The sequence below is a fragment of the Pyrus communis genome, chromosome 5, assembly GCF_041283825.1.
Source record: "Pyrus communis isolate YQ-2024b chromosome 5, ASM4128382v1, whole genome shotgun sequence".
Classification (NCBI taxonomy): domain Eukaryota; kingdom Viridiplantae; phylum Streptophyta; class Magnoliopsida; order Rosales; family Rosaceae; genus Pyrus; species Pyrus communis.
In genome coordinates this window covers 2102310-2212527 of record NC_142569.1, presented here as the reverse complement: position 1 = coordinate 2212527, position 110218 = coordinate 2102310, and the positions used below count along the sequence as shown (strand labels likewise).

Sequence of the window (110218 nt, the reverse complement as noted above, 5' to 3'; positions counted from 1 at the left end):
ATTATACTTTAAGGTAATCAAAACTTTGAATTTATATTTTTCTTTTCAATAACTTTTTATTCAATGGATTATTTTAATATTCAATTCGTTAGTGTGATGTTGATTTTAGAAGAAAAAAAAAACACAAGAGAAACAATTGGTGTTGAATTTATTATACTCGTCAATCAAGTTTTATTGTTATTTACTCTCTTGATTATCAAGTTTTATTGTTCTTCACTCTCAATCTTAGACTCTTGACTGCAAACATTTAGTACATTTGTGTCCAAAAGCGTGAATCATGTAATGTTTAAATAATGTTTGTATATTTATCTTCTTTTGATATTAATTTTTAATGATATTTGATTTGAAAATAGAACTTTTTATGTATTTAGCAAATTATTTTTTATACAAATCAATATACAAAAACCGGAGGTCAAAGAATTTTAAGGCCCCACTTCGAAAGCTCGCCTAGGGCCTCCAAATTCTCAGGGCCGGCCCTGATCAGCATTACTATGAAAAACCAGTGGTATTAGGCTTAGCTAGCATTACGTGGAAAACCAGTTATTAAAACAGGATGGGACTAGCACTAGAGTCCCATGGTAAGTACTAACTAAGCCTAGGGAATCATTATCCTTAACTAAAGGTACTTCGTTGTGACGCCGAAGCGACTGTTACAGAGTCTAATACCGATAATCGCCACATGTTCATGTTCATGATTGAATAAGGATAAACCAGGTCGACAGCGCTGGTGGTGATCTCTTGGTGCATATATGATATATATCTGATAGATCATGGATCATGTTCTTGCCAGTCAATGATTATATCACAAAGTGGAAAAGCCATTGTGGTATATATTCCAAATTGGTGGTGTTCTCTGAAATAAAATAGAAAAGGGCAAACAACTGCTCTCAAGAATATCATCATCACAAAGTAGAAAGACGGAGCTTTGTGGCGAACCTTGTGCGTAATGACTCGTGAATCTGGGGAAGGCAAAGTGGCGAAAAGGAATGAAAGAAACAACCAATTAAGCAAGTGGGGTTGAACAATGACTTGATTCCAACTTTATTAGTTGAAAATTGAGATGGAAATCATCTCTTAAATATTCAATTTGCAATCTAATTTTATCTTTAATTTGTTAAATCCTTGTGTAAAACATCGATACCTTAGAACAAACCTTAGCGGCTAATTTTCATGTTCACTCAGTACGACTCGAGATGTTTCAGGAAGTTTATCTTTACTACAAATCCGATATTATGAAAGAAGATTAGTAGTGAAAAGTGTAAACACAAATCTATTTAAAAGCAATATTATTCTCAGTCCCAGCGGTGCGTCATCTCTTTCGGCACCAGAAAATACATCTCTGGCAAAGGATTTGCTACATGCATCTAATCCCAGCTTAATGTGTACTGGCCAATAGATCTCCACCTATTTCTTTAGGAAACTATTTTCCTCATCTCACTTTTTGTGTTTTTCATTGCCACTGAGCTGGAGTTTAATCAATGCAAATAGAGGAAAGTGCAAATCTGTGTTATGCATGCTCATTAGGATTAAACTAATCACCAGTCAACTTGATACTCAAGTAATCAGAACACGTAATATTTATGCCCGCGTTCGCTGTATATATGCATTCAGTGCTCAGACTTCATCATCAGTTTTGCTACCAACCATATGCACAATGAAGAAACACCTTTTCCCAAAATCAGAAACTCCACATACTTCACGTGTAGATTTCATTTGACCATTCGTGATCAGCACCGAGTCACCAAATGCTGAAAGGTTCAAGCTTGCTGTGTATTTTTTTTGTCTTTCCATAACCCTGTTAGGTACGTAGCAAGTGATATGCATCAGTAATCTGATCAAAGTTGAGATAAAGCGCACTGATTAGCGATAACCAGCTACAGGTTTGAAATCAACTTTACAAATTAAAAAATTCCGGTCCAATTTAACCCACTATGATCTGCAAGTGATATAGAGGATGTTTTGCACTAGAAAAACCTGCACGACATATACTTTTATATTATATAGAATTGAGAAGACAACACAATTCCCATTACTGTCGTTGTTGTCAACGTAAGATAAACATTTAGTCTCAAGTTTTCTAGATCCCTCCATGGTGAACCAGCCAGACACTTTCATTATAAACTAGTAACTAGATAATGTGAACAGGATCACTAGATTTGTTTCTACTCGGAAGACTTGGATAATGCAAACCGGCCTAGGCTATTAGTGCCGTGGAAACCACTTATCGCCGCCCTTACACTCTCTGAATCTGCAGGGACTATTGGTTTTAAGATATAGCAACATGTACTCTTGCTTATAATTTCTCCCTTCTCTTTTTGACGTAAATTTCCTGACAATTAAACAAGACTTTTCATATGCGCATATGTCTGATGCATCAAACACTAAATAATAAACAAAATAACTAGTGCTTGGGCCAATAATCTGCCACTAGCTGGAGGACATTTATAATCTTCTATTTATTGCCTCATGTTAATTACCTGCTTTTGGAGAGGAACCATCTAATTAATCTCATTGGTTGGAAGAAGAAAAAGCAACGCCATTTGGTTTACGTGCTAACACATTGCGAATCTTTCTTACCAAAAAAACGATGTCACCAAGCAATTAAAATCTTTTAAGGGGACTACCCGCATCATTTTCATCCAGAAGCAGCTAACATACATTTTGAAGGGAGGAAAGGGGGGTACATTAGAAGTCGTAATCATGTAATACTGAAAATTTTATATCTTAATCATATAGTATAACATATATATGGTTGAACCAGAAGAAAATCGCGCGCTTAATCCACTCATCCAATTAGTGTTGCTCCTATACTTCGTTCCACACTACAAAAAGCTAGCTTACATTGGGAGACTTTTAGTGTTCTTTTTAGAGGGTAATATAACTGTGCATAAAGTTCTTCATTGGACCAGATTATGAATTATGATAGGCTTTCCATCCGAGCGCATGTCGTCCTTGCTTACATAACGCTTTTTCTAGAACACGTACTCGAACCTATAGAGTTACATAAAAAGAACAAGATCTTCCATTACTTTTTCCAGTTGGTTGGTGTGAGAGTTATCTACTGCAAGATTTTGTAAGAGATCGATGATGATCATGTTGCCCTGCAATCAAGTTGCATCCAATTTACTGAAACGTTAACTGATAATTAGACGAACAAAAAATGCAGCTGTCCTGTGCATTGATGGATTATATACACAGCACTATGTTACTTTCATCTTACTTGTATTCATGCAGTTATACTTCACATCTGCATCAGTGTAAGAAGAAAATCTTCCCTAGACAGAAAGGTAACGCTGATTTTGGCACACTCCTCTTGTGAATCCTTTAGATTGTAGCTTTTCCACGAGAGGGAAGTGATTTTCGCATTTCTTTTTCTCCTATGCAGCTCTTTTTTTCTAGCCTTAAAATTGAATAAACTAAAGGAAAATCAATGCATAAAAACAAGAAACTAAGAGCGCGAAAATCACTACCGTTTTAATAATTTTACTAGACTACAGGAGAAGTGTCAAAGTTCTCTTGCAAGACCATGGTTCCACTTTTTAGAGGCAAAACAAATCTGATTAAGCCGCCTAACATTCCGACCATTAGTCAAATCACTTGGATAACCCAGAAATATTAGGTAAAAATCAATAACCGAAAATGTGGAATCTGCAGGAGACTTGTTCCACGTTATATCATCGGTAATATCTTAACTTTTTCGCATTTTAAAAGCTTCCTCAGTGCCCTTAGTGGAACCACTATTATCATATACTGCCTCCAATAACTATGAACTGTGCTGCCTTTTGTCTTTCTTCTTCCCTTTTGCCTGTTCCAGTTTGACTCCACTACTTGTCTTTTCTAATTTTTGTTTTCACGATAATGATTACTTTACATTGTTCAATATAATCTTTCGAGCTCCCTGTCACTCTTACACGAATTCAACCAACATGAATTATTCATTAAGATAAATATCATTCGGTTACAGTATCATATATATGCCGGAGAAGCCGACCCATGAAAAACCAAGTTATTAGTTCCTAGCTGTAACGATTGGTATTAATTTGGTATTAATGCAAGGAGTATGTCTCGGGTGTAGGTGTGGAGAGATTTTTCAGTATGATCTCTACACGGAGGATGATACACCACGTGTCAATATACAAATGGTGGGATATGTATGTTAAAAAGTTAATAACTTAAAAAATAAAATTTTTCACTATTTCTATTAAAACACGTAATGTACCACTTGTGTATCCATCACAATTAAAAATTTATCGGTGTGAGATGACACAAAAACCTTGGTCTTCCAAAAGGGTGTGTCTTGGGTGTCGGGGACAAACGTTTTGTAGTTTGTAGTTACTGATTTCTAGATTTACACAACTTGGAATTCTCCACGAAAACTAAAAGAAGACTACAAATTAAACTAAAAATTTAGCGTCTATGAAAATTGAATGTGTAAATATATGATAGTGACACATTATCAAAATTAAACTAAAAGTTGAAGATAATATGATTACCCTATTATCAAATTATAAAAAAATATACAAAAAAGAGTCGAGATTACTCGTGCAATTTTCGAAAAAAGGAAAGTAGAATTAAAAATGAAAAAAAATAAACATCCTTGAGTCGCAAACCTGCTGAACCCAGTCGAACACAACTCGAGCAAATCAACATCAAGCCAACCTAAAAAAAAAATGAAAAAGTCATATCCTTCTCTCTCATCACCCAGTCGTCGGCTTCTCTTGAAGCAAAGCAGAGGAGCAAAAGCACTTCCAACAATGGAGGTGCAAGGAATCCTCACCACCACCACACCAGAGCAAGACTACTACAATCTCCAGGGCATCAAATCCTCCAAATCCTTCTACACCTCCCCCAGAGGCCTCAAGCTCCTCACCCGCCAATGGATCCCCCTCCGTCGTCCACGTGGCATCATCTTCATGGTCCACGGCTACGGCTACGGCAATGACATCAGCTCGACCTTCCAAGCCACCCCGATCTTCCTCGCCCAAAACGGCTTCGCCTGCTTCGCTCTCGAGTCTCGACCTCGAGGGTCACGGCGGCCCCGACGGCCTCCGCGCCTTCGTCCCCGACGTTGGCCTCGTGGTCAACGACTGCCTATCGTTCTTCAATTTGGTCAAACAGCAGGACCCCCAATTTCATGGACTCCGCCGTTTTTTACACGGCGAGTCCATGGGCGGCGGGGCGGTTTGCCCCCCATGTGCAAAATCTCTGATAAAGTAAAACCCAGGTGGCCATTCCGCAGATACTGACGTTCGTGGCGGGATACCTGCCGAAATTGGCGATAGTCCCCACCGCCGACCTGATGCGGAAGTCAGTGAAGGTGGCGGAGAAGAAGATCGTGGCGAATGTGAATCCGACGAGGTACCGGGGAAAGCCGAGGCTGGTGGCGGTGGTGGAACTGCTGAGAGTGACGCAGTACGTGAGCGAGAGTGTGGGACGTCAGCCTTCCGTTTATTGTGTTGCACGGCAGCGCGGATGTTGGGAGTGGGGACGGACCCGGAGGTGAGCAGGGCGTTGTATGCGGCGGCGAAGAGCGAGGATAAGACGTTGAAGATTTATGAGGGGATAATGCATGCCTTACACTTTGGGGAGACTGATGAGAATGCGGACGTTGTGAGGGGAGATATTTTGGGTTGGTTGAATCACCGGTGCGGCTGCGGCGGCGGCGAAGGAGATGAATGACGTGAAATTCTTGCATTAATGCCTAATTGTTAGGCGTTCAGAGTTCGATTCACTCGATTCCCCGCCCTTTCGAACTTACGTATCTCTAGAACCTACATTTCACACCGAAGCCATTCACTTGTAAACGAGGTCTCCAGGTCGCAGATTCGGCTCACTCAAACGGCGAGTTCTTGTCACATTGTATCAAAAAACAAAAAAAAAACCGAAACCTGGTCACGGTCATCTCATCTCGAATTGCCACGAATCAACAGGGCAGCAAAGCAGCAACAAATCATAAAAAATAAAAAAAAAGATCAACAACACGGGTCTCCAAAGTTGTAAGTATCACCACCAAATCAGTACTATACAGAGTGATCACGAAACCTAACTTTTGTATAAATCATAACGAAGCAGAGAAACTAACAGAAGATGAACCAAGGGAAATACCCTCTACGCTTTACAAATCGGCGAGAAACGAATCTTCCCAGCTTTAATTGCTTTAGACTACCTACTATTCCACATCCTATACAATATGATGGGCAACGACGAGGACGGGTAAAGAATAGAAATCGTTAGATAAAATTTGTGGGGAAAAGAATTGATCATGTGATTCTATACAGACTATTAACATAATCTTCTAGTTGATAGCCCCATACGCTCCTACTTTTAAGATCTATTGTCAGATAGTCTTCGAGTATCAATCCTGCTGCTGCCAATGCCAAAAAACAAAACAAACCTATCGACATACCTTTTTGTGTTAGCAAAACCAAAATCTCCTCGACCTATGAAGTTCTCTCTAATCACATCATAAACAGGTACTTAAGATCCTCTACCGTCAGGCGAGTCTGTCCACCACCCGTTTTATCCTCTCCAAACGCAGACGCAACCATCTCTCTCTTCTTTTGCTGTGGAAATCAACCACGTGTATCATAGCATCAGAATAGCAGTACAGGAGAGTACACAAATTAAATTATCAGTCTAATAACGAAATATGTCAAAAAATGGCCCTACAGTATTTTGAAGTGCAAACTTGAACTGAAGCAATGAATTTTTTTAATTATATTCAATCCTATTTTGTTGTGATCAAGAAAATTAAACTACAAACAAGAAGAAAAATTACAGAAGAAATCAAGGACAGTACCTGAAGGGCTAAAATACGATCTTCGACAGTATCTCTAACGGTCAAACGCAAAACTGTAACAGGACGAGTCTGCCCAATCCGATGAGCTCTATCAATTGCTTGATCTTCTGTGGTAGGATTCCACCAGAGGTCCAAAAGAAGAACATGACAAGCTGCAACCATGTTTAGACCAAGACTAGCTGCTTTCAAAGACATTATCATGACTGTCACCTACAAGAAACAGGGTCAAACTTCAGAACCATCGCTGCCAAATGAAAATACCAACTAAAAGATTATTTTGAAGATTATATCAAAGATGCAAGATTTCCTATTATTTCCGCAAACCTCTGGAAGGGTGTTAAAATCCTTGACAGCTTTATCCCTAGCTGTTACTGACATTGTTCCATCGAGTCTTCTGTACTCAATGGAAGATGTTTTAAGACAATCTTCAAGCAAGTCCAGCATCCTCGTCCACTGTGAAAAGACTATTGCTTTTTCTCTAACTACCTTCTTCGAATTTTGAGGATTAGTCACCAAATCCAAGTTCTGTCTCTTAGGAACGTCCTCAGGTGGTTCAACCACACAAATATCAGAAGAGTTGGCATTTCTATCAACTGTGTCTTCTATGCAACTACTATTTCCAGAAATACAACCCTGTGGTTTACACATTGCACAGAGAACCTCAAGGGCAGCCTTAATCTTGGAAGAGTTGTACGAGCGATCCTCATAGAAAGTCTCTACAGCATCAAAAACTTCAGAACCAATACTTTCTGGATTAGTCTGGTCAGAAAGAGAACTGTTCAAAGTGGCTTTTGAAAACACTGAAGAAGCATGGAGTCGAACTTTGCAATTTGTGTTTGGGCACTGGTTGTCATCGCCAGTAAGATGTTCATTAATGCATTGGCTACAGAAGACATGACCACATTCGGAAACAACAGCATCTTCAGGCGGATCCTAAGAAAATAAAAACTGGGGTGTCAGCCGGACAGTTCCCCTAAGGAATGGTCTAATGTTTTGTATAATTTATTCAAATATTGACTTTTTTTACCATTCCTAGCTTATTCTATTAAAAAGATTCCTAACTGTACTCACCACAAAAAATACAATAAAGATTTTGTAAAAGAAACATCAGGTATAATTATACAAAATTTTCACCTCAATGGCATTTATAAAGATACGAGAGTAGTATCAGATTTAAAATGCTCCGCATGGAAGATCCTTTAAAAAAGAAAAAGTATGCTCCACAAGAAAGTATATCACAATAACACAGTGAGGCTATACCAACTACGCATATTAATTTGGAAAATCAGAAAACGCCATCCAACCATTTTAAAATACGAATATGAAAAAAAAATTAAAAAAATAAAAAAAACAAATGTTCAAAGTATACACTTACATTGCAGATGCTGCATATTGCCAAAGAAGCTTCTAAACAATTCAGAAGGGATTGTTGTTTATCACGAGGAAGTTTCTTTGCCTTCTCAACTGAAGATCTCCATAAAGAATTTGAATCATACCGTCTAACAAGAAGAGGGTGATCACAAGCTTGTCGAAGACGCAAAAGCATCAACAAAATGTTAACATAATTTTGTTTAACAGTTCCAGCTGCTGCATATTCCTGACGTGAAGAATACATATTTTAGAAAATGACCAAAAGGAATTAAACATGGATACCTCATGCTCTGAACAAGAATAGAAAAGAAAAAGAAGCCAAAAGCCTCCTTTCAAGAGGAAAAAAGGGCATGTCAGAAAAATAAGAAAGCAAAACTGATATCAACACCAAAATTAGCTTTGCACTAAACCATACTTCAAACTGAGCACGTGAATCAGCTTCTAGCCTCGAGTAGAAATCCCGTTCTTCCTTGGAAAACTCCACCCTTTTCAATTCTATAGATTTAGGTGGTAAAGTAATAATAGGTTCTCCGTCAAGAAGTGTGCCTACAGCAAGAAATTACCATTACATGGAGACAATCAGTACTGATTAAAATGGAAGTCGACTATAAGAATTTCAGTGGAAAGAAAATAATGAAACTTGGTTTCAATTTAAAAGCAAGTTCTGAAAGGAAATGCCTTGTGAATTCACTTCCGACCACATAACTTAAGATTAATAAATCGTAATATATACCAGAAAATAAGAATGACTTGTAAGAGATAGTTCACTCATGGCTAAAATCAACACATACCCAATGAATTTTCCAAAGGCACCAAAAAAACTAGCAAAGTAATATTATCAACCTAAGATTATTTTTATTCAAGGAGAAACAACCAATGAACGGATATAATATATTTGGTCCCACCTTTAGTGCGGCGTAACATAATTGTCTTCAGAACAGCTTGAAGTTTTCTGTACCCTTTTGTTGGATTCCTATTGATTGGGACCTTAATTGTAGAGCAAAATGACTTGTATACAGCATAAGGGTCATATTTTAGAAATCTGAAGTAGCTATAAAGGTCATCAATTGCATTCTGGATAGGAGTCCCTGATAAGCACCACCTACGTTTCGCGCGAAGACCCCAACAGGCCCTAGCTACTTGAGTTCTGTGATTCTTAATACTCTGAGCCTCATCCAGGACAACCCTAAACCATGCAACCTTAGCAAGAGGGCGAGCAACAGAATCGAGCACAGCACTCTCTAATCCTTTTTTACCTTTTGAGCCTTTATTTGCAGAATTTTGGGGGTATTTTCTTTTCTTACTGTAATGTGGACCATCGTACTCATCTCGCTTTCCTTTCTCCTCATCATCATCATCAACAAGAGGCTGCTTAGGAACCTCCATGCTGACAATTGAATATGTTGTGAGAACAACATCATGCTTAGCCAGCTCCAAAGGATCCCTTGTCCGGTTACATCCATGGTAAACTAGCACCGAGAGATTAGCTTTTTCAGTTACTTTGTTCTGAAGCTCCTCAGCCCATTGCCGGAGGACACTCGTGGGACAAACAACAAGTGTTCCAGCAGCTGGCCTTCCCTTTGCTTGTATCAAAGGTTTTATGCTCTCGTTTGGAGTTCCATTTGAACTAACTTCATGGGCATCAGCATGTTGCTTCTTTCCACCAATCTCAAAAGGCATATCATCATCATTGTCCAAATCCAGAGTTTCCAGCTTGTGCACTTTTACATCTTGACAAGCTCCAGATGAAGGCCTTTCCTTAAGTATAAGTGCAATTGTCGATATTGTCTTTCCCAATCCCTGAAAAATGAAAATCAAATATACACAAGAATATTAGACACAAGTACTTGAAAGATGGAAGTGGTGATAGCTAATCAATACTGAATCATATAGACCTGATCATCGGCAAGAATTCCTCCAGAACAGTGCAAACTTGCTGTCTCTTTCTGAACCATCCATGACAATGCAATTCTCTGCCCAAGACATGAATTAAACTTAGATGGACCCTTTTCAGTGCATTCACCACAGACACACATATAGAACCAGACTAGGCACAGTGCAGTAGACTCCTTAGAAAGAAAGGAAAAAAACCAAACTAATAACTATTTCAAATAACAAGATGCGTATGACTTTTAAAAAAATCCTAAACATTAAAATGGCATGCCAAAACACTTAACTGGCAGCTGAAATAATCCAACTTCTAATTTAAGCTAGAAGATTTTGATTCTGTAACAAGAACCATATCATAAACCTCAAACTATTTAAAAGAACATGTGAAACTGGAAACTTTCTTTCTTGTCTATTTAAATACAATAGAATAACCCTTTTCTTTACCTAGAAACAAGGCAATAAACATGTATCCACATTTATTTTAGTTGATATCACTATACAAGAAAATAGATACTTATCAAATTCCCAGCAGTCCCCACATTTGCCTTTTTACAGGTTGTTCAGACTATACTTATCTAGAATTAAAGTCAAGAGAGGGTAGAATTCAAAACCTGGTGCCGTAACAGAGGAACTGCTAAAAGTCCATCCGGTGGAATAGCTTCTGACTTGGGCTGTGAAAGGTCCTGCACACAAAATTTATCTCAGCAAGGTTTCAGATCTCAACTTTCAGTGATGAACACGAGTACTTTCAATTTTTCTCACTAAAACAGAGAACCAAAACTATATACAGGACACAATGTGGGACAATGATAGAATTTTGAAAAGTATTACAAAAACTTGCCATCAAAATATAAATTCTGATGACCCATTTTATAATATAAAAGCTACTTGATCAGTCAACAATTTGACACAGAAAAAGTGATCCATCTATACAAAAGCAACTTAATAAATCAACAATTTGACACAAAAAAGGTGATCCATCTAATAATATAGCCACTTGCTAAATCAAATATTGGATGCAAAAAAGAGTGATTCAGCTTAGGCTACATTTACCAGAAAAATAAAACAAAGCAAATGTCTGATTCAATTAAAAGGGCCACAAGACCGACGAACTGATAGGCATTGTGGGAAGCATGAGATTTAGGGAATGACAATATCATGCTCGTTCAGGGGGTAAATGGCAGCTAAACAACAAAAACAAAAATAATGCAAAAGGAATTTTTCAGGATTTCTGGATAATCACTGTGAGGAAATAAAATTCCAAACTAAGAGCTAACCTGCAATGCTGCTCTCAAAATCAATTGTTCATCTCGTGTCTTGAATCTCATGCCTCCCACTCCTGAGTAATGACCACTCGGCGTCAATTGTTGAGAATTAACAACAGTATTTCCAAGTGCTGGAGACTGATACACGGGCGCAGCGTAACTAGTATTGCTAACCACTGAAGAGCGATTTGAGGGTGCAGGATGACTGTTATCTTCAATAATACATACATCAACGTCATCCTCTGCAGGGGATTTGTCAGAGAAGTTACTATGAATTGATTCAGGGCTGACTTTCGAAAAAAGCATGCTCTTAGAATGAGTTACTTTGTCCTTCATGTAACCCTGATTCTCAAATGAAGTGAATGGCTGAGCACCTGGAAAATAGGCATTTGAATTCACAGATTGACCATCAACAGGGGATGTGGAACTTCCATTCCTAAAATCTTGAGAGTGACAAGCTCTCTTACATGCAGCAATCATGACTTCATCATCATCCACTGAGTTACCAAGATTCTGAGTTGATAAACCAAAACCAGACTGCTTTGAGTCTTTGTCAAAAAAGTGATCATCAGCACTATAAGACTGTCTACTGACAGCTTCATCCATGCCTCGAAAAGATTGACGCATAACGCTACTTGGTGCAACAAACTCATCAATCTTTTCACTTTTCAAACCATTCGTTTCCTTTTTGCTTGACATGTATGTATAGGTCGAACACAAAGGCTCAACTGATGCTTTGTTGTCAGCAGGAAAAGAGTCAGCATCGAAAGAAGAATTTCCACTGATTGCTGACATACAATTACCATATCCAAAATTCCACTGGTTCCCATTTAAAACATCAATCATTGAAGGCTCAAAAGAAGATTTACCGGTTATCCCCTCCTGGCCATTTAAATTCATCTTGGTAGTTGAGCATGAACTATCAGTTGGAAACTCCCCTGATTCATCCTTCACATTAGCCATCATTTCTTCATTACTCGGAAAATAATACCTAGTCGGACTATGATCCATTAAGGCATCAGTGAAATATGGATTATCTAAGCTCCTGCCACACATAGCTGTATAAGGGTCGCTGAAAACATTAGAATTTTGACAGAGGGTAGAGGAAATTTCCATAGAAGTGCAGGAATTATTTTCAGATAGCCCTATGGTTTCCGTGGTATTTTGCCCCAAATTGAAATAGGTTCTGGAATTTAAGTCCATGTTCTCAATACCAAGGCATTGTGAAGCATCTGCAATCAACCATCACAAGACATAAATTAGTCCTTCCACCTCAAAATTTAAAAACAATACAAAACATATATGCAATGATCTACATCAAAACTTCAAAAGCCCAGAAAAAACGCAATTCATTAGTCCAGTTTATAAACAAGTTGAAATATTAACTTACATTCAGATTCAGCTTTCCCTGGCACATCAACTTCCCCCTGCAGGACATTCAGATCTCTGTGGTCCAAAATGTGATTAACATGGCCTTCAGAAAAACTAGATGCCGTGCTACATGGCTGTGAAACTGCAACCCTCTCTGTAAAGCAAGTCTCGTTGGCTGGATTCAAGGAAATCCAGTCTTTAAGACTTGCAGAGTACGTATGCCCGGGAGAACCAGTGTGTGATGATGGTTGCATTTCTTTGTAATCAAAATTCATGTCATGGTTCCCTTCATAATCAAAAGAGCCATCTTGACCCCCTGCCCCAGAATGAGAAGCTTCCAATCTGTATGGGGGATTCCATGAGCCTGGACCCATTAAATTGGTTTCTATAGGCGGTTCTTCTTTTACTGCTTGAGATCCTAAACCACCACCAGAGAAACAAGTATTCAGATGTAGTCAAATGTAGTTGTTTGTAATATAGATGTTCCAGAATACCACAAATTCTAGAAGATAACGATATCCTACTACAAAACTGAGCTGAGAAAACTATGCCATATATGGGAGAAACAATAAAACGTTAAAATAAAAAATAAAAAAGAAGCTATAAAGTCAAAACAAAATACTTACCGCTTAGGAGCTGAGCATCGGAAACAGCTTCAGCATCCAATCGATTTTCCAATGACAAATTCTCTGGACAACTCTGCTGTCAATATTCGAAAGTTCAGCATTAGGCTAGAGACAATAATTAATTGAGCAAAACGTTGAACATGAAAAAGGAAGACATCTGTAATTCTTATCGAAACTCGGCGTTAACAAAAAGTGCTCAACGAAAAGCTCCAAGGTCTAGTTAATTAAATGTATCAACAAACAAGAACAAGAAGGGAATGTGAGAATTTATCTACAACAACAAAACGACACGTCAATATGCTCATAAACCCCTCTGGTGCTTCCCCTTAGTAAACCCATTTCTACTAGTAATTTACAATGACAAAATCTTCAAAATTTGATCGTTCTTATCCACTACACCATGATTTTTTCAGTAATAACCAGCTGAGATTAAGTGTTTCCACTAGAATTGCATGCAAAATCCTTCACCATGCACAAACACATGCACGTACAGACTACAAGCTCAATCTTAAGTCGCACCCAACGGAACCAAATGCCCATTTCCACAGGAATTCCAAAACCCACACCAGACCGCCATATCTTTCACAGCGCAGCCAAATCGCAAAAAAAAAAAAAATTCAAAGCTCCCAACAAATTGCAAACAAGTTCAATCCTTTTCCGATACAGTACTAATACCGAAAAATTACCGTGGGTTCTTCATCGAGAAGGCGATAGAGCGTGTCGACATCTATGCACATCTCGTCGCCGTCGTCGTCGAATTCTTCTCCTGCAAATCCATCGGCGGCCGGTAACTCGTTCCAATTCGAGCAGTCCTCCGCCTTCAACATACTGTGCAACCCTAACCCTAACCCTAGCCTGTCCGCACTTCAACGCAAAATCCCTAACCAGAAGCAGTCAAATTATACTCGGAATTCCGAACGAAAACCTGGATCCGAGCAATTGCAATCGCATTCCCAACGAAACCGCCGGGAAATTCCCAAGAAATCGACCGCGGAGAGAGAGGGGGAGAGAGAGAGAGAAGGCAGCGTTTGGATCGTTGTCGATGTGAAGGCGTCTGAGAAAGTTCGCGACGCGACTTTTGATTTATTTAACTATTTATTTTGCTTTATGTCGACAAAGTCTCGCGCGGATCGTGAAGAATGCGGTCGCGCAGGTTTAGATTGGGTTTTGGGGACTTTAGGGGTGCGCAGTTTAAGGACTCGTTCCCCTTCTTTTTTTTTTTTCTTTTTTTTTTGGGATTTCGTCGGAAACTTCTTGGTTCGTATAATTATTCGCCGGGTTTTCGCTTTCCTACTTGAACCAGGAATTTGGGGGGATTTTGATTTATTTTACGAAAATGGATTTTGATTGGATTATTCGCTTCGCTTTCTCGATGGTTTGATTCTATTGCCACGCCATCAGTCACGAGTCCAAATTGTTGTGCGTACTATATGCAAGATTCTTATGCCTAATTTCTTTGGAAAGGGATTTTTTCGGATCCCTTCCACCAAATTCATTCAATGACTTAATTCGGATTTTTGAAATTTAATCCGACGGTTACAATTATTATAACTTTTAAAGGAGCATGTTTGTAGTCGTTAGATCAAATTTGAAGGATTCGGATTGATTGATTGAGTGGATTTGGTGGAAGGGATCCGAAAACAATCCATTTCCTATTTCTTTTTCTCTTTTATTTACATAAATACTGTTATGGAATTTAGACTAAATCATATAATAAGTCAATCGTAAATTAAATTGGCGGGTACGTGAGGTTGAATTTGAAAATTTTCACTTACAATTAAAAGAAACACCACCAGATCAGTGTGCAAGTTGTGATTGAATGTCAATTTATTTATCTGGTAACAAAAAGTTTAGGGGAGGAGAGGTTATCCCATCTCAGGATCAGGGCATACCACAAGCCTCTTTGAGAACTTATAGAGAGGGTTTTTAGTCCTTTTTTTGAATTTACAAATCACTCACCAAGAGGGATTGTCAGTAGTGTAGATAGCAGGACTTGAACCTAGCCTTTGGTCTAGCGAAGAGAACAATCATTACCAACTCAACCAACCCTCGTTATCTAATTTTGACATTTTAAATTTATAAAACACACAAAAAATTTACGCAATGAAGATATAAGACGATATTTTTAAAGCCACAAAAACGGTGCCCTTAAATTGTGCTTTTGCCAACAAAATAAAACAAGAAAATGATTGCAATACAATACTATATCTAAGTAATTAAAATTGTAATACACGTTAATTATGTGTACATATAAGCACTGTATCAAAACAAAAACAAAAGGCGTTATCTAAGGGCAAAAGTGTCTAATAAAGTTGCTAGGAAATTTCCAAGTTGCTTTCCCTTACAAAGAGGGAGTTAAAAAACAAGTGGGGCCCGTAATTCGTGTATATTGGCAACCGGCCAAATCCGTCCATTGCGTATAAGTCGAATTGTTAATTAATGGGGGAAGTACCGGTTGTACCTAACCGGTCCATTTCGCGCCACTATGTTGTATCTGTTTTCCGTCTACTTTTGGATTTTTCTCATTTTTTTATTATTTTGAATGGGGTCGTATTTGGCTGGCGATTGTCGGTATGTTTAGTAATTCCACGAACATGTGAAAACTTTAGTTGTGGAAAAAGGGATCATGAGCCAACGAAAAGACAAGCAAAAAAAAAAGTGGTCGTCGAGATCTGGTTTCGTCAAATTGGTTAAAGTCATATGCTTTTTTCTCTAAACTTAGTTTTTAGTTTTTGCCAAATTTCTCTGGACTTAGTTCGATTCATCGAAAATGAGAAGAGAGAAATAACTTAATGTTGCAATTTCATTTTCTTCTTTTACCTCTTGCAGTTCTAAATTTATTCCACGAAACAAGGATTCCTATCAAATAATAGTAAGGGTTTAAAGACCACTTCGTTGATGAAATTTTATTTCAAAATTAACTATTGAGAAATCTGTTTGAAAGTAGTTTAAAATGGTTAAGAGTTGTAACTTAGAATTACGATCTAGTGATACTCGTCTCCACCTGTGAGTGAGATATTTTAAGTTCGATTCTTGTCAAAGACAAATTTAAACCACATTATTACTAGCTCATTATGAGGCTTAGTCCACTCTCTCACCTCTTGATGTAAATAATATTGTTTTTCCAAAAAAAAAATAAAAGGAGTGGCTACGAGTTTCTATGAAGATACCAAACATAAAATATGCGCAAAAGATTTGAACTCGACTCGAAACAAACGAGACATCCTCTCGGTGAACAAGGTTTCTTGACTCTCAAGCCCTCATACATGGGCCCGGTCTGCAGATCAAGATGTAACCCAAAATCAAAGCCCGAACTCGACTCAGGTTGAAACCCAACGGTTCCGTGAACCCAAATTAAGGGAACCCGAGACCAAACCCGGAGAGAGAGTTCGGAGAGCAGCGAGAAGAAAGGGATCGCCGGAATCCCAATCACTCACTCACACGCACACCCAAAATCCGAACCGATATACATATACAGACGCAATCATCGCAAACCCAGCTACCCACCACGCTTCAGAGGTACCTTTTTACTTCAGTATAATTTTCTCGGCATACAAACACTTGTCTTGGATTAAAATTTTCTCGGGAAAATTATCAATCAGTTTCAGTAACAGGGTTTTTGGCGAGCCCAGGGTTCTTATTGCGATTTGTGTCGTTGTGCGTAATTTTGCAGGGTGATTTGGAAGAAAGTGGTTGCTGGGGTTGAACAATGGGCTTTGAGGCCGTGCACTGATGTCCGTGCTCTGGATTATTGTTCATCAGCTTGCAGAGATCGAAGCAATGGTAAATTTGAAATCTTGTTATCGGTTCTAATTTCGTTGTTTTTGCTGCTTAATTTCAATGTTTTAGAACGCGATTACGAGGTTGATTTGAGGTTGAATGTGTAGTAATTAGGTCAATAAGTATTCCCGTTGGCATGTTAAATGTGTATATAATTTGTATTTTATGCATAGGCCGGGTCGAAGAAAGTCATAACGAGGGAAGAGTGGGAGAAGAAGCTCAAGGACGTAAAAATTAGGAAAGAGGACATGAATAAATTGGTGATGAACTTTCTTGTCACTGAGGGTTATGTGGATGCTGCTGAGAAATTCCGGAAGGAATCTGGAACCGAACGTATCCTTTTTTTCATAGTTTAATGGCCTATTTTTTATAATTTATGCCTTGGTGGTGTGATTCGTTTTGTGCTATATGCTGTTGTGTTTCTCCTTATGGGTAGATAGCAGATATTGATCTTACAACCATCATGGACCGTATGGCTGTCAAGAAGGCAGTACAATGTGGTAATGTGGAGGATGCGATCGAGAAAGTGAATGACTTAAACCCTGAGGTGGGATGCCATTTCTCAAACTTTCGTGTTGCGTTCATGGAGTCTATACTTTTGGTACCGTTGATGAAAATCGTTTGCCTTTTCTTTCATTTGATAGAATCTTTGTGCTTTCTTTTATTTGGTCTTGCTAATGTCAAAGTCTGGCCTTACATATTAAGTTTGGTAGTGCAATGTGAATAATTGTAACTTGTGTGTGTGGTACAAACTATACATAAGGTTAACAGCCATATGAATTCCCTTTGGAATTGAGGTTCATATGTTATTTTAAATTGCTAATCATAGAAATCTTCTGTACTACATCACTGGGGCATCTCTTAACCAAATTTGCTAGTTGTGCTTGCCTCCAAAAACCTAGACCAGTGACTGCTTTAGAATTTGAGTAGTGTATGCGAAGACTATAAATATGGTGACTCACCTGCATTGTGGTCGCTCTGTCCATCGTGATTTCCATAACATTAAGAGGAATCATTTCAGTTAACATGGTTAAGGCTGCAAGTCACTTGCAGAGAGTCATTCTGCCTCTGATGCAAGCGACGTAGTTACCAGGACTCGAGGTTCTCTGATGTACTTTAGAGAAGGGAGTTCTGAAATGTACTTTAGAGAAGGCAATTCTAAATTGCAGAAGTGTTTAATATTAATAAAGGGTCAAAATAATTATTTATAGTTTTATCCTTTGATTTTTATTTTTATTTTTCAAGAGCAGCCTGTTATTATTTTGTGAAGAATCTTTATCAAAATTATTTGAAAGATCTGTGAAAATTCTGTCTGCAGATTCTGGATACAAATCCCCAATTATTTTTCCATCTCCAACAACAAAGGTTGATAGAACTAATTCGGAATGGAAAAGTAGAAGAGGCTCTTGAGTTTGCTCAGGAAGAGCTAGCACCAAGGGGAGAAGAAAATGTAAGATTCGGCATGTTGTGGCTTTTCCTTGATTGACTATCATGTATATAATTTGATTATTTATTATCTTCTGGCTTCCTCCTTACCTCCATCCAACTGAATTGTGTTCACTGTGTTGTTTATAGTATCTAGTCCTACGAAATTCCGATTTATTAGTACTTATCAATACTGTTATGTGCAGCAAAGCTTTTTAGAAGAGTTGGAGAGGACTGTTGCACTGCTAGCTTTTGAAGACGTGAACAACTGTCCCTTTGGAGAGCTTCTGGACATATCACAGCGCCTAAAGACAGCAAGTGAGGTGAATGCAGCCATCCTTACCAGCCAGAGTCATGAAAAAGGTTAGCGTGCCTGCTAAAATTTATTTGTTCTAGATCTGCCATTGCTTATGTATCAGTTTTCAGTTACGAAAGAAACATGACTCAAAGTTGGATGGGGGGAAGATGTTTGGACTTTACACCACCTCATCATTGTGCATGTTTCATTATTTACCATATGAAAATAATTTTTCACTAGGTTGGTTCATAGAATATTTTTTATCGCCGTACCCATTTTCTTCGAGTAGAAAGGTTAAGTAGATAAACCACAAAAGAAAAAGCAAGTCTAAGCTGTATCAACAAAAAAATTAATTGTGGAGTACATTGATCCTGGTATTTGTATGGTTGGAAAATTGTGGATCATTCGCTATTTCAAAAATAATTTGGGAAAGCCACTTCAAAAACATTGCTATCAGATTTGTTCATCGGTTTATATTCATCTGAATGTATATCTAGAGGAATTGTCCCATGAGCATCTTTGAGAAGAGACGTTGATTCGATCTCTTCAAATATATTTGATTGATTCTATGCTAATCCAATACAAATCTCCGTAGGGGCTAATAACTATTGTATATTTCGTCGTCCTGTCACAGATCCAAAGCTTCCAAGCTTATTGAAGATGCTGTTATGGGCTCAGAACCAGCTTGATGAAAAAGCCGCTTATCCTCGGATAAACAATCTTTCCATTGCCATGCTAGAAGACCCTACTGTCTAGATGACCTCCGATCTCCCTGCGTGGAGAGATGGAGGATTAGGTTCCGTCTAGGCTTTCTCATGGGATGACAAATGATGTATGTACCTTTATTGCGAAAAATGACCCTATCTACATTCCTCTTGGATGCTGTTTCGTTGCGTTCTGTGATCATTTCTTCTTGATTTTCGATTATGTGGCATTCTCAACATTTGTACAAATGCTTGTCTATAACATCTCTTTATTTATAGGAAGTTTTAACCAAAAGCCCACGGTACTGTTCACTTTAACGAAAAACTACATTTTTACACTAAAAAAGTCAATTCTAGTACTATTCACTTTACTCTTTATTTTGTCTTTATCATCAAAATTAAAAGTTTTCAAGTTTTTTTTCATTAGTTTTCCTTTATATATATTGTTGAGAGATTGTGGATCAATTCTTTGGCTGTTTAAGGTGTAGCATAAACAAGGAAGAAATAGATGTAAAGGGAGAAATATAAATAATTAGTGGGCATTTTCCGTCAGAACACATTGCCCCGACCAATTGGCCTAAATCTGGATTCATTCATCATTTGACAACAACCGTGCTTTTTAACAACATGGAGCTTTTGAACACAACATAAACACAACGAAAAAAGTTATAAAAAAGAACAATTTACTTTCTTCTGCCCTATCCTTCCAAAACCATCACTCAGAAATCACCCAAAGAACATAAACCCACCCAGAACTGCCGATATCCAAATCTGAAACCGAACAACGCTGAGGTCTTGCATGTTTGAAAGCAGCATTTGCTCCCTCCCCTGATTTCCAGCTTCCATCGTCGAAATTCAGGGCGTAGCTCGAAGGATCATACTGGAACGTCCTCAGCTGCTGCTTCCCAGAATTCTTGATAGCCTTCCTCAAGGCAGCTCTCACTCTCCAGAACAAGCGCCTGCACTGCTTCCTGCTGTACGCGTTCACCCACACCAATCTTCCCACCAAACCCATATTCATAGAACAATAAGAACAGCGGATCAAACTGCTTTTTTCACTTTCTTTGAAGAATTTGAGAGATGAGGTGCAATTTTCTTGAAGAAAAATGTGTTTGTGGAAACTGGAAAGGCATAAAAAGGAGGGGAGAAGCAAGCTTTTGGAGAAAGGGTTAGATGGTGAATGCAATCTTTTTGGTCTTTCAAAGTAAGCTGTGCCGCTTGAGCTGCAAGCTGCTGTCCTCCTACAGACTGATATACTTTTTTCTTGAAATTTACGTTAGGTTGGGATGCTCAAATTCCACCATCTAAGCTAGAGAGAAACGAGAGAGAGAGAGAGAGAGAGAGAGAGAGAGAGAGAGAGAGGGGGGGGGAGGGAGGAAGGGAGGAGGTACAGTGGGCAGTGAGCCGAATGTCGTATCACTATCAGAATATGGCTGTAGCACATAACGAATCAATTATTTCACGGTTTTTGCACGGTCTCTACTTTTTTCCACTATTTGAAGCCGTATGACTATCTCCTTTATTAGGAATTTTTACGTGACCTTAAACCCTCTAGCCCCCAGCAATTTGTGGAAGCCCTAACCACGAGAAGGACTTACACTCTATGCTACCGTTTCAAACGAATAACGTGATATCATGTATTTTCACGTTCTAACCAACAACATATTATTGAACAAGGATACCACGATGGCATATCAAGAGTGTCGTTGTTCGATTGAAAGCTGGCTTGTTCGATTGAAAACAACAATTATATTATTAGCACTTCAAAAAAATCATTATGCAAGCGTAAAAATACAATTCCTTCCTCATGTTTTTAAAAAGAATGTCTTGAAAACCCTACTAAAAATCAACTACAGGTTTCTGAAAACTCATTCAAACATTTGTTACATTTCTATGGATAACAAAGGGACTTAAAATTCTAATCTTCCCTTATGAAAAACCTCATAGTTCAAATCCTAAGATGCATGGACACAATAATATCCTCTCAGTGTTGTATTTCCGTATACTCCGTTGTGATCATACATTAATTCTTCTTGTTATTTTGATGTATCTCCGTATTATATCGTGTCGTATTCTTATCTTTATCATGTCTGCGTCCATGCATCATAGTTCAAATCACATGTCCATTGCAAAGAGAATCTGGATTTAGGGCTCTTACCCATGTACTTTCTTTTTAAATATCGATTCACAAAATCATAAAATAACGGACAATGAAAAATTGGGGAAGTCCAAATTCCAAAGTGAAAAAAAGGGCAATGAAGCTCTACATTGAAGAGTCAAATCAGAGTTTTCCTTTTCCTCAAAACTGGTATGTCTCCAATACAAGGCAAATGCGGGAAGTCCTTTTTTGTCTTCGTCTTCAAAGCCATGTTGCTTTCTTCCATATGCTCATTAAATTCCATTTTGTCTCTCTCCACAGTTGATCGAGGCACTTTCCTCAGTCTGTGACTGTGCCTATTAATTACCGCGCACCGCCCAACTAGGTCCTATTTCGGATGATCTGTCATTCCATCACACAGAGCAAACCTTGTCTTAGGCCTTGGCAGCTGTTGGCACTTCTCTGTATTCTTCTTACGTAGCTTTCTCTGTTTAGGGTTTTGGTTTTTCTTAGATTTGGGAGAATAACTTTCCTACAACCCAGTGTCATTGTTGCGGTGTTATAAGTCAATCATACGCGGTTGTGTAAGAAGGGTGTCATTGTTTCCGTATTATAAGTCAATTACACACTGTTGTGTGACAATATACATTAAGTATTTGATGGTAGTTTTGTGTATTAGAGAATAAGAGAGGAAGTCTCGTTTTACAAAACATAAAGGATGGGAATGAAGGACGGACGCCCACCCATGCATCTCGAGTGGAGGAACTAACATGAAGTGAGATGTATTTGAATAAAAGAAGAATCTCAACTTAAAGTTATAACGTGTGTAGGTAACGGAGATATTGTCACAGTAGCATTTCGAATGTAGTTAAGTTTCTCTCGCTAAGTGAAATATTTTGAGTCAAGTTTTGCCAAATGGCATTTTCTTCTAGCGGGTTCCCCTTTGATGCCATCGTTCAATGGTCCTTGGTTAGGGTTAAGTTTTCGTGGTGGACCTCGAGACAGTGGAGACTTTGTCTTGATCAAGGTTGCATCTTGCAATTTAGGGTTAGGTATATGGGGGTTGAAAACGATGTTTGCCAGCCCGAATTATCCCTGCCAAAGCTCACATCCAAATCTGTCAGTTAAAAAATTGTTTAACCTGTACTTATTTCTAGTGTGAGGTTTTGCTTTGTGCATTTCTTGGTGATCTGATCATGTGCTTTTCTAGCTTCCCTCCTCAATACTGGCCTTCTATTTCCTTTGCTCTATATACCATATTGACAATTCATCCTTTAATAAAAACCGAACGTTTTAATAAAGGACAAACATCTTGTATAAAAAACTGATAATTCTCTTAGACAAAATTGCACCCTCCAGCATAAATGATTTAGTTGGTCACATGCCTTGGTTGCTGTTTGTTTCCCCAAAATGTCAAGACTACTTTCTACTATCTCAAAATCTGCATGATAAAAAGCAGAGATAAAGTCATGAGATCCCAGGAGCAAAAACAAATATGGTATTAAGCACTTTTACATATTAAATTGGAAAATTAGTTTCTTGATAAGCAAACCCAAATCCAAGAGATGATTCTGTGTTGGCTTGTTGAGAAAGCAAAGGGTGAGATATAATCCAGATAATGTTCAATGTATCAAAAATATCATATTGTAGGATCTCATGTGGATTTGCCCTACTGAGGCCTTTTTAAGTGCTTTTTCAAATGCTGCTTAATGCCCTATAAGCTCTTCTCCCAATCTTTCTGTCCAAACAGTGCTTGTGTTTCCTTTTTCTAATAGGTTGGATTTTCTTATGTATTATATGATACTGTTAGTGATTAAAGGTCAGCCCATGTGTTTTAGATCACGGGAGACAAAAATGACTTGGAGCAACCTTTAGCATGCCAAACATTTCAGCATAGCATAACTGGTGATTGGCCAACCACTCAGTGCCACGCCTGCACTTCTAAACTTAGTTTGCAAATCTGAGCTTTGTTCAATTATGGTAGTTTAGTTCAGTTGTAAACTAGGTTAATTAGTCAGAACAGTATTCAAATTTGAATTAAAATTTAATTTTTATTTGTACATTATACGTTTTATATGTACGACAGTCAGTTCAAGCGGATTGTTCAACTCACTTACAAGTTACAAATAAATACCCATCTCTATTTAAGTACCACTTGGCCTCCCGTAGATAAATCATCACTACAAGGGTCACATTCTTTTGTTGCATTGAACTGTCTACCTAGTTCCATTATCAGAAACAAGAAATTTCTCAAAAATTAGAGCAATATTTGGACTGATATTGAAAAAACTTAACGTGGATTATGGTTAAGTCCAGCATCAACTAAGTTAGTGAGTGGGGAATTTAGTTAAATTCATATCACTTTCCATCTCCAAAACCCCAACAAATATATAATTTAAAAATAAAAAAACCGCGACGGAACGAGAGAAATTTTATTGAAAAAAATCGACAAATAAATAATTAAATTCCTCTTCTGTTTGAAGAATTAAGCTCTGTTAAGATATTATCCATGGAATGCAAACATGTCTTTGGTACAAGTCAATTTAATCTTTTCCCCTTTGTTGTTTTGTACGAGCTAATTTGTCAATTTTTTTCCTGTAGATATTTTGAGCTCCCTCAATGAGTATATAGTTGAACATGAAGTAGTAAGGTTTCCCAAATAGTAGAAACTGTAGAAAAAGAAGAAGAAAAACTAACCAAGTAAAAAAATTACTAATCACCACTTCACCATTTACTCTTCTCCTCAAAATTTCCAGCATAGGTGTGAGTTTTCTATACCATACAAATGTATAGAAGTTACGTAATAATAAAGAAATTGTCCGCATCGTCATTGTTTTGACCCTCTAAATAACTTCGAACGTCTCTAAATTGTCCCTGTCCCCTGTCATAACCAAAGAAAGTACATGATAATTGGTTAATTAGATATGCTAAATATTGTCCCTGTCCCCTGTCATATAACTCAATTGATCGCATTCAAAACGAGACCCAAAACCATCAGATACAAGAGTGACTCAAATCCCACACATTTTTCTTTAATCTTTGATATCCGATTTCCTCTTACTTTCTCTCTGAAATCTCCGGAAAACTTGATTATTTTACAAAGTCGACAATGCAAGAGACAATAACCCGCCAAAACAATATGATCTTAACACCTATTCGACTCAATACAAGAAACCCTAGTTATTCACACCAAACCTAGTTTCTAGACGATGTCCTCAAGCCACACATTTGTGGTATTCTCCGCAATCTCAATCTATATTTTCCATTCATCTCTTATATTACATTTCCCATTTGCCAAAACTCAAAACTAACACAAACTTACAAACCCTAATATTCTTCTCCCAAACAACTCCAATGGGTTCTCTCCCATCTTCCCCAAGACCTTCAACTCCACCACCCTCTTCACCAAACCCTAATTCTCTATCCAATTTTAGGGTTTGTGCCACGTTTTGCTACAGAGAGCCCGCTCCAAACCTAAACATTTCTAATTGGATAGAATGGTATGATCCGTCGACCAACACGTGGACGCACGCCAGCTCCATCCCAGGCCTCACTGAGAATCACGTTCTCAAGGGCTTTGCCATGGTGTCTTTGCGCGACTCGGTATACATAATTGGCGGTAGGGTTTGTAACAAGGAGAGAGCTCACACGTGGGACGAGTCCAGCGAGCTTGTCGACGTGGACATTGAAGTCTCCGCATCGGTCTTGCGCTACAATGTCGGGTCAAACCAGTGGTCCACGTGCGCACCACTTGGCATCCCCCGGTGCGACTTCGCCTGCACGGTCTCCGATAACAAGATCTACGTGGCGGGTGGAAAGACCACGCTAGCGTCCGCGAGGGGCATCCCGTTCGCCGAGGTGTACGATCCGGACCTCGACGGGTGGACTCCGCTGCCGGACATGAGCACGTTGCGGTACAAGTGCGTTGGGGTGACGTGGGTGGGCAAGATCTACGTGGTTGGGGGTTTCGCGGAGAGGGTTGACTCGGACGTGCCGGCCATCATGGTGCGCAGCTCCGCCGAGGTGTACGACCCGCGAGTAGGGAAGTGGGACCTCGTCGTGGGGATGTGGCAGCTGGACGTACCACCTAATCAAATCGTGGCCGTCGATGGACGGCTTTTCAGCTCGGGCGATTGCTACAAGCAATGGAAAGGCCACATAGAATCCTACGACGGCATGCTCAACATATGGAATGAGGTTGAAGGGTCCCACCGGCAATGCCCCACTGCATTGGGCCCTCACGATCAAAACTGGGCACTGAGCCAAAGGCGTTACCTAACAATGGTACCCATTGGAGTGGATTTATACTTCTTGGCAGGGTATGGGATGGAGAGGGAATTATCAAGAACAATGTCGATCGTTCATAAATTCGATACTTCTGCAACCAACGACGCATGGACGAGCATGGAGCCGATGGAGGAAGACGGAGAGAAAGAGCTCTGTGGGCATTGCTGTGTTGTTCAACTCTCATGAAGCTTGCCCTTTACTTGCAGAGAAAGAAAGAAGAAAAAGAACATATTTGGTACCTGCTTAATTACTTAGTTAATTTATTAGTAAGTAATGCTATTATTATGATCAAATTATATTATTAATATTATTGTATAAGGTTTTGCTGACTGATCTATAAGTTTTCTCCACTCCATAGCTGTGGACTTTATAGAGCACTCCTGATGATTTTGCATACCTTGTGACAAAATAAGAAGAAGAAAAATCTTTGTAAAATCTGTTTCCTATACTAGTTATTACTGGTTTACGAATTATACAAATGTTTCCTATAATTCTAGTCATATAATTTGGTTAAATCTTGCAATATGTTACCAATAAAAAATAAATACATTAATTAACATTTAAATAATAATTTAATTATTAATAATCACGCTATATTGTTTACAAAATATGGCATCCCATGGGAATTTGGTTTGTTATCCACAAGCTTCGAAATGCTCGCTCGAAATGTCTTCTACTAGGAACTAGGAAGGACCATTGTGTTTGCCGCCAAAAAGGAGAAATATTATAAGGCTGTTGTGACAAAACAAATGAACAAAACCAACCTACCTATAAGTTATAGGGTATGGGGAATTCTTGTTTCTAATCGGATGGTGCATGTCTAAGATAAATGTTAAGAAGATTTTCTTAAAGCGAGATTCTTTATAGACTCTCCGCTACATTATTTTTTGGGCATAACATTTTATAATATTGACAAAAAAATTATACCTAAAAGATAATGAAGAGTTCTTAATTTTGAGAAAGTCTCTTCAACATTTCTCGCTTGTCCAAAATGAAAAAAGAAATGAACGTGACCTGAATCATTACATATATAGGTTGATCACTTTTACGTAGATGTAAATCATTAGTCTCCATAGCTATTCTCTTCATCTACAAAGAGATAACTTTATTTCTTCCACTTTCTTCATAAAATATAATTATCATCCTCAAACCTCAATATCCAAATACCAGTTTCGAAGACAATCCAGCATTCTAAACTATAGTCTATAAAGAATGATATTTTACTGTGATATAATATGATAAATACATTTGACATATAAACTGATCCAACTCACATATGATTCGAGTACCGCGTTATCATTATAGTCTACATCAAGGTTTTAAAAGACGCTAAACATTAGTCGGGTGACAGACAAGGGTCGAGGGCCTAGACGACTAGGTGGGGGCCTATGCGGACTAGGCAGATTTAAGTAAATTTGTTATATATCGTATACATAAGTACTTATTTATACTTTAAAAAATACATAATTGTATTGAGATACATATATTACAAAATAAAATGATATATAAATTATAAAGTATTAAAACATATTGTGAACACGGGGACAAGCATATAATAAGTGTTTATTCAAGTATTCAACAAGTTTCTTACATTTTATTGAAAAAATAAAATGCAGAATGAAAATTATCTATATTTTTGTATAGGTGAGAGTCGTAACGTAGGCAGGTGCTTAGGCGGGTCTGTGTGCTAAACGGATGCCTAGACGAGTTAGGCAGATGCCTAAGCATATCTATACGCCATTTTCTTAATTTTCAAATACATAGAGATCAGTCAGGACGATGGCTAACCGCTTAGTACATAAACGGGAATTCTTAGAAGAGTGGTCTTCATCAAATGAAATTATGTTGCTCCCCTAATTGGGCCCTATCAAATGTCCCACATGCCCCAAACCCATTGATAAAAAATAATTTTCCTAGGCAATGATTGGCATGAAGCCCATATGAACGAACCCAATTTAGTTGTATCAATCTGGTGGGCCATACACAGTTCTCAAAAGGGACCCACCTAACCATCCATTTTAATTTTTGTGTGTGTGCGCGCTTTTCCCCTACAGGTGAAAAATGGACTGGGTCAGACACACTCATTATTTTTCACGGGTTAGGGCTGTAGGCCTTTTCAGCCCAAAATTCTGAGCTTTCAAGTGGTCAAGGGAGTGCCCTGCTTTAGGCACCCTCAAAAGAAGAGAAAGGTAGAAAACAAAAACACAGCCGGTGAAAGCGAAAGCAAAAGATTAATCATTCACGTGAAGCCATGAAACCCAAATCTTTGCACGAGCCACCCACATACAGAGACACCCTGAGCCGCACTCACTCTCCTTTGGTCCTTTGCTGCCTCCAAATGGTCCCCAACCTTGATGGCCAGACTCCTACAGCAGTTAAATATACTTGCACAGGATATGTTAACGTGAAAATATTTTAAATTAATAATCCGTTATGATGCTAAAAAAAGTACAGACACACCAAAATATATCACGATGTAATTGATTTAAAATGCCGTTACAATTAGCATGCCTCGTGTAAGTAGATCATTCTCATAACCAACTTGATATGCATCACAAGTCGCTATTAACTTGAGAAACTGTCCCATTGCAGCAGCTCATATGCATCCAAATTCGGCCTGTAAACCCTAATGCACGAGGACACCTGGCCTTGTGGTCCCTGCCCTTCAAAACGATGGACCCCACATACGACCCTCCTATGCACTCCGAGTATCTTTCCTAGTCCCCGTCAAAGATTCAGAAGAGCTTTTACATATTTCTACACTTTGACACGCCACCGCACGGGCAAGCTGGTACGCACACTAACCCCTTTGGCTTGCACGCGTGAGAGAATGTACCGCGCTTTCTTACCTCAGTGACTCCCTCAGTCCCTCTACTGGATAGGCTTTAATCTGTAGCAACATCTGAATGGCTGAAGCTGATGAGTTTTTGACCCGTGCGACTTTGACCATCTCAGATACATCAACGGCCCAGATTTTATACCGCCGGAAGTTGAATCTGAGTCGTTGACGTGGGGGAACAATCCTCGAGGACTTTTAGATGTTCCACATGTTCGTTGGGGACCCGAAAACCCCGACATGGGAAGCTGATATGTCGGTCGCTTGTCAATGTTGTCATGGGGAAACGAGAGATAAAACTGAAGAGAGAGAGGAAGAGAGGAGAGAGAGTAGTCCAGCTCATGCCACGTGTCGAGGAGTGAGATGGATGCTTAATATGCCACGAAAGAGTTGCTGTGGGGACCATTTGGGGTTGTAGGGTTTTGTGGGGAGGCATGCATATTGCATAGTAGGAACGTAGTTCGACGAAGTGCATGTGAAGGAGGTTAATGAAGGTTTGAGATGGGGTTTGAAGCTCAATCAAGCTGAGATCTCTTGCCTCACTGTTTAGGGATCCCTCCCTTCCCCAAGTGTGGATCAAGTAGCCAATAAGAGCAACAACCATTTCCATAGCTTTTTCGATTTTAGTTTCTGATCATTGATGAAATGTGAGTTTGAAGTATATAATCAACGAATAACTATAAGAAAGCTCTAAGATCATCGATAACCAACCATAATCTATCTGATAGGCGAATATTAAATAAACTGTAAACTTAGGCAAGGACCAATCCATCATGTTGCCCTCTTCATCGGTTCCATGCAACTTCAAATAGCACTCTGGATTATACCACATCAAATGCCATATATGCCCCCTGTTTGAGCCACTTATTTCAGAAAGTTAACTTTGAGCATCACCACACTCTCTGCACCTTTATTAGGAAGAGTGGCATTGTTGATAAATTCCACAAAACCCGTGGTATTTAGAGGGAAAACAATAAAACGAGAGAGAAAATGTGTGTTGGAACTGGCATGGGCCAGGCCATTGATCAGTGTTTTTCTTGAATATAAACAAACACGGAAAAGATATTCCTTTGGGTCTAAAACTGTCTCTGCATCTTGTGGCTAAAGAACTCAGATTTTTCCATTAATGCATGTTGTATGTCTTCAATCTTTCCAGGAGAAAAGAGGTCTCTAAAATATACAACAAAAGGAGATAAATTGTGGCCATGATTGTGAAACTGGACCTATAAATTTTGGTTTGATAGACGAAAAATGAAAGGCAGCAAATTTCCGAGCCATCTCATATTCCGATTATGAAACAGATGCTATGGTTTGATCATGTGTTGATATTATTGCCACTAACAAAACATATTGAAACTAAGAAGAAACTAACAAGAAGCAAACACGTTTCAAACCATGTCTTCGTCCGACTATAAAATAGAAGTTGAGATTGTTTTTATGCTATCAATAATGTGTTATCACATTTGAAAATATAAGAACATACATATTATTAGTACATTGCAATAATATTAATACAATATCCACTATACGTCGAGACGCACAAAAAACTTCTATATAATGCAAATTGCATCATAAAATGATGAGGAAAGAGGTTGAGCAGGAAAAACTCCCTCAACCTTTTTGGTAAAAGAGAGTAATTTGTGAAATGTACAAAACTTTAAAACCATGGTACAAAAGTTAATCTAAAAGCCCCATCTATTTATCCCCATTATTGGTTAGAGAAAACTGAAAAGTCTCATTCAGTGGCTACCTATTGACAATTTGTCCTTTTTATTTTTCAATTTTATTTCTAATCTTTAATTTATTTATTTATAAATCGACTGCAAGGAAGGAAGCAACCACCCAAAATTTCATAGCATTCTAATTATTTCTCTTTTGTTTTTTCACTTCTCTGTAAAGGTATCCCTTCATCTCTCTCTCTTTCTGTTTACCAGTTTAATTACTTCCCCAAAGCTTTGATAATGGTGTAAAACCCTTTACTGCTGCCACAAACTCCCCTCTCTCTCTCTCTCTCTCTCTCTCTCTCTCTCCCCCCTCTGTTTCTCTCTCTAACTTAAAATGCTGTGAAATCTGAGAGCTAAATTATATACAGAGGGAGAGAGGTGAAAGATGAGAATGCTTGTCGTGAAAGAAGATAGCTTTCAATGGCCGCCAATAGGAGCTCCACTAAACATGCAGAGAGAAGACCATCCGTGCAGTCCTCCTCCTCCTCCTCCTTCCCCTGCCTTCAACAGCTCTGTCAATGCGGTGTCTTTTGGCTTCGTAGCCACTGCCATTCTCATCTCCATGTTCTTAGTCATGGCCATCTTCGAGAGGTTCCTCAGACCCACCTCGCCTGACTTGTCGCCGTCTGGCCGCCGTGGTCCCGGAGATCTTGAGGCCCAGATGGGTATCAATGGAAAACTCAGCCACCCTTCACCAAAAGTAAGCAACCCACCAACCAAATTCTTTTTCTGTTTAATTTATCGCATTGCAAAAAGATTTCTGGGTTTTGTTTTGAATTGCATTTTGGTGTGATTTCTGGGAAAAAGTTGTGATTTTTACTTGTTTTTTAACAGAAGAAGCAAACTTGGAAATGGTGTTGGATTTTTAGGGAAAGTGCTTTTGTTTGCTTTCTCTAATTGTTTTTTGTGACAGTTTTGGGTGGTTATTTTGGTTGTTGTGTTTACGTGATGATTATCTCTCTGACATAATTAAGATATTTCATAATTCTGCATTTGTCACTGATGGGATTAGTTACTAATAGAATTTGTGACAGTTTTGAGAGGTTTTAGCTCTATAGAAATCCATAATTTCTCTGTTTTTTTTTTCCTGCAAAATTTCCTTGAGCTTCTCAAAACGTACTATAATTTACGGAGATTGGTTTTATAACTCAGGTGAGGACGGTACACTGTCCTGATCGACTGTCTTAATTTGCGAACTTTTATCTTCCCCTTTACTCATCAAATTACTTTTATCCTGTTACCAAATTAACCACGGTTTTCACACATAGATTGGATAATAACTTACCTGCAATGGAAATACCGTTACAGTAGCATTTCCGGTTGTGTAGATAAGTTTCTCTCCCATCAATAGGTGTTTCTGATAGTGTATTTGATTTGATATTTTTCTTCCATATTGTCGATGATATTTTTAAACATGTCAAGAGCAGCTGCAATTAATACAGTGGTCTGTGGTTAAGGGTCCATCGCAGTAGATGTGTGTTGAGTGGTTGGTTGGCGTTTGGTTCCAAGCAAAGCGACTTGGGCCTGTCCTATACGTACTAGTTCTTTTAGTCCCACCACCGTTCGTGGCGTTCGCCTTCAGGACCGTAACTGCCAATCTTTCATGATGTAGCACGGATTGAGCCCTGAGGCGGAGTCAAGCTAGTAATTTTCGTAGTCTCATTTTTTCCGTGTGACACTGTTTTTCCAACCTTTCGATTGAAAAAAATAAAAGAAAGAATTAAGGGCCTGTTTGGTATCCTATTTGAAATTTTTTATCGTTTTTCAAAACATTTCTTGAAAACAATTTTCTTTAAGAGTCAAAAACTTAATTGGTTTGTGATTTAAAAATTTTGAATCTTACGACTTAAACTAGACAAAGAGATCTAAAAATAAAGGGTCACATGAGTGGGAGAAAGAGGAGAGAGTAGGAAAGAAAGTAAGAGATGATTGAAGGAAGGAGAAAGAAGAGAGGAAGATGAGTGAGAGAAATAATCGAAAGAATGAAGAGAGCGGATTGGAGGATAGACAAAAAAGGTAATAAAAAAATAGGAGAGAGAGAGAGAGAGAGATTTGGAGTGAGAGAGGAGGAGGGAAAGAAAAGAAATAAGTGAGTTTAAGTTTAAAAATTCGAAGAAATCACTTTTAATGTTTTTAGATAATAAACTATATTTTTAAGTTAGTCTTGAGTTCAGGTTTTGAAAATAGTCCTACCAAACAAGTTTTTAAGGCATAAAACTTGAAAATTGTTTTTGAGTTTAAAAAGTTTGATTCAAGTAAAGTATCAAACAGATCCTAAGAGACTGGAGGTGGAGCGCAGAACGAGAAAAACGGGAGTGTATGCATTGTGTGTAGCTTTAATTGTGTATCCAACTAGCATCACTAAACGAAGAAACCAGCAAGTGTCCTTTGAAGTAGCATAAGGCACAGTTGTCTGATCCAGTTTCAGTGTTCAAACATAGGATTCCCTAAAAATAAGGTTCTCTTAATTTTGCCAGCTGAATTGCAAGGATATATATATATTTCAACGAAACCGAAATAGGTAGGATTTCAAGAACAACATAGGTCGATTGTGTTCTGAACTTGTCTTCAGTTTGTTGGCATTGTTGTTTAGTCAGTTTGCTGACCGGGGGGAAGGGTAACGTTTTAGTCAGTCTGATTCACAGAAACTTATAGTCCTCCGATTCATAATTTTTAAAGCAAAGGTCAAATGGATATGCTAGTTGTTAGGGTGACAATGCAGCATTATCTTATAAGTTGGAAAAACGCATCATCGAACGCGGTCATGTGATTAGGTTTCAAAAATGTTGTTTGAGGTTTGGGTGTTTTTTTGTTTGTTTATTTATGTAAAGTATTTGCTGCCAGAGTAATATAGCACTATCCCAGGTTATCCGTATCTTGGTTCACAGTATTCCCGTGATGTTATACATAATTAAGTTACATAATTAGATTGGTCCCCTTAAGCATGTGCAGAACATAACATCATTAATTAGCAGTACAAAACTAACCCTAATTTGTTAATCTTTAGTTGTTGCGTTGGATCAGTACGCGTAAAACGTTCTTGCTCACTAGGTATTATATGATGGAGTGATGACACTTTTCCACTTGAGACTCTTAGACAAGCTCAGGAGTTTGGTCTCTGATGTAGGAACTGATTTGTTTTGCCATAAAAGGCTTGATAAGCATAATCGAGTATGCGATCTTCCTGAAAACTTTGGATCCGGGGATATAAAATGAGTCGTTCTATCCAAAAAAATTAGGCCAAAGTTATTGACTAACTCGTCTAATGACCAGTTTTGTGTTTGATACATTGTCGAATTATGACTCTCTACAAGCCATCTTTGTTCTTCATACTCTCGAAGTTCTATCTCATCAGTTTGTAATTGTGTCGATTTTATGCAGATGACTGTGTATGCCAGTGGAGTTTCAGTGTTGATGCCTGGAGACGATATCCCCACCTTCATTGCACACCCAGCCCCCGTGCCGCGCCTCCCAGAACACGTTTTTTTACCTCAACATCAACACATTTCATTGCCGAACCCCCCACCTCAACCTCCGCCTCGAGCATAAGCGCAAAGTCAAGTTGACGAGTACAAAACCAAACCCGAAATGCCCGGCTTTTTTTGTATCAAATTCTATTGACGCAGAAGAATTTGAAGACCACTAGTCCAAATTGCCCAATTTTTCTTCAGGCAAGAGCACCTGGTTCTGTATATGCCATTTTCCAAATGTGACTTTGGATCCTTGGAGATGGATTTTAATGCCCATCAGATTGATTTAAAGTCATAAGTTTCTCTGTAAAGTGTAAGCATTTTATGATTGGTATTGACTATTGAGTAAAAGCAGATATATTCATCCAGTTGTTATATACCGACGGTAACTAATTTTTCTTTACAGTTCACCTGAGTCGTAATCCGGCACTTAGAGCCGTTAGATCCAGCCACCCTTGTCAGATTCACTTAAAAAGTACAACTATCGTCAATGAGATTTGAACTCTAGAATTGGAGAGTTGTCAGGAACGTTTCAGAAGCTTATAAGTTGCGATGAATTTCCATCATTGCTAATTGATTTTGTTATGGAATCTTAATTTTACTCATGATATTAAAGTAGGTTAGCTCACCTGCAAAGGCTGAATGCAGCATATGCTTTATGTCACCTGATAACTTATAATTTGTAGATTGAGCTTCGCCACACATGAATGGCGTATTAGGATGTGCAGAGTTGTCTCACATTGAAAAGTTAATGATCATTGCATATGGTTATAAGAAGTTAGGTTTTCCCCGTAGTCAATTGGTTTGGGATAAAGTTTCAACGTTTTTTTTTACAGGCTTCTTGTAGTAAAAGTAGAAACTGAGTGCGGCTAGAGTTTGAATGATTGGAAAATAAAGAAATTTTTTTCTGAATGGGATACAAGTTGGGCCGAAAAAGATGTTATAGTCCATTTGTGATACTTTTGAACACATTTCATGCCCAATTTTGACCCAAAAACTTTCAAATTCTGGATTTTTCTTCCCTTGAAGGCCCATCTAAGATCACCATGAATCTAGCCACCAAGTACCATAATTCAACCCGAGTAATTCAAACGTCTGACTATCCAATTTCACAGATATGATTGGCTAAAAATTTGAGTTGCATGACAAAAAAAAAGTTATGAGAAAGTCCAAAAATAGTGTTTGGCTGCCTGAAAGAAGAGTAATAACTAGTAAGTCTTGCTAAAATGAACAAGTATTGGATCACAAATGGACACGTGGCCAAACAATTAAAGAGTTGAAAACTTGAACCAACGTCACTCCAACACACATGTTCATTTTCAATTTGTTTTTCAAGAGAACTTGCTACTCTTCTTTCAACAGCCAAGCATTATTCAATTAGGAATATGACTACTTTCTATGATCAAATTGTCTCCTACTCCAACCCAAAGGCTACAAAAAGTAGATGAGTTTTCCTTCCCTCATAGTCCAAGTAAGTTCCAGTTTCTAAATTGCTCACTTCTGATCAATAGTCTTTAAAAATTTTCATTTTATAATTTGAGAACTGTTACGGGCATTGCAAATCAAAACACAATGCATTTCTCGTTATTGCAAAAAAAAAAAAAAAGCTTGGATGCTTAAAAACAAGCAGGAGTTTATGCTCTCATCCAATAATAACTCAACAAGTGTCTATAAAAAATGAAAAATTGAACTAACAACTTGGACACTTGTCGAGTTGTTATTGAGTGAGAGCAGGAGCTCCAGCTTGTTTTTAAGCAACCAAGCTTTGTTCCCCAAAAAAAAAACCAAAAGACAATTTTGAAAGGGGGTGTGATATCCACACCCCCCCTTTTTACTTCTCCCACACTTTTTTTGGTTTTCGGCCGTCAGATCGGATAAATTGAAGAAGATCAACGGACAGAAATTAACAAAGGGTGTTTGAGAAGTAAAAAGGGTTGTGTGGATAGCACACCCCTTTTGAAAGTTGTGAATGATGATAAACTGCAAATTATTGTTTTAAATAATTACTGGGTTTGATGTCCCCAAAAGAAGTGAGCAAAGAATGAGAATGAGATGCAAATTTTCATGCTTTGTCTGGTTGTTTGTGTACAAACAAGCCTAACAAGGTCAAGTAGCAAGGAAACCACAAATTACAAGGCTCCTTGAAATTATTGAAACCACATTCTCTAATTGACCATTTCTTTCCATTATTCTAAAACTCTTTAACACAATTACACTGCAATTTGACGAGAGATTTTTCAGTGTGCTGAAAATACGATCTCATACATTATGTGTCATAATACAATTTGTTAGATGCTTTAAGGAAAAAATTTAACCAATTATATTATGTTACTTGATATACGGGGTCGTGTTCCAAATATAATAAAAATTTCTCCAACTTGATAACACTTATAAGAGAGGTTCATCATGTTTTATGTTGATTAATTTTCACATGTTTTTTTACCATTGTTTTGACTTGAAAATGACAGTTTGACTCATATTCGAGATTAGCTCATTTAAATATATGTTGTTTTGTTTATTTAATAGAACAAGTCATTTTTGCTTATTAAAAATTATAGTCTGACATATATACAAAAGTAACTCGTTAAAATAATAAAAAGAATAGTTGATACACACGTATAAACTAGTGATTTGTTATAAAAATAAAATAAAAATAAGAATAACTTAGTACGTCTAAGGAATCTAAGTACTTGTCTTTTTAAAATTGTGAAGATATAAGTTTTTGCAAACATACAAAATTTGATTGTTTGCAAGCATACTCTCTAGACACAGAGCCAAGTACTTACTTTTTTGTACGCATACAAACTGTTATTTTAACCTTTTCAGGTGACATTATACATTATATTATTGGCTTGAAATACAACGGTGACATCCCAATATCTTGTGATCGAAAGGAAGTAGGATTCTATTTTTTTCAAATCTCCTCCCTTTCCCTCTACTCCTCACACACATTCTTTTTGGTCAATGTGAATATAAAATATTGACGTGATATAATTATCTATTCTATTAAGAGAAGAGGGCTTGTCAACTTTTTGCCCCCTTTTCTTCCAATTTTACCCTCACTTTTGAATACATAATGTTAACATGAGGAGGGCAAAATAGTAATTTGTATCTTTTGAACGTTTTCCCTTTTTTTCCTATTTTGCCCTCACTTTTGATACACAATATTTACATAAGAAGTGCAGAACAATAATTTTATATCAAAATATTTACATAAGCTAAAAAATATGCACTTATTAAGAAAAATTGTTATACCGTCATTTTTTCATACACGTAAGTGAAATCATGATGTTTTTTGGATAGTTTGAAAGAACTGAAACGATTGTCATTGAGAAGAACATGAAAGAATGTGGACGGTTGTTCACATATACAGAATGTGTACTCATCTGCTAATAACTATTGAAATAAGAATAAAGACAAAAAAAAAAGAATTTAGAGCGGAGAAAATCTTACTTGGTGAATCGTAGAAAATTGGCAGTATTTTTGGTGAAAGAAATCAATCAATAGTCCCAACGACCATACGTATTGAATTATTGGTGCAGAATTGCGACTTTACATACACTAGTACAAGGAAAAATATAATGCACTGACCACTATGCAGATGTAGCAGCTGAAACCCTAAAAATAGCCATCGATTACGCGTCCAAGTATCCATACAAATCTGTGACACCGTCTGTTAGGTAATCAAATCTCCTTTTGCCCTCAGCTAGGAACTTCCATTGTTGCAGTACAGCAAAATCGTACCCTCAAATTCCCATATTACCCTCAAACATTACAATTATTTACATATACCGAAGATCCACGAAAGTAGAAAAGTACACTAGGGTTTCTAGCTTCTATGTTCTAAACCAACATAGGAGATGGAGGTCCAGATTTAGGTGAGTAACTTGACGGAAAGGGTTCATGCCGAATCCTTTTCATCAAATCCATCTCATTAATCAATCTAAATCCTTAAAATTTAATCCAACAATTAAAAACGAGAGCTTTATTAAAAATTATAATAACTATAAGCGTTAAATCAATTTTTAAAAGACTGAACTGATTGATTGATGGGGTGAATTGGATGAATTTGGTAGATAGGATCTGGAGATGACCCTTTCCTAACTTGACAACATCAATGCCGCTATTGTAGGTTCCCGTCCTTGTAATTGACTTGAAACATCGTCATTCTAACGCTTCATTTGTAGCACTTCATAGGAAAATAAAGCACTCCAAGGAAACATGTGGGTTGTCGAGAGACTCGTTTGCGGGCCAGTTACCCCCGCTGTTGGGCTCCTCCGCCACTCTCCGGATCGGACCAAAACTCGAACTCTCAATTGGGCCAATTGTGGTTCGACCAGGATACTTTCCGGATTTCCTGGCGGACGGGCTCCGACCCACATTGGCCCTATTAACCCCACCGCCATCTGTAACCCTCGTGGCCGGTGACCTTGACCTACGACCCGAACTCTCACCTGGTTCGCGACGGTTTGACTCGGGTCTCGACCCACGCCTGGACATTGGCTGCTGACTCGGGCTTGGTTCTCTGCTCCGAACCAACCTCACTGACTCAGCCCCATTTGGCCCATATCTCCGACCCGGAGAGGATTCGGTTATCCGAGACGGAGACTTACACACGACTCGGTCTCTCCTTTGACCCATTGAACTTGAAGAGTCCCGGTTTTGCCGTAATTTCACCGGCGACCTGTTGACGAACCTCTGATGAACCTCTTCGTCGTCGTCTCTGGTAACGGTGGTGCCCGATATGCTCTCGCTCAGGCTGCAAATCTCCGACAACTCCGAGACCTCTCCGCCGCCGTCATTGTTGTTGCAAATGGGTACTTTCTGCTCAATCTTTTCCGGGTCGAATTTAGTTTTCAAAGAAACGAAAACTGGTAGCTCTTCTTCCTCGGAAGCTGCTATTTTTCCTTGATCTCGATCTAGTACTGGCTCGTGTTTGAATAGCGGCGGCGGCGAAGACTGCGGTGAAGGTTTGGGTTTCGGTGTCTCCGAAAGTACTTCTTTCACTGTCTCTTCGTCTATTGGCGGCGGCGCTCTGCTCTCCGGGGCTGCGTCAGATCTTGACCCTTCAGTTCCCGCCAACGAATGGCGGTGCTTCTGAGGATCGAAAGCGGAGGACTTTCCGGCGTCTGTGGTACTCAAACAGCAACCCATCTCAAAAAATACAGACTTTCAATCGAGATAGTGATCAGATGCTAAATTGGAGAAGGCATTGCGGGGTTTCTGTTGCTGGAATTGGGGTCACATGGCATGCAACAATGGTGGGTGGAGGTCTAAATTTGGTAGCTATATAAAGCAGGAGAGACACAAAGAGAGAGAGAGAGAGAGAGAGAGAGAGAGAGAGAGAGAGAGAGAGAGAGTGGAGAGACAGCTCAAGGCTGGGGGGTTTCTTGAGGAAAATAATGAAAGGATGGGAACTTTGGAGGGTCAAAGAAATGTATTTATTATGCAATGCAGGACATTTTTGTAGGGTCTTTCTCTCTCTGTTTCTGTAAAATTGTAACAGCAGTAGACACAGATGAGGAGAGGAGGACAAAACTGTAAAAAAAAAAAAAAAAAAAAATTTACATGGCAAAAGAAAACAAGTGGAAAGAAGGGAAATCTAGCGTAGTAGCTACTGCCACTGCTCTGCAGTCTGCACTTGTTTATAAAAATATTTTTTTTTGACCGAAAAAAAAAAAATATATATATATATATATATATATTTCTTGTGATCCATGAGGTTTTTTAGTCTAATTCATTTTCGTATACTACTGTCATAATTTAATATGATACTCGTGATTTTGATAGAAATTTAGCTTTTATAAAAAGAGTAGTTTGCATACTTTTTTATTCACTTTTTATAATAGAATGACGTAAATTAGTAAGAAATGTGTCGAAAGCACTGATGAGGGACCTCGCTTTTCTGCCATTCTAATTCCCATACACTTTCATTCCCTCCTATTTATGCAGTCACGATTAAACCACTTCAACATTTTATATCACTATTATTTTTTGTCTTATTATTTCTATAAAAAAAAAATCAATATAAAATGTTGACGTGACTTAACAGTGACCGCACAAAATAGCAGGGGATGAGAGTGTATGGGAACTGAGAGGGCAGAAAAGCTGAGTTCCTGATGAGGATCCTTGCCGGACCCTTTTTGTCAGGATCCTAAGGATCCTCAAATCTTATTCGTTTCTCGTACAGCCAGAAAACACTTGGTACTTTATGTGTTTAATTTTGAATAAAAATTCAAAATAATTTCTAACTACATGTTGTTTGATGAACGGATAAAAGGATCATCACAAATAGAATCCGAATGGAATCCAATTCCCTATAGCACAATCCTTATAAGAATCATAAGTCATTCAATCAAACACAACTAGAAGCATTTCTAATAATTAGAAAGCGTTTAAAAGCGTTTTGGTTATTAGAAATGTTTTCATAAGAAATTTCAAATGAGCTCTTAACGATGATCAAGATGACATTATAACGATGATAATGTTAGAAATATTAAATTTATACACTAAATGATATGTCATTAATAAAAAATAAAATATATTAATAAAATATGAATTTATCATGCAAGATAAATTACATCTTGAGATATAACATTTTCACGTGTATCGCGTTAGTTGCTTGCTTAGTACGACGAGATTTTTGGCACTAAATCGTAGCTATTGAATCCTTGTCATATGATTTAACAACTACATGTTTCATTGACCCAAAAAAAAAAAAAAAACAATAAAAAATCAATGTGCAAGTGTAGGCAGGTTCTTAACGTAATCATTTTAATATGGAAAGTGTTTTTAAGAAGGGATGATGGCGCCGCATGTTATGATTGCTGTCATGAAAATTGTTGTTATATATAAATTCACAAGCGTCCAGTGCATGTGAATGTGAAAAGACGGACAAATGTGTAACGTCCAATCAGACGGGGACTGTAGACCCATTGGCCAGACAGACTGCCACATGCAATTATAGTTTTAAAGATTTTTCAATGTTCTTGAAAGTATACTATATATATCATTATATAATTAGATTGAGACTTAAAAAAGAAACTTTTCTCTATTTTTGTAATAGCATATCGTGTAAACTGTCTTATGTTTTGAGCACATTGAAAAATTTCTGTTAAGTTGAACCGGATTAACAAGATGGTGGGTACTGGGTAGGCGCAGTTGTAAATGATTATACGGCTTTGAAGATTCAATTAGGACCCACAGAGATCATGACACAGAAGTGTAGACGGATTAACGTGTATATAGATCATGGTCCACATTAGTACTTCATTACCATGTTTATTATACAATGCTTGAAGTGGTCTCTGAACTTATATATTCTTGCTCTTTAAACAGGCAATTAGCCATCAGGTTATATAGTTAAGGTGTTCTGCTATGAGATTTCTTGGATTAATTATTATTGAGATAGTTTTTTAACTGTTTGTGGGTTGTTGAATTCAACACGTAGACATCATGTTCATATTGTTAATGTTTCACGCAAAACAAATTAGCAATAAGAAGGAAAAATTGATAACTATATTGAGCAATGTTTATAGTTATTTGATGAGGGATGTACACTCACTTACACTTCGTATCATCTTTTTGCTATATCAATTACTAAGATATCAGGAATGAATAAGTATAAATTCACGAATTTTATCTGTAATTAATGTCATCAACATAATCAAGATGACAATATGGAATACATGATGACTCATAAACCAGATGACATGTGACATACTAATATATGGGCACTGTGATTGCCATTGCCAATGAGATTAAGCTGTGGAGGAAGACATGAAAGAGAGAATAGAAAGATCTGATATCGTCCTCTCGTCCATTTGGCAAAAGAGTTATGTGAGATCTGCAGTAAACAGTGGGGATGGATAAAAATTTGGCGCATTAAAAAGTTAAAAAACAAAACTGTAACAAATGGATTGACAGACAGAAGTCACAGACAGAAACGTGTGATAAAAGAAGAAGCAAAGGATTCTGAGGAAACGTGGCTTCATGTCCATCAACGACTCTCCCTGCAGAAATAATGAAGGGACTAAGATTCTCTCTTCTGAGTTTTTTTTTTTTTTTTCAATAATTTTCATTATCTTTTCTTACATTTTTTTTTTTTCATTTTTTATAAAAAAAAATTAATTTAAGATACTAATGTAATTTAATCGTGATCGTTCAAATAAAAGGAAAAAAAAGAGAAAGAAAAAAAAAGGGAAGATAATTCTACTCCGTACTGAAGACCTAAACCCTAAACACAGAACAAGAAGTTGCAGCTTGCATGCATACCAGAAAAAGCCCGGTCCCTCCCACGCCCAAACAAAACAATTGCACATTATATATTGACAAAAATTATATGCAAACAATTGTGTTTTTGTTTATTGGTTTCTGGCTTATTTTGCCATGCACTCGAAGGAAATATTTCGAGTGAGAGAGAGCAACAAGTGCTGCAACCCTTTGCAAGCTTTTATGTTTGGTATGTTTGGGCTTGTCATGGCAAATAGTAATCAACTGTTGGGGTGATAACATTGGGCTGGTTCGGCCTAGGGGTGAGTTTGGATCAACAAGTACTAGTGAAGAACATCACCAACCCACATCTAGTCGGAATGATTAATGAGTTTTACAATTTTAGGGTTTGTCGGCCGGATCACATAGTTGTGCAACAATACACAAACATAAACAAGGCCCCGATATTGCCTTTTCTTTGGTCCCTAGCTACCGTGGTTTCATTATTTGAAGTTTGTTTAGGATAAATTCTAGAGTTCGTCTATCGAATCAAGTGATTTTGTAGTCACACATGCATATAAAATGTCCGTATTATCTTTCTCTTGTCCTGACTGTGATCCGTGGCATCCATTTCTCTCTCCCGGGTGGTTGGCTTGGGGAGAGAAAAGGGGGGTGTTCAAATTTTTGGAAGTGATTTTGGCCTGCCTATAAACATTCTTAAATAATCTTAAAGAGCCCTAAGTTTGTCTTGTTCGCTACCATATCGTATTTTTCCTTGTATTGTTAGCCATCATCTTTTGTGTGAACCTTCTTTAAAGAAATATAAAATATAATAAAACAATGCTCTAGGTTAAGACTTACAACTCCATCTTTGTTTGTCTATCTCTTTTCTTTTCTTGTTGACAAAGTTTAGGGGGAGAGAAAGCTCCCCAATCCCGGGGCCAAGGCATCCTACAAGCATTTTAGGAACTTCTAGAGAGCGTCTTAATTCCTTTTTTGGTTTTTACAGATCGTCCCACCAAGAGAGATTTCCGGCAACATGACTCAAACGTAAATATTGGTCTAGTGAAGAGAATGATTCTTACTAACTTAACCAATCCTCGTTTGCTTTTGCTTATATATTTCAATCAACTAAAATACAAGTTGCTTCAAGACAACTAAGTGCCTATTTATTTGCTCATCTCAGTGATAATAATTGAACTCTTGAGGGAAAGAAATCCGACTTATCAAAGTGCTAGCTACTTAGTTATTAAACTCTTGAGGGAAAGAAATCTGACTTATCAAAGTGCTAGCTACTTGATTAAGTGCCATACAAGCTAATTACAATTGGTATTAGGTGTGTGCATAGATACATTTGAAGTTATGGAAGAATTCAATGATTGGCTCATTTGTGTGCAAAAGCGTGATCTTGAAGAATTAAATTATGTGGACCAAAGTTTGCAAAGTTGCAGTAAGAAGTGTGCCATGCATATTTATTTTATTTTTATATAAAGCCACCAACTATTCAAAGATTACAGTGATTGATTGTTGCCTGCTGTTTCTTAAATCATGGATTGAAATTTGATAAAGCATTAGTCAATACATATAGAAACATAAAGGGGTTTCCCTACCCACATTTCTTTCTTTTTCTTAAAATTACATTAAGCAAACATTGGTTATGCCAGCAACATGTCTACTTCTTTGACTCTAATTCAAATTATTATTTTTTTGTACATTAATTAATATATCGAGAATAAAATATTGCCTCGTCAAGAAAAGAATTACATTAATTTTATAGATTTGAAAGATGAGAATTTTGGACTTTATTGATAATAGCTGATTTTGTATTATTGTAGGCTTGTATCTAAGCAAGATACTAAAGCAATGCATGAGGAATTGAATAAGAGGGTGAAACAATTGCCTCGTTTGATATCACATTCAACACATTCTTAAGCCCTCGAATTAATTGGGCATACATTATCAGGACGAGATTATCTCTGGATCTCACACTTTGGAACCGACATACTCATAAATTCGAACTATTCAATTTAAGTACTAAAATTATCATTAACTTTATCTCACTAGCCTACTTCACACACAAAATCACGTCCTCCTCTTTCTCTCTTAAAATGTTCGAATTGCTGGATTCGTCAGCTTTAGAGTATGAAAACCAGACATTACCTCAATCCACATGGACAACATTCATCATCCATTGATAAGTATCCATTGATAAGTAGCAAATCACATATCCTCACATGTCAAGTTTCATTGACAAGAAATAAAACGAAGTATTGAGAATAAGTCTGATCACTAATGATGGCACTTTTCACGCATTGGCATGTAGAGAGAGGAAATTATGGGTCTCGTACGTCGTGATCGATATCTCATGTGAAAGTTGACGCGAGGATCACATGAGTCCTTGCATCCAAATGGTTGAGATTTGGTGCAATATTATAACAAATCAATTATAAAACAATACGTTCTCTGTCACCAAGTAAACATCACAGATTAAGATTACATTAAAAATTTCATAGTTATGCATGGTTGAGACAAAGTTTACCAAAATTCGTATTGCAACTACAAATGTGTTTAAATTATAAACTAAAAATAACCACCACACAAAGTGTTGTGTTTTTATTACCAAAATTGTTGAGACGAAGTTACTAGTTAAATAACTATTATCGGTTGACTCAATAGTTGAGAACGAATTTTAAGTCCATATTACACATGACACATCATAAGTTCAATTCATAGCATTGGTAAAATACACGATAGTGGTTAATGGAGGCTAGAATGTCTTTATAAGTATTTTCGGTCTTTAAAAAGATAGATTGCAATACAAAACCATCAACTAATCTATTTTTAAGAAAAGATAAAAGTTATTAGTCAAAATTGGGAATTACTAGGGTCCAAGTATTGTCAAAAGCCCTATCTAAATAGGATAAGCATGTCGGCTTTTTTTTCCTTCCATCTTTCTTATCTTATTTCGTTATTCAACCCAAAGCGTACATGTAATAGGTCATATGCGATATAAATGTATATACTTTCAGTGGCACGAAAATAGTATGAGATTGTAAATTATGGAGGTCGACGAGAGTGAGAGAGATTAAATACTAGAGTTTACGAAAGAGGCTAGAGGGGTAAAACTCACAATTAGAATTGTATCTTTTTACTAATAAAATTTCTCAAACATCGTCGGACCTCGTTATTTCTTGGTATTTCTTGTATCCGGTTATTTTAAGGTACTTTCGTTTGAATTTTGGTTGTTTAAGTTCGTCATAGTCTATAAAAAATAATATATCTTGATCAGGGGCAAATTTAGGTTTTCAAAAAGAATTAGGCTCGATTTACCTTTTGTAGTTTCCTTGTTTCTATAAAATTATAAACCTACAAACTTGTGTAAGATGATAGAAAATGGTTCATTTTGCTCACAACCTTCAAATTGTGGTAATATTCACCACCTTACTTATTACTATTAAATGTGTTTAAATTTTGAAATTTGTGTCTATCCATTGCATAAATCTCAAAATTTAAACTCATGTAATTGTGATAGTAGTGAGAATCATCATCACTTAACGGTAGTGAAAAAAAAAATATTTCCGGTAGAAAAATCGAAGATACAAGTGAATGACATTGGTTTTGCACAAGTTTAACTAGAGATCAAGTTTTGAGCAAAAAAAGAACAGGCGCGGGTCTGTAACCGCAAAATACCGAAATACCCAAAAACCAAAAAGGAACGGTACGATTTCGTTTTTAAATTTTTAAAGAATTCGAAACGGATCTCTCTCTTTCAAAAAGATACATGAATGTGAAGTATGCAGAGCACTCCCGATCCTATCGCATTTCTCGAAAAGGCAGAGCTTAACTTTTCAGCTCACAAGTTCTTTTTTGTTCTTCCTCAGCTGCTCCTGCTACTTTCTTTTTTCTCTCAAACCCCCATCAAAGCTTCGTTTTTTATTTTCTCAGTACAGTTTTTAGCCACATTTGGACTGAACCCAGTTCAGTTCTTCAAATTTTCAGCCGATGGAGTTTCTGAACATTTGAACTTTTCGGCTGGGTTTTGAAATTTGTATGCTTTTTTATGAGTTGGGTTTTTGTATTCAAGGTGTTTTCTGTTTGTTTCCTGAGAAAATAAAGGAAATAAAAACATTAAAAAGTTGGGTTTTTCTTGGAGTAGCCTAACATGGTCCGAGTGCGGTGGGAGGTCCGCATGCAGTTGTTGATTGCGTTGATGCTGATTGTCACTGTGCCAGCTTCGGTTGCACTGACTGACCCACAAGATGGTAAGTACGAGATTCTCAATTTCTGAGCTGATTTTACATGCTTTGATAGTCATCTGTTTGTTTCTCGGGAAAGTTCGAGTTTGAGCTACGTAAACTGAAAGCAAAATGCTTGAGAATATGCTTTGATAGTAGTCCTCTGTTTGTTTCTTGGGAAAACTTGAGCTCAACTGAAAGCAAAGTGCTTGGGAGTAGATTCTGTAAACAAATTTCAAGTCCCTTTTTTCCTCATAATTTGCTGTTTCTGTGTTTCTAATTCTTCAAGTCTTGGGATTTTAATGTAACATTTTCTTTAATGCGCACGCAAATTGTATATTGCAAAAACTTAACATTCGCATCCTTAAAAAATGTGAACTTTACCCGTGATTTTGAAACGATTTTGCGAACCTCATGCCCTGAATGATTATTTTGTGCGTTTTTGTGTTTCAGTTGTCGCCATGAATAATTTATTTGTAGCATTAGGCTACCCTCCTCTTCCGGGGTGGCTTCTTGTTGGAGGAGACCCGTGTGGGGATAACTGGCAAGGTGTTGCCTGCGTCTTCTCAAACATAACATCTCTGTAGGTTGATTTCCCACTTTCGTAAATAGCGCAAACCAATCTTATAAGCCATATTTTCTGAACTATTTGTTTGGATTAACAGAAAGCTCAATGAAGCCAACTTGGGAGGACAGCTGGGTGATAGCTTGGCACTCTTCGGATCCATCATAGAAATGTGAGTCGCATTTTCAATTTTCAGCAACCTAAAGGGTGGACGAACTGTCTGGCGTTACCTGCTTGCATTTGCTTGTTTAAATTTAAGTACATCTCTGTGTAATCTCCTGAAACTTTGTTCTATTTTATGGACCAGAGATTTTGGCAATAACCATATCGGAGGGAGTATTCCATCTTTTCCCCCGACTGTCAGGAACGTGTATGTCTGCACCCCAACTCGTTTTTGTTTCCATTGTTTAGCTGTTTATATATCCTTTTGTGCACGTTTCCCTTACCAAAATTCTATCTTTTACTTCCCCCGCTTTAGTTCACTATCCAATAATCAGTTCATTGGAAGCATCCCGGGGGGTTTGTCATCGTCAGCTCAGTTGTTGGAATTGTAAGATTCATTCAACCATATTGCTTCTCTTGGTGTTGTATTGTTCTTTAGTATGTTGTGTCGTTCTCATTGCAATATGATTATATTTCTGTGTTCCTGTCAGGTCGTTAGATAATAACCATCTCAGTGGAGAAATACCAGATGCCTTTCAACCGCTTACCATTTTGAATAGATTGTACGAGTTTTTCATTGATTCAATCAGCTTTTCCTTTGTTTTATGATTGTTGGTTTCAGTTATAACGATATATCATGGTGCAGGGATCTGTCTGGCAATAATTTAAGTGGTCAACTGTGCCCCTCACTGATGAATTTGTCATCTCTTTCCACATTGTGAGTTATAGTAGTGCTTGATACACATTTTTGGTCCATTCAAGTCAACTTAAGCTTTTTCGATAGTGGTGTCCGACAACTTAAGCTTTTTAGATTTCTGGTTATATATTGACTATCCGTGCATAATCTCTGTTAACTGTAAGTATGTCTTGAATGCAGGCATTTACAGAACAATAGTCTGGTTGGAACCCTTGATGTGTTACAGGATCTTCCTCTGCAGGATCTGTAAGTTGTTAAATACCTCATGACGTAAATTACTTCGACTTGTGGCTTTTTATTTGCATGTTTAGCTTAAGCGGATTCGTTTTAGCCACAAATTGGCAGCTCTCTTCAGCAACTCAAAATTGTTGTTATTTTCTGATGTAGGAACATTGAAAACAATTTATTCTCTGGACCAATACCTCCAAAGTTGCTTGGCATTCCCAATTTCAGGTAAACCCAAGGATGCTTCTCTTTTAACTTTGTTGATGCAGACACTCACACGGATATTCATGCTGGACTTATTGCAAGGCATACACCTTTTTGCAGCATGAATTACGCTAAAGTTTGCACTAGTATGCTTCCTTCGTTTGTCCTGATTAAAATTTTTACTGAGATTATGTCATTTTATATTGTTAACCAACCCATGAGATTATTTTAGTGAGGTTCATCTTTTTTATGCATTGAATTACGTTGTAAATTGTAATATCCGCGTAGTCCTTTAGGCCTCTAAAATAAGTTACTCTTTTAATCATGGTAAAATGGTATTACTTAATTACTGTCATAATTTGGCATGATTATATCGTCATCACTTTCTGTCTCAGTATGTTCGTGTTGAATGTTCATGTTGTTTGTTTTTTTCTTCATTCCTATGGCAAACTTCCCCATAAATTTACTGAATGCAGTATAGTTTACATCTCTTTCTCCTTTTACTAATGGTGACATCTGCTGTGCAGAAAAGATGGAAATCCTTTCAATACTACTATTATCCCATCAGCTCTACCGCCAGCACCTTCATTCGTAGCCAGGGCACCTACTTCTTATGAACATCCTTGGCAACAGGCTAATGGACCTTCTTCGCCAGCAATGCTAAGTACTGCAAGAACTCGGAATTTTTTGACCACTAAGACAGTGACTTGGATTGCTGTTGGGGGGATTCTAGTAGTTATTGTACTAGTTTTGTGTCTTGTAGTGAGATGTTTCAAAGGGAGGAGACAGAGCAAGGAAGAAAAGAAGCATGAGATTAGTACATATAAGATCCCTAGAGTGAATAAGAAATACAGTGAATCGTCACTTCAGGAAGGTGTTCAAATGGAGAAAGGTAACTTAATCGATCGATTATACTAAAACATAGGTTCCTTTTTACATTCTAACAGAAAGGTAACATGTTGAACTTCTTTTACAGTCCCAAAAGAAGCAGTTATGAAGCCACTGGATAACTATGGAGTGGACAGCAACAGAGTGCTTGTAATTCCAAAGCCACAAAAAGAAACAAAGATAGAGGCGAAAAGTTTTGCAGAAAGTTCGATGTATAAGAAGGATCATTCAATTGACATGAGAGACGATGATGAATTTTTGCCGCGACCACCCCCTCCCCCATTTTTCGTTGCCAACAAGTGTACCGCAAGTTCAGTTGGGCCTGCTAGAGTAACTACAAGCAGGCATCCCAAGAAGTCTCCAGACTTAAGCTCTGTACAATTGTTTACCGTTGGATCACTTCAGCAGTATACCAATAGCTTCTCTGAAGAAAATTTTATTGGAGCAGGCATGCTTGGCAGTGTTTATAGGGCTACGCTTCCTGACCAAAAGGTATGATTCCCTTGATTATTCGTTGACTTATCTTCTGGGACTACCATCTGGCCATTTGGTCGTTTGGCTTATTTTTCCCTTACATTAGACTGTTGGCTTGTTCTTTGGTGTTTGCAGTGATGATGATGGTTTCTTGCTAGCTTTGTTCGGCTTCCTCATTTCATATGTCTCTGCCCTGGCATCTAATCTTCCACTTTTGGGTTCTTTTGTAGATTTTGGCGGTCAAGAAACTGGACAGTACAGCATGTACGCAGCAGAGCGATGAGGAATTTCTTGATTTAGTATCTAATATCTCTAAAGCAAAACATGCTAATATTGTGAAACTAGTGGGTTACTCTGCTGAGCATGGTCAACGACTACTTGTGTATGAGTATTGTACAAATTGGACTCTCCATGATGCACTGCATACTGATGATGAAATTCATCACAAGCTCACATGGCGGGTGCGCATCCGCGTTGCACTTGGAGCTGCAAGAGCTCTCGAGTCAGTAAAGCAATGATTCACAACCAAAAACCTCCGTACCTTATTATTTTTGACATGTGCAATTGTGCAAAGAGCTGGCCTTCCACCTAGATCATTAATTTTCTCTTTTACTTTTTGTAAAGGTGTTTGCATGAGGCCTGTCAACCACCTGTTGTGCACCATAATTTCAAGTCTGCCAATCTTCTCCTTGATGAAGAGCTTGAAGTACATGTCTCGGACTGCGGTTTAGCTCCCCTGATATTGTCTCCCTCAGTAAGTCTCATAACCTTTAGATTTGAAACGTTGAAGTTATACTAGCAAGTAATAAACTGACTTGTTGGGTGGAGCCAACTCACTCTCGGAGATAAGAGTCTTCAATTTAAGATATATATAGAGTTGGCTTAATCTGTTGCTGATTTGTGTTCATCGACTCTCAGATGTCCGGGCACCTCCTCACTGCGTATGGTTCTGCTGCCCCGGAATTTGACTCAGGAAGTTATACTCACCAAAGTGATGTCTACAGCTTTGGGGTTGTAATGTTAGAGCTCCTTACAGGGAGGAAGGCCTATGACAGGTTGGCAATTACATCAAGAACTAATATGCTTGTTTCTCGCATCTTTCGCTGTTAAATATGTTTGCCGCATCTGAACTTAGCTATCATTCACAATGTTTTCTCCTCTTGTTATTAAATTTCTAGGTCACGGCCTCGTGGGGAGCAATATTTGGTTAGATGGGCAGTTCCAAAGCTTCATGACATTGATGCATTATCTAGGATGGTTGATCCCTCTCTAAATGGAGCATATACAATGAAGTCTGTATCCCGTTTTGCCGATATCATTTCCTCTTGCGTACAGGTGAGTTTTCTTCGTTCCCTTTGACCTCCGACAAACTTTTTGTGTTCTTGCTAGATAACGCTTCAGGAACACAAGAAGTTTTGTGCGTGTTAGAGTTATGTATCCAGTTCACATCGGAAGCAACGTATAATTTTCCATAAGCAACACTTCAATGCTGAATATTTTCAAGGACTGGTTAGTGTTTCGCTAAGCGATAATGTCACCTTCTATCCAATCTTTCTTGCAGAGGGAGCCAGAATTCGGGCCACGAATATCTGAAATTGTCCAGGAACTCCTACAAGTTGTTTAACCAGAGCCTCCAACCTCCAGCAATCAATCATATGAAGATAAAGTCTTAACCGGAAAACATTCCAACTCGGGTTGTGAGCTTGCCCGAGTTGCAAGTTAGGTTTGAAAGGGACTTTGGAGGAGTTGTGTAACGGTGAAGCAGTAGCAGCATACTTTAGACCTCTTTTGACATAATTTGATGTATTCCAATTGTGTTCTTTTATCAATGGGAAGGTGCTGCTAATGTAATTTATTAATTTTTTTAAACAATTTTGTGTGTGAATATTGTTCAATTAGTAATTAATGTAATTATTTTCTGTGGTTAATTTTACTTACCAGGAGGTGCTTGTGTTCTAATTTATTAGTTCTTCCCTTAAACGGGAGAACATAAAGAAAGGGTGTTCGTCAACGTTCATCTGTTGTTAGAGAATATGTAATGTGTCGATATCATTGAAGCATACAAAAAGAGTACAAAAGGTGAAAAAGGGGCAACATGAGGAAAAAAACTCAGCAACTCAAAAACGTTTCAAGGCAGTCAGTGAGCTTGCAGAAATTGCAAGTTGGGTCTGCGAGGGACTTATCCAAAAGGAGTATTTTCATGGGAGATTCCTTGGTTTGGCCGAATAAGTAATGTCACTTGATCATTATCAAACTGGCTGCAATTTTTTTTGTCTTTGAGGATCACACTGGAGTGACTTCTACTTTTAAAAGGCTTATGAACTAAACCAGAATCATTCTTTCATAAAAAGTGATCTCTTTTCTTTTCATCAGGTTGGGGTATAGACCAAAGGTCTTGAACCATTGATCCGATAGAACAATTCAAAAAATGAAATTGTTAAGTAGCATACAAACCTATTTTTAACCTTATGTAATGAATTTAATCATGTTTATCATCTGACTAGCGTTAAATGCCTAACCGTCCAACTAGCGCCTTTTATAACCTTGCGATTACCTACGGAACACAAGTGAAACGTTGGGATTAATTTTGTGGTTAATTTTTACTCACTAGGAGTAGGAGGTGCATGTGGTCTTTATCCTTAGTTATACATATTTGTGGTTGTTAGTGGTGTGGCTGATAGTGTTGTTATTTCTGTGGTCAATGATCAATATACAATTCTATATGTTATCAGGAATATACAGATAACAAATATAATAACCAAGTGGAAAAGAGCCAAGTGGGAAAGAAAGTCGAACATTCTTGGAGATCTAGTGGCAAAGTTGGATGCCATGACGCTTTGTATGGCATGTCGGATGACTCACTGCCCAATCATTCTTTGACCAAAAGCTTATCTCAGTTTAAACACATGGGGACTGTGCTTCACACGTTGAACCACTCCTTGAATTCAACATATGCTGCTCTCCACTCTTTGTTTTAGTTTGGAAAATACTTGGTTCTTTACATTTACGACACAAATCGAAACATGAGGTGATTATTTAGTTGTATAATTCAGTCTAAAAGAATTCACTTCAAATCTTTCTTTGATAAGAAACTGGTGCAAATAAGGTAGACCTGGCAAATGGGGTTGTGTTTGTATTGTTTTGGTGTCATACTCATTATTTTAACAAATTATTTCATATCAAATCCATTATGTTAATGAGTTCTTAACAGATAACGCGATAACGACTCGATTCGTTAGCGAGTTGACCTAAAATTTGTTATTTTCGTGTCAGGTTGACTAATCATGCAATAAATTGTCATGCCTAATATCTAGACCTAGCAAATGGGCCGCGTTCGTGTCGTTTATGTGTCATATTCGTTATCTTAACAAGTTCTTAACTGGTGATCCTTACGACCCAACTCATTAATAGGTTTCTAACGGGTGACCCAATAACAACCTGATTCATCAATGGGTTAACCTGAAAGCTGTTATTTTCATGTCAGGTTAGCATGTTGCGTAAGAAATTACTAGACCCAAAATAAGAATAGTATTTCTTGAAATTTTACCAAAAAAAAAGAAAGAAAGATAAAGAACTGACCTTTCTCACTTCTTGACTCAAGAGAACAACTTCATGAAGGACCAAATTTGGTTCTATGACCAAACTAATCTAAGGAGTTAATAATTAACATCCCAATCAAAAGCTTCTGAAACCGCAGTTGGTATATACAATAAATAATATTCCTTTTGCTGCAAAAAATGTGAGTAATAATTTAAGGAATTGGTTAGTTTTTGTGGGTGGTTGGTTCCTTCTAAATGACTTCAAAATTTTTTGTGACAATCATGCTAAAACCAAAGCTTTTCTCATCACATTGGGGTCCAATCCATGGTAGTTGAACTGAAATGAGTGAAAATTAAAACATCAGTTTCATATCTTTAATATCAAATTATTAAACTCGCATGCACTGCCTTGTGAATAGTTAGAATTTTTAAATCTCATGCCATTAACAACCTTGATTCCAAATTTACTTAGCAAATAATTTATCAAACATTACGCAACAAGAGATCCAAATACACGACGTATTTCAACATTTGAAATAGAATGTGAAACTGAAATACTAGCTACTTCTTGTATACCTAACTTTTTGAGTTTTTTCAGAGACAATGCAAAATAAATAATTCTGAAAATCTCATCAATATAAACCGCTGACCAAAATCTCAAAAAGCGAACCAGATACCTTTTTTGAGTTTTTAGTGAACTAAATCTATAAAATACAACTATTATAGAATTGGATTAACGAAGATTGACACAAAAAAAATATAAATAACATGTCTCGATTGAATAATTTCTTTTCAATACAATGACCCTCTAAAAAAACTAAAGAAATTGGTTTTTTAGGAATCTAACTAGTTGTCAAGTAGGAAACTCCGATCTCTTTTTTACACAAATTAAAAGTCCAAAATTTTTGATTCCTAAACTCCAAACACTAAAATCCGATACGTATTCACACTAAAAAGGAATAACCATTCAAAATATAAAATTTTCATACCAACCATCCCCCAACCCAACGTGGTGGGCACAATAAAAATTTAATTCTCTATTTTTATTTTTTTTGGGTTTTGAAAGCAACAAAAAAAATTATAAAATCCCAACCACTAAATTTGAACACGTAGAAATACGGACCCGGAGACAAAGCTACGTCACAAAATAACCGACCAGGGGGCTTCCAGGTAATTTCCTTGTCCCCGCGGTTAAAAGCGAGGGGCTTTCGGTCATTACGTAAAGAAGCGGAAGAGAAGTAGAAGAAAGAAAAGCTGCTTCTGCTCAGAGCACAGAGTTGCTGCTGGATCGGAATCCGATTCTCCGATTCCTATCTTTCTCGTGGGATTTCCATTCTAGCTGAAAAATCGAAGGGTTAGAAAAGCTGCTTCTGCTCAAAGCACTTCTGCTTCTTCTGGTCAAGCTGAAGTTGTTATTACCGATCCCAAGTTCGTCTTCTTCGTTTCGGGTTTCCGACGTTGATTTGGCTCCGACTGGTGCAGAAATGGCCAAGCGTGCTTACAAGCTGCGTATCCTTTTGTGTGAAGTTTCGATTTTTCTTGAGATTATTAGCTGGAATTTAGCTAGAATTGAGCTCTGCTTTTTCGAAATCTTGATGTGATTTTACTGTTCAATGAGCTTAAATTGAAAGTAGAGAGATTTGCCATTTTTTGGAATCTCTGTTTTGGAAATCGAGGAAATCATGCTCTGTTTGGTAGCTGAGAAAATTAGGAAAGTAACAAAATTTGTTAAGATTTTTAAGTTCTGTCAAATGGGGTAAAATTTCAGTCAAAATACTCTACTTGGGTTAATGTTTAACTTAAGATTTTCATTTAACCTAGTCTAGCTGTTTAGTTTACGTACTTTCAAGTGAGAGATTGAAGGGAGCTTAAGAACAAATGTAGCAGATTTATTTGGTAAATCGTTGCGCGTGTGTTTGGTATTTGTGTGATTATGTTTGTCAAGGGAAATGTTTTCTTGACTTAATGGAATATAGAGGAATTTGTGGCGCATTCAGACAGTATTAATTGTCTAAGTATTGGGAAAAGGGCGCGTCGGCTTTTTGTTACTGGTGGTGATGATCACATTGTCAATCTCTGGACAATTGGCAAAGCCACTGCTTTGATGGTACTGCCCTTTATTTTTGGAAATTTGATATTCGATGTTGCAGTTTCAATCACGATATGGAAAGTTTCTAATTGTTTCCGAATTGTGGAATTGTCTCTTATTTTGAAAATCAAGTACATTACATGTTATAATTCAGTGATTACACAAAGGGTTATTTATTAAACTGATATCTAGAATTAGCTTGTAGGCCCTTTAAGTTGTTTGAATTCTTCCTTGTTATGAAGTAGCATAATTAGGGAAAAGTCGTAAACTTGAATTTGACGCTGATCTTGTATTTGGTTATTCATTTGATTCGTATTGTTTTAAAATGTAAATTTTCTATACCATAAGTGCATATTATATAACCGCAAATTCCTTGTTTGGTTGTATGCATTTTCAATTTCTTCTTAAAGAATTGTCATCTCATTTGCTTTGGTTGTTGGAAACCATGGCTTGGGGTGCTATTCTTCTTTTGACATATATACAGCTGCCTGAATTTTTTCTTTTTGGGGTAAATATGCAGAGGTTTGCAGGTCATACAAGTCCAGTTGAATCCGTGGCTTTTAATTCGGGAGAAGTTTTGGTGCTTGCTGGAGCTTCGTCTGGTGTGACAAAAATATGGGATCTTGAGGAAACAAAGAGTAAGTTGGCTACTTGATCATTATTTTTTTAAAATTTGGCTACTGTATTATTTATCGTTGCTAGCCAAACTTACCCTTATTTAAAGACCTGGTTACATGTTCTGATTCCGTGAGGCAATAAAATGATGCATGGAGAAATGTGATATTATTTGAGGGATCATGTCACCTCATCGATAGACTTGATCTGATTTGAGGACTTACGAGTCTTGTGTCCAAGGCTTTATCTGTTGTTCATTGGCGGCTGTAGACTAGTACAGTTTATTTTAAGTAACTTTTTCAGTAAACTCCTAATGTGTTTGTTATTGTTATTGAAGTGTAGTGGTTCGCACACTAACTGGACACAGATCCAGCTGTACTGCTGTTGAATTTCATCCATTTGGTGAGTTCTTTGCTTCTGGTTCCATGGACACGAATCTAAAGATATGGGATATTAGAAAGAAGGGATGCATCCACACGTACAAGGGTCATACTCAGGGCATTAGTACTATTAAATTCACTCCCGATGGTCGCTGGGTAGTTTCTGGTGGGTTTGACAATGCTGTAAAGGTAACAAACTAATAAATAATCACACTACCAGTGCGCTTTCAGCAAGCTTTCTTTTCCTTGACCATAACTGGTATATTATGTAGATATGGGATCTAACTGCTGGGAAGCTCTTGCATGATTTTAAATTCCATGAAGGACATATTCGATCCTTAGATTTTCATCCCCTCGAGTTTCTTTTGGCCACAGGTAAGGTCTTAGATATAATTTGGCTTTGCATGTATTTGATGAATTTCTGGATTTATAAATAATGTAGCATTTGTCCAACTTGTTCAAGCAACTCATACTAGCCTTTCATGCATCTTGCTAAGAAATTTAATGAAATCTTACAACTTGTTCAAGCAACCTATAGCCATTCTTGTTAACTGGTTCTTTCTTTAGTTAAGTCAGTTAGAACTTGTCACTTGTAAGCTTCAAGTATGCTTAACACATTCTATAACCTATGCAAGCTTTATTAATGATTTGTAAGCTTCTAAGCATTCAGTTTGACCCTCAATATTTTATCCTCCACTCTTAATTTCAGCATTCCCAACATCATGTTTATGTAGTAGCTAGTAAATCGTTTTAATCTTTCAAATATATTTCAGGTTCATCAGACAGAACTGTAAAATTTTGGGATTTGGAAACTTTTGAATTGATTGGATCATCGAGACCTGAGGTATTGAGTTTGTGTGCTGGAACTGATACTTTATGGTGATTATTGAATGTTTTTATTATTTTTCTCAGTTTTGTTCTCCTTTTAAGTTTAGGTCTGAAAGGTATGCAATTCTAAATAAAACCTGGAATGTGGCTGCTAGAAAAGCAAAACATTTAAGGAGAACTAAATATGTTGAAACAATATATCTGTTTATCTTGCAGGTGAAGCCTGCTATGTTGCCCCTTTCTCCTTTGCTAACTTTTCCCTTTCTCTCTCATATAGGGAAATGACTCAATTTATGCTTCTCTAAACCTTTCTTCTCATAATGCGATTTTCATCCTGCTCCTCTGACATATCTTTTCCTATTTCCAGCCTACAGGAGTACGTGCAATTGCTTTTCATCCTGATGGGAGGACCCTATTCTCAGGATTGGATGACAGTTTGAAGGTTTGGAATTGTTTCGTCTCAGTGCTCTGCGGGATTGTATCTGAAATGAATCATAAACTTAAGATCTCTATTTGCAGGTTTATTCATGGGAACCTGTAATATGTCATGATTCTGTTGATATGGGATGGAACAGACTTAGTGACTTATGCATTCATGATGGGAAACTGTTGGGCTGCTCATACTATCGAAATTCTGTTGGAGTTTGGGTTGCGGATATATCGGTATTCACTTGACTTAAATCTTTTTCCTGGTTACTCCTTTTTATGTTCTTTTGAAACTCCAATTGTTGTTTTTGAGACTGAGACCTGTGAGTCGTTATAATGCTACTCTGCTCTTTCTGTCTCAGCTTACTAAGCCATATGCAGCTGATTCAACACCTGGGCATGATGACTCTGCAGATGAGAAACCTTCCGTTAAACTCCCGGAAATTGTGGGGAAGGTAGAGAGTGGTATAAGAAATCCGGGCTTGCGGTGTATGTCGCCTGATTATGACACAAAGGAAATAAAAAACATATATGTGGATTGTAAGCTTTCTTCTTTTCCTGTTTTGTTATCGTTTTATTTAAGTTTGGGGTTCTCCTTCCATCATTACTTTAGAATTCTTTTTGTTCCCAATGCTTGTCATATGGCTTCTACTTTTGATAAAGTTGTGTAAATGAATTTATTCACATTGTTGTTACCTTGATAAAATAAAATAAAATAAAATTGATTTTTTTTTTTAATTACTATTAATACCATTGAACATTGGCCTGGTATTGCTTAAGCCACATCGAGACTGGAGATGAGTAGTTTGTGATATTTAGTTGAGCATTAACTTTGCCAAAACCATTTTGGCCCTGCACTCATGATATTGCACTGTTGTGGGGCATGAACCAATGAGGGAATCTAGGTTCTCCCACCAGACTCTAGAAACATATATATTTGCTAGATATGTAACTTTTGTTCAGCGTTTATGTTCCTTATGACTTCTGTTTGTCCTATAGTTACTCTTATTTTATGTTTTATAATCTTTGTAAAGGTAGTGGAGGAAAGCCAGTTGCCTCGCGGAGAATGGATTCTCCAAAGGGTGTACCCTCTTCGGATTCAAAGGCAAACAGTGCTGCGAAGCAGAATCCTTCAGTACGATTGCCTCCAAAATCTAACGAACAAGTAGTCAATAAATCACTGGCTGTGCCAAGTATTGTACCGCGGAGCAGTCCTGATGAAAAAGATACAGCTAACCCTGGAGGGGATGGTGTTGCACTTTCGAGGACCAGGCGTGGTATGTTGCTCAAACCTGCTCATGCAAGAAGGCCATCAAATAGCAAAATTGACTTCGAGAAGCTGCCGTTAGATAATGCAGTGGACCTTAACTCTCAAACCAAAGGTGTATCAGAAGGTAGGGGTAGAGAGTCCAGTGAGGAAAAGCATTCTGAGATCAAGAGTGTAGAAGAGAAATTTGAAAAAGTATTTTCACCAAATAATCCCTCCAATCTTGAAGCCAGTAAGTTTTTGTTCTAATGTAGCGCTCTGAAGTCAAAATTGTATTTTATTTAATCGGTTCTTGCTTATTACTTTTCCTTTTATCATTGACCTATATTATCCTTGATTTGTCTTGAATGTGAACCTTTCCATTATCCCTTCCAGCTGGAGCTTACTGATTTTCTTTAATGTCAGGAAATGGATCCCACAATTGCAGCAAGGACACGAACTCTGTTAAATTTGTGAATGGAGGTTTGTCATTGCTTACCTTATTTGTGGTTCTAACATTGTATTGAATGGAACTTGGTTTCTTAAGATTCCGCATTTGGCAGTTGCCGTTGTTTCAGGAAGGATTCGCACCCTGGTTGAGCAGTTTGAAAGGAGAGAGAGATTTGATGGTAATGAAGATCAAGCAACTAGCATATTGAGTCCTGTGATACCCGAAGATCAAACAACTTGCATATCTACTCCTGTGATACCTAAAGATCAAACAACTTGCATATCTACTCCTGTGATACCTAAAGATCAAACAACTTGCGTAGCTAGTCCTGTGATACCCGAAGTTGAAGCAAGCATCTGTAGTCCTGTGATACCTGAAGTTGAAGCTAACATCTCTAGACCTGTGATACCTGAAAGGGACAGAGCATCCACCATGCTGGTAAATATTTCTGCCCCAAGAGGATGTTTTTCTTGACTTAAAACAGCCAAAGGTAGTGGATTGAAATTTCAGTTTTCAGTTAAGGTAGAAGAAGCTACGTAATTCAAGCTTCAGACTGAAAACCAAGACCTTTTTACTTTTTAGAACATAAGGAATTCATGAAGTTAGTAGTTTAATCATGTGATATTAAAGTATATATAGAAAGTGACCATCTGTATTAGCTTAGGCCCTTAGAGCAAGGGGTTTATTTGACATGCGAAATAAGTGAGAACCTAAAAAAATTGTCCACAGCCTCAGTACATATTGCTTATTCTTTCAAACTGGAAGTTAATCTTTACTAGTTTCATAAGCAGAGAGAAGGACCTCAAATTTCTGGGAGGCATATGATCTGTACGAACAATGAGGGTCCACCCGAGGATTTGATGCAAACTCACGACGTATTTCTCAGTACCCTTCATTCCCGCCTGACAAAACTGCAGGTACACTATCTTTCTGTGAATGTTTTTCGCATGAACCAATGACACATGATCTGTTGTGTGGTTCTTCTGAACATTAGTTTCTTTAGTGACTGCAACCTAATGTAGATAACTTTGTGGCATAAACAGTGTTTGAGGTCTGATATTTTGTTCTCAAATTTGCTCCAACCTAGGATTCTATGTTAATACACAATTTATAACACTAGAGTTGCTGCACTCAATGTGATGATTAAAAATCAGTCTACTGATAGTAGGCTGAAAAATAAATTACAGTGCTACAATACTGTATTATAATTTCTTCCTTTTATGTACAAGCCATATGTGAATTGCCTCTTGAACATTTCTTTCAAGCATTGCTTCCTTTATGGAAGTCATGACATGCAATTTTGTGCAACTGTAGGTGGTGCGGCATTTTTGGGAACGGAATGATATTAAAGGTGCTATCGGTGCTATCAGGAAGCTGCCAGATCATTCTGTGGGTATTTTTTAGATGAGTTCATGTTTTGTATATATTGTTTCCAAAGTCTAGTGGTTCTAACAAGTAACCACTGCTGTTCTCTCTGTAAATTTGGGTTTTCTAAATTTAATCTGATTATGACGCAGGTACAAGCGGATGTTGTTACTGTTCTTCTGGAGAAAATGGATTGTCTCACATTAGATCTGTTTTCTTGTTTGCTTCCTGTGCTTCTGGGCTTACTCGATAGCAAGACAGAAAGGTAATTGTGTAATGAATAAGGTTGTGAACAAACTCATTGTCTTAGCAGTGGATGGTCAAATACTTGGAATTTTCGTGGAACTGTTTCTGAGACGTGAATTACTACTATAATTATGCACCTTAATTTAAATGTGCATATATTATGGGGGTAAAGGCCCTTAATCCCAAATCCCCGTGCCATGTGTGGGAGTTGATTATGTTTTTACAAAAAATTTATTATGGTTCAAATGTACAGGCATGCAAATATTTCGTTGGAGATGCTATTGAAGCTAGTGGCAGTCTTTGGCCCAGTCATACACTCAACTGTTTCAGGACCTCGACCTGTCGGTGTCAACCTTCAGGCAGAGCAAAGGTATTGTCTGTTTAAGAAGTTTGCTAGACTCTTTTCTCGTACATGGTGAATGGATTTCAATTTGAAATTTGCGTTTTCAGGCTGGAATGCTGCAAGCAATGCTCCATCCATCTGCAAAAGATCCAGAAAATTCTTCCGGTCTTTGTCAGGTTAGATACAAAATCCATTGACATAACCTGTGAATACAAAAATCTTTTGGAAAATAAAAGATGTCCTTTGCACATGCAATGAGAATGCGACAAAATTTCTCTCTTCGAAGATAAGCTGTGTTCACTCGGGGGGATTCATCCCTTTGTTTTGGATGCAGGAGGGGTGGTGTGCTGGCAAGATGTGCTCAGGAATTGAATCTAATTATTCAACAGTCATAACAGATTCCGTCTCGCCCAAAAGTGCCAAAGGATGGCTTGGCTTGCATCCCGTAACAGGGGGCCGCACATACAACACCGCTCTACATTAACATTCATGCCAAGTCGCAGTTTCTCCTGTTACAATTTTGTTTGAGGAGTCCCCTTCGGCTTTTGTCAATAACGGAATGCAAAAGTTCAAGAGTTTTGTGAGGAAAAGCTTGAAGTAAATATCTTTCTCTTAGAGCTTGTACGCTCACCGGTTGGCATCCCTCCAGTTCGATAGTCTTTGGCATTGCTTGAAAATCTTCTGGTTTCAATGCTCCGATGTGGGGGAGATTGCTGTTTGTACCTTAACGATGATACATGTGCTCTGAAATTTCTATTCGTCAATGATATAAATACATTCGTTTGTTCATACTTTCGCACACCTTTTCGATTCATGATTCCACATTTCGTGGGAGGAAAAGAAACCCAATTTCAATTTTACGTTCACATGTCAAGTAAACTATATTCCTCCACACTAATCAAAATGCCATGTACCTGTTCTTGGTTCTTGGACGAAAATATTTTCCCATATCCCTTTTGTTTCGCCTTCGACAAAATTGCCATAATTTTTCAGAGAAATCAGGCTTCCTGTGAAACTGAAGATTCTCGGGTTGAAGAAACCCGGCGGTAAAGTTGGAAGATACACAACTTGTTGAGAGTTGTCCCACATTGGTAAGGGACAAAGTTTGCTATGTGCTTATATGATCTTGGGTTACTCCCCATATAACCAATTAGTTTTATGGTGAAACCCCAATTTCATCATGGTATCAGAGCAAGGTTATCCACGTGTGAAGCTCAACGGCCACACGCGCTCTATGTCATCCCGTTGTTGTCCACATGTAGGCTTGAAAATCCGCCAACAATCACTTCCTTGTTGAAAATCCGCCAGTTGTTGTCCAACGATCACTTCCTTGTTGCTCCCATGCACAAAAACTCTCGATTGTTCTTCTACAAACTTGTGGGCATCCATTTTGTAATCGAGCACCCAGTCTCTCTTATTTTTCAACACCCATAGATCACTGCAATCGTTTGAAGAAAGATCCACGACGGCCAAACATCCTCTCAGATTAAGCAAATGAACGAGGCTATGGTGGTGCAAAAACTGGATGTTGGGATGAGGAGTCCAGAAGAATTCTTCTTTGTTGAGATCAAAAGAGATGAGGTGGTTATCATGTTCCCCATTTCCGTCCTTGTATACAAACCAATGCATGTCGCAGATGTTTTATTTCCGCTTAAGTCGTAAGGAGGAACCGAATCTATTTCTCGCCATAAGGTAGCTCCTAATGCATAAACTTGTGCCACCATCGTGTGCTGGATTTGTGTTCCTTTTTTTTAGAACACGAACAATCTTGGCAGTGTTGGTTAGATTGTCAAATCCAACACCGTACCATTCCGCAATTATTTTCTCTCCGATATGGTTTGCAACTTTTCCGTCACTAATCGGGAGCTTTATTACTTCTCCCCTCTGAGGATTGAGCAAGAAAAATGGTCCTCCGCTTTGCCATTCGCGCTTAAAGAGAAACAAGTTGCAGAAAACAAAACACAACAAGCAAAGCCTCTTCTTTGTACTCGATCATCGGAATATGAATGGTAAAACGAAAGAAAACGTAGAGCCAACAATTTATTGGTCTCAGACTTGAGTGTTTTGGCAAGGTAAGAAAGAAATAATTTCATGAAGATTGGAAAGAAAATGATATTTAATTTCAACTGAATTCTGCGAAAGTGGGTTGGCAGTCGGTTACCTGTTGAACAGTTAATCTTTGGATAAAACAATAACAAAGTTTCATGTAGAAGTACACTGAGGATAAAGTGGAAGATTCATAGCTTCCATGGAATCATGTCTTCGATCCAAAAAGTAGCATACGCCAACATTTTCTTTTTTCTGACCAATATTTTCTATTATTTTACCAATAATGTTTAATTTGAAGAGTATGACATGTTCCCATACACCACAAGTCTCTATCAAATGGTACCAGAGCAGAGTTCGATTTTCAACCGCGAGGGTATCTATTTTGTAATGTGACATCCACTCTCTCTTATTTTTGAACATCCATAATCAACACAAGTGTATGAAATATCCACAATGGCCAAGGATACCCTCAAGTTAAGCACACTGTAAGCAACTCCGACGGCGAGAATTGAGGGAGTCAAAGAAATTCTTTATTTTCAAAAACAAGTCGATGCATATCTCCATACGCAGATGCCTTATTGTTGTTTAACTCGCAAGGAGGAACTGAGTCAATTTCTCGCCGCGAGCTTGTGCCCAATACATAAACTGGGGCCAATACTGTCATACGTAATGCTGTTGGCGTGCGAAACATGAACAATCTTGTTGGTGTTAGAAATATTATCCAATCCTATACCGTACCGTTCCAAATTTCCAAGAGTGGTCTGTTGGAGCGTTCATCGTCGGTGGTACTGCTAGGAATCCTTAGAACTTCTCCCCTCAGAGGATTAAGCATCAAGCATGGATCGCCGTATACATGACTCTCTTTAAAGCAAAACAAGATGCAGAAAACAAAACAAACATCATTTGTAACCATTGAACGATCTTGTGAGGGAAAGAGCATGCTTAGTTTCTTTCAAATCATACTTGCCAGTATCGTCCTCCTATAACTGTGAGACCCTTATTTTGTAATCCCTGCAAGATTGAGCAAGTTGAGGTACTTGATCAAGTTCATCAGCAGCACCACAGTTGGCAGCAGAATCAAGTAAACGTGGCATCCGCAGCGCAGAAAGCCGGGGGGAAGGGGAGGTGGGGGGGGTGGGGTTTGTGAGGTTTTGGAGACACATGCAAAGCGAAAAAGTGCTTCTGGGGTAACCTCAGAAGAATTTCAAACGTGACCTCGTTCGGTAGGTCGATCAAAGTTGTCTTTGCCATTCCCCTTTTAAACGCAATGAGATCGCTACTTAATCCTGATGAGCTTCTCCAAAAGGACCTCGATTCAGATCCGTTAAAAGAAGGAAGAGAGAGAGAGAGAGAGAGAGAGAGAGAGAGAGAGAGGAGTAGATAATTTCATTCATACCAAGCTCATGACCTAAGGGCTGATATATGGTTCTCATCACAGCATGAGCCACGAATTCGTTGGCCACAAATTACCAAACGGGCCTTTTTATTCAGTAGCCACGTAATGTGGCTTTGGTGGATATTAGCCACGGGTTGAACCGTCTTATGAATTCTAAAATTTCTAGTCGCGCACATTTAAGTAAGAGTTCAGTACCAACTTGAATATTGTTAAGAAGTGAAAAGCATCAAGCTACACTTTTATATAGGTATCAAATTTGACTTCTCATTTTGATCTACCAAGCATTATTCAAAGAAAAAGATTTTTTGTTGTTTTTTTGGATTGAATTACACGTCCTCAGAGAAAATGTTTGGCTGTAAACCATCAACATCTATGATCTACCTCAACTAGAGAGAAATCTAATGGGGTCTCCCATTTGATAGTGTTTTAGTGTTTAACTACAAAACAAATAGTTGCTTGAAGATATCAAATTCAAGGTAAATATGTAGAAGGAATTGATTTAAAAAAAAAAAAGAAAATAAAATATAAAAAAGCTTTATTTAAAGTTAGTTAATCTAACAATATCTATCATTTGACAAAAAAGAAAAGAAAAGAAAAAGATGAATATTATTACTAAAGCATATTGCTGGTGGTACAAAAACAAAATTAACAATAATGACGAATAATATTATACCTTAGATAATTTACATTTAGCTAGGATGGTTGGAGTTTCTCCAATTAAGGTTTGAACTTTCCCTCCGTATTTTAAATAAATTTAGTGTAATTATATTAAAATAAAATAATATTCTAATTCCATTGTTCATTTTATTTGTTCCCATTTTTGGTAGTGATCTTTCGTAGAGTCCATTTATGGGGGATTGGATCCCATTCGGATTCACTTTGTGGGGATCTTAGGGATATTCATATCTTAGTCATTCATGGTGTTTTGTGAGGTAAAAAATTATTTTATTTTTTTATTCAAAATTAAATACAAATAATATCTAACGAAAACTGACCAAACTATATACGATAAACGACTAAGATATGGGGATCCGGAGAGGATCCTTTTCCCATTTATGGTACCTTGTGTTTAGTTTTTTTAGGGCTTTTTCTCGTCAACCCTCAATAGAAAATAGAATCTGTCAACGCCTTTTCTCAACCCTACTATAATTGAAAAACCTAAAACAAAAAGTAAAAAAACCACCTTCAATACCAGCTAAACCTTCCAAAACCACCTCTCTCTCTCTCTCTCTCTCTCTCTCTCTCTCTCTCTCTCTCTCTCTCTCATCCATCCGAAATTTCAAGCCAACCAAACATCTCCAAGTACCGGTTTTCCAAATACCCAAAAGGTGGCCATTTAATTCTTGTACGGACCATTCAATAGGGTTTCTTTCTTCTTTTTTGGAAATTCATAATCGGAGGAGCGGCGGTGAGGATAATGTGAACCGGTGGTGGCGTACCTATAATAAGAAAAGGGAAGGCGGCGGCGGCGGCGGTGGGGGTATTATCAGGGGCGTACACGTGGAGGGTGAAGATGGCGGCGGAGGTAATAGGAGGAAGCAGGTGGGGGACATGGGTTGAGCTCCTGTTGGCTGGGGCCATTCTAAGATACGGGACTCGTAACTGGAACCAGGTCGCGGAGGAGCTCCAAGCCAGAACCGTTTGTCCCTACACTTTCACGCCTGAGGTTTTCCCGTCTTTTTTCTTCTTGAATTTGATTGTTTACTGTTATTTTTAACTACATTTTTACGCAGTAACATTTTTTAACATGTTCTATTGTATTGTATTTTGATTTCCTGTTGCTATGTTGGATTGAATTATTGGTCTTCATCTTCGATTCCATTGTCCGATTCTTTATGCATCTTGTTATGTTTTTGCTTTTGCGTTCAATTTTCATTTTTTCTCCTGTGGATAGTTTTCACTTTTCTGGTTTTACTTTATGCTGCCTTTTCATTTGTTGTGTGGGTAATATTTTAAACTAATTAATGAGAGCGGATTTGAACTTGAGTGCAAATGGTATATACGTTGTTTTTGTCAACTGAGCTAACTCATATCAATTTTTTAGAGTTTTGTATATACTATATACTCATCAGATTTGTAACTATCATTGTATTTAAATAAAATGTGCACCATAAAACCTAAATCTAATATTGAAATATATTCTGAGTTCTAATATTTCTATCTCTATAGTGCTCAACAAAATGTACTTTTTGAAAAAAGAAAAATGTATTCGATAAATGCTGCATTGTGTATAATGTAGACATTATCGATTTCTAATGCTAAACATGATAAGCTGTACTTATATTCTGCTTGAGGGTGAAAAATGGATGCAGGTACTTTCATTAGAGTGCAAAATGGAGAGATTTATGTGCTCGTCCAATTAATATCATCTGTATTTCTTATCACCAGGTTTGTAAAGCCAAATATCATGACTTGCGAAAGCGATTCTCGGGTTCTAAGTAAGTTCTGAACCAAAAAAGCACTTATGATTTTGACCCGTGAATTTCTATTTTATTTGATTTTGACCCGTGAATTTCTAAGTATAAACTTATTAGATATAAGTATATATGTGGATTAATATGATTATACATGATCATATTATTATGCTTAATATCTTCTCCTTAGGGCTTGGTTTGAAGATTTGCGGAAGAAACGAATGGAAGAGTTGAGACAAGCGCTGAAACAATCCGAAGACTCGATAGGGTTAGCCCTTTCTTTTTTGACATGTTTATGTTCCAAAAATGATCTCAATTTAATGTTTTCATATTCTAATCATCAAGACCATGAATAGAAAATTTGCTCTACATTTCTCCGGTCTGTCTCCTTGCATTTGCGTTAAGATTTTATCACTCCGCATTACAGGTCATTGGAATCGAAGCTTAAATCTCTCAAGGCGGAGAAAGAAGAAGATGGTTACAACAATTACGACTCCAGCCAGACAGAATCACCTGCCGCTTATCGAAAATCAAAGGGACTTTACCCATCTGTTAAAGAGGCATTTAAGGACGAGCCATCAGCCGGCAGTTTTACATGTGAAGCATTGGCAAGCAGCTCGCCCGAATGCCACATACTGGTGGCAGTGTCAGCCGAAGAAACGGAGACTAAAACAGAAGCTTCGCACTCTTCCGAAATTGAGAAAATCTCAGGCATCCAGAAGTTGGTAGGGACTTTGTATGTAGGACTAGGAGGGACTCTACGAAAGAGACGCGGTAAACGAAAGAGGAAGAATTGTAGTAGGGATGTCAAGGAAGGCAGCATTGGAGAGAGCGGCTTTTTGGATTCTGCTGATGCTGTAACTACCTTGCGGTGTAAAGAAAATTCAACCAGCGAATGTCACGAGGAATTTGGATCGTCAGGCGCAGGCGATTGCAATAGAGGTTCGACCAAGGATGGGATTGACGAGTTGCAGGATGTTTTCAATTCAATTTCGGAGCATAAAAGTGCCTCTGTCTTTCGTCATCGACTTGATAGCCAGGTATGCATACTTTACATGCTTGTTTATGATTTAGAGATAAGAAAATAATTTTTGTACGCCTCTTTTCTACTTCTTCACACTGCTGTTTATTTATGTTCTTTAATTCTTTGATCTATTTAAATAGTCATAGATGTGTATTCGAGAAAAGGGATACGTGTCGATCACTTTTCAAAGATATCCATTACTTGAATCTGCGGATTCAGCAAGGGCTTCGGCATAATGTAGAATAAATTATATAATGCATGAAACAAGCCTTCGGCATAATGTATACAGCTCTAACAAGCCACTCTATTTCGTGACAGAAGAGACGAAGATATAAGAAATTGATCCGTAGGCACATGGATTTCGACACAATAAGATCGAGGATTTTCAATCGCTCTGTCATGTCAGTTAAGGAACTCTTTCGAGATCTTTTGCTGCTGGCAAACAATGCCTTGGTGTTTTACTCGAAGAACACTCGTGAATACAAATCCGCTTTGCTTCTCAGAGACATCACCACAAAAACAATGCGGCAGCATTTTAAGGACTTTAGCAGCAAGGCTACCTCTGCCAACCTCTCCTCAAATGCACTAGAGTGTAATACACCGGTTAAACCCCGGAGTGCTCGCCCTGGCAACCGGAAGTTTAGAGGAAAGGCTAGCAATGCGGGAAACGTGGCTGCTAAGGCATCAAACAGAAGTAAGAACGCCAGTCATGCTAATGCTGATTCTTCTCCTTCGGTTGAATCCTTCGCTGTGACAAAGAAAGCCTCCGGTCACCCAAGAAAAGTTGGACGTAGAAGTAGTCAACAAAATGTAACTCCGGCGAGGGGAAGGAAAAGAGGTTGTACAAAGTAGAAGTAGCCGTAAATTGATTCAGAAAATTGGGTGTAGAGGCTCAGAGTATATGCGGGTCTTGTGTACGGAAGTTTCTTTTTTTGTGCAAAATGTCCAAAAATTTCTGGTTCCCTTCTTTTACTTTGTTTGGTAGATGGATTCGTTCTAGTTTTGGATAGGCCCATATGGAAAAGGTTTGCTCTACATGGTGCCCTTCTAGGTTTGCATCCTCTTGCAGGCTTGTAGCAGCTCTATATGGCTATAAGACTAGATTTGGGTTCAGTGTAGATTTACATATTTCAATACAGTTGTAAACTTAAATTAGAAAGCCATCAGAAGATGGTTTGTAAACTGTATTATATAATTAAACCGAGAGAATTCGAATCAATAACTAAATATATGGTGGGCTACATTCGAAAAACAGTAAAAATTACATGTAAAATTTTATTTTCTACCGAAAGCTACTTGGGCTACAGCCCAAGGTAGCCCTTAATGTGGCTCCGCCCGTGCGTCAGATCAAATAACTTGAAGAATATCAATAACAAGGATATGTGAAAAGTAAAAATGAATGTATAAATAGCACTATCCTTAATTTTATGTGTGGGGAGGAAAAATAACTTGGGTCCGACCACTTAATCAACTAATCAATAAGATTATACTTGTTATATGGACTTACACCTACAAACATAACAAAACGATATATAATATCGACACCTATCAATACTATAGTATCAGTATGAACAACACGTCGATAATCAATAATCAATAATTGATTATTGATATTCTTTTCAATATTAATAGTCAACTTCACTAACTAGTCACTCGATATGATGCAAGTTTTTCTTTCAAAGAGGAGAGACCTAGGATGTCACTCGATATGACGCAAGTTTTTTTCTCAGAGAGGAGAGACCTAGGATACTAAACACACACACACACACAAAGAAGAAGAGAAGCGGCCTTGTAATGCATATTTAACTTCGTTTATGCAATTAATGTTGTTTTTTTTTTCCTATTCACCAAATTTGTTCCTAAGATTTGAGCTCAAACAAATTAAAACCAAATGATGATTAACTAAATTCGAACTGATAACTTGAAAGATTGTTGGGGAAAAATTCAAAATGTTGCGTCCAACATAAAGATTAGAAGATATATACATATTAAATAAATTTATACGTTCTAGTCTCTCCCAAAATAATATAATTAAAAGAATGGAAAATGTTATTGGCACTTCAAAAATCTTATTCTACACTCCTCATAAGTGTATTTTTCTTTTCAAATATAGAAAGTTTGGAATGTAAAATGAGATTTTTGAAGTACCAATAACAATTCTCGAAATGATAAGTTTCATTATCATTTAATTTTTTTATAATCCTCTCAAATAAAACGAAAAGTGCCTATTTTCAAAATACTTTAAATTTTATGAGTTTTATATTAGAATATTCAATTATAGTAACCAAACGAAATGTCATTAAACTAAATAATCATCGATGTCATACAACATGTTTTTTTTTTTTTTTTTTTTTTTTTTTTTGAGGGATGTCAGACAACACGTTGGTTTGCAACTTTTGAGCAAATTTCCACACACGAATGATCATGCCAAACTGATTCCAATTGCGTGATATAAATAGGATATAGGAACAACAAACACACACACAGACGTACACGTGAAGGTGACCTTTTCCTACAAATGATCACCATTGATGTCATCCAGATCCAAGTTTCAAAATCCGGATTTTCTTTGTGAGGATTCTGGGAATCCGTAAATCATATTCATTCATCGTACATTGTATGGTCATAAATTATTTAAAATATTTTTCTTTAAAATTAAATACAAACAGTACATGATAAAAACTAACCACATAATATATGATGAATTAATACGATTTACAGATTCTTATTATCCTCGTCAAAAGAAATGATCCTGTTGGAAAGTTTCAAACCATGCATCTCGCATTGCATGGGAGCGCGGCACGTGTGGGACAAAAACCCACGTCGAAAGCAGGACCAGGATTCCCAAAACCTATATATTTTGACTAGTTCGTTTTCTTGGAGCCATCCACCAGCCATGCCTTCACGTTATTAGTTGCGGGAAACTAAACTAATTGCGGTAAATTAAACTAATACGTAATTAAGCAGCTGCACCAACAGACTTCCAGCTTCCAAACCACACCAAGTCCAACCTCCCCAATCCATAATATTTTGTTATTATATCAATTAATTAATAATTAAGTACTACCAAACACAAAAATACACCAAGAAACCAAATCCATGTGATTTTTTATTTTATTTTTTATTATCAATGATGACAAAAACTTCTAACATAAGCACCTCCCCCGAATGTTAATATTTCATGCAAATACGCCCCACACGTTGTCTACTTCTATTGGAATGAGTTATCTGATATTAATTCCACTACATCTTGATTTACAAAAATTGAAAGAAAAAACAAACTCCAATAGAATATGCCTTCAAAGTCAAACAACAAAACGTCTAAAATGGTTGCTTAAATGTTTTTACAATGATTATTGAAAAAAAATTTGGAAAAAAATGTTTTTTAAATCAATTCTTATTAAAAGTGCAAGTAAATCTTGAAAAATTACTTCAAATTTCTTCATTATTTAATAATTTTGAGTATATATGTTATTTGAGTAATTATTCAATGTTGTAATCACATATTCACGTGATTACTAGTCATAACATATTATAATATTTATATGTATTTTTAGTACCATATAATATGTCCAGTGGATCGAGGACATAACTAACCAAGACAAACCTAGAGTGGGTTCTAGCATAGGGGTAGGTTTGGAAAGAACATTTTAATGCTAATTCTTAGACCGCCCACAGAGATTAGCCCAACGGCTCCAACCTACTAAGCAAACATTAACCGAACCTCACTTTAGCCGCCCCCAAACTGCGACCCATTGAATTTGAAACCACTTTACATCTTTTGATATGATACAAGAAATATCATCCTACTCCTATGCAAATTTTTGGCTGCACTCTTGCATTGTATTCCATATGAACAGAATATTGTCAACTTATATTATATTACTTTAAAATGTCCTTATCACAATAAAAAAAAAGTATCGTATTATTAATATAAAGGGTAAATATCAATTTACTACCCTCATGTTTTGTGGTTTTCAACATTTAGTACATCAAGTTTTTTTCATCCCAGAGTTATACCTAAAGTGTAAATTTTGGAACAATCTCATACATCCGTTAGTTAACTTGTTAAGTCTTCCGTTAATTGATGACGTGGCGCTCACGTGGACATTGACTGTACGCCACATGTCAATAAAGGTCCCACTTGGATATTTAAAAAAATTTACAAAATTACAAAAAAAAAAAAAAAAAAATGTTATTCCTCAACCCCCGACCGTCCACCCATATATGCAAATCCGTACTTGCGAGCTTTCACTCTCTCTCTCTCTCCGGCAAACCACCTCCAAGGTTTCTTCACATGCCCTTTTCCCAATCCCCAATTTTTTTTTCCCAAATCACTTCCAGTTTTGTAACCCCACCTTTCAATTCAACCTTCCCGTCACCGATTCATCGTCGTCAACCTCCGCAATGGCATCTATCGCTTCTTAGGGTTTCCTAGATTCATCCCGTCATTCTCCAAGAGCACACTGCACCACTACCTCACCAACCTAATCAAACCTCCACGCAGGGAACTGCCGAGGATTTCACAAATGCTAGGTCAGGTCTCGGGTATTTGGATCCAACCAGAAGCCCAATATCGACCTTTTTGTCCCCATCCACAAATACCAGACCCAATTCTCCAGCTCGAAGCCTTCGTCGGCCGTCGTTAAGCCCTCGTCGTCGCAGTACACATCCCTCGCCGAGGAGATTCTAGGCGAGAGCGTAAGAGCTCGATCGTGCTGGTGTTGATCTTGCTTCTGAAGTCAACGGCTATCGCAACTAGCGTCTCTTCGAGTCCAGCCGCCATGAGGATTTCGCCGTTTAAAACTAATTCAATCACGCATTTTTTATAGGTATCGAAGTGGCTGCCCAGCAACGGGGAAGTGGATAAAGGTTGAACCTTGTGCGTGGACGAGGTTGCTGAGGCCTCACAGCTGGGAGGGTGGGTACAGGTTGCAAATGAGAGAATGGAGCGTGGTTATGAGTTGCAGAGGAGAGAATGAAGGGTGGTGCGAGTGCAGAAGAGAGAAATAAGGGAAGAGATGTAGGTTGCAGAAGAAAGAAAGGAGGGAAAATGTGCAAGGGAGAAGGTGGGTACGGATTTGCTCATCTCCTATGGCAGAGAGGGTGTGCATAAGAGGAGAGAGATGAGGGTTAAAGAAGTGAGGGAGAAGAAGAAGATGTTTGAAGGAGAAGAACGATTTTTTTTTTTTTTTTGTAATTTTGTAATTTTTAATTTTTTTTTTTAATATCCATGTGGAACCCTTAATGACATGTGGCGCTCAGTCATTGTCCATGTGGGCGCCACATCATCAGTTAACGGAAGACTTAACAGTTTGACTAACGGATGTATGACTGTCCCAAAATTTACACTTTAGGTATGACTCTGGGACGATAAAAACTTGATGTACTAAATGTTGAAGACCACAAAACATGAGGGTAGTAAACTGATATTTACCCTAATATAAAATATCTCTTGTGCCATCATCACAATCAAGTCCAATCATATGATAAATATTTCATTGGGTGTTAATTAACCTACGTGTCCACTCCAACCGTTCATTTTGAATATAGATTGTTTTAATGCGTTTGGAACACAAAGTGGTACGTTATTTATACAAGTGGAAGATAAATATAATAACATATGACGCATGTGCCCGTATTCTAAATACACTAAAAAGTCTCTTCATCTTGAACGTTTTTGCATCTAACTTTCCTTCTAATTTATACTTTAATTTGTTTTAATACATTATATGATCCCATACTCTTTGTTTTAATACATTATATGATCCCATACTCAGAAAATGATCCTCTATGGATCCCTTCCACCAAGTTCATCCATCCGCGCCATTGAAATTTGATCCAACGGCTAAAGTTATTATAACTTTTCAAGGGATCCCTGTTTGTAGCCGTTAGATCAAATTTCAATGGCCTGAATGGGTGGACTTGGTGGAAGGGATCAGTTGGGGGGAAATCTGCTGCTACTCGTCAGAAAGATTGGTGTGGGGCCGTCAATCTAGACCTTGGGTGTGGCAGTAGATCGAAGGAGACAGTGGGGAGAATGTGGGTGTCAACGACGCTGGAGTCGGAAATGGAGAAGATGGTTTGGTTCAACTGGGTTTTTATCGTGGTAATTCGATTGGGTGGTCAGGTGGCGCCGATTATGTTTGAATGGGTCGAGTGCCAAAAATGCAGTGGGCAGGGAGCCAAGCCTACTCGAAAAAGACGACGGGAGATTTTTTTTTATTTTTCAATTTTAATTTTAATTTTGACATAAAAATTTATTTCTTATTATTTAAATATTTTTAATTCCATTGTAATATTTAATTATGTTTGTGGGACGTACTTATGTGACATATCAGCACATAACAGAATTTTTAACGAAATTGTAACGGAATGACTACATTGATTTGCGACACCCATTTTCAAGGACTACATTGACCGATTTTCAATTTCAGGGATCATCTTGATGGGATGGGTCAATTTCAGAGATCATTTGTGATAAAAACCCTAAATTTAAAAATGATAGGTCGAATGCTAGACTTGGTAAGCTTTAGGGTTTTTAAAACTCATCTAATAAATTTAGTACTTCCCATCCCCTTCTCTAAGTCAATGTGATTGAGATTTTTGTCACATAGCTGAAAAAATGTTCTAAAAACGTTAGACATTAGTCAGACATCGAGGAGGGACTTATAAAAAAGATTGGCTAGGTTGTGGTTCGCCGAATGCCGTTGGCCCACCTAGATCCCCAATAGTTGTTGCTGAACGAGTTTTTTTATTCGTCCAATGACTGCAACGGCAATGGGCTGCCTAACGCCTAACAGCTGCATGTATTGATTTTTAGAACACTGATCCGTCCGAACTAGAGATGGGCAAATACCCATTTGTTATGGGTAACCACGATTATCCGCCCATTTAAATTTGAGGGTTACGGTTATGAGTAACCGTGTAGATAAATAAACGGTCATGGGTATAACCGTTTACCTGTGAAATTTAAATGGGCAGTTATGGGTATTACCTGCGGTTATAAACAGGTACCCATTTAACCGTTTATTTTAATATATGTAAAACTAAAAAAAAATAAAAAATAGTTTCTAACTAGGTTTAGTATCCCAAGATATATTTGGTTAAAGGGTCGTATAATATATATATATATATATATATATATATATATATATATATATATATATATATATATATGCCTCACTTGAGAGAAAAATATAGTTGATAGAATAGGCTAATGTTTAATATATGTGATTGAATGTGCTAAAACATTAGAGTGTTCGACAGTTTTGTTTTGGAGTCTTTTGAAGCTTTGACCAATTCAAGATAATGATTACCTTGAGCATTTAGAAACATGTTATTATCAGATGATGCGTACCAACAACCACTCTTTTGGGCCTACAAGCCATGACATCCCTGTATTTTGGGTCGTCACTCATTCTTTTCACACATAGGCTTCGAAGCTATTCCCGTTCACTACATATGTATATTGTGTTTGTTTGCAGGTATCATGAACCTAGGGTTCGTACTTAAACTCGAACTTGAAGTTTTGAAAATAAGTGCCATAGAAATTCGAAGTTTCATAAAACAATACACCCGTAAAAATCCGGAATTCTTGTAGGTGATTTGTTAGGATTACATGTAGATGATGCTTTTAAAAACAATTGTAAAATTTAGTTTGTGCAAATTTCTTTATTGTCCATAATTTTATTTTGTGATAGAAGACAAAAATGTTTTTTCACCCTCTTATAGTTGACAAAAAGAGTTACATTAATATGTGGTTTAAAATAAATTTTTCCTTACAAATCTGTTATGTGTAAATAAACTAACTTGAAATAGGTCCAATTTTATGGAAAGAGATCCTCTCTGGATCCCTTCTACCAAATCCACTTAATCAATCAATCCAGGTCCTTGAAATTTGATCAACGACTACAAACAGGGGGACCCTTTAAAAGTTATAATAACTTTAGCCGTTTGACTAAATTTTAAGGGTCCGAATTAGGTGATTTGGTGCATTTGGTGGAAGAGATCGGGAAATCACCCATTTCCCAATTTTATGGCCTAACAATTAGATTAGTCCAATTTTTAGTTAATTTTTTATTTAGGTCCATGAATAGGACTCTATGTGTCAACACTTTTTGTTGTTGGGTTGATACTTTACATTGTGATTACTATTTTACTCTACTATAGCTATTCAATGGGAAAAAAAAATGATACGATCGGTACTTTGCTAGCTATTCTTCTTCAGGATACTCGCTAAAAAGATAGCGACTGGTTCAGGAAAAAGTCGCTATCTTCATACCGATCCCTCATTTTTCAAATTTTTTTTCACTTTTTTTATTTTTTATTTTGTTAATGTTTCTTTTATTTCTCTTACCATAACAACAAACTATCATATTCATGTTTTTCAAAATATATTTTTTCCGTGCAAAATATATTATAATTCATTTTTAAACACTTGTAATCAATAATTTAAAACCTAAATTTAAAGATATTTTTCTATTTTCTCACTTCAAGAATCAATAAAAAATAGTTTCGGGACCTAATAAGTAGGATCATATCCAAAGGTTTTGCAATATTTTCCTTAACTCTAGCGCAAAATATTTCTTAAAGCTAAAAATTTCAAATTTTTTTTTTCACAAAAAATTGTGTGATATAAGATGTAATTCTCACCAAACTTTTTTACAAATAAATAAATTAGTTAATTAATAGTTTACTTAAATATTGTCCTTAACCCATCTCACTTTTTTTATTTCTTGATTGACTTATTGGATAAGAAAAGTTAAAATTAAACTAGCTATTTTTCACATAATAATTGTCACATCCCCGCCCGGGACGGATCACTCCCCGGGTCCGCTCCACCACCGTAGCACGATATTGTCTGCTTTGGGCTTACCATTCCCTCACGGTTTTGTTTTTGGGAACTCACGAGCAACTTCCCAGTGGGTCACCCATCATGGGATTGCTCTAACCCCCTTCTCGCTTAACTTTGGAGTTCCTACGGAACCCGAAACCAGTGAGCTCTCAAAAGGCCTCGTGCTAGGTAGGGATGGGAATATACATATAAGGATCACTCCCCTGGGTGATGTGGGATGTCACAATCCACCCCCCTTAGGGGCCCGAAGTCCTCGTCGGCACACCAAGGCCAGGGTTAGGCTCTGATACCAAATTGTCACATCCCCGCCTGGGGCGGATCACTTCCCGGGCCCGCTCCACCACCGTAGCACGATATTGTCCGCTTTGGGCTTACCATTCCCTCACGGTTTTGTTTTTGAGAACTCACGAGCAACTTCCCAGTGGGTCATCCATCATGGGATTGCTCTAGCCTCCTTCTCGCTTAACTTCGGAGTTCCTACGGAACCTGAAGCAAGTGAGCTCCCAAAAAGCCTCGTGCTAGGTAGGGATGAGATATACATATAAGGATCACTGCCCTGGGCGATATGGGATGTCACTATAATTATTTATTTTAAGTTGTGGATAATTTAAATTAAGTTATCTTATCAGAATGTCATAATAATTAGATAATAAAATTGTGATGTAAATAAGTTAAATTTGAAGTTTTCAAAATGATACCTATGAATAAAAAAGAACATTACTAAATTGTATTTTTGGAGTTAAACTACTAAAATGCAACAAATAACTAGCCAAATGGGTTAAATGTAAAGAGTAACTTGTCGATTTAGTTAATGAATTATCATGTCACGCAGATCCAGACATATGTCTAGGATCAACATGTGACGTCACTCAAATACTCGTATAACTCACATACCCCATCTCAGGAACATGGCAATCGCAATTCGAGAATCAAATTGCAAAGAAATCTTTCGTTTACCTTATGGCTACATCTAACCTCCTCGTTAGACTGCCTACGTACCCTCAAATAGGGATCAAGCCATTCATAGTTCATTTCCACAAAACCAGACGTTTATTCTACTAAGTTCAAGCAGAAAAGCATATCATTCATCAATCATTTATTATAACCTGACAGCATGTAATTCCTGGACTCAGACTACATAACCAACCCCCATGAAAACATGATTTCTCTCCCATCCAACATATAAATCATTATGTCTCACCATGATATCACAATTCACAACATACATCATATTTACGAACCAACGAAACACAAAACCATTCTCTAGCCGCATTAATTAATTAATTTCATTAAAGTAATAACAATCATTCCCATATCTTCTAAATTCATACCTTATGAAATCATAATCGAATCATGAAAAATCCCGAAGGAGTCACTCAAATGTTCAACATTTTTCTAACTCAATTCACAAGACTCTCGAAACCATTGACATAAATATATATATATATATATATATATATATATATATATATATATATATATAACTAGGCCAAGCCTACTTCTCCAAACAATGGGATTTTAGGCCACTCCACGAAATTCAACAACCTCGAGTTCCGGACCACTCAACGGAACCAAACCAAATATGATTGCCTAAAAATGTACCATGTACAACCAATCATCATCACCTCTAAAGTTCGTATGGTCCCCCATCGAGGATATACCAAGCAAGACCACAGACATAAACTCGTCGTGTAGACAATGATCACCTATAGCAGATATACCAAGCATGATTACCCCAGAATATATATGGTCCCCCATCACGAATATACCAAGCAGGACTATTCATGTACCACAACTACGTGGTGCAATCTCATCATCACACATTAAACATAATTATACGCATACCTGCTATTGATTCCACATATCAACCAACATCCAACAATATGGAGCACAACACAAGGAATTCCCTTAATTACTAATTCTACTAAAAATCTAATAAAGCACCCAACTCATCTCCTGACTTCCATCTTCATCTCATGCTAGGTAGTAATGTCAAGTTCACATAGGTATTTAGTTGGCAAGCATATCCAAATAATTATCAAACAATATTTAGATCTCATAATTGTCATAACATTCATCATAATTATCATTCACATTATTAAAAAGTTAATCAAACACACACACACACACACACACACATATATATATATATATATATATATATATATATCACAACATCAATACACAAGCCAAATCATAGTTAATTAGCATAGGTCTATGGCTAAATATATAAGATTCACATTTCAATAGAAATCATAATTATAATACCAATTCATATTAGCAAATGATACTAATATAAGAAATTAAGATAATAACCATATCACATATGTTAAAGTTTGGTGACGTTCCAACGGTCGGATCGTTGATTCACACTTTTACCAATTAACGTATCGTAGAGAATTTAGGTTCCAACCATCAACTTATGTCATACAATTACCAAAACTGAGCTCAAGGCATCTAATTTAGCCTAAGAATAACATTGACGGCCCCCTGGCCACACGCCGTAACACGTGTCGCTGTGGGTGGCGGTTGGTCGCCCCGACTCGTCGGAAAAATTCAACTATTTCCAAAAATTACCAAAATTTACAGGAATGAAGATCTCAATAAGTAGAGTAAACTTTATACCTACGGCCAATGCCAATTTGGCCGGAAAACACCTCAAACTGACCATGAACCGCGGGAACCCTAAGGTGGGTGTGCTTCGAATTCAGCTTCCAATTGACTCCGACGTCTCCAACACCGCTGGGGCTTTGTTCCTGGGGTTGAATGGAGTATTTTGGTGGTGGTCATGGATGGTGAAACTTGCCGGAGCCTCGAGGAAAAGGGATAAAGCCGCCGAACACCCGTGGGTTCGTGGCTTCGAAATGGAAAAATGGGAAAGAAATTGGGAAATCTAACACTACAAAGATGTAAGGCTCATCAAGGGCTTTCCATGGACATCAAGATCACCCAAAACGGAGTTCGGATGAAGGAGATATGGCCGGGTCAAAATTGGAGTTTCGCAGGTCAAAAATGACCCAACTCGGGTCTTTCCCCTTTCCCCCTCCTTGCCTTCCTCTTATTGGGCTGTTTTCCCCTTTCTTCAAAATCTGATTGGTTCCCTTTTTATTAAACTAACTTAACCTTTAACCCACACGCGGGAATTAAATAATTCCCACAATCTATAGTTCACAATTTCAAACGTTCGTAACTATACCGTTTTAACTCGGACTTGCAAACGGCTTTTGCGTTCTTGGGTTCGTGATCTATTCGAATATGTTACTTGTGACTTCAAAAGGTCCACGAGTAAATAATAATTTTCCAAACTTCACTCTTTGTCACTATTTTAATTGAAATCTAGTTTCAAATAAATTAGTATACTTTCTCGAAAAATAATATAAAATCTCAATAATACAAATACATAGATTATAATAGTGTAATCCGAGAACGGGATTTCACATATCACGTAAGTGAAAATTAAGTACTTAAACTAATTTTTCGGTAAAAAAAAGTCCTTAAATTCAATGAAAACTGCTAATTTCATCTCCTCTATTATATTCAAAGCTATTCTATATAATTTTTTTGTCAACTTAAATCAGGTGATATACATGTAACACATTTTAAAGAGTAGTACTGTCATTTTTTTTTACCTATAGGTCTTCAACGTTGCATATTGATTTTTTTTAATTTACCCTCCAAAGTTAACTTCGTACATTTTAAAAAAAAAAAATCATCAGCCTCATAAAAAATTATCAATCTACTCTTCAAAATGTAAACTATTAATCTACTTTCAAAGTGCATCACCTTCAACTCATGTGACTTAGACTAACGAAAATTGATTAAAACAGTTTTAAATGTAATATTAGGAATGTATTTAGTAGATTTTAATTAATTTAAAGACTGATTTTCGTAGTTTAAAGCTTAATTTTCACTTGAATTATAATTTAAAATCGACACATTACTCGAAGTAATATGACCACGGCACCATGGCAATGGTAATTATCGAGAGAATAAAAAAAAGAGTAATTAAACATACCGTGGCTGAAAAGGTAATTCGCAACCAAGTCGGTTAATTGCTCGCAGTTTGATACACTTTTAACTATTAAAAGACTTATCGTGTATCGTACGATTAGAAATAATTTGAAATTTAAAATTTAAAATTAAATATAAATAGTACTTAACAAAAACTAATCGTATAATATACGATAAATGATCATGATCACGATCACGAAATCTCGCAAATCTTCAGAAAATGGATTCTCGCAGAACCCCTTTCCAAAAGGAATAATTGGAAGTCCGGCTTTTGAGGGGGTAAGGTGGAAGAGGTTGATTGGTCCAGCGCTTCTAATTTCTACACCAACTCCAACAATCTCTATGTACAGAAGTTCGAGTTGGTGTATTTTACAAAACATGTGAGAGGGGTTTGGCAATGGAAAGTGAGACTTTTGCCCTAATGGGTCCATGCTTTCGTATATTTTACAAAACAAACCAAAATTATGGACTGTGAGCGGACTTTTCACCAACCAGTTTTTCGTTTAGTGAAACACAACAAATTTGACAAAATAAGCCTCAACCTTATGAACTTCTTAAGTGATTAAGTTTGAAATATCGTCAGAATTATAAAGATTATTTGTGTGAAATTTAGGTAATTATATACACGTCTAAGTTTGTAGACCCAAAAAGACAAAAAAGGGGTTGGTTTTTTTTTTTTTGGAAACAAAAGGGGTAGGTTTCAAATATGCATAAATTCGCCTATGTAACTGTCCTATGCCACTATCACCCATTAATCATAGATTAAAGTAAATTCCCGTGCTAATATTGTAAAATATTGCTGTGACATCCTACATCGCCCAGGGGAGTGATCCTTAAATGTATATTCCAATCCCTACCTAGCACGAGGTCTTTTGGGAGCTCACTGGCTTCGAGTTCCGTAGGAACTCCGAAGTTAAACGAGAAGCGCTCGAGAGCAATCCCATGATGGGTGACCCACTGGGAAGTTGCTCGTGAGTTCCTAAAAACAAAACCGTGAGGGAATGGTAAGCTCAAAGCGGACAATATCGTGCTACGGTGGTGGAGCGGGCCCGGGAAGTGATCCGCCCTGGACGGGGATGTGACAAATTTGGTATCAGAGCCTAACCCTGGTCGTGTGTGTGCCGACGAGGACGTCAGGCCCCCAAGGGGGATGGATTGTGACATCCCACATCGCCCAGGGGAGTGATCCTTAAATGTATATTCCAATCCCTACCTAGCACGAGGCCTTTTGGGAGCTCACTGGCTTCGGGTTCCGTAGGAACTCCGAAGTTAAGCGAGAAGCGCTCGAGAGCAATCCCATGATGGGTGATCCACTGGGAAGTTGCTCGTGAGTTCCTAAAAACAAAACCGTGAGGGAATGGTAAGCCCAAAGCGGACAATATCGTGCTACGGTGGTGGAGCGGGCCCGGGAAGTGATCCGCCCCAGGCCGGGATGTGACAATTGTGCCCAAAACATGAACTGATAGAGAATCCATAAAGAGTCATACTTTTGAGAGTCTCCTTAATCACAAGTAATGAGTAATGTGAGTTTCTTTAGACACTCTGTCACCTCACATATTCAAGTAAATTTACGTGCCAATATTATAAAATATTGTGCTAAAAACATGAGGTGACAGAGAGTTTGCAAAGAGTCACACAACTCCTAAAATTAACACACAAAAAAAGTGTCGACCTTCCAAAATCGTTAACATTACATGAGTGTTTTAAGTTTCTCAACCAAATTCCTAGCTTAAAAAAGAAATCATCATCATTATCCTTAGCTAATTTGTTCAAAAAAGAAATCATAATTATTATCCTCAGCTCAAAAAAAAAAAAAAAAAAAAAAAAAAATCAACATAAAAGTATTATAGTGAAATTACAATCGAAGATTAATGAAAGGAAGGACGTATGTAAAAATTAAATAAACAGTTTTTCAACCCATGAAATATTAAGTTTTAAACAATAGCGAAGTCCACATGACAACAAATAAGCGAAAAAAGCAAGTTTAAAAAAATAGCTCGATTGGTTATATAACTTTTCCAACCCCAAACATCACATAAAACTAATAAATAAATAAAAAAACAGATTTAGTTTATAAATTTGAACCTTTGGGCAATAAAATGGCAAAAAAGCCCCACATGAAAAGTCCAAAGACGTGTTCGTTTTGGGGAATAAATAAATAAAAAAACAGATTTAGTTTATAAATTTGAACCTGTGGGCAATAAAATGGCAAAAAAGCCCCACATGAAAAGTCCTAAGACGTGTTCTAAGGGTGCGTTTGTTGCACCGGATTATCTTGGACTAAACTAGCTTCAGGGACTAAGTTGGACTAGCTTAGACTAGACTAAGTTGGATTAACTTAATGAAGTGTTTGGTGTAGTGTGGGACTTAGAAGGTGGACTAATAATAAATTATTATTATATTTTAATTTATTATTATCAAAATTAATATATGAATAAAAAAAGGGCATATCCCTCTTCTTCTTCTCGAATTATAGGTAGACTCTGCAACTTCGACCCCATTCAAACCCCAGAAAACATCAGAATTTAATCCAACCCAACAAAAAAGAAATGGACTTTTAATAAAATAAAAAAAAAAAAAAAAAAAAAAAAAGGCAAAGTACGATCTGCTTAAGAAGCTAAACTGGAAAAATTCGAAAAAAAAAAATAACACCAGATTGGCAGTGATCGATTGCAGCCGCTTGGTGAACATCGCGAATTCAAATTTGTAGCCAAAAGGATGCAGTCGAGAGGTCGGAGACGACAATGAGTCATCGTTGGAGATGGTGCAGTTGAGAGGAAATAAGGGAACGGTCTTAGCAATCCCATGGTTCTTGGGGGGTTTCGTTAAGACTGTTTAGTGAGCTCGTTAGTCTAGGTGAGTGAGACTTTATCCCATTAAAGTTAGTCATGGTGAGAAACAAACACTGGACTACCTTAACCTTTAATCCAGTCTAATCTAGTGAGAGCTAAAGAAGCCAAACAAACACACCCTAAGTGTTTTGGGGAACGTTGACGGGGAACGTAGACGCTTCACAGTCACAGGTCCTTGTCGTTTTCGAAAAAAATATCAAATTTTATAAAAATCAATAAAAAAAATTAAAAATAAAAGCAAAAATAAAAAAATAAGTCTGGTCTGAGATCTCACGGGATATAAAAAGGGATTTGGAACATGATATTTAGGAGTTACGAAACAAAAAACAGACACGGAGGTCGGAGGGTTCGCGTGTGTCTGATTCCTGCAGTGTCACTCGTCGGCGGCGGAAGATCAGAACCGAAAAATAAAGGACCCAATTTTATTTCTCTTTTCATAATTTTGTCACGATTTCAATGGATTTGTGATTCGTCCTCTGCGCATGCAACAGCTCACTACTACATCTGTACATCACCAGTAGCTGACTCCCCCTTGAAGTCCGCCTTTCGACTCTCTCTCCCCTCAACTGATTCTCTCTCTCTCTCTCTCTCTCTCTCTCTCTCTCTACTTTCTCTCTCTGAAAAGATTGTTCTTGCATTTTACCAAATCCTACGGTCTTCATTGATTCTGGGTTGGGCTTGCACTTTAGTGAGAGTGGCTGGCTTTTCTTTCTCTTCTATCCTCAGCTGGTGAATCGGACGGTCGTCAAGGCTTGATCTTTCATCAAATCTCTGCTTCTTGTTTTGCTTTCTTTTGGAGATTCACAGAGGAAAGCCGGAGCTTTTATTGTTTCCATGGTGAGTTTTCTCTTTTGGGTTCTCTTCGGTGATTGATCAGCTCAAGATTCTTCAATTGTTTCTGCAAAAAAATGGAATAAGAAAATTGACTTTCTGTATGTGGGTTTGTATTGTCTTTTGCCTAATTAAGATCTAATAAGGTTCATTTCTATGTAGAGGTTTTCCCAATGATGGAAAAGTTTAAAAAGAACATAACTTTATTTGTTTCCATTAATAAATTTCTTCAAACTTTGATGGGTTCTGCATTTTTTCTTTTATTAGATTTATGTATAGGATGAGCTCTCAAACTTGGATTTTGGTAATTTTGTGGATATATATATATATATATATATATATATCTATATATATCTATGGATATATATATATATATATATATATCTATATATATCTATGGATATATATATATATATATATATATATATATATATATATATATATATATAATTCATGGGATATTGTTCTTGGTAGCATTTGGTTGGAATTACAAATAATATTGGCTTCTGTTTGGTGCAGCTTCTTATGAAATTAAAGTAGAAAACTTGGTTGTCCATGAAGTCACCAAACTCATGGATATGGATGTTCAAGAAAAAGAATTCTTTTTCTGATGGGGTATGATCCAAAATTTCTTACCCTTTTTTGTTTGTTTTTGTATTGTATTAAGGTAAATTGGAGCCAAAAGGTTGTGTTCTATTGAGTAACCCATCTCAATGTACGATGCCGGTGCAGGGTAAAAGCGGAATGAAGATGAAGCAGCTGTCATTTATGGGAGTTGTATGTACAGTAATGTTATTCGTTGTGTATAGAACCACCAACTATCAGTATCAAGCTTATCAGCAGACAGAGGTACCATCTTACACACAAGAATTATGATAACAATTTTACTCCATTTGATTCGCCGATTGAAATGATTTTTCTTGGGTTCAAAGAGAAACTCAAAGTATAGTAGTAGTACTAGTAGCATTAGTATTGATTTTTGTTCGAGTTTGACCCTAAGTGTTCATAGTAGTGATAATTCGAAATATTTCCAGCTATTTGATATCATGATAATTCTATAAGTACTGTTTTCGTTGCCCTGGTGGTCAGTCTACTGATTGTCATTTGCCCTTTCGTGTATTAGATGGACGCAAAGTGGAATCCCTTTGACACAGTGAAGGTAGTGGTTCGATCCTTGTGTCCATGTTGACAAGTTAATGTTTTCTTGCCTTTCTATAATACCTTAAAGTAAGGCTTCAGTAGCACTCCTCCGTTGATTTCCAAAATACTGAGATTACCTGTCCGATATGAAACTCTTGTATGATTGAATCATCCATTGTGAGGATGTTTCTTCCTTCTTTATATCCTGAGGTTCTTCTGATACTTGCCTCAGGAAATTTTTGTGACTTCGAGAAAGTTGGACGGTTTACCACGTGGCATTATACAACCTAGGTCAGATTTAGAGCAAAGGCCTCTATGGTTGACAAGTAGTTCAAGGTTAAAGGTAAGATTCTGATCCTCTTGTGCAGTCGTTTATAATATCGCCTTAAAAGTTATTTCTTGCATGTCAACTTATCCTCAGTAATAGAAAGTTGATAGATGATTGCTCATTTACTGATAGACTGCAATGTGTAAACTAAAGTTTGTTCATTATGAACTGGGCTTGGACACTCTTTGTGATTTTGGGTGGTTATTTTGATTCAGGTCGGTGATTACAGCAACCGTAACTTGCTGGCTATTCCGGTTGGTATTAAGCAAAAGGATAGTGTTGATGCTATTGTGGGAAAGGTGAGTAATACATTTTTCTCTTGTTATGTTCCAAAGGACATCAAGTGACACTAGCCTAATTTTATCCATTTCAGTTTCTTCCAGAAAATTTTACCGTTATCCTATTCCATTATGATGGGAATGTTGATGGGTGGTGGGATCTTGAGTGGAGTAACGACGCCATACACATAGTTGCCCAAAACCAAACAAAGTGGTAAGTTAATAGTTCCATTCATGATTCTAATTGTCTGGCTTGAATATATAACATACATGTACTGCTGCAAGGTGCTCGTTTGATCTTGTTATGAAAAACATGCAAATTCTCTTCTTCTGAAAATCTCACAGTTGCATTTATCAAAGGGGCAGTTCCTACAAGTTCTGTTCCTGATTTTTTGTTCCGTTTCTCGTTACTCTTTCCTTCATCCTAGATTTTATGGTTTGTTTTCAGGTGGTTTGCCAAACGCTTTCTACATCCAGATATTGTGTCCATTTATGATTACATATTCCTTTGGGATGAGGATTTGGGGGTTGAGAATTTTCATCCAGGAAGGTAATTTAGGACGTTTTATGCAACACATACTCTGATTAGGACTGTTTTTTAGTTAGTTATTCGTAATTACACTATAGTGAGGGCATATCAATTAAATGTAAGTTTATTGCATTTTCTTGTACTGAAACATCTTTTTTAGGACTATAATTCAGAAGATTTTCTGTTTGAAATTATTTTAATTAGTTAACTTGTCCGAAATTTTTTTAAGAGAGTTTATTTTGTCTAAATGCTTTGATTTGATCCCATAAGCAGCATATGGTTTTATTTTCATGCTATTTATCTGGATCGTATTTGGCACGATAGCCGGTAACTTAAATTTTTGTTTTGTTTCCCAGATACCTTGAAATTGTAAAAGAAGCGGGACTGGAGATATCTCAGCCAGCTTTGCATCCAAATTCAACAGATATACATCATAGAATTACAATTCGTGCTAAAAAAAAGAAGTTTCATAGGTGAATATGGTGGTTTCAAAACAACTCTCTTAAAAGTCTATTTATTTAATTTTCTGAGTACGTGTTATCTTAATACAAAATTTTCACTCATCGCAGAAGAGTCTATGACACCAGAGGCAGCACAAAGTGTACAGAAGCAAGTCAGGGACCACCATGCACCGGGTGAGTGTCATACTGGTTTACTGTATACTAGACACAGCTATTCCTTCAACGTTTGAAGAATTTGTTGGCTGTTTATATCTGTGTGATGACTAGTTGTGAGGTCTGACCTGCCTCGTATGTTTTCTTGGTTTTACCACTGCTTCTAAAATCCGTTAAGGTGAGAGCTGACAATAATTCTATATTCTGAGACACTCTCATACTTGTGTAATTCAACTTTGCACTGGGATGTTGTGGATACCAGAACTTGAATTTAGGATCAAATGTTGGGATGTGGGCTAACTTTTATTCAATAGTCTAACACTGTCTTTTGTCGATTGTCATTCTGGGTGAAGAAAAGTTAACAATTAAGACAAAACATTCCAAGGAGTCATCTGATTTCCGAATTGCAAGAATCCTAATCAGTTGATTTTTTGGGATATAGTTTATAATTTTCTAGAATGGAGTGTAGGACTTGTTGCTTAGCCACTTAATTTTACAAATGCAGGTTTGTGGAAGGCATGGCTCCGGTTTTTTCAAGAGCTGCCTGGCATTGTACTTGGCATCTTATACAGGTAGCCGTAGTATCTTAGTCTGTTCTCGTCTACTATAATATATTGTTGAAGAAAACCTTAATCTTGCATAATTTAGGCGTAATACTATTTTGAAAATTATCTTTATTAAATCCTCACGGAGCAGCTTTCTTTTTGTTCAGAATGATCTTGTACATGGATGGGGTCTGGACATGAAACTTGGGTATTGTGCACAGGTAAGAGTTACTTTCCTGGTTCTTGTTAGGATCGATTTCCTCATTAGGTTGCTCGAGTTTAGGTTGCTAGAAATTGCTTAGGTTTCTTACCTTTGCTTGACTATTGCTTATTCGAATCAATAATCCCGAGTCAGTTTATACAAAATTCAGCTGGCCATAACTAGAATGTCACATTTTTCAGGGAGACCGTACCAAGAAAGTCGGAGTTGTTGATAGTGAATATATTGTTCATAAGGGAATACAAACTTTGGGAGAAGGTGGTTCGTCGACAAACAAGGTTAGTTAATCTCTGCCTATTCCTTGTCTGCTAGAGAAGGAAATTCTGGTGCTTGCAAGTGTTAGAAAATAAACATCTCTTGCACATGCATATTTGATGTTTATCGGCGGCCAAGTTTTTTTCACTTGTTCTTTCACTATTAACATTTCCCATATTTCCTTTCCCTATTTCCAGGTTCCTGAGAAGAAGAGTAAGGTAAACTTCACAACAAGCAATAGCCATCTCTGTCTTCTTCGTTTTCCCCATCAAAAGATTCGACAATTACTAGCATTCTAAATTTGATCTTGTCTTCTTTCTTTCTTAATGATATACAGAAACGAGCTGCTCCTGGGCATGACATGCGAATTGAGGTGAGACCTGCTGTCCAATATGTAGTATAGATGCCAAAGTTATCATGCAAAACCGCCAATCCTCTCAACGTATTACCCTCAATATATGAGTGATGCTTTATTTACCAACGTATTGGTTTTTACATATGCAGATTAGGAGGCAGTCTACACGGGAGTATACAACCTTCAAAGAGCGGTGGAATAACGCAGTAGAAGAGGACTTGAACTGGATTGATCCATTTAAAAGCAGCCTAAAACGCAGGAAACAGCGTAGACGCAACAACCAGTTGAGCTCTTAACTTACAAATCCAACAGCGTAGACGCAGCTTCATTCAGAGGCGCTCGGTCTCGTCTATACCCCCATAGTTTGTGTAGCGTTTCATTGAACCCGTAATTAATTCATTATTTGAATTCTTCACAAGTTTTGTTCCTTGCAATTCAGATTTTGCCTCCCCCCACTGTATCTTGTTCCGGCCGCGTTTTTTGTTCCTTTCATTTTCTTTGCTATACAAAGTTTTATAGGTTTTGGTGCCAAATAGTCTTTGAAGATGACAGTGAATTTACTGTATTCAAGCCTGGACGAAGGAGGAAAGGGAGGACATCAGGCAGTCGACAACCGATATTCTATTTTCACTGACAATCGACATTCTATTTTCACGTCAAATTCGTATGATTTCTGGATTCAAAGTTTTCGAATTTTCAAAAATCAAAGAAAAAAAATGAATAGATGTAATTGAAAAAAGAGACGATAAATCCTTCTGGAAGCACATGAACAGCGCATTGACGCGTATCCGTACAAATAATAAAGTCCAAGTCTTTACAGCTGGTGCCTTCGTACAAATAAGAATTTCTAAGTTGTCGGTTAGTACAAATGACAAAGAAAGTAGGGAATTGATTTTCAAACTCTCGTTTTTATCTGAATTTATCGTAATTCACTTTGTTTTAGTTTTGAGCAAATTAAAAGAGAATCGATGAGACGGAAACAAAACGATAAGTGCATTAGGAAAAACCGAGAGTGAAAACTCGCAAAACAAAACAGAGATACTTGCCAATGGCCGTGGCATGCGACACTTGCCTAATTTTTTTATTATTTATTGGAGGGTGACACCAATTTTAGGAAATATAAACAATAAAACTTGTTACAACCAAAGCAACAGCTAACAATAATATGAAAGGGTGTGATATCCATACGTTCCATTTTACTTCTCACACACCTTTTTAATTTTCAGCCGTCGGATCGGATGAATTGAAGAAGATCAACGGATAGAAATTATTACGAAATGTGTGGATAGCACATCCCTAACATGAAAGGAGAAGCATGTGGACTAATTCACCAAGCCTTTGCATTAAGTTTCTTTTTGTTTATAAATATGCATTTACAATACATCGAACCACACTAATCTATCGAACTTATCACCAACTAAAATATATTTCATTCTTATCTCGTAATTCAATACATTCTATTATGCTTAATTTCATTTTTTAATTTTTATACGTTCGAAAATTTATCAGAACAATAGTCATTTAGCGCCTAAACAATTCTTTTCTTGTAACTCGTTAGAACACCTCTTTCAATCAAATTGAGATTTGGTAGCACTTCATCAATGTCATTGTCTTTTTTTTTTTTAAAAGAAAAGCAATGTCATTGTCTAAAAACACGAAAGAACAACCGCCCAAAATTAAAAATCAAATTTTCATATATGCCCCCAAAAATCAGAAAAATCAAATAAAAAAAAAAGGCCGCATTGGCTGTCAATAGCTGCCAAACAAAGAGTAGACGAGTCCTCCGCTTTCTCTCTCTAGAAAAAAAAAAAACATTAAACAAAGCAACCGTTCTCCTTACTTTCTCTCTCTAGAAATTCCATTTCTTCTCCCCCAGACTTTCCTTCATTCTTTTGAGCCTGAAAATATATTTTTCTTCAATTTTGTTTCTTCCATCACAAGTTTTTTCCTTTATTCTCTGCCCGTCGTCTCAGATCTCTCAGACAAGCTCTGAGACTGGTCCTTTGGGCGCTCAAATCTCTCTCTCTCCCCGCCATGGCTGGCCGCTACGACAGTAACCCTTTTGCCGAAGAAGACGAAGTCAATCCCTTCTCGGTGAGTTTTCTTTCTCGATGATTATTGCTGCTGTTTCTGCTGAAATCAACTGAATTCAAATTGGGTTTTCCGATTTGGTCAATCTGGTTGACTAAAGTCCTTGACTTGCTGGGAATTTGGATTTGGATTTTGGAGATTTAAAGATCTGCATTTCGCTGTGAAATTGAAGTAAATCAAGTAAATTTACCTTAACCAACTTCGTAAATCTGCGTTTTTCGGGTTTTAAATGTATCAGTTTGCTCTAGATTTTATGACGTAATAACCTTATCTAAATCCAACTACGTAATTTGTTTTTCTTTGCAAATTTTGAGTTGGATATGTTTTGGGAATGGGATTCCAGAGTCTAAATAGTCTCTGGGCGACTAGGACTAGGATTGGGCTATTTAACACCAATCCCAGCCTGGATCAAACTTGGGGTTAATTAAGAACTGGATAAGCTGGGTTTATACCTTCCCTAGGTGGCCTTAAATGAGGACCTGCATGTATAGAACCAAGCCTTTCCCTAGGATTAGTCCAAGCCAAGCCTATCCTATGTATCAAACATGCCCATGTATTGGGTTTAATATGTTGGCTTCCTTAGACATTGTCGTTTGCTTGTGGGAAATGTTTTGGTGTGGGTTATTAACTATAGGTTTGACTCTAAGAGGACAAGAATGTTCGACTTCAGATACGACACTACATTGTAAGATATGATGTAGATTCCTGTAATCCAGTTAATAAAAGTCTGTTATACTTGAATGCCTCCATTCACAAGTCTTTGTTTCTAATTTCCGACACCCGATTACGGGTGGAGGGGATACGTATGAAAGGTCCCAATATTTAAAGTTTCTATTAACCTGTGAATCTGTGATGTTGTAATCTGATTAACATCTTTAGTGTCACCATGGAAGTTTACAAAGAAGAAGAAGGAAGCCGTTATCTTTGCTTGTGATATTTAATCTCTTCTTAAAGATAGAAAATGAGTTTTTCACTACAGGTGTTTTTATTTGGGAATTAATATGAATAGAATTCTGTGAGATTCTAGATGCTGAATTTCATTTTGGTCTTCAAATAGAAAATTTTGTCAGTCACATGAATGCTGCTTCTTTGTATTCTGTCTTCCATTAAAGTTGTGCATTCTGTATGACTACACATAGGTAATGTAATTTGTAAAGTATCTTCTTGCTTCTTGCATCCCAGCTATGTATTATATTTGAGTGCACATGTAGATACCAAGCTATGTATATGTCTACCTTATTTCAGATGTAAGCTCTACCTTGTCGGTAAGCATAGTGTGTACGCTGTCCATTGTAAACTTATCAGGCACATGAAACATAAATAATGGCTTTATATTTAAAATTTGATACTTAGCTTGCTTTTTATTACCTGTTGCTTGAGCTCTTATGATGTGATACGTAATTAGCAGAATCCCGGAAGTGTTGCTCCTGCCAAAAACTCAAGACTTTCACCTCTTCCTCCTGAACGTGCTGGTTTCAACTACGGCCTTGGTGAAACCGTTGATATACCTATCGATGGAAATGCAGTAAGTTTTAATTTTAGGTTGTTAGTTAGGCAATTGAAATTGACTTCTTTTGTTTACAAAGTATAGTTTTTATTTATTTATTATTATTTAGGATTTGAAAAAGAGGGAGAGGGAACTCCAAGCTAAAGAAGCTGACTTGAGAAAGCGGGAGGAGGTATGACTTGAAAGAAACTCTAAATTCATGTGTGAAATGATTCTTAAAAAAAGCATGGCACTAAATGTTTCAGTCAATTCCTTGTTATAGTTGCTTGTTCATCCAAACTAATTTTAACTGTCATCTTTTGCGAAATTATGCAGATTGTAAAACGGAAAGAAGCAGCTGCCGCACGTGGTATTTTACTTTTGACTTTATCTTACTGAATCTCTCTTTCTCCTCATTTGGGGGGAGCTTAAAATAATGTTTTTCAAAACATTTACAAGTTCGATGTTCTTTGAAATTTTATGAACTAAAGTTTTCCACGCTCCCTTTTGTTTTGCAGCTGGAATTGTTCTGGAGGATAAAAATTGGCCACCTTTCTTCCCAATTATCCATCATGATATTGCAAATGAAATACCAATTCATTTGCAGAGGCTGCAGTATGTTGCATTCACAACATGGTTAGGTGTGTCAGTCATTGTTTAATTTATGGATGTTTTAATTATGTGTCAACTTTATATCACTATTCTTACGTACGCTTGCTTTTATTATAGATTCATAGGTACAGTGGCTTTTTGTTCCCTTTTCTGGAAATCATGATTGTTTTCGTGGATCTTGGACTATGATTTTGAGGCTTGCAATTTGATGAAAGCCAAAACTTTTAACAATCATAAGTATAGAAGTCGGTGGCAGTCTGTATACGTATCATTACACGAACTTGGCTTCTAAAACTAACCTGTTGTGCTGAGCAGATGTAGTTTCTAATCATCTGTTTTTTTAGCATTACTTCATCTTGCCTTTTGGGTGTGAGCTGTGTGAGTCTATCTGTGTGGTGTGATGTTTTATATTTTATTTTATTGTTTATGTATCCTAAACTTCTAATCTAAAGTTCATTGAAACCTGTCTAAATTTTGTGATGATCGATGGTGTTATGCAGGAATTGTTCTTTGCCTTTTCTGGAATATAATAGCCGTTACTACAGCATGGATTAAGGGGGATGGTGAGTGTGAAATTGATCATATCCTTTGCAACTGTCCTGCACACAATCAAGTATTCATTTTGGTTCTATCCTCAAGTTGGGTGAAATTGATCATATCCTGATTTTGTAATGCAGGGGTAAAAATTTGGTTCCTTGCTATTATCTACTTCATAGCAGGGGCTCCTGGATCATATGTCCTGTGGTACCGTCCACTGTACCGAACTTTCAGGTATATATTGCCCATTTTTATTAAATCCTGCCAGTGTCCTAGTTCTCTGAGCTACTTGTCTATGCTACTGGTATTGGATTTGGGTAGTGTGATAGTATTGGTGATGGTAATGAGGAATTGATCTGGTTCATTTGCTGCAAGTTCCAAGTTGTTAAGCAATGTCGTTGGACGACTTGGATTATATAATAACCTCTGTTCTGACATCTAGTGCTAATGCATATGTTATTGTTTCAACCATGCGGAATGTACCTGCTGAATTTGTAGTTAGCTATGCTCTTGATTTGAATTCTCTCATTTCATCTTCTTGCAGGTCTGAGAGTGCTTTGAAGTATGGATGGTTTTTCATGTTTTATATGGTAAGCTGTCCCAAAAAAAATTTGTTGTAGTTGGTATGCAGTTCACATTGTCGTTGAGCATAATTGGCTAGTCACATATTCTATTTTCTTCTACCTACAGCTCCACATTGGGTTCTGCATCTTTGCTGCGGTGGCTCCTCCGATATTCTTCAAAGGGAAATCTCTCACGTATGTATTTTAATTGAATTTCCCTTGCATTTATTAGACATTTATGATTTATCAATGGATTTTTTATTTGGTGGATGCTGATGGATATACGAAGTGAAAATGTTGGATATATGAAGTGAAAATGTTTTCTCCCTTGTATCCTGCTTATGATTCTCTGTCGTGTGCCTTTCAAACAGTGGCATTCTGGCTGCAATTGATGTTCTGAGCGAACATGCTTTGGTTGGGGTAAGATTGTTGGTCCAAAAGTATATTTTTCTTCTAAAATTTTGTATGGCTGCCCCACCCACATGAGTGTCGCCCATTCAGATACTTTAGAGAATATGGGTTGAAAGCATATCCTAAATGTTTTCGAAATATTTAAGGGAGAAACCATACAGTCGTTGATGATACTATTATTTTTCTGTCCTTGCAGATCTTTTACTTCATCGGATTTGGAATGTTCTGTCTAGAAGCAGTGCTTAGCGTCTGGGTTATTCAGGTCTATTTCCCAACCCAATTCTCGTTGCCAAATTCTCACAAAAGCTAGCACTTGTTCTTTGGTCTTTTTACAACATATTTCCCTCCCTTTTACATGTGCAGCAAGTATACATGTACTTCCGAGGAAGCGGCAAAGCTGCTGAAATGAGGCGTGAAGGAGCGAGAGGAGTCATGAGGGCAGCACTCTGAAGCTAAAATCGGGCACGGAGAAGAAAAGATGGCGGACTTCTGTATGTCATATAGGTTGTAAATGCCCCTTTAGTTGCAGGATTTGCGGGTACAGATGGTTTCGCTTGAGCCTTAATTTTTTTTGTTTGTTCCATATTACGCCTGTTTCGTAGATGACTCTTAAGTGCTACCTCTGTTTCTATGCTGGAGAATGGTTAGGAGGCTTGACATCACCGGCTTGCTAGAAACATCTTGTTTTCTTCATGTTTTCTGTTTCTGAAAACTGTTAATTCCATCATTTTTTTGCCTAAGTTTTCGATTACTGCATTCTTTTTTCGCTGACTACGTTCTTTCAATGATATTATGAAATTTGTAACCTTTCGAACTCGTTTCCTCCTTGGAAATCCATTGTTGTACTTGTGTGGTAGAATTTTCCTATTTACAGTGGGGATCAAGCTTCTTGATTAGGTATAGATAAGCTGCCAAACTTCTCACAACGCTGATATTTAATGTTTTGAGGCTGCTTCTGTACGGATGTAATTAATTTCTATGACTATGAAAAGTACCCTTTGTTGTACCTCCATGGATTAAACACATACCTCTAGTACTAAAATGAAAGCAACATGTATCCTAAGTACCCCTTGTTCGAATCTCACTGATCAGAACCCAAGAATGCTGGATCACTCAAATTGAATCTCACAATCCTTGTTAGCTCATTCCTCTGACTCACTTTACACAAACTAAGGTTTGATATCTCTTTCACACAAATAAAAAGCTCGAATTTCATGGTCCTTAGGCTCTGGACAACATAAAGGATCCAAATTCATATTCTAATCGAAAGATAACTTATGTTTTTTGGGGTGCAAATATAATCTGGTTTGTTACGAAGGTTATCTAACCAACCATGTTTTAAAAAAATTAAGAATGTTAAGATTATTGAACTATCAAACTCTATTTGGGTTGGAAATGCTTTTGTAAAAATGTGCTTTTGTTTATAACGCCTTTCCATTTAGAGGCACACCAACGATTTCAACAAACATTCTAGTGTTTCTTGTATAAAATCACTTTTGTGCACAAGAAGTCTCAGTTCAGAAGCATTTTTAACTGTTTTTTCGTCAAATATTGTTAGAGATGTTTTTGTTATGAATAAATTATTTCTACAGAACATTCTCATAAGCGTTTTTATTATCTGAAAGCGGTTTCAAATGCAAGCTTGAGGGGCAAGAGAACATTATTCTTAGATAAAGCAAAATGACATATATATATATATATCGTAGGTTTACATCACATCACATGCATAACCATACTAATTATAGTAACTATATTACCGGCTACCGGCTGCAGTACCATAACAAAAGGAACGGGAGCAGCCTATTCCTCTAGCAGTAGGCAGTACACTTCTTGCAATCTATAGTGCACCCGCCGCCTCCGCCACCGCCGCCATAACCCTTCCCTGACCGGCTGTAGGAAGTGAAGCACTTAGCAGGGCACGTCAGCTTCTTCTTGTAGCACGGACCCTTTTCCTTACACACAAGAGAAGTCCTCACAGTTCCACCCTTGGAATGCCCTCCAATAGGACCTCCATACCCTCCTCCATACCCGCCACCTACGCCGTTTCCGAACCCCTTTCCGAACCCGGGTATGTCAAACCCTGGCGGGACAAACCCGCCAAAGCCACCATTGCCGCCACCAGTAGCAGCACCACCTTTGTCCTTTGAGTGCTTGAGCTCAGCTGAGAAGGGTCCATCCGATCCGGGTCGGGCTGAGATGCCAAGTGAAGCAGTGAGGAGCAAAGTGACTAGGAAAAGACTTGCTATTGGGATCATTTTTTTTTTTTTTTTTTACTTTTTGGAAAAGCACATATGGAGTGTGATGAGATAGAGAAGCGAAGGGAGTGTTTGGGGAAAGGAGGAATATATACAAGGGGAGGATTGTGGTGGCGGTCGTGGTGGTGGGGAAGGGAAAAAAAAGGCATTAATTGAGAGGGTGTTGGACAGTTACGTAGAGGTCGTCTAATGAATGGGGTGTAGGTTGGGTGCCATTATTATCCATCTTTTACTCTTTTATTTGGATAAAATGTTTTTTATTTTGGTATTATGTAATAAGTTAGGCCAAGGTGAGCTTTTGCGCAACATAAAATTGCTCTTTTATGAATCGTGATCGAAATCTCACAAGTTCAAGCTGTAGAAACAATTTTTTTTGTAAAGTAAAAATAAGATTGCATACGATAAACGTCTCCCTTGACCCTCGCAAAGTAAAGAGCTTTGTTGGTTTGAGGTAATCCTTTTATATAGTAAGTTACACACATAAAGTTTGGTCCACGTAATAAGTGACAATGTGGTATATGTTCACATTTTGTTTTTGATGGAGCCCCACTTGAAGTTCTTGTAGGTCGGTCGTATTTGGTTGTTATATTATCAATACAGACAAATGTATTGTAGATGGATACTCGGTATCTGCCAAATTATACACTTTCGTTTCTATTGAGTTGGTTTGGATTGTAAGCTTGTGGATGACAACAAGATGATAGGCATGGCATAGGGATTACATGTTGTTGGCGCTTATTTGATTAATTGCTAGATTTTGGTCATGTCTCTTGATGGTTGGTTTCTTGTCAAATCTCTCCAATTTGATGTCTTGTTTCTCCAATTCTGGTTTTTTAATTTTGTTAGAAATAAAATCCGTATATAGATGAATCGTTGATGAAAGGAGTTCTTGCGTACGACTACAAATAATCTAGGGGAAATAAAAATACAGAAGAATTATAATTTGTGTAGTGCTGCACAAACACGTGGTCTGACAAATTGTATAGCAGATATTTAAGAGGGACAAGGATTGTCTATCCTCCCATTTTCGGTGCCCTCTCGTGCCCTTCTATTTGTGTGATCACGGTTAAGTCACGTCAATATTTTATATTACTATTCATTTTTGTCTTATTATCTTTATAAAAAAGTAATATAAAATGTTGACGTGGCTTAAATAGGAGGGCATGGGAGGGCATTGGAAGTGGGAGGGCAAACAATCCTTGTCCATTTAAGAGAGGTAGTGTACGTAGTGCAGAGACTGAGAACGATGGAGTTAGAATCGGGTGTTCTCACAAGAGTCATAGCAACATCATAAAACACTGAACAAATTAATCTGGCTAACTTCCAATCAGCATTTCATTTAAGATGACGGTGCCTTCTTATTGGGTCACGAGCACATGATGCAAATCGATCTGCACTTCAAAGGCTCTCTGCATTTGGTGGGAAAGTAAGGCATGCACCACCTAAGCATATACTATGTATTCCATTCATATAATTCTATGAGATTGTTTCAATTATTGTTTAATTTGCAATGTGAAATCAAATTCTTTTTAGCTCTTCAAACACGTGACACACAAATATTAGACGATGACACGCTTAAGGCATTAAGATTGAATACTGGTTGCATGAACGAATCTCTCGTCCTAAGGTACGGTAGTTCACCCGATATAATGGGGTAATGCTGGATTTTGATGTTCTAACTTCTAGAATCGGGTTTTAACTTTAAAGGAATGCAGTAATCTTGGAAGCAAGTCCCGGGCTATATCTTAAGATTCATCACGGCCCTAAACCCTAAACTCTAATTTCTGTTGGAACTTACTTGTGTTATGTGGGACTGCCAGTCCCACATTGCCCATACACCTTTTGGAACAACTCTTTATAAGTGAGTTATAGTTTGAATTGAATTGGGCCAAAGCCATGGACCTTGGGCCTTAGACTTGGAGAGTTTGAGTGTATATATTAAATGTCAAAGATGGGCCTTGGGCCTTGGGGCTCGGATGGACGAAAAACACAAGTTACGTTTTTGATTTTTTGGATTCAGTTTTCCCGAAACAGTTTCATTCAGTTTTTAAATTGAATGAACAGTTGCATTCGGTTTTCTTTTTAACAAAAACTGATAAGCATGAACGGTTGGGGAAGTTTATATGATGCCATTATATATATGGTTTGCATTACAGAAACAGAATACAATTCACATAACCATTCCTCTATTTTTCCGCTGAGAACAACACAACCAATTCGCCAAGAATCCGAGTTCTAGTGCAAGAACTTGGATTAGATAGTTGTATCCTGCAAGATAGACGTCCAAGGACTGCTGCACTGGTGTAGGGACGAATTTCTGTCTTAGGAGATTGCTTCTGCAAGCCTCTATCTGCAAGAAACAAGTCAGTGATTTGTGTGTTTATATATAATCTCATTAAGTGTTTATGTTCTAATATATTGTGTTTGTAGTTGATCTTTTACATTTGAAATAAAACTGTGCAAATTTTATATATAATATACACTTGACGTTTGATTGGTTCTAATAATTTCTAGGGTGTATGATTAAGTAAGCGTTGCTGTGATAGGATGGACCAAATATGGTGATATTCACTTTGATAGCCAAAGCATCCTTTTCGACCTCTATAAAATGGTGGCGCCATGCCAACAAGGATCCTTACTTTGCGAGGGTCGTGGATTGGGGGGAGAGGAGTGGAGGAGAACATCTATCAGCATACCATTGTTTTATAAAGTGGTCATTTTCACAACTTAAACCCGTGACTTTTGGTTAAAAAAAAAGTAACATTTCCATCGCCAAGCCTTGCCCTCTGTTTTCAACTTCTATATGTATATATATAATCTACGCATGCAAATGCAATCCAATGTATGTACTTATCAAACCCTACCTATGCCTGTTTTGGTACCACTACACATTACACCCCTCGGGTCTTAGACTTGCCTAGACAATCTTGAAGCACATATTCTCCAATATCCACCCTTGAATGTTCCTATTTCATTAGGCCGGTTATATTGATCGATAGCCTAGAATTCAAACAAGTTTTGCCAAACTTCTAATTTTCAAGCTTCAATGTGGCTGTCAAAGGTGTCAATACATTGGGGTCCATGCTTAAGCCTAGGGTAGTGGTCACTACTTACAAAGTCTTCATAACACGTAACAACTTTGATCAATATTTAAAAAAAAATTAAAGAAAAATACGGGTCATTTAATATTACAAGAGACAGAGATTCAGGGTAAAAGAAAATAGATGAAGACATAGAAAGACTTAGAAAGAGTCTTTAAGAAAATACATGAAGCTCTTGGGACTAACAAAAAACTTGATGCAAAATCAAGCGTAGTGACGTTTTACAATTCATACAGCCGATCCCACTAGCTTTGTTGTTGTTGTATTTAATATTACAGTCTAATAGTATTTCTCGTCATTTATAAATGAGAAGTTTTATATTCAAATTTGGTGAATAACGATTTGATAATGTCTTTCGACTGTCATTGGAAGATCTTGAGTCTTGGACAACCAGATTGCATGTCAAGTAGTCAAGAGGAGGAGCTGAGTAATTAAAGTTGGAGGGCCGACCACGTTTATGATCATTTTGACTTTAAGTCCATACAGATAGACGTCTCTCAAGTCTCGAACTCCCAAAAGAATTAAAAGAACAACTTGTTTTGCATCCCCCAACCCCAAGAGCTAGGTCAGATATGTTTATCTTTGAAAGTGAGTTTTGCTATCTGTCTTGCTTCTGCAAATGTGAGAATTTATGGTGTGCTTAATTTGATCTTAATCAAACGTAATGACAACTTTTTCATCCATTTAGCTTATTTATTGTACAACAAATTACTTTAATGTCATGCTTAATTATAAATTCACGCTACACAGCTCGATCTAGTTAAATATCTCTTTCTCCATTGTGCTGACAACCACTTGTCTACAAGTTAAAAGATTTGATGTCGGTTGCCATTAAGAAGATTGATGACTTGTATAACTAGTTGCATATTTTTCAAAAACACAGTTGCAATTTACTTCAACTTCTGCTTGTGCGTGCTTCATCATCTGTCGCAATCTCAGACTCTTAGTGTCTCTCTCGCAGATGTGGGTGCCTTGTTTAATCTCAAGGCGACGATCACTACTTGGGATGCCGAGTGCGTTATACCCTCCTTCACAAAAGGTTATGGTACAAGATTAACGTTGTGTGATATAATAACTAATTGACGTGTTATAATACATATGAATTAGTTATCACATATCGTGTTTTGTTACTACAGATCATTACAAAGTGGGAAGAGTCGTTTTTATGCATTCAGTGTGGTTGACTTGTAACTAAGACATCATCCTTGTTGCATCAGACACTAGAATAACACTTTAGATGAGTTAGTAACATGTAGAGATAACACGTGGTGTTACAATTACAATCAAAGTTGCTTCAAAAAAATGTTATCGTTTTTCTTTTCCTTCTTACTTTTCTTCCCTTTTGTTGGGTCTGTTTGGGCCAAATAGTTCAGCAATGTCTCTGCCATCGGATTCCAATTCAATACATTTTACATTACTTGACCCATATCACAGTTTCTCTAAATTGCAGCCCAGGCTGCTAGGAGAGACTTATTGATTACCTTAAAGCATATTGGAACACAGGCTAAGATGGTCAAGCATGAACTTTGTACATATACTTCTGCATTTTCCCCTAGTATTTCTGCCGATGCAAAATTCAGATAAATAAAGAACACAAAATTGAAAACAATAATTTACAATTTTTGTACGATCTCGGGTAATGTAATGGCTAAGGAGTTGTGTTTTCATTGATGTTAAGCACCATCAGCAGACGTTTTTTTTATAGACTGGAGGAGTCCCAGCTAGCATCAACCGCCTCGATGATCTTGTCATGTAGATTGGCTCCAGCACTAGCAACTACGCCTCGATCAAGACCTTCCAAGTATATGCCCTTTGAAAAGTCCAGTGGACGCCCTCCGGCATCTGTAACCACCCCACCAGCCTCTTGTATGATAACAACACCGGCTGCGTGATCCCAAATCTTCTCCTTGTAGCCAGCCTTTGAAAACTTCATAAAAATCTCGGCATCCCCACGAGCTATGGCTGTGTACTTCACCATGCTGTATACTCGCAGTGGCTGCTTCCTGCAGTCACAATAACATTTGTGCATTTTATCACATACCTGTAGGATGTAACATCTATAGCAAAGAGAGACGAAACTTTAAAAATGTGGTACCTAAGCCCAACGCTGTGAGCTAGCCCTTCTGTGAAGGAATGACTCGAATTTGCCTTCTCAACAGGTTCACAAAATGTTGCCAGTGATGGATTATCTATGGTGGACACTCGGACAGGTTTTGCAGAGTTTGGCCACACTAAATTCTTGTTTACATGGAGCAGCGGTTGCATCCAAGCCTCGCCGCTGCCTCTTCTAGCATAAAGCACACAGCCTTTGTCCCAAGATTCTGACGTTGGTGGTGTCAATTTAGATATCATCCTATGATACCGGTGATGATAATTGAGCCATTCCTTTCTCATTGGGTAATTAGGACAGCCAAGAACCCCAAGCACAACTTCTCCATCCTCTATTAAAGCCAGAGCTATTGCATATTGGTCACCGCGTACAAAACCCAACGTGCCATCAACAGGGTCAAGTGTCCAAAATCTCCCAGCAGGGCCTCCAAGTGAGTTGCACCGACTGATGGCTTCAAGAACCTCTGTAGTCCCAAGGGCCATTTTCGGACTTTTAAGCCCAAAACGAGGCGCTTCAGCTAGACATTCGTTTACAGTTTTCACTACATCTTTTAGTATTCCACCTGCCTTTGCTTTGGACAAATTTTGAATATCTTCTTCAGCAATAATGGACACGTTGCTGCTCCCAAAAGACTCTGACAGTATCCAGCTCACAGTTGCTTGGACGCTCCAATCTGTTTGCATGATACGGTCAAGAGAGGACAAGGACATGTATTAAACTAGATTCATCTTTATTGGCCATAAAACTGCACCCAAAAAGTTGAAATTCCTACTCCATGATGGACCATCGACATGATAACAAGTTTAAAACTCAATACAATAACAGGGAAAGTACTATTTTGTAAGTTAAATCCATGGAGAGATGTCCAGGGCCATAAACTGGTATACCAGCAACTACTTCATAAGACTGGTGCTAAATATTCCAGCTTCTCTTTCAGAAGCGTTCTTTTCGTGTTGAAAGCTAACTGTTCCAAATTGTAAAGATAGGATACTGACATAAAAAGCAAATTGGGCATGATTTTCCTCAATTAAGAATCCAAGTTTGAGCGGACAAACAACGATTACTAGGCATATGAGACGTTAGACTAGAGTATTCTTGATGTTCTAAAGAAATAACCACAATGAAGTAAGATGATTAAGAGAGAAGGGGTGTGAGGGAGATTTTGTGAGGAGATAGAGATGAAATGTCTCAGTCCTACAATAAAACGACACGTTTTAAGTATAATGTTCAGTTTTGTTATGATTTAACACATCTTAGAGGAAAACATAACGACTGCCTTCGAAGGTAGAAAGACTGAGTGCTGGAAGACACTGCGAGATAAGGGCTTATGCTGCCACTATGCTTGGTCCAAAATGCAAGTTGTGCCTTACAGAGATTCTGCACTCTAAAAGGCGGCAACAACTTTAGACAAAAACATATCCATATATTCAAATTCAAGGAATAACATAACATAGGATAGGACTAAGATATAATGTCCTTTGCAGGTCCTGATATGAGTTTTGCGCGTAGGGTTCAACATTTCATCACACATTTTGCAAGTTTGTCAAAGGGTGAAGGTGGATTATGATAAAAAAACATTGAAAAACAAAGCTTGCTGCTGATGCAGAGAGGGATGCAGAAAGGAGGCATCTGTCAAGTTCCTCTAAGGAAACTGTGACTAGCAGCATCACTCCTTTTCCATTATTCAACGTGTTTTAACTTCAAGAAGTCATAATTTTCCAAAAGAACAAACTTTAATAACAATTTCTTCAAATCCAAAGAAATTCTCAAAGAATCATAACAAGTGAAATCTAAATTAAACCCAAATAACCAAAATCAACACTAATTCCAAATTCAAGTATTACTGAAACAAAAAAGGTTAGAGATTCAACTGACCTGCAATAGTGACAGGGGAATTGTCGTCTTTGGATTGGACCCCATCGCCGTTCTTCGAAATCAAACTGTTCTGAACCCTCTGGCAGAGAGAGCAAGCCAACTGCACAGCTCTGACAGCCACATCCAATTCCTGGGAGTAATTTTTCACAGGCTCCGGGGCCAAAAGACTCGAAGTTTTCAGGTCCTCCATTACAGAGAAGGATCGGGTTTTCCCGAACTTGGATAAGCAGTAGCCAAGTTTCCCTGAAAAGTTGAGGTGGGTTTTGTTGCTGCGTATGAAGTTGTTGTTATTCCATATTTCAAGTCCCAAATTGTGTGAGATTTTTATAGCCATGGTTGAAGAACGTTGTGTTTGCGTGTGAGAGTGAGAGTGAAAGTGAAAGTGTGAGTTTTGTGTGGATTTGGGGTGTGGGTTTAGGTGACGTTGGAAGGGTGGCAACAAAAAGGGTAATGAATGGAAGGTGATAGATCATGATTGGATGAGGGCCTTGCTTTATTTATAGGGATTTGGATCCTCTCCAGAGCCCAAGAAGACGATTCTCCTGACCAACACACGTGGATCGTTAAATTTTCATCCAACGATTATGATTATTATAACTTTAAAGGGATTCTCCTGTTTGTAACCGTTGGATAAAAATTCAAATTTGCCCATATATGTTGGTTAGGAGGATCCTCTCCTTTTTACGGTTGGACATTAATGTAGGGTGTTGCTGTCCACAAAGATGGTCATTCCTCTCATTCTTGTGAAACTCATTTTCAATATGATCATTGGATTTTCTACGTGGAATAATCTACTGTGATGCTTTCAGGTTTTAACATAAAATTAATTGGCTATATGAAAAGTATTTGATCTTCCTTATAAGTCCATACATTTTCATTTCTCGATGGTGAAGTAAGCCTAAGCTCATAAGCTTATTATCCTAGGTCGAAACAAGTTGATACGATTCTTTTTTTTTAACGTCCTCGTGTCCCTTCCTCTCATCAGGGTGGGATTCATTCTCAACAATCCATGCATCTTTTTTAACTTTCACATGCTTCCTGTTAATTTATGTCATTTTAATTTTTTAATTCATTTGATTTGATGGTCAGATATTGAACAAGATACGTCGAATATAAAAGAGTGTATAAGTAGTATCACCTTTAATAAGTACATGAGAGTTTAGCTAAGAATAAGTTATAAATACAAAAAGTATTTTTACTTGAACAATATTTAGGTGCACCTTTGGTTTAAGAAAAACTAATGAGGTGGATCGATCACGTAGTTGGGAAGTCCAACTCTCACAAAATTATGAGACGTCTAGTATTTTGATCCCTGATTTTAAGATGATCTCACTTAATGTGAGAGCTACCTTAATCAAACAATCATATCAAAATAAATAAATAAATAAATAAAAATTCTTTTAATTGTCTACTCTAGTGTTAATTAACGAATTTGTATCATTTTTACATCATAATAAAAGATGTTTCTTTTCTAAATGACACTCTGCAAAAAAGTTAATCAATTAAATTAATATTGTTAGAATTAACCGAATTTCACATGCTCGACTATTTTCTGTTACTTATCATCTTGACTGCTAAATGCATTGATCATGTGATCTAGCTAATGCATATGATGGGTAATAAAAGAAAGAAAAAAGATTTCACCAAAAATAGTTGGACTTTTTAAGTGTTTACTTTGCAAAATGGGTAATAAAAAAATTGAACCAAAGTTAGTCATTGTGAGCTCATCAAAACGTAAGCAATGCAAGTTTAAATACACTTGACAAAATTATGTTTAGAAGTGGTATATATGACAAGAAAGATAGGCATATGTTTGATATATCAACAACAACAATAACAAAGTCTTATTTCATTAAATGGAGTCGACTGTATAAATCATAAAATGTTACTGTGCTCAGTTTTGCCACAAATATTTCGTTAGCTCCAAGTACTTCATGTCTTTTCTTAAAGTATCTTTTCAAATCTTCTTATGTCTTTCTCCACCAGTTTTACTTTAAACATTTGTCTCATAATCACATATTTCAATATTGGATAGAATAAGCACTTTGATGCAATTGGTAGGCAAGTTGAACCCATGTCCATAGTCTTCTGACACAATAAGACTTGATGTTTATCTTAATTAGTGCATGGACCCATGTTCTAATCAACAACTTCATGATTTCTAGTAGTTTTTAGCTTACTTGTAAGTGCCTGCTTATATCTACTTTTGGAAACTTGTGATTACCAATTCAAGTTGAATTACTTGGGTCCGAAATTGGAGCACATCTTTTCAGTTTTATTTTCATTTTAATGATCACGCCGGTTGCGTTAATAAATACCGAGAAATTTAGCTAAGAATAAGTCATATATACAAAAAGCACTTTTATTTGAACAATATTTAGGTGCACCTTTGGTTTGAGAAGTGCTGATAAGGGGATCCGATCACGTTGTTGGTAAGTCAAGCTCTAACAAAATTATGAGACTTCTAGTGTTTTGGCCCCATTTGGTCTTATGATAAACTCACTTAGAGTGAGAGCTACCTTAATCAAACAGTCATACCAAAATTTATCTCTTCTAATTATATAATGTAGTGTTGATTAACGATTTTTTATCATTTTTATGTCATAGTAACATATGTTTCTTTCCTAAATGACACTTTGCAAAAAGTTAAATCAAATTAAAGGTTGTTAGTAATTAACGAAATTTCACATGCTCGAAGTCCAATTAACTATTTTATTCTTCATCTTGACTGCCAAAAGCATTGATTATGCATATGATGGTTAATGGGATTTCATGACAAATAATTGGAATTTTGAAATAAGTGTTCAATTATGCAAAATGGGTACAGAAAAAAATAATTGAACCAAAGTTAGAGTCATTGTGAACTCATCCGAACGTAAGCAATGCAAGTTCATGTACACTCGAAGAAAGTATGTTTTAGGAGTGGTATATGACAAGAGAGATGAGCATACGTTTGTTTGATGAGACGGATCTGTGACATTATTTTTCTTACAAAATTATTGACATACATATTTTTAGAACTTGTTTTGTAATGTATTTTAACGATCCAAATTGTTTATTTTTAGGTCTTCTCTCAATGATCATGTAAACCAAAATTCACTCAAATATGAAACTATATGACCGTTAGAGTTATTTTTTCACTACAAATGAATGTCTTAACAGTTTTGGATTTGTCTAAATTTTTGCAAAAATAATCTATGAAAGATGTCTTAAAAGATAGACGATTTAAATAATTAAAATAATTATAAAGCGGGCTCCAATAAAAATACATATAAAAAATTGTGTAATCAAAGTGATGCCACGAATTTCCATCATATTTGATAGATCACGAAATTAAGCAACTGGATTCTTTTTCAATACTTTTCAGTAATTATGTTCATATCTCTGATACAATAACACTTGGTGTTTATCTTAATTAGTGGATGGGCCCATATTACAATCCTCAACTTCATGATTTCTAGTAGTGTTTACCGTATGTTTTTCTCGTCGACTTCATTTTAGGTTACTCAGAGCACTTTTTATTCGAGATGGATTTTTATATTGGCAAAACTCTTTACTTTTGTCTTTGATAATGAAAATTGATAGAAATAGTTATTGAATTCAAATCATTTTGGCCGTTCCGTAAAAGATCATTCAATATCGTTGTTAAATGATCATGTGAACAACCACATGACCACTTTTTTTAGGATATTTTTGTCAACCCCTCCACTTAACAAAGATATTAACAGAATTTTCACAAAAAAAGCAAAATGATTTACGTGGACAAACTCAAGAACCACTTTTATTAATTTTCATTGTCAATGACTAAAGTGAAAAATTATATCAATCTCAGATATTATTTTGGCTAAAATAATATCAATAGGCGAAGTGTGCCATTTTAGTGGCCAGTGCAACGCACTGCCTACTTTATTTGAAATTTTGAAAGCAGATAGGCTCCAAAATCTCTCCCACGATGGTCGAATTGGCAAGAATCTAGAAGCAGCAAATCATTCACAGCAGCATGAATGGTGTTGATATCTTGATGAAAGTTTTCTTAACCTGTTGTGCGTAGTGGTGCTTTTAGATTCTTGCAGCTCAAGTTTTGAAGTTTTGAACAGGACGGCAGCCTCAACTTGTTGTTGACTTGTTATTACTTCAGCGTTTCAATAGCATGACGTAGTTCAATTCTCTTGTCTTGGAGATAAATTTGACCTGGTTTTGTTGATGATTGCATTCTCGCATCGCATCCACACTTACACTTCATTTTCTCTATTATCGTTTAAAGATTATTTTCAAATAATTATCAATGGTACTGTTTGACAGATGTAAAATTTTATCAAAAAATACCTTATTAATAATTGGAGTGAGATTATAATATTTAACTTTTCTTTTTATAGAAATATGATCGGCATGGAATATTGTAACATGCTGATTGATCTCTAATTAATCGATGAAGTTTTCGCAAAAATCATGGGGCAGCCAGCCCACATAGCAATTCGCATATATTTTGACTTTTGGGCTGCCGCCATTTGTTTCTTTTAGGGTGGTAAAGGCATTTACATTAATATTAGATTGAGCCCAATATCATAATTGAATTTGGGCTTGATGGTGCATATGTGGTGCAATCAATCGATTTCATCTTTATAGATAAAATGAATTTGCTTTTGACCTTTTTATTTGCTCGTCCCTTAATCGCAAACGGGAATCCTATCCGAATCCTCTTTATAAGAATCCTTGAATTTTTATATTATGTTCGTTCATCATACATCGTACGATCAGTTTTTGTTAAGTACTATTTATATTTAATTTTATATAAAAATATTTAAAATGATTTATTACCGTAAGATATACGATAACCAGACACAATGAAAAAATCTCTATATCCTCGGAATGAGGATCCTCCTTGATCATATCTTAAAACAAAGGTGAAAGCTAAAGGTCCCCAGGTTCTTTGAACTTTGAAATTTGAATTGAAACGTCAACTTCACAATAATTCATCTTAACTAGTGGAGGTTATTATTTCATTTGTCCTAGCTTGGGTGAGACACATACCATCATTGCTTATGTCATCTAACAAAGTGAAATATCATCATCGATTACGTAGTGCTACAAGGATGAATCATCAATCACGTGACACTGGAAGAACTACGCAGATGGCTAAACTTTAGTCCAACACAATTTTCACTCTTTAGTCAGCTCACTTTATTAGCCTAGTTGTCCCCTAAATGGAGTATAATAGTATATATATAAGTTAATCTCGACAACCATAACCCTGGCATATTTTTTAGTACAACTGAAGAGTTACTCTTTATTAATATCTCATTTATCACGTGATACAACACATGTCACACGAGTCGTTAGAAGAACTAAATAAAGAGTTGAACAAGTCCAGCATCTCAATCCAGTTTTTTCTTCTAAAATTCTTTCGAGTTATATTCATCCATTAGAATTCAAGCTTAGACTAAACCTCCGGTCCACAACTCCATCCAACTTTTCTATTTTCTAGCTTGCTGACTTTCAACTTTGTTTATTTTCTAAGTAAGGTATCATTGGATTCATATAAATTTTAAAATTTAAACTCATATAACGATAATAAATAAGATTGTGAGCATCACATCATTCAAAGGTAATGAGCAAACGTATTCCTCATACCATTAATTATTAACATTAAACAAGAAATAGTGGGTTAAAATAATTTCTAAACAAATGACAAGATTCCAAACAGTGCGACATGGTTGCTTGTGCGTCTGGTCTGGTGGAATACTGACTCCCTTGACCAACAAAAAACTAAATTATCCACGTGATCAATATGTAGCAGCAGCCACCACAATTAAATGTGCCCATAGGCAATGAAATGACTGGATCACCCATCCGCAACTTGCGTATATTGATCTGACGAATGGGCAATATGGTCATTATGGTGAACCAGCTGAGTCGTATATAAGAAAGCTGCGGGCTCTGGAAAGAGCATCGAGCAAAACCAACTTGTGTTGTATTTTGCATCAAAACTTCGCAAAAACATATAGATTTCAGAGGGTTTTATACAAGAAAAGAAGAGCTAGATAAGATGGAAGGTTCCGTAGCCACTGCTAGCGCCGGGAGAGCGATGATGAACGGCGGAGATTTGTCGAGGAGATTTTCCGGCCGGCCAAGTCCGAAGAGGGGTCAGGTGAAGATGGGGATCGTGGTGGGATTAGCCAACTCTGTGGCTTCCATCTTCAATCCTCACAGTTCATCACTGCACAGGCAAGCATCCAAGTAACTCGTATAGTTACTAAGACGGATTTCAAGATCGAGTAATATTGGGTCAAGAAGTTCTGAGAATTCGAACGGATTGTTGATTTGTTCATGTGATAGTTTTGATCTT

At 37.2% G+C, this 110218-nt stretch overlaps 12 protein-coding genes and 1 pseudogene across 19 annotated transcripts; 9 read left to right on the top strand and 4 right to left on the bottom strand.

Moving 5' to 3' along the window:
- Positions 1-4588: 4588 nt before the first annotated feature.
- On the top strand, positions 4589-5810 carry LOC137724490 (caffeoylshikimate esterase-like; annotated as a pseudogene).
- Positions 5811-5985: 175 nt separating this feature from the next.
- On the bottom strand, positions 5986-14721 carry LOC137724489 (helicase-like transcription factor CHR28). 2 transcript variants are annotated; one of them, XM_068463229.2, is made up of 12 exons: positions 14009-14721; positions 13323-13398; positions 12716-13114; positions 11338-12557; positions 10672-10743; positions 10066-10143; positions 9076-9970; positions 8586-8716; positions 8175-8396; positions 7124-7732; positions 6800-7009; positions 5986-6563 (listed from the first exon to the last, which is right to left on the bottom strand). In XM_068463229.2, the coding sequence occupies exons 1-12, from the start codon at positions 14147-14149 to the stop codon at positions 6459-6461; spliced, it is 4158 nt and encodes a 1385-aa protein (XP_068319330.2). In that variant the 5' UTR covers positions 14150-14721; the 3' UTR covers positions 5986-6458. The 2 variants fall into 2 exon arrangements, with proteins under 2 accessions (XP_068319330.2, XP_068319331.2); XM_068463230.2 differs by having other exon boundaries at positions 13323-13395; positions 14009-14587.
- A 1792-nt stretch (positions 14722-16513) lies between these two features.
- LOC137725357 (protein GID8 homolog) lies at positions 16514-19805 on the top strand. Of its 2 annotated transcripts, none has more exons than XM_068464014.2 (7): positions 16514-16841; positions 16996-17105; positions 17276-17435; positions 17543-17649; positions 18421-18552; positions 18734-18890; positions 19460-19805. In XM_068464014.2, exons 2-7 carry the CDS (start codon positions 17055-17057, stop codon positions 19579-19581), a joined length of 729 nt encoding a protein of 242 aa, XP_068320115.2. In that variant the 5' UTR covers positions 16514-16841; positions 16996-17054; the 3' UTR covers positions 19582-19805. The 2 variants fall into 2 exon arrangements, with proteins under 2 accessions (XP_068320115.2, XP_068320116.2); XM_068464015.2 differs by having other exon boundaries at positions 16650-16841; positions 17546-17649.
- Positions 19806-24687: 4882 nt separating this feature from the next.
- On the top strand, positions 24688-26411 carry LOC137721298 (F-box/kelch-repeat protein At1g26930-like). Its single transcript, XM_068460406.2, has one exon. The coding sequence runs from the start codon at positions 24982-24984 to the stop codon at positions 26098-26100; it is 1119 nt and encodes a 372-aa protein (XP_068316507.2). The 5' UTR covers positions 24688-24981; the 3' UTR covers positions 26101-26411.
- Positions 26412-30590: 4179 nt separating this feature from the next.
- LOC137721947 (uncharacterized) lies at positions 30591-34312 on the top strand. The gene is made up of 2 exons (XM_088693722.1): positions 30591-31174; positions 33856-34312. The coding sequence occupies exons 1-2, from the start codon at positions 30860-30862 to the stop codon at positions 34021-34023; spliced, it is 483 nt and encodes a 160-aa protein (XP_088549848.1). The 5' UTR covers positions 30591-30859; the 3' UTR covers positions 34024-34312.
- A 3112-nt stretch (positions 34313-37424) lies between these two features.
- Positions 37425-39375, bottom strand: LOC137721923 (uncharacterized). Its single transcript, XM_068460946.2, has one exon. It carries the CDS (start codon positions 39096-39098, stop codon positions 38136-38138), a length of 963 nt encoding a protein of 320 aa, XP_068317047.2. The 5' UTR covers positions 39099-39375; the 3' UTR covers positions 37425-38135.
- Positions 39376-45953: 6578 nt separating this feature from the next.
- On the top strand, positions 45954-51533 carry LOC137726924 (protein STRUBBELIG-RECEPTOR FAMILY 3-like). The gene is made up of 16 exons (XM_088693720.1): positions 45954-46417; positions 46844-46973; positions 47056-47127; positions 47263-47325; positions 47434-47505; positions 47609-47680; positions 47764-47835; positions 47995-48060; positions 48202-48267; positions 48771-49135; positions 49220-49623; positions 49836-50107; positions 50230-50359; positions 50524-50660; positions 50784-50940; positions 51167-51533. The coding sequence occupies exons 1-16, from the start codon at positions 46318-46320 to the stop codon at positions 51227-51229; spliced, it is 2241 nt and encodes a 746-aa protein (XP_088549846.1). The 5' UTR covers positions 45954-46317; the 3' UTR covers positions 51230-51533.
- Positions 51534-54253: 2720 nt separating this feature from the next.
- On the top strand, positions 54254-61922 carry DWA3 (Transducin/WD40 repeat-like superfamily protein). Of its 4 annotated transcripts, none has more exons than XM_068464583.2 (18): positions 54254-54653; positions 55121-55251; positions 55754-55871; positions 56191-56417; positions 56501-56603; positions 57002-57072; positions 57424-57498; positions 57576-57719; positions 57845-58022; positions 58517-58981; positions 59155-59211; positions 59292-59617; positions 59971-60096; positions 60494-60568; positions 60697-60809; positions 61044-61160; positions 61241-61309; positions 61468-61922. In XM_068464583.2, the coding sequence occupies exons 1-18, from the start codon at positions 54629-54631 to the stop codon at positions 61526-61528; spliced, it is 2481 nt and encodes an 826-aa protein (XP_068320684.2). In that variant the 5' UTR covers positions 54254-54628; the 3' UTR covers positions 61529-61922. The 4 variants fall into 4 exon arrangements, with proteins under 4 accessions (XP_068320684.2, XP_068320685.2, XP_088549845.1 ...); XM_068464584.2 differs by having other exon boundaries at positions 54366-54653; positions 59307-59617; XM_088693719.1 differs by having other exon boundaries at positions 54366-54653; positions 56186-56417; positions 59307-59617.
- Positions 61923-65931: 4009 nt separating this feature from the next.
- On the top strand, positions 65932-68982 carry BRD4 (bromodomain 4). Its single transcript, XM_068460930.2, has 5 exons — positions 65932-66244; positions 66967-67016; positions 67183-67260; positions 67420-68032; positions 68335-68982. The coding sequence occupies exons 1-5, from the start codon at positions 66092-66094 to the stop codon at positions 68866-68868; spliced, it is 1428 nt and encodes a 475-aa protein (XP_068317031.2). The 5' UTR covers positions 65932-66091; the 3' UTR covers positions 68869-68982.
- A 15037-nt stretch (positions 68983-84019) lies between these two features.
- On the top strand, positions 84020-89286 carry LOC137725506 (uncharacterized). 2 transcript variants are annotated; one of them, XM_068464220.2, is made up of 16 exons: positions 84044-84573; positions 85087-85182; positions 85300-85416; positions 85691-85726; positions 85940-86050; positions 86251-86334; positions 86409-86527; positions 86762-86863; positions 87199-87315; positions 87412-87477; positions 87962-88028; positions 88169-88222; positions 88404-88499; positions 88674-88694; positions 88814-88849; positions 88981-89286. In XM_068464220.2, the coding sequence occupies exons 2-16, from the start codon at positions 85123-85125 to the stop codon at positions 89125-89127; spliced, it is 1233 nt and encodes a 410-aa protein (XP_068320321.2). In that variant the 5' UTR covers positions 84044-84573; positions 85087-85122; the 3' UTR covers positions 89128-89286. The 2 variants fall into 2 exon arrangements, with proteins under 2 accessions (XP_068320322.2, XP_068320321.2); XM_068464221.2 differs by lacking the exon at positions 85087-85182 and having other exon boundaries at positions 84020-84573; positions 85235-85416.
- A 1266-nt stretch (positions 89287-90552) lies between these two features.
- Positions 90553-95271, top strand: SC3 (secretory carrier 3). Of its 2 annotated transcripts, none has more exons than XM_068464199.2 (12): positions 90553-90925; positions 92331-92447; positions 92539-92601; positions 92745-92778; positions 92927-93049; positions 93521-93583; positions 93698-93791; positions 94102-94147; positions 94248-94315; positions 94492-94540; positions 94728-94793; positions 94895-95271. In XM_068464199.2, exons 1-12 carry the CDS (start codon positions 90866-90868, stop codon positions 94979-94981), a joined length of 870 nt encoding a protein of 289 aa, XP_068320300.1. In that variant the 5' UTR covers positions 90553-90865; the 3' UTR covers positions 94982-95271. The 2 variants fall into 2 exon arrangements, with proteins under 2 accessions (XP_068320300.1, XP_068320299.1); XM_068464198.2 differs by having other exon boundaries at positions 90590-90925; positions 92328-92447.
- Positions 95272-96179: 908 nt separating this feature from the next.
- LOC137726551 (uncharacterized) lies at positions 96180-96868 on the bottom strand. The gene has a single exon (XM_068465483.2). The coding sequence runs from the start codon at positions 96784-96786 to the stop codon at positions 96340-96342; it is 447 nt and encodes a 148-aa protein (XP_068321584.2). The 5' UTR covers positions 96787-96868; the 3' UTR covers positions 96180-96339.
- Positions 96869-101255: 4387 nt separating this feature from the next.
- On the bottom strand, positions 101256-104337 carry LOC137726132 (3',5'-bisphosphate nucleotidase AHL). The gene is made up of 3 exons (XM_068465007.2): positions 103873-104337; positions 101983-102670; positions 101256-101890 (listed from the first exon to the last, which is right to left on the bottom strand). The coding sequence occupies exons 1-3, from the start codon at positions 104204-104206 to the stop codon at positions 101587-101589; spliced, it is 1326 nt and encodes a 441-aa protein (XP_068321108.2). The 5' UTR covers positions 104207-104337; the 3' UTR covers positions 101256-101586.
- Between the last annotated feature and the right edge of the window lie 5881 nt (positions 104338-110218).

Bases quoted from the DNA above. Each gene is read 5' to 3' on its own strand.
- LOC137724489 (XM_068463229.2), bottom strand. From the start codon at position 14,149: ATGTTGAAGGCGGAGGACTGCTCGAATTGGAACGAGTTACCGGCCGCC. The intron at 9,971-10,065 runs GTCTATATGATT...TTCATTTTTCAG, and splicing joins GAATTCTTGCCGATGATCAG to GGATTGGGAAAGACAATATC. The intron at 7,733-8,174 runs GTAAGTGTATAC...TTATTTTCTTAG, and splicing joins CAATATGCAGCATCTGCAAT to GATCCGCCTGAAGATGCTGT.
- LOC137725357 (XM_068464014.2), top strand. From the start codon at position 17,055: ATGTCCGTGCTCTGGATTATTGTTCATCAGCTTGCAGAGATCGAAGCA. The intron at 17,106-17,275 runs GTAAATTTGAAA...TTTTATGCATAG, and splicing joins TTGCAGAGATCGAAGCAATG to GCCGGGTCGAAGAAAGTCAT. The intron at 17,650-18,420 runs GTGGGATGCCAT...TTCTGTCTGCAG, and splicing joins TGAATGACTTAAACCCTGAG to ATTCTGGATACAAATCCCCA.
- LOC137721298 (XM_068460406.2), top strand. From the start codon at position 24,982: ATGGGTTCTCTCCCATCTTCCCCAAGACCTTCAACTCCACCACCCTCT.
- LOC137721947 (XM_088693722.1), top strand. From the start codon at position 30,860: ATGAGAATGCTTGTCGTGAAAGAAGATAGCTTTCAATGGCCGCCAATA. The intron at 31,175-33,855 runs GTAAGCAACCCA...GATTTTATGCAG, and splicing joins TCAGCCACCCTTCACCAAAA to ATGACTGTGTATGCCAGTGG.
- LOC137721923 (XM_068460946.2), bottom strand. From the start codon at position 39,098: ATGGGTTGCTGTTTGAGTACCACAGACGCCGGAAAGTCCTCCGCTTTC.
- LOC137726924 (XM_088693720.1), top strand. From the start codon at position 46,318: ATGGTCCGAGTGCGGTGGGAGGTCCGCATGCAGTTGTTGATTGCGTTG. The intron at 49,136-49,219 runs GTAACTTAATCG...CTTCTTTTACAG, and splicing joins AGGTGTTCAAATGGAGAAAG to TCCCAAAAGAAGCAGTTATG. The intron at 50,941-51,166 runs GTGAGTTTTCTT...TCTTTCTTGCAG, and splicing joins TCATTTCCTCTTGCGTACAG to AGGGAGCCAGAATTCGGGCC.
- DWA3 (XM_068464583.2), top strand. From the start codon at position 54,629: ATGGCCAAGCGTGCTTACAAGCTGC. The intron at 57,073-57,423 runs GTATTGAGTTTG...TCCTATTTCCAG, and splicing joins TTGGATCATCGAGACCTGAG to CCTACAGGAGTACGTGCAAT. The intron at 61,161-61,240 runs GTATTGTCTGTT...TTGCGTTTTCAG, and splicing joins AACCTTCAGGCAGAGCAAAG to GCTGGAATGCTGCAAGCAAT.
- BRD4 (XM_068460930.2), top strand. From the start codon at position 66,092: ATGGCGGCGGAGGTAATAGGAGGAAGCAGGTGGGGGACATGGGTTGAG. The intron at 67,017-67,182 runs GTAAGTTCTGAA...TCTTCTCCTTAG, and splicing joins AAGCGATTCTCGGGTTCTAA to GGCTTGGTTTGAAGATTTGC. The intron at 67,261-67,419 runs GTTAGCCCTTTC...TCCGCATTACAG, and splicing joins CAATCCGAAGACTCGATAGG to GTCATTGGAATCGAAGCTTA.
- LOC137725506 (XM_068464220.2), top strand. From the start codon at position 85,123: ATGAAGTCACCAAACTCATGGATATGGATGTTCAAGAAAAAGAATTCT. The intron at 85,183-85,299 runs GTATGATCCAAA...ATGCCGGTGCAG, and splicing joins AGAATTCTTTTTCTGATGGG to GGTAAAAGCGGAATGAAGAT. The intron at 87,316-87,411 runs GTGAATATGGTG...CACTCATCGCAG, and splicing joins AAAAAAAAGAAGTTTCATAG to AAGAGTCTATGACACCAGAG.
- SC3 (XM_068464198.2), top strand. From the start codon at position 90,866: ATGGCTGGCCGCTACGACAGTAACCCTTTTGCCGAAGAAGACGAAGTC. The intron at 93,050-93,520 runs GTGTGTCAGTCA...GGTGTTATGCAG, and splicing joins TGCATTCACAACATGGTTAG to GAATTGTTCTTTGCCTTTTC. The intron at 94,794-94,894 runs GTCTATTTCCCA...TTACATGTGCAG, and splicing joins TTAGCGTCTGGGTTATTCAG to CAAGTATACATGTACTTCCG.
- LOC137726551 (XM_068465483.2), bottom strand. From the start codon at position 96,786: ATGATCCCAATAGCAAGTCTTTTCCTAGTCACTTTGCTCCTCACTGCT.
- LOC137726132 (XM_068465007.2), bottom strand. From the start codon at position 104,206: ATGGCTATAAAAATCTCACACAATTTGGGACTTGAAATATGGAATAAC. The intron at 102,671-103,872 runs GTCAGTTGAATC...TCATGCAAACAG, and splicing joins TTCCCCTGTCACTATTGCAG to ATTGGAGCGTCCAAGCAACT. The intron at 101,891-101,982 runs GTACCACATTTT...TTGTGACTGCAG, and splicing joins GCTCACAGCGTTGGGCTTAG to GAAGCAGCCACTGCGAGTAT.